Source organism: Protomyctophum bolini (assembly GCF_963924005.1).
Source record: "Protomyctophum bolini genome assembly, chromosome: 15".
NCBI lineage: Eukaryota > Metazoa > Chordata > Actinopteri > Myctophiformes > Myctophidae > Protomyctophum > Protomyctophum bolini.
In genome coordinates, this window is record NC_137876.1 from 23,790,924 (window position 1) to 23,935,102 (window position 144,179).

At 42.8% G+C, this 144,179-nt stretch overlaps 3 protein-coding genes across 3 annotated transcripts; all 3 read left to right on the forward strand.

Annotated features, from left to right (window-relative positions):
• Nucleotides 1-3,256: 3,256 nt before the first annotated feature.
• On the forward strand, nucleotides 3,257-113,438 carry kif6 (kinesin family member 6; the record flags this gene model as incomplete). Its single annotated transcript, XM_080784283.1, has 22 exons — nucleotides 3,257-3,322; nucleotides 6,892-7,001; nucleotides 14,390-14,537; nucleotides 15,536-15,645; nucleotides 20,434-20,563; nucleotides 26,411-26,617; nucleotides 27,430-27,573; nucleotides 28,630-28,716; nucleotides 35,435-35,538; nucleotides 37,940-38,045; nucleotides 41,591-41,714; nucleotides 55,006-55,200; nucleotides 69,112-69,214; nucleotides 70,422-70,477; nucleotides 99,068-99,118; nucleotides 101,598-101,685; nucleotides 102,963-103,101; nucleotides 106,521-106,612; nucleotides 107,900-107,950; nucleotides 108,316-108,423; nucleotides 110,820-110,935; nucleotides 113,339-113,438. 22 exons carry the CDS (start codon nucleotides 3,257-3,259, stop codon nucleotides 113,362-113,364), a joined length of 2,361 nt encoding a protein of 786 aa, XP_080640409.1. The 3' UTR covers nucleotides 113,365-113,438.
• Nucleotides 113,439-119,152: 5,714 nt separating this feature from the next.
• On the forward strand, nucleotides 119,153-123,301 carry LOC308329786 (potassium channel, subfamily K, member 16-like; the record flags this gene model as incomplete). The annotated part of the gene is made up of 5 exons (XM_080784284.1): nucleotides 119,153-119,365; nucleotides 120,100-120,214; nucleotides 121,904-122,070; nucleotides 122,243-122,411; nucleotides 123,048-123,301. The coding sequence occupies 5 exons, from the start codon at nucleotides 119,153-119,155 to the stop codon at nucleotides 123,299-123,301; spliced, it is 918 nt and encodes a 305-aa protein (XP_080640410.1).
• Nucleotides 123,302-126,133: 2,832 nt separating this feature from the next.
• On the forward strand, nucleotides 126,134-131,468 carry LOC308329787 (potassium channel subfamily K member 17-like; the record flags this gene model as incomplete). Its single annotated transcript, XM_080784285.1, has 5 exons — nucleotides 126,134-126,354; nucleotides 129,219-129,333; nucleotides 129,729-129,895; nucleotides 130,440-130,612; nucleotides 131,204-131,468. The coding sequence occupies exons 1-5, from the start codon at nucleotides 126,142-126,144 to the stop codon at nucleotides 131,466-131,468; spliced, it is 933 nt and encodes a 310-aa protein (XP_080640411.1). The 5' UTR covers nucleotides 126,134-126,141.
• Nucleotides 131,469-144,179: the final 12,711 nt, after the last annotated feature.

The window sequence follows — 144,179 nt, forward strand, 5'->3', positions numbered from 1 at the left end:
ATACATATCAATGTGGGGGTCTTTTTGACATGAAATAGTTTGAGAAGCACTGCCCCCACTAGAGCAGGGACAGCAGTGACCTCCTGATGTCACAAGGACCTGCTCAGCCAAGAAGGTCTACTCATGTCTCTGTATAGAGTTTAGGTATAATTTATAAGGCTGGCCACAACAACAACAACAAATTCTAGTGTATTTTACTTTTTTTTAAATAAATATTGAGAACCAATGACAAGTACTAAGAGCTTGTGACTAAATAACTTTACTGGATCTGAAACCAATGGAACAATCGTACAAGGATTCCACTCAGCCGACAGCAACGATATACGTACAGTCGCACACTGAGCAATTGTTACGGTATATATATATTTTTTTCCCTAGCTTCCGACAGCAAACAACAGTGGAACAGGCTACATACCATGACTGATGTCACATCGTGACACACTTCCTGGTAAGAGGATGTCAAGCAGGAGGAGGGGGAAGGCCTCCTGGCACTGCCGCTCTATTTTTGGGAAGCAGCTCTGGGGTTCAGGTAACATACCGGAAACAGCATGTCGCACACGCGCGGTCGCGCACGCACACACAAGATATTATGACTAAAATAGATGATTCATCAGGTACTTGACAGTACATATACGGGTTCCACTAGGGATGCTGACCGTGCTGGGAGCTGAACAAAAAAAAATTGCAAATCTTTGAATATATATTTTTGAATTTTTAACTCAAATCTTTGCTACTGGAGGTCCCTGGTACAATTTTTTGTTTTTAACATGGGGTGGTCCGACCTCAGCCAAATACATTATAGGGGATCTTTGACGTGAAAAGGTTTGAGAACCAGTGCTCGCCCTATAAGGAACTGGGGTGAACAACAGTACAGTGAAGCCACTGTAAGTTGTTTGTAAGGGGGTCAGAGGGTAGAGGGTCTAGCTGGCAGGTGACCTTACAAGCCCTTGTTGCATTCCACATGGTATAGATATTTGTGCAGACATCCTAGTACTCTTTCCTTAACGCACAGTTCACAAGTAAACATAACAAAACAGACTGTAAAATCCTGGGTGTTCATTTAACTCTGAGAGGTGTGCACATGTAACCAAATGAAGGCGTCAATTTGGTTTAACTGCCCACACTCACAGTTACAAATCGCCGTTTGGGAATCACTGATCTATAGAAGCGATAATTAAAGTTGATTAACGGAGTTGTTTGACGGAGATTAAAAAGCTTTATATTTAAAGTCAACAGGGAAGTCAGTTTTTTGTGTTTATCAATCTGTAACCGTCAAACATGGCAATAGTGGGCCGCACCCATTTGCTTTTAAGCGTTATATTGACCTAGCGTGTGTTGGCAGTGCCTACACAGTGAAAATCCTACGTAGGCCTATTCATTTATCAATTTGCAATGCTCACAATGCTCAACTCTTATCTTGTGATATTTTCACTGTATTTGAAATAGTGGTAAATTCATCATATATTTTTGTACCTTTTCCTAGAAATGTAGCGGAGTCAAAAGTACAATATTTCACTCAGGATGTTACTGTGGTTACAGTGGTGGAAAGTAACTAAGTACTTTTACTTAAGTACGTATGAAGTGTACTGTACGTAAGTATTTCCAGTTTCCAGTACTTTTACTTCTACTACACTAGATCTCAGAACCGGAATTTGTACTTTTACTCCACTACAATTATTTTAAAACTTTAGTTGCTAGTTACTTTGGTGATTTAAATTTTGATTAGAAAACATACATTAACCACTTCAACCCTATACACTTCGACCATTTGAAAATAGCCGATCTACAAGCTCTCAATGCGTCGCGTTGCATTGAGAGCTTGTAGATTGGTAATTTTCAATAGATTTTCTACACATTTTGAACTTGTGAAATGGGACATTCTACTTTTAGTACTTTAAGTACATTTTCAATTCCGTATTTTTACTTGTAACGTAGTTCTAAATTGCAGTATTGATACTTTTACTTTAGTAAAACAATTGAGTACTTTTTCCACCACTGGTACTGTGAATATGCACATGGAATGAGTGACTGAACCCAGGGCGACCTTTTGGCCCGAGTATCGAAACACTCAGCGCAGTTATTTAGATAGATAGTTGTATAGATACAGCAGCAACATAGTGAAACTAGAATAGTTAGGAGTTTCTCGCTCCGTGTGTGTTATCTATCTAAGAGCAAATAAACACAGACGTATTCACAGACACATGCACACAAATCCAGAAAAACCAATCTTACTGAAATGACTCACACTCCCCTAGGGTGGTTGCTGTAAGCAAACATACTATTGTTCCTCGTCACACCATCATATTATTATTCCTGCTTTCTCTTAATCCTAGTGCACAGTAAAATCCTCAGTGTCCATTTATCCATTTGTAACTCAGAGAGTGTATAAATGGAACCAAATGGACCCGTTCCATTTGTTCACTGTCGATTTGTTCATTTGTTCACTGTGGCTGCAGGTGGATCATGTGTATCTAAAATGTGCAAATGAGGAAGAGATTCCCAAACAGAATGCAAAACATTTAACATTAAAGGTGTGTCATATCGAATAATCAAATGTCAACACACACCAATGGAGAGGGAGGTGAGTCTGGAACAAGAAAAACAGCACAGCAATAATGTGAATTATTATTATTATTATTATGCACGGTTCCTGTCTCTGATTGGCTACAACAGCTTTTGAATAATGTAGCTTGCTGTACTAGCTAGGTGATAGAACTTTATTTGATATTGAACATTCTTGGGTGGTGTGGTTACCAAGAGGGAATGGTGGTGTCACTGTCAATGCTGTATCCCACTCAAGAGAAACATTCTCAAGTAGGCCTATAAAAAGAGATGTTGGACACATGTCACATACAGCACAGACTTACACTTGAAGGCTGTGACTGTGAGTTGTCACAAGAAGTTGACTATAGTAGCCTACAGTAAAGGACAATACATTAAATGTGGTGTGTTTTGTATATTAGCCTATTCGGCAGAACATTTTTTATTTTATATGCCACAATAAACCTACTCTTTCTTGACAGGTTTAATTCTCAGTTATGCCAAAAGCATTTGAATAAAATAAGTTGACTTCGATCGTTTACCTTGTGGAGCGTTCTGGACCACGTGACTCTGTCCTCAGTCCTCACCATAGCAACAGGGGTGCAACAAATCCGACAGGAGAGAGAGAGAGAGAGAGAGAGAGAGAGAGAGAGAGGGAGCACCACGTTTCTATCGATGCTAATGTTAGCAGCAGGCAAGCCAACAAGTCTAGAACATGGTGAAACAAAAGATTCGAATATACGCTCGCGTGAAACCCAATGGAAGAGCTGACATCACGTCGGTAAGTTGACATGCAGGTGCACGTGCTGCCTGCTGCTCCATATGGGCCATGGCTGCTACGCTATAAGTTGGCAGCTTGGCACTGCTGCTGCTGTTTACATGGCGTTGGCGGTCTGTAGGCTATGTTGCAAGTTCTAAAACGTCAAGTGTTCTAGTTCAACTCTGTAAACAGTAAACACTTGTAAACAACAAACCAATGAGTAAAGTATGAGTAACGACGACGGACGACGGTGGACCTCATTACCATTAGTAAACTTTCCTTTCAATGGCAGCCTACAGTGACACCTGCTGCAGGAGTGCAGGTCATAATGTGTTGATTGTATTATTTGCAGAGAGGGCCTGACTGACTGTTATGCAAATATGCATAGACATTTCTTATATGGTGTAACGCCAGGGCTCCACTGGGCGCGTCTGCGTCGCGTCAGCGTCACCGTCACAGAATGTTCCCTTTTTATTCAATGAAGGGTGGCTCCACTGCCCGCGACGCCCCGCGTTGCGTCGCGTCTCCGTCACCATTAAAATTGAACCGGTTCGTTTTTTGACGCACGTGTCGGAGACGCAACGCGACGCAGACGCGCCCAGTGGAGCCCTGGCGTAACGCGGGAACAACTGCCATTCTATGCCCTGCTACAACATTGCCCACAGCCTATGATGTGTGTCTTTACTAGACGTTATCTAGCTGTTGCTATTGGCTCTCAGCCTCAGAGAGTTCTGGGTATTCTGTTCAGCCCGCCTGGTTCAAGTCAGTTATGTTCCGGTGTTCAATGAGTATGTAGACGTAGCCTACCGAGTGAATAATCCTCCGTCTCCGCCCGACCACGGACTGACTCACCCACCAAAGAGACAGTAGTGTGAGTTTACCTGTACTGCTACCGTATTATTGCCGACCTATGAAGTCCTGTTATAATTATTATTGTGCCAACCTGTTGGAAGCACACTGTATGTCTGCCGTTCTGCCAGTAAACAGCCTGCAGCCTGTTACCTGAAAAACATTCCTCGCCTCCAAACCACAGAAAGCTAGTCCACAACAATATATATATCTATGGTTATATATTAGCCCCATAGTGTATCCCTACGCTCATTCGGAGCTACAGAATGAGCGTATAGTGCTGAGGGAACATGTGGGGCTATGTGCTCTCTCTGCACTGCAGCAGTGTAGCACAGTAGCACTAATATTGTGATATTAATAAACAGACTCTAAAGACCCAGATGAAGAAATGAACGAAAATTCACATTTTATTTATTATGCATGTCCCATACATGTATTGCTAAATGTAGTTCTCTGGCTCCTTGGCATTGTACGACATTTTTTAAAGAATAGAAACAAAGTGGAGGGCTGGAGGCCATGCATGTTGTGGTGCCACATTCATTTCACCTGATGTGGCTTAGGATGTTGTCCTAAGCCTACAGTGAATCATGAACATTTAATTATATTTATATTATACTGTATCCTATCCTATATTTAATAAATACCCTTTCCCCCAAAATATATTTGGAATAAAACGTTTTATGGTTATGATTCACCAGGAGCCTGGATCATGGATGGCTTGGTTCCAGGCTTAAAATAATTTATATAAAATATTTTATGAAATCTCCATGTGATCGGTGGAACTGGAACCACAAAATGGCCTCCACTGCTATGCCCTAATACAGTACACCATAACACACTGTCTGTAGTGTAAGATGCATGTCCTAGCCTACTTATATATTATAATATAAAAAAGCAAAGGTTAATTGCATAAGGCGCAGGTCAATTATTTTATATACCGGTGGTTCTCACTGCCGGGTCCGTGAAAGTACCAATAAGGCACCAAGAATCTAGAACAGCACCAATTCTAGAACCAAAGTTCTTTTGGTGCAAAAGTGGCCTTGAGAGTGTACACATTGAACCAAATGGACCATTCCGGGTCTGTTTGGTTCTATTTGTACACTCTCAGAGTTATATTATATGGGGGATGGGTCCTTGAAATTAAAACGTTTTGAGAACTACTGATATAAATTAGAACATTGTGCCATTTCAAAGTATTGTTTCCTTTGCCCCTGTCCATGTATCACAGCACACCACCCCCCTGAATTGTAATGTAATTGATTCAGCTGCTGTAGGAAGACGGATAATTTGGTCTCACAATTCTAAAAGAACAAAGGGGCCCCTGCCAAACTGCTTTCTGTCCACGCTGTTGTGTGTGTGCGTGTGTGTGTACACAGCCCAATTTATTGTCCGAGCACAGCAGCTGATGGAGGCAATAATCAAATTAAACTGAGGGTTTCAGTGACACTTCAGCATGGGGATGATGTTGTCCAGCAAACTGGAAGGAGCACAGCTACCCCCTGGGGGCTCTTAGCGGTCCTGCATGTCTGTGTGTTTGTGTGTGCGTGTGTTTGTGTGTGTGTGTGTGTTTGTGTGTGTGTGTGTTTGTGTGTGGGTGTGTGTGTGTGTGTGTGTGGTTTAGACACACCAGACCGGTCAGACAAGCAATACCGCAGGCACAGTGTCGGTGAAAAACAGTCTAATCACACAGGCCTTATCTTTGATTCGGCGGGCCCCAGGGGGGCATGTGATTGCATCAGTGTCCATCGGAAACATATGCCAGGAACATATGTTGAAGCTCAATGGCAGCGGGTGGGAGTGTTCGAAATTACCCAGCCAGACATCACTTGAAATGTCCTCTAGCTGCTAGAGCTGAAAGTATATTATGTGTGCTACAGTTTGTCTTTGTACCCCCTGAAGCATGCCTTTTTGGCTTTTTTAGGAATTTTACTGTACCGTTATGATTACCCTGATTGTAATGTGTAAGCTTAGACTTGCTAAATATCATCGCCGTTGGGCAGAAATCATATTTTAGCTTTTTGTGTTTACGTCTCCATACTACAGCATCACACCGCCGCCTTTCGAGCTTGTAGATAGATCTGCTATTTTTTCTACTTTTGAATTTTCGAATCCTTCGAATCCTGAAAAGTAACAAGTTTTGGACATAATGAGCTTTCCACCTGACAGACGATATGGGCTTTTTCAGAAATAGGCTACCATGTTTTTGTATGTTGGTGCATGCTTATATTAGACAAGCCACAAGAAGCCAAAATTGCTCTTCAGGCGTAGGATGATGTATTACACCGACCGCACAAATTTAGCTGGGGCTCGTATACGAGGTACCACATAACAACATAGGCATGACTGGACATATACAGTGAGTACAGTGTACATTACATGCGGTCAAACACTCAAACTATTATGTAGCTAGTCTCGCATGCTCTGCTGAGGGTCCAACTTTGGCCACTCAGCATGGCAGGCCAACTCTTAACAGCTGAATTATAGGTGGTTGTGCAACGACGTGTATACCGCACCAGAAATAGTCTATCTACAATACAAGCCCAGTGTTGCAGTGCGAGTGTTGTGGGCTTGTATGTCTGCTATATTCAGTTTGAGACACATTTATGCAACTAAGCATAAATCTGGCCTTTACTGTGACTTTTGCCCTCTATGATGTTGGACCCTCGCAAATAGCCCTCATAGGATTGGCTTGGTTGGTTGATTTGTTAAGCTGGCTTTGCTGTTGTCTTTGCCGCTGACAGGTGTACTCTGTAGACAACGAAGAGCAGACGGGTGCCTCGCTGGAGTTTGTGGTGCCCAAGGATCTGTCCGATGGCTTCGTTAACAACAAGAGGGAGAACTACAAGTTCAGGTGAAATGCTATAAAGGTCACCACTCTCCATTCAGTCAGCTTGTACAGAAACTGAAGCTAATTAAAATGGTGCAAATGACGCAACGCCACAGCTCGTAATAGGAAATGTGGTGTTGCATCATTAGCACATTTAATTAGGTTCACTTTCTCTGCTGCTGGCTGAATGGAGAGTGGTGAACTTCACATTCAAATGTGGAACTGTAAAAAGCTATGTTGGTTGTGATTGTGATGAATGCGTCCAACAAAAAAGTCGACAACATAACTGTAAACAGGGTTGTGCAGAGGAAACCTAAATTTAAGTGTTCAAGGTTGCATAAGAACTTTGAAATCTGTCACTGGAGAGCTGGAACATCTGTTTAAGGCTGGTGGTGAAAGCTGCAGTCTTTTATACCCATTGGGCAGGGCACATGCCACGCTTCCAAGAGCTAAATTCACAGTTTGGGAGTTAGGCAGCAGTGGACACCGAAACCCACAGGCCTCTTAGAATAGCCTGCAGAGGTTCCCTCATGCCCTTATAGAAATACAATTTCCCCATTTAGCGATCCTCATGGGCCAGATTCCTCTCACATCTCTCTCATCTTTCTCTGGGATAAAACATGGATGGGTGGGGCAGCCTTTGAAGATGTGACTAAACTCCCCCAGAGTGTCCACTTGGTGGAAAAAAAGATAAAATGAAGCACTATGTTGTGTCCTTATTCAGCACTGCTGTGGTTAATTGTGTTCAGCCTGGGATGTTTGAGATGAACCAGAAACCCTTTGGTTTTGTTTTAGGCTATGCTACTGTAGTTGTAGACTAAATAAAGAGACAGGACTAAGGTATGTCATCTCTTCTGCTTTGAAACCCTCACGAACATATATTTATCTCTGTGTGGTTTGTTCTTTAACTTGTTTTTCTAATGCCTTGGTTTTTAATTCTGCACCTCCACATCTGTTTTTAACCCTGACTACGTCATAGTCGAATTATGTTTTGTCAGGCAGGTTGAAAATGCCAAAGGTAGATAAAATCTTCTTTATATCTAGGTTCCAAAAGGTGTTTGACCAGAATGTGAAACAAGAGGAGATTTTTGAGACCATCGCCAGACCAGTTGTAGACAGGTAAAATTCTTCTATCTCTCAGTGAACGTCCGTGCTGATTTTATCGTGTAGAATTACAGTTTTTATATTACAATGACAACCGCATACAATGAAACAATTCAATACACATCGGACAAGAGGTTAAGTAGAAAACGGGCGTGACGTCCAAAATAATCTCTGATCGGTGCAGGAATTGCAGAAAGGTTTTGTGTAAACGTAAACGGTGAAGTGAAAAGCATATCCATCCAGTGCTAGTCTGTCAGTGTTGTGGTCAGGCCAGGCCACACACCCTGCGGCAGCCACTGTTGATGGGAAGACAGTAAAGCTGAACTTACCCCTAAGACGGAAACGGAGGGAGTCTGTGATTTTTGGCCCTGCTCACGACACATAAACCACTAAGTGCACTGAGCTGGCGTACGGGATGGCACACACTGCCATCTCAAAGCGTGTGTGAAGATCTTCCAGCCACAACAGAGGACTATGCCATGGTTCCTCACTCATTCTGAACGGTTGTTTATTGTGTTAAGCGATAATTACCACATGCAGTAGACGAGCCTGGAGGCCAGTCTCATCTTCAGGCTCCATAGAGAGGGCTAATGGTTACTCCTCAACTCTTGTCTTTATGAGTGGAGAGGTGAAGGAGCCAGTACCACAGCTACCACTACCACCGTGTCCAAATTAAAAGAGGCATTTGAATCAAAGACAAAGCTAATTTAGAGCAGTGATTCTCAAACATTTTCATGTCAAGGACCCCCAAATTGAAATGTACTTGGCCGTGGATTTTGTGCCAGGGAGGAACAAGATTTGCGTAGTGTGCTTGTGGATGAGTTATTTTTTTAATTGCTGAAGTAATTACTTACTTTTGGCTCCAGCACCTCACCAAATTTATTGCTGGATGAGCTGTGTTTTTTTTCACTATTTTGTCTAAATTGCTGATACAATCGAGTTAAAGTGGTTAAATGTTTTTCATTATGAACCCCTTGGGGGGTTTTCTCATTGAGAACCACAGATTTATAGCACACTCATTCCATGCCATGTGAAATGCAGGTTAGGGACATTATGAAAATGAAACTGTAGGCGGCTTGGCCTAAAGCTTTATGCGGGAAGTTACTGGGAGAATAAAGTACATAGCCACTTTATATAGGATAGTTACATCAGATCCTGTGTGTTCTGCAACGTTGTGTCAGGCTAAAAAAAATGTATTCACTGCAATTTGGCTCTTTGCTCCCTCCCATCCCCCCCAATCAGTACGGTGATACGTCCATAATCTAATTCTGTTGCTTGCTTCTTTAACCTCCAAGCTACCCCTGCACCCAATTTTCACCCTATCCCAACAAAAGGAGCTGTTATGGTGTCTGAAGGAGCTTTAACCCTGCTCAGAGGTTAGTCTAAATTAGGGCTGACTCCCCAAAGGGAAAACAGCCAAGAGGATACTTGGAATTTCCTGTGATCAAATGTTGGTTATGTTGTTGTTATCTGAACTAGGTTCTTCCTCTCCTCCAGTCCTCCACCTCCCTCACATTCTGTCTTCCTGGCTCGGTTTAGCCCAGCCATCTCCTCAGCCCCCCTCTCCGGTCCTGATTCCACTTCTCTTAATCATAATGGGGGTCTATTTGTGGAATCCCACAAGTACTTTGTATTATCGTTGCCATTATGAGACACAGTAAACAAGATGGTGAGCCATCTAGAGTTGGCCTACTAAGACTTGGATGACTTTAACTTGACTCAGAGAGGCTCAGTGGTCTTGGGTATTGGGTTCTTGCCCTTCCTGGCTGACCTTTTAATACTTAAGTCCCCTGTTGTTGTGCTAGATGGCTGACATCAGGTTGAAGACTTGCAGTCATCTGTGAGGTATGTGTCATAGCGTATCAGTTTGAGCCTGGCGTCCATCAAGCTTTGATATGACTATGTCAGACACAGCCTGCAGGGCACTATAGTCATCACATCTGTTCGCGAGTAGTATCTGTCCCCAGACTCTCCGTGGTCCCAACATTTCTTCAGTTTGTAGTCTGTTGCCAGTACCTCGCACCCCCTGCAGAATGCTCATTTACATAGTGTTGATGGAATGTTATAAATTCCACAGGTCTTAAACTTTTAAATCCAGTCTCACCACAATGGCTAGAGCACAGGGGTGAGTAAGTCTGATGGCTCTAGCTCCCATTTCCTAGTGGAATACATGCTCCCTTCTGAGACAATGAAAGGAGAGATCCATGCCACAATGGGTATTGTGAAAGACATTTCAGTTTAGAATGACTTACTAATTAGAGACACAGTGAATGAGCCGTTGGTTTCTTGATGCCATTTCTCTTTTGTTGATATTGAAATTGTCCCACGTACAGTAGCATGCGTGGCCAGAGCAATCAAAAAGTGAAATCAAAACCGAACTGACGGACAATAGTTTACTTTATGCCCTGTTGTCAGGAAGCATTTGTGTTCAGGTCTAGTCAGGATTCACTTTGAATAACGGTATTTTCCCTGTCAGACCAACTGCACCCACAACTCAAGGCAAAGCAGGCGCTTATCTTCTCAACTGGCAAATAACTGTCAGGTTGTTATTTTTATTGGTACTCAGTCATACTGGCAGTCATATCACACCTCTGAAGTTCAGCCCAAAGTTCCGAACTTGTTCATTTGGTCACGATCTTCCCGTCTCCGCTGTGGTGTAACCAAAACTAGGAACGTGAGCCGCAACACAGTAGTCTAAAAACAAACCAACAGTAATGGTTCTAATGGAGAAAGAGCCGACATAATGATGCTGGCCTGGCAAGCCAACTCCTCTTGTTTGCATTGTAACCCCAGTTCGCAACGCTGCATTTGGACCAACACAGTGTTGCTTTCTTTTGAAACCTGTATGCTCATCACAATTTTGGAACCTATTTTTCACCCGGTGCCAATTGCCTAAGCTGTAATCCTGGGCACTACTCTCCCTCTGCTAACCTGGGAGGAGCCCCGAACTGAGCTCATGCTTCCTTCAATGCCTGTGGAGTGAGCTGGCCGCTTCTTATCACCTGACAGGAAGACGTACTGTAGCGCGTGGAAGGAACACGTTATTCCAACCAGTTCCTTTCCCCTCCATCAGGCTGACCAGGGGGAGGCAGAATAGAGACCAGGAGTACTGCATGTTTTTTGTGAGGGTACCTACCTACAGTACCCTAGGGCAGCGATTCCCAAACTTTTTCATGTCAAGGACCCCCAAATTGACACTGATGAGCCCGCGGACCCCCATTTGAAAAATATACATGCCAGGGACCCCCATAAGAGAAGATTTTGATGGCTCTAGCAGTGATTTTCAACCTGTTTGATTTCAAGGACCCCCAGTTTGACATGCATTAGTCTACAGACCCCCATTTAATGTAATTTCTATCCCTGGGACCCCCAATTTATATTGTAAAACCACTGTTAATTTAACGCTGAGAGTGTACAAATGGAACCAAATGGACCCATTTGGTTCCTATCTCTAATTGAGTTAGGTACCCCCTGGAACTCCCTCAAAGTGGGGTCCCCATGCCCTAGGGGACACGGGGAGAACATGCGAACTCCACTCAGAAGGACGCTTTCGCCAACCCTACCTAGGGTATGGCCGCTAATGACGCGGAGGAGAGAACACGCCCACAGCATCCCTGACAGTGAAAACAGGACTATGGGTCTAAAAGACTCACTAGCCACCCATCGAGGTCATGCTGCTCCTTGCACCTTACATTTTAGAAAATGTTGATACATTTTGGCCTGAGGTTGGTGCTAGAAAAAAGGCCATAGGGTCTCTCAAATGGTTGGGGTTCATTCACTGGGGAGCGCCGTGAATGCACTCAGCAGTTTTATGGTCACAGCGGCCAGTTCGATTTTGACATATCTTGTTTGTAAAAACAAAATGGCCTAAAGATGGTGCTATAGGAAAGGACATGGGTTCACCTAGCCTGGAAACCAGCCAGATCTGCCATTGCAAAACGCAGTGATATTAGTCTGGCCATGACAGTCTAGGGTTCACATAAATCAGTGCACTCAGCGAGTTTCATGCCCCAGACGCAATTCTCCTTTAAAGATGGTGGCACCATAAAGAGGGAAATAGAAAAGAACAGCAAAGTCACTGAACAAGAAGGGAGATAAATCAAAGTAACAGTACAGTGGTTAAGACCTCTTTTAACCAGACCATACCACCGGTGGCCACTGGCCTGGCACAAACTTCTCCCACAGTATTCCCTCATGTTCATCCCTTACTCATATGGTCCATACCATCTCAACAAAGGCCCAAAATATTCAAATTGCCCTTTTCCCTTTAAAAAAAGAACCGTGAGAACAGAGGAGTCCAGTGTCCTGGCTTAAGGACTGTTGGTCTCCAGGAAGGCTGAGGTGTAAACAGGAACAAGCATTGGGAAACGCCCCGGCCTCGGTGGCACAGCGCTCGGGCCGCACATCATTAGCGCTGACATTAACCTAAAAACACTGAGCCCGTGTCCTACCCACTCCTTCACCGCCATGACTCACGCAGGATCAAGTGGCCGCCCACTGCCCCAGTCGCCGTCCAAGTCAGAATATATACCAAACCGCCGTTCTGTGAGTCGACGTAATTCTTTATGCCGACTGACACGGAGTTCTATCGTTTACCCCGTCCTGTGCAGGGTGTGGAATGGCACAACTCTTGACGAAAGGGAAAAGCGCCACACCGCTCAGATTCAGGCACGTCCGTTCCATTAGAAATAGCCAGAGGCGAGCCATTCTTTTCTTTTCGAGTTCTTTTAGAAATTCCCTAAAGTATCGTCGAAAAGGTTTCTTTTGAATTTGGCGACTGGGAGAGGAGGGACAGAGCCTACGGTGGTATAACATCACCTTTTGATCCAGGCTCTGGTGTCGGGGACTAGCCTGTCATTTTGTCATTTCTCCCTGGTTTGGCTCCAAGCCTGCATAACAGGATACGTATCCCTCACCTTCTCCCTCATAATGTTCAGCACCATAATTTTAGATGTTCATTTCACTCAAATAGAGGTTTGGTCCCATTAGAGAGAAAAAAAAGGGTTTCCATGGCCCTCTGCACGCGTGGTGTCCAGTTCAGTGCCAAACCAAAATTCACCAAGCCCCTGCCTGCCTAGTTTGACTGGGTTTGGGTCCTTTCCTTCAATCAAGCTATGAGACATTCCTCCTCCGTCACTGGCAGATGTCTGTCGCCGTTTGCCGCCGCCCTCCACTGGCTGCAGTCTTTCCCTGTGGATTTACAGTGTCAGGTTCGATTCACTCAGACATTTGGTGTCTGGTTTAGGATATTGTTGGCAGCTTCACCACCACACTCCACTGCAAATTAAGATGGTGAAGTCAGACCGAGGCACATGATGCATATTAACAGTCTGACATGGCTATACGTTGAGGCTCTAACCGTACTAGAGGTTTTCAAAGTGAGGGCCGTGGTCCAGAGTTAAAAAAGAAAAAAAGTTAAATATTTCTCCTTTTCCATTATTCAGTTATTAGTGTAGATTTCCGTCTTACACAAACATTACATTTCCCAATACAATAAATCAACTGTAGATTTAGTCGACTAAAACTAGACTAACACTAAAACATTCCAGGTGACTAAAATACGACTACAACTAAATGAAGTTTCATTCCAAAGACTATGACTAAACTAAAATAGAAATTTGCTGACAAAAACAACACTGCTGTGCTGTGTATGAGCTCATGTTCACAGCGCTTCTCTCAGGGTGGGGTTGTTGATGGTGCAGCTTATATAAACGGTGCAGTGTTTAATCCCTGTTGATTACCAAATCAAACAAACTTCAGTGGTCAGTGTCACAGATTGTAAAGGCTCCTATATAATGCCATTAAATATGTATACTGTGTGCTGCTGTGATGCTGTTGCGGCAGGTTAATGCCATTAACAGAGATTGGATTTGGAGCTTTAGCAGAGGATGCAACGTCCGTGCAGACAGCAGCAGCAGTTTGCAGCGTGTGTGCATGGACTCAAGTTCTCAGTCGTCACGACTGATTTCAGTCCTATGGATTCCAGTCAGCATGTCTTCTATGAAAGCAGTCGCACGCTGAAAATATCAGATCTACAAGCACAATACACCATATATTCTACCATAGATTAGTTATATTGAGATGAAAGAGTGTTAGAAGTGGTCAAAATGGCAGTAGAATACAGGTTCAGAAGCCTCTTCCATGAAACCAATCTTCTTTATTCAAATAGTGTTGAATGATACATACTGTAAATATTGACATCTTACAAACTGTTTTTTTAAGAAACAAGCCACGGCACTAGCCGCAAATTACAGATTGGAACAAAGATCATTAGGTGTGTGTGTGTGTGTGTGTGTGTGTGTGGTCAGTGTGTTGGGAGGGTACAATGGTACCATCTTCGCCTATGGCCAGACGGGCAGCGGGAAGACCTTCACCATCACAGGCGGGGCGGAGCGCTACACGGACCGCGGCATCATCCCTCGCACCCTCGCCTACATGTACCAGCGCTTCAGCCAGGTCTAGCATGTTGTTGCACTCTCAAACGTTTTCGTGCCAAGGACACCCAAAATGACACTATTTGGCCATCTGAAAATGTTTTGTGCCAGGGACAAGAATATATATATTAAAAAAAAAATGTAAACACTTAAACACTCAAGACTTTGAATTATATATATATTTTGCACAGCACAAAGTGACGCGATGTGCGCTTGTAGATCTGCTATTTTTGAGAACCACAGTTGTAAACCACAGTTTCAAGTGGTAAACCAACGTTTCAAGCTTGCGGATCTGCTACTTTTGATGCTTTTGTGAAACGCTGTGGTATGATCAAGTAGTAGGGTGTTGATTTACGAAAAAAACACACAATGTTCGAATATGGAGATACCGTATAATAGGAGGTTTTTGCCCGATACTTAGCGACGATTTATTGATTGATTTGAATATATTTATTTAATTAACAAGTTTGAAAACTTTTACTCAATTTATCATAGAGACAATACATTACAGCCACAACACTAAAAGAAATAATAGATATAGACAAAAGTGGGATGGGGGCAGGGGACAGAGGATGTCACACAGGGCACCCTTCGACCCGTGGAGCTTGCTGTGGGAGTGCGTCGATTGACTGGGGGCAACCTACTACTATTATAATAATAATGAATTGCATTTTTATAGCGCTTTTCCAAGCGCTTTACAATGGTTCATTCATTCATACATTGGGAGGTGAAGTGGCGAACAGTCGACGCCAGCGTCCTCACTTCCCACATTCACACACCAATGGTGGCGAGCTCACACCGACCGACTCATTGGAGGCTAGGGTTCAATATAAGGAGACCTCCTGTGGACAGGAGGAGCCGGGATTCGAAGTCTTCCCTCAATGGGATACTGTAGCATGACATTATATTTATGTAGATTCAAAAATATCTGTGCACATTCTACTGAAGTCGGTGAAAGGCTGCCATCAAACCACAAAGGCTCGGTTCTAATGAGGTGTTCATTGTTTCTTTTGTCCACAGGACAACAGTATGGTGTACACCACCCACGTTTCCTACCTGGAGATCTACAACGAGCAGGGCTTCGACCTGCTGGACCCCAAACAGGAAGCCTCTCGCCTGGAAGACCTGCCGTGAGTATTCATTTTGGGCACACTCATGTAGATCACTGGCCGTGTATGTTTGGCCGTGGACCCCATTTAAAAATGTTTATCTAATGTAATCCTGGGTTCTACACTCCCTCTGCCAACCTGGGGAGAGCAACAGACTGACCTCATGCTTCCTTCAATGCATGAGGAGTCCAAGCCGCTTCTTTTCACCTGATAGGGGGGAGATTCCTCGGTTGGACGTAGCGTGTGTAGGAAACACGTTTTTCCAACCAGTTCCTTTCCCTTTACATCTGCTGAAAGATGCAACGAAATGAAAATAAGAGCATTTACAGTGTCTCCATTGAATTTCCATTGTTCATCATCAATATGTATTAAGAATGTGATATACCGATTGATTTAATTTAGACAGATTGTAAATTCAGCCCTAGATAATGGTACTTTGCAGCCTCCCACTGGCCAAAGACCAGTGACTCCAGTGTTCTCCCAAAGTCTCCTGCGCTTATAGTTTAGCCGTAGTCCCCAAAAGCTATTTGTCAAGCTGGCCTAGACGCACTGTGTGGTGAAACATTGAGACTCCACTCCCAGTATTTACCGGGCCACTACACATCTGCCAATTGACATAATGAGCCTATGAGAGAGAGAGGACTCAACCTGATGGCAGACTAAACCACTAGAGTGGAGAGCTGGGTAGTCATGTGGAAAAGTAGTTTTTCATAGTTGGTCACATTGTTTTCTCATATCTGTCTGCGTCTACCACTGTTGTTTTGTTTTTTCTTCTTGACTCCGTTTGTCTCCCTCCCTCCCTCCCTCCCTCCCTGTCTGTCTGTCTGTCTGTCTGTCAGTCAGTCAGTCAGTCATCCTTCTTTTTCAGCTCAGGATTTATTCTACGTTCACTTTGCTATAGGCCTATGTAAAATACACCACTTTGCATATCCAGTCACAAAACACGATCCATCATTTTTGACCCGCACAATTTGGTCCTATTTTCTTCCCGCATGAGTCCTATTTAACTTACTTTTCTTTTTCTGGTGTTTTTCTTCTTTTTCTAATGTCACTTCTCTCCTTTCACAGGAGATTCAGCTCAAGGTTTAAGTGCCCACAAATCACAGTCTTCTGTAAATAGACGGTACCCGCTGTTGACCATGCTGTGGTCACACTTGCTGATTCCAGGAGATGTGGCACTGAAAACCTCTTTCTCTATCTGTCGTGGCTTCTGCCCCCTCCCTCTCTCTTTCTCGCACACTTGTCTATTCTCATGTTTTTCACTCTTTTCTTCTCTCGCCGTTTTCGCCCATAGGTCACCATACTAACTTACGGAAATGACTTCAAAACCACTTTCACCCTGGCATCCATATTTTGGGCATGTCATTATAGAATAGATTATAATATATCATGTCATACAATGTCATTATTTAGCACATTTTCAAAAATAGAGAAAGTAGCAGACCTACAGTACAAGCTCAAAATGGGTCACTTTGCGACACGTTTCAAGCTTGTGGATCTGCCACTTTCTAGCACCTCACTCACTAGTATGATCAAGTAGGGCGTTAATTTATGAAAAAACACAAAAGTTCAAACGTGGAGATAAGAGGTTTCTGCCCGACAACGACGATATATATATACATGTACACAATACACAACTTTTGTTTTAGTGTCGTTCCATTTCCGTTTGCATGTTTTCCCCGTTGATAAATGTTGTCCTCTAATTTGTGTTCAGTGGATGTTGTTGAAGTTGTTTCCCATCCCGTCCCTGCCCCGTCAACATTGCGTGTTTATGCACAGTTTAAGTTGGGAGGTCTTACTTAATGTATTGCTGCATCAAGCCGCATAATATGCCATTCTGCTGCTTGTAACTGGCAATTTGTTTTTCGTGCCGCCTCACAAGTTTCCTTTGGCTACCGTCTGTGTGAAGGATTTTCCATATCATCGGTTAAGATAAGATCTTTAAATGAGCGAAAGTCACGTTAACTTTACATATATTTTACATACTTTACAAACAAAAATCACGTAATGCGGTGAGGAATTAGGCTGTGGGGGAACACGACCCTACTATATAACCATGAAACGGGCCATAATAGTATACTGTATGTCGACAACCTTAAATCACGTTGCTTTGTGCCGTGCTTCGAGCTTTTGGATCTGCTACTTTTGATGCTTCTGTGTGACTTCTGTGTATGATCAAGTAGTAGAGGCCGGGTATTCATTTTCAAAAAGTCAAATTGATTCAAATCGGTGTGTAAGAAAACAAAGCAAATAATCTACTTCCTTCGCCGTCTTAAGATCCTTCGGTGCTAGTAGACGGATTCTTCTTTTGTTCTTCACTTCTGTGTTCTTCAACTACTGTAGTACCACCTGCTATGGATGTTTGTCTGCAGCCCTAAAGTCACAACTGAACATTTGTTCAAAAGATTGTTGGACAACCACTTGAGAAACGTTATACAGTACATCCACATACCGTATGATAACAACGTCCTAAGGTTAGCAAGGAATATCTACCAACCCGGCGGTCCCTTCATCCATCTCTACTTAACATTGTTAGTAACTTTTGTTTTGTTTTATTTTCAGAAGCAAGCCCCGTCTATTATCACATTATGATCCCCCAGGGAGATAAAAAAAAGTGTCAAGTCCATGTCCCCGCCCTCCCCCTGGCTCCCCCTTGGTTGTTTGGATTTTAAAAAACGGAAGTGATCCTGGACAGTCGTTGCAACAGACTAGTCACTCCACTACCGTACATCCAGAATGCTGCGAGCACACCTCCCTTGTGTCTCTGTTTTGATGGGCTCACTCCACTGGCTCCTGCATGGTTGCCGCTCGCATCCAATTTAAAAAGGTCTCCTTGTACAGTAGGTCATCTGTATAGACGGGGCTTGTACTGTAGGTCACCTGTGTAGTGTATGATGCAGCCTCATGCTGAGTTCACACGGGCAGATGCAAAGACACAGTTTACCATTCATTTTCAATGGAAGCCAGCGACATGCAGATGCAAAGATGCATCCGACGTTTGTAGCTGCTGCAAAAAGCTACAAAGCTACAAATTGAAGCTGATTTCAACTTCCAGATGCAAAGATACATCTGTAGCTGCAATGACACACGTCACTACGGACTCACACTTGATGACGTGATTGACATCACGACCGTGTGAGCAAGTAAAAGATTTTACGAAACTACAATGCAACAAATTATGCTGTGATCTTTGCATCTTTGCAGCTTCTGCATCTGCCCATTAACACAGCATTACAGCCCTTGCCACACACTTTGGTCAGCAATCACAGTGACGTCTACGTCTGTCCCTATCACCGTGACGTCTACATCTGTCCCTACCATGACACCCTGGCCAGCATTCCAAATTGACCTCCTCTTGGCTCCCAAGCTGTGGGATGACCTCGCCACTCAGTCAGGAATGCAGACTCCGCACTCCTCCTGTATGCCGCAGTCTGAAAACTCATCTCTTCAAACTCTGTACCTCACCATCTGGCACTTCTTAATTATTGTCTCCACTGGGGGAGAGAGGATGTTTGCAGCACCCTGTCCGAGTGTCCGTCCATGTGTCTGTCTGTCCGTCTGTGTGTCCGCCCGTCCGTCTACAGCTAATCTCTGGCACCGTTGGCCTGGTCGATGCCAAACTGTGCACACTGCACGCACACTCCCTGGATGCCAATTCGGAAGCTCTGCCCCACATTTTCCAGAACGGCCTGTTATAGCATAGCACCACCATGAGGCCGATTTTGGAAAAACATATTAGTCCTTCAGATTGTATCCAAATATCACGCAAATCAGTACACATAATCTTTATAGTCATGTGATCAAGACGGATCTGTGATTTAAAAAAATATATATATTCTATCGTGGTTGGCTATGATTGACATCAATTGTTTCCAGGTGTGGCCCGTTTTTTAACAAAATGCCTCAAATCATGAACGCAGCGTTCAATGGCTGTGAAACGCACATTTCACAGGAACAATTAATGCCACCCTTTTAACATTGCCATACTATAGTGCCATCAGGAGGCACATTTTTGCAAAAATAAATCCTGAACGTTCCTGACCTGGTGGAGACCTGTGCTCGGAGGAGCACTTCTTCTAGTTTGCATCTGTTCTTGTTGCCTTATGCTAGTCAGATGTAAGTTTTCACATGCTACGTATGTTATTTATAGATACAGTACAGTACAGTAAGCGCAGTTTGCTTGCCCACACAGATCATACCATGTGTGTTGTTTACACAGACACTTTGATGTCTAACTGAAATCCTAGTTATTATCCTATCCTCCTAATCTCTCAAGATGAATTCAGAGCTTTGCTCAAAGGATTTATTTTTTTATCCCAGATTGCTATCCTCCTAGCACTTGATTTACTTGACCGTGTACCTTGTGTTTGGTTGACTAGTCTTCATGCTACTTACTCTAATCTTACACTTTATAAGTCGCTCTGGATCTGAATTGTAAATATAGTAATGGCCATGTATGGCCTGATGATGCCAGAATGCGTGTCTAGGAAATATACTGTATGCTGTGTGCATTTCTTTAATATTTCTTTAAGTCAAGGCTTTGTCCAGATATGTAATAGGCCTATTCATACTCAAGTTAAGGTGACCACCTAAAACTACAACATGACGTCACGCCGCGGTGATAAGCGACCACTCACCCGAACACATCTCTCTGTTCTTGTGGTCACCTAAAACTGGAGTATGAATAGGCTTCATTGTGTATGATTTAAATTAACTCAATGTTACTGTACTGTGTGTTTTAAATCCTGACATACTAACTACATTATTTTAATCTACACGTTTTCTTCCACTATGATGTCTCTTTTCCAGCAAGGTGACAATCATGGAGGATTCAGACCAGAATATCCACCTCAAGAATCTGTCCCTCCAGCAGTCGGCCAATGAGGAGGAGGCTCTCAACCTACTCTTCCTGGGCGACACCAATCGGATGATTGCAGAAGTAAGGCCCCTCCGTGCTTTTCCAGCAGTCGAACATTGAGGTTTACTTTAAAGAGTTGAGTCCCATACCAATCTAGTTTTGGGGGCTCTTCTTGCTACAGTATGTACAGTATATAGCAGCATAACATTTTTGACCTACGTTTTCAGAATACCTAGGTCAGCATTTAGAAGGCGTTTTTAGAATCAGCCTCATAGTCCTAAATGGGTTTTAATTGAACTCTGAGAGAGGGTATACATGGAACCAAATGGGATACGGACCCATTCGGTTCCATGTCTACACTCTCAGAGGATCTTACTACGTAGAGACGTTAGGTACTAATATGCACTGGCATGTTGAATATGTATGACCATCTCTAAAAGTAGCTACAAAGTAACATACTTGTAAGGGTTTTCTTTGTACCCTACAGTAGAAATCCAACATGCACTCCAAAGGCTACCTTATGACATTTCTGTAATATTATTTTGGTGCCCCTGTGGTCTTTTTTTTTTCTCTCCTCCTCACCACACATTTTCCTCTGTAAAACGCAGCATTCCGTCTGTAATTTCTGTTTATGTTGTGGTGGCTCTTTTCTATGCTCAGACACCCAGACTCCCCAACCTGATGAGACGGCTGCGGTGGGTCAGTCCAGTGCACTCGGTGCAACCTGAGGTTTTGGCACAAAGCGCTGACCTCACCTTGTTTACTTTTTGTTGATAGTCGGTTTTTATTTGTAAGTAAATAACACACGGCAAAAAAGTGAATCGAGTCATCGGGTTTGAATCTAGTGGCGGGGGCCCTTTTCATTTCAGATTTCGTCTTTTTGATGTGGACAAGTTGATCCCGCACGCAAATAAAGCTGAAATAGATATGGTGTCCCAGTTGGGTTCTTTTTTTTTTACCACTTTTAAGAGATGAAGGATTTCTGTGCGGTACTGTTTTGTCTAACAAGCAACTAATCTAATAATCGACCCTCTGCTTAACTCCTTTGTTTAAAACAATGTTATTTTGTCTTTCCAATTTACAGTACACACACACACGCACGCACACGCACACACACACACACACACACACACACACACACACACACACACACACACACTCTGTCTCCCAGTGTTCAATGCTTAATAGCCTGGGGGAATATTTAACTGGAAAACACATTGCTTGCTTGTTCTAGTTGACCGTTGATCAAAACGGTCAGAGGGTCCTGTCCTGCAGGGAGCCGATCAGCGACCCAGGTTTTTGTCCTTAACAGTCCACCCACACAGAGACTGTTGTTGGCGTCCTCCTTGGGACTCACTCCTTCATACAAGCGTCTCCCTTGAGCTTTGAGCAAACAAAGAACCCATCAACATCAGTCATTTATCAACGCCAGAATATTCCCCCCAGAACACTTGTGCTCTGCAAAGAACTCGCCATGAGGTTCACAGAATCAGTTTCTTTCTTCTCTTCGCTCACCATGAGGTTCACAGAATCAGTTTCTTTCTTCTCTTCGCTCTGCAAAGAACTCACCATGAGGTTCACAGAATCAGTTTCTTTCTTCTCTTCGCCATGAGGTTCACAGAATCAGTTTCTTTCTTCTCTTCGCTCTGCAAAGAACTCACCATGAGGTTCACAGAATCAGTTTCTTTCTTCTCTTCGCCATGAGGTTCACAGAATCAGTTTCTTTCTTCTCTTCGCCATGAGGTTCACAGAATCAGTTTCTTTCTTCTCTTCGCCATGAGGTTCACAGAATCAGTTTCTTTCTTCTCTTCGCCATGAGGTTCACAGAATCAGTTTCTTTCTTCTCTTCGCCATGAGGTTCACAGAATCAGTTTCTTTCTTCTCTTCGCCATGAGGTTCACAGAATCAGTTTCTTTCTTCTCTTCGCTCGCAGCCGCATGTGGACAAAAGATGACACGTACTATATGTTCACGCCACACTCCAAAACCATGAGCTCATCATCACACGTCTGTCGGGGAGACTTTTAGTGGCTTCCCTTGTGTCGTTTCTTATGGGACAGGAGATAAAATACACTTTCTGAAACCTTCTCAACCTTCCCTCAACTTTTCAGCAGCAGGACACATTTCCTCTCATCTGGATTTCTTTTTCTGTCTTCTTCCCATCCATCTCCCGCCTCTGCTCAGCCCACACGTATTAAAGCCTAGTTTATGCTCTTATCTGTGCTACAGTCAGTGTTTTTTTTCTTCTTTTTGGTTCTCTATGTCAGTGGTTCTCAAAGGGGTCCCTGAGGGGGTTCAGGGGGTCCCTAGCAAAATGTGTACTGTTAACACAGCATCACAACAGTTTTGAACCTTTTATGCGTTGGCTATTCAAAAAGAGCAGATATACTGCTATTTTTGAGCATTTTTGAAAAATATTGAAAGCGTTTGAAAAACGGAATCGGTTTTTAATTACTTAAGGAGGGAGGTGGAGCAGTACAGTATGTGCCTTTTGTGTCTAGGACCCCCAAATTGATATAGACTCCTATATTTGGCCGCGGACCCCCATCTGAAATTGTTTTGTGCCGCAGGGAACCCTAAGAGACAAGACTTGTGATCACTCGACTATATTAGAGAACGTCAGTCCAGTGCAGGTTTTGGCACAAAGCCGCTGACCTCACCTTGTTTACTTTAGTTGATAGTCGGTTTTATTTCTAAGTAAATAACACACGGCAAAAAGTGAACCGAGTCATCGGGTTTGAATCTAGTGGCGGTGCACAGCACAGCAGGTGGTCCGAATGCACCCCCCCCCCCCCCCCTCCCGTAGCTCCCACAGACTTGAATCAACGATCTTAGTCTCCGGGTTATGGGGGTTTGTAGCCCATTCAGACCCCTCTGTCAGGACCTCGCTCGCTGACTCACTGCGGTCAGTCACTGTGTGTGGTCAGTGCACGGCCGCTGTGGGGTCAGCATGTGTTCCACAGGAGGTCAGGAAGCAGCTCCGGTGAGGTCATGTTTTTGTTTTTTTTGGGGTGGGGGGGAGGGATCGTAAACCGAGAGAAGAGACGATGATAGGTCAGTGGTTCTCAAAGTGGGGTCCGGGGGACCCCTAGCTACTGTACGGCCCGGTCCTTTTAGGGGGCAGTGGTTCTCAACCTTTTCTGGATCAGGGCCCACTTGGAAGTTTAAAAATAGTCCACAGCTCACCCATCTGGCCACGTGCATCGTCGGAGCATGTTCTTTTTTTCTATAATTTTTATCCCACAATTTTTGTAACACTTTGCCAGTGTCACGGAGGAGAGAACACGCCCCCAGCACCCACAGCGTCCCCAGTGGGAATCGAACCCAGGACCTTCTAGCTGTGAGGCCACATCGATACCGATTGACCGATTGGCGCCGGGATTTCTTTCATATTTTGTTTCATATTCTCGTTCAAAATGTCATATTTTGAACGAGAGGCATGTTGAAGTCAGAAATGAAGAGCTTAGTATATCCATCTGGTCAAAACCACGGAGAGCTCCCTAGATTAGGAGATACGAGGCATTCTTTCCGAGCCGTAAACCCTAACGGGGAAGTGAATGGCAACACGCATGCGCGAACAGCAAGTAATAAATCAGAATATTTTTCTCTCGTTTGATATCAATGATAATGTGCTAGGGCGTGTGTACAGTAGGCCTACACGTCCTCGCAATCCATCGGTTGGATTAGCTGTGACGTTTCCACACGGTCTAAATGGGTTAATCATCAATCAATCGATTGTGCTTTGTCTCGGATCAATGGAACAAACGTATTACAGGCCTACTTTGACGTTCCTATTTCACACAGTTTTTCAAGTTTTAAAGTTCAATTATGTTAAAAACATAACATACAATGCTTCCTTTTCTTTTTTTTTATAGCTTAGCTGATAACACGTCTCGGTCACAACCGACCACGCATGCGATCTGATCCTAAATCAACCACTAGTATACCGTTCTATAACTGATCCTTCCAGAGGCCTCCTAAGGCATCTAAAGGCGCCATCGCTGTGCTTTAAGGGATACCCCGGGGAGCAGCGGAGGTCAGGTGAAGAGTGAATGGAATTCGGAGTGTAGAAAGACATGACACGGGCCGGTTGAGATTTAGCGAAGGCTCTGCCGCGAGTTGGCGGTAACCTTGACAAACAAGTGTTGGCATCTTTACAGTGACAAGTCGGGGTCAGAGCACCTTTTGAAAAGCCATGAGATGGAATGTGTGTGTGTGATCTTCAAATCGTGACAGCGGGACCCGGTGTGAGTCATGTCTATATCTCAAATCAGTGGTGGTCATAGACCTTTTCTACCAGTGAGGTGGGGAAAGAAATGCCTCGAAAGCTAATTAAAGGCAAGGTCTAGTCTATTATCAAGGGAAGGCCCAACATTTCTGTACTAATTAAAAGCCATGAGCATTTATACTCCCAACGTCTTCAACCCAAGTGCATACAGCTGCAGTGCTGACGAAAACAAAATTGAGAGATAAACAACGTGCCTCTGACTGTCCATGTCCTGTATGTCTATTGTCGGGTGGAAACTGTTACTTTTCAAAAGTAGTAGATCTACAAGCTCAAACGCACCGCATTTCGATCCGCGTTTCAAGCTTGCAGATCTTCTCCTTTTTGTGGATTTTGTGAGACTCGAGTCGTATGATCAGGTTGGCCGCTAATTTACGAAAAAACACAAAAGAAAAGTTAGAATGCGGAGATGGGTTTCTGCCCGACAGAGACAATAATTATCTGGGCATCTGCTGTGCTCTCACATACTCACACGGTGACCCATCTTCTGGCAGTTATCAAAACCCTTTCTGTCTGAGTGAGGATGAGTCAAATTCTATTTCTGTCTCCTGCTCGTCTCGTCTCTCCCTGGCTTCTGTTCTGCTGTGTCTGTGAGCGTCTTGAACATCAACCTCAGCTATTGTCAGGCGGCCACCATGTGTGTACAACACATGCCTTTGATCTCCGTACCCAGTCAGAATAAAATTATACAAATTAAACAAAGATTTTTGTTGTCAGGATATGGAAAGTCCCTGAAGGATAAGAGAAAATAAATTTACTTTTGGCCGTCCACCACACACTAAACCTTAGGGTTAATTTAACTCCAGAGTGTACAAAATAGTCAAAATAGTCCATTTGGTTACATTTGCACACTCATCTTAGGTTAAATGAACTGTGCACGCGTACAGTTACAGTATCATTTCCAGGCTGACGATATAAATGAAAGTCAAACTGAATGGACCACAATGGAAACAAGACCCTGGGGAGTTTTGTGTTATGCTTTTTAGCATAACCTTTGACTCTACTACCTGTACTGTTATTAATAGTGTTAATACAGTCTTCAAGCAATCAATCAGAAAACAGAAGTTCTGTTCATTATGTTGATTTGTATGACAAATGATGGGTTGCACTCAGTGGGATAAGGGTGAGTTGGTTTCTTTTTATCCTCCCTTACAAGAAAGGAAAACTGACAGAAAAAGACTACACACAAACCTTTAAGGAAGACTCCTTAGACAGTGACTAATAAAATAGTTTTTATTTTATTTGAACATGCTATAGTGAAAGGTGCTGTATTACAAGAAAGGACAAACGTTTCTTGTCGCACAGAAATAAAATAAGCAAACTCACTCTTGTCACTCTCGAGTGTGACCCATTGTTTGTTTAAATGCCATTGCTCCTCTCTCCTCAACCGCTCTATACACATATTATTTATATTATTGTTAAGAAAACTCTAAAAATATGGATCCAATTTAGACGCCATTTCGGATTGCACTCACTCTCTATCAATGCCCCAATAGCAGCTAACCAATATTATTTGTCATCCCTCTTTGATAGAAGGTGCCTTTTCAACCTGGAAAAGTCTTGGTATTCATACTTTTAAGGACTTATATAATGGAGAAGATCTAGATTTGTGATGCCCGTTTGTTTGACACGTCTCCTCCTCAGACCCCCATGAACCAGGCGTCCACACGCTCCCACTGCATCTTCACCCTGCACCTCTGCGCCCGCGAGCCGGGCTCTGCCACCGTGCGCCGCTCCAAGCTCCACCTGGTGGACCTGGCCGGCTCGGAGAGGGTGGGCAAGACTGGCGTGGGCGGGCACCAGTTCACCGAGGGGAAGTACATCAACCTCTCTCTGCATTTCCTGGAACAGGTTAGACACCACTGGTTGGTTCCACAAGCCTTTTATATATAGCTCCAGACCCACGAGAGAAATATCATGTCTCTTCACAACGGTGAGCTTGTAGATCTGATATTTTCATTATTGTTTGTTTATTTATTTATTTATTTATTTATTTATTTATTTATTTATTTATTTATTTATTTATTTATTTATTTATTTATTTATTTATTTATTTATTTATTTATTTATTTATTTATTTATTTATTTATTATTTATTATTTATTTATTTATGTCCTTTGAAAAAGTGTGTAGGCAATTATTAGGAAACTATTTTTAAGTAGCCCAGGTATAGGGCTGTAGTGGTTAATGCATGTTTTGTTATAATAATCAAAATCTACAAAGTAACTTGTAACTAAAGTTGTCAAATAATTGTAGTGGAGTAAAACGTACAACATTTGCCTCTGAGATGCAGTGGAGTACTTTAAAGTATTGACATTTGGAACTACTAATTTAGTGAAGTAAAAACATACCTCAAAATTGCACTTATAGGTACAGTACTTGAGTAAATGTTACTTTCCACCACTTCATGCCACCGACGTCTCTTTGGTGTGTTTCATTTTCACACGCCTTATCACTCTCCATGTTCTTGTCAAGTTGAACATATCTTATATCTGGTCCATTCTCTCCATGTGCTTGTCAAGGTGAACATATCTTATATGTGGTCCATTCTCCCCATGTGCTTGTCAAGGTGAACATATCTTATATCTGGTCCATTCTCCCCATGTTCTTGTCAAGGTGAACATATCTTATATCTGGTCCATTCTCCCCATGTTCTTGTCAAGGTGATCATATCCTTGTCGGAGAGGAACCGCTCCCACATCCCCTACAGGAACTCCATGATGACCTCTGTGCTGCGGGACAGCCTGGGGGGGAACTGCATGACCACCATGGTTGCGACCGTCTCCGCAGACAAGAGGAACCTCGATGTGAGGACGGGGGGGGGGTTGGGGGGGGTTATGACCATCAAGAACCCAAAAACAAACACTCCCAAAAGCAAGACTACCCCAAGCACAGTAAACCACTTAAAGTCTTAGTTCAAGGAGCCCCAGGGGGCCGTTGGAATTACTACAGGGGAACGCCAAATCTTTGGTTTTTTCTTTCTCTTTTTTACCCACGTGAACCCTATCATCCCTACTCTGTGGGGGACATTAGCCGAAAATTGCAGATCGACAATCTCACTGAGCTTGTAGATCGGCTATTTTCTGCAAAGATGTTGGGTGTAGGGGCACAAAAAGCAATGTTTTCCAAGTATTGAGGGTTTAAGACAAGTGGTTAACTGTCTGAAAATACACATGAGTCCAACACAACGCTACACATTGCAGGTTGCTGTCAAGTGTCAAACATTATTAAATCTATGAAAAGGTTTAATCTGCAACACACTTTTATACAATAGTTGGGAGGGGTCCCTGCTTCATCGCTCACGGAAAACGCTGAAGACCTTTGGCTTAATTGTACAGTACGACTAATAGTGAAAATAGATCTTCTATTTGAGAAATAAATTGATTCCAAAATGAATTTGCCGGCCCAAAATAGGGATGGCAGGGTTGGCGTGAGTAAAGAAATGTAGCTCTGTTTTTTTACCATTAGCCGATACAGTTCTATAGGCACCCATGACCACCCCCCCCCCCCCCCCCACCCCCCTCTGTATAATTGATTCTCTGCATTATTCTATTTTTGTTTTTGCATCATTATGCACTTACAGATGCAGAAACGAGGCACATTGAAAGGGCTGCAAACCACGCTCTGAACCTCAGAATATAAAGCTCCACTAACGAATGAATTAACATAAAGTTAAATGGGGAAATACTGTGACTTTTTTTCCATAGAGCAACCAATGCTTGCATGAATAATCAACACGTTAATACACTGTGTGTATATATATATATATATATATATAAAACATATATTATGAATGTGAAAGTGAGCGTTAAAGGTCCATTCAGTTTCACCCTAATGATGATGCTGTACTGTCCTACCCTCAGGAATCCATCTCTACGTGTCGTTTTGCCCAGAGAGTGGCTCTCATCAAGAATGAGGCATTACTGAATGAGGAGCTGGATCCTGCTCTGGTGAGACACACACACACACACACACACACACACACGGACACACACACGCACGGACACACACACGCGCACACACACACACACACACACACACACAGAGAGAGCACTACCAGTGCCATAGCTTGAACCACACCGTCACACCGCAAAGGCATGACTTAATGGGGCCGACGTGCTATGGCCAGACCCCATCCACGGAGCTTCCAAACCATAGAATTGATCAGTGAATCATTTGCCGGGAGGATCCATCTGCTAACCGCAGCCATACTGTACGTGCAATCCACCGTGTCCTTGAGCGTCCTCACTGGACTTCTAGGACCAAAATCACTTTTTCCAGCATCAGACAATCCTTTGGGGGAAGGAAGACGGTGTCTTTATTTTTCCACCTCCTGCACGTGGATGGCGGTCTGTCTGTTCGCTTGGTATTTAGATAGCTCGATGGGCCTGTTTGCATTCTCTCTCTCCTCTTGTTTACATATACCCCTGCCTCTCTTATGGCATATTTTACCTCAGTGCTCGTGTGTGTGTGTGTGTGTGTGTGTGTGTGTGTGTGTGTGTGTGTGTGTGTGTGTGTGTGTGTGTGTGTGTGTGTGTGTGTGGTATGTATTGACATGCATACACGTAAGCTACACGGATAGATGCACACCGCTTTTATTAAAACTCACACCAACGCGGTGACATGAGGACACAAAGCACCTCTTCAATTTACATTTTGCTCTCTCTCTCTCTCTCTCTCTCTCTCTATCTCTATCTCTCTCTTTCTGTCTCGTCACTGTCATCTTTTTATTTGGTATTTTTTGTTATTTTTAGATCACTATTCAGTGGACCGGGAAAGCCAGGAAAAGATAAGGGGACGAAAAAAATGACGCGCAACAAAAGTTGTGAGTCAGACACAAAGCGACCGTATTTTGACTGTAGCGGTCGCGGGCCCATTATCTCTCTTTGACTCTAATTTACTTCCCCTGGGAAAGTATGCTGGGAAACGGAGTCCTGGCGGTTGGTGTTTGGGTCCCCTCTATCCCCTGGGAGAGAGAATACAGTTCTAGTAGTACGTCTGGGAGATAATACAGTAGTAGTTGTAGTAGTAAAAGTAAGTCATCAACCTTCCACCCCTTCCTTCCCCCTCCTGCTAGGTTTCTGCCTGGGGATCAGCTGTTATACTGTATTACTGCACAGGGGTTTGGCTGGCCACTTGCAAACCCTGCAGAGGTATTTTTAAGAGAGTCTGCGGCCGGCCCAGTAATTGTGCCGGTGTCTGGCTGCTCCCAATTGGGTCCGGCCCGGTTACAGCTTCGGGCAAACCCGGCTCCATGGGCAAGCTCCTTGACTCAGTTTATGGCTTCTCGGTAGTGTTTCATATATATTTTCTCTCTCTCTCTCTCTCTCTCTCTCTCTCTCTCTCTTCTTGCAAAAAATTAAAAGAACAGAATGAATGCAGCAGTGGAGTTTGCAGAATCAGATGAGATCATTCATCATGGTCTGGGGGGGTGACACTCAAACTCTCGTTTTGGCCATTTTGTGTAAGAACTGCAGGCTCTGCTGGGATTGACCTGTACTTCACCGGAATGAGGAGAGTTCCTTTTTTGGTACCAAAACTGTAGACCGCTGGTTCTCAAAGTCCAGGCTTCCAAAATGGACTCTTAATGTCTTTTAAGCATTCAGTTGAAAACAGGGGAAGAATAAGGTTTGCGTAAGATAGCCGAGATTCCTTGCAAGAAGTCAGTGACGGATCACCAAACCATATTAGGTCGGTTACCTTCCTCCAACAGAAGTGAGGCCAATGTTAATCCTTCACAGAGACTAATGGACTAATCCTGGTTCCCAGGTCATGGGAGGAGAGCGAGAGAGAGAGAGAGAGAGAGAGAGAGTCAGCGCTTGTCTCGTCTGCCAGTGGCCACTTCCACCATCACCTCCTCGCCATGATGTTTGTATCTGCCCCTTTGTGCGCCTTTTGCGAAGCAGGATTAGGTGGAAATGTGCGTAGACTGCGTTGTGCCAGGGACGCTTCAGGGTTGTTCGAGTTGAGCCGAGGTGCCCCTTCAAAACTCATTTCCGTAATACCACCACCACCACCACAGGGGTTCATGATAGTTGATCTTATGGTGTTGTTGTTGGTGTTGTTGTGTGCGCTCACTTCAGCAGACGGGAACAGCGGGCTGTGTGACCCTGTTCGACCTGTACACCCCCCCCCCCCCCCCCCCAACACACACACACACACACACACACACACACACACACACACACACACACACACACACACACACACACACACACACACACACACACAGACAGACGGTGTCCTGTCTAAAAGGAGACAGGCCTGATTAGTGCATACCTGTGAGTCAAACAGAAGTTTTCTAGCCAGCCAGAGAGACGTGTTTGGGAAGTGGGTGTGAAGATTCCTGCGGTCGGTCGCACTCCATACGTCCCTGGCCTCACTCCCTCCCTCCCTGACTTCCCTATGTCTCGTCAAGTCACTCCATACGTCCCTGGCCTCACTCCCTCCCTCCATGTCTCGTCAAAGCCGTTCGCTGTGGAGTGGGGCTGAGACTGCGAGGGGACTGTAGCGGTGGGTAGGTCCAGTTACTCACCAGAGCGCAAGTCATTGCCCTCGGCTGTCCACAAAATGAATGCCGTGCACAGAACTAGTATAGCTATAGCTACAGTAGCCCATGTGTTCCTGTTTTGTTGTGGGGGTGAGAAAAAGTTTTTTGGTGCTGCAGCAGAAAAAAAACGTCTCCTTCATAAAACAAGGGGCCCCGTAATAGCACCTTGTTTGTGAGTGGTCTGCAATATAATACAGGTATTTGAAGTTTCACATGCGGAGTCTGCAGATTACTGTACAGTAGTTTGCTGTGTGTGTGTGTGTGTGTGTGTGTGTGTGTGTGTGTGTGTGTTTGTGTGCTGTATTGTATGTGTGTGGACAATTTCTGCACCGGGAGGTTATCTGCTAAAAAAATGATAATAAAGTAACAAACAAACATATCAAAAGCAGCAGATCTACAAGCTCAAAGCGAGTCGCTTTGAGTCTCTTCGTGCCACGTTTCAAGCTTGTGAATCTGCTACTTTTCTGCTACAGGTTTCTGCCTGACGATATAGTAGTAGTACATGCCTTTTTTCAGATTCACAGAGCCCTTTAGTGCACAGAGTTGTGCTCTGAAGTCTTGTTATGTTGTCAGCCACAACCGAGTGAGAGACTTACAGAGTAAACGAAAGGCAGCGTGAAAGTGAGTTTGCATCAAGTGTCTTTGCTTGGTCTTTAAGCTGGCATTATTATACTTTTTGATCTGCTATAGAAGAGGCCACCGTAGCAAATAAACAAACAATTCGCCCCCCCCCTCCAACCTGTCATTCCAGAAAATCTGCTGACATCATCTGTCACATATGTCCTGGGTCAGGTTTTATTCGCAGTGTTCCGTAGCCAGCTGTGGTGCTGTGGTACCAGCGTGGGCTCAAGCACGCCGAAATAGACTGCGACCGAGTCCGCCGACCAGTCACTGGCGGTCAGCCCTTTGAGGACACAGCTGGATGTATTACATCAGGCCATGGGTGTGTTGGTGGGTTCCAAAAAACGAGATACAGGGAGCGGCCACGGTGCACGGGATGGTCAAATAGGATATTCGGTGTCATAAAATATGATACAGGGTGGATTAGCTTCAGAAATGTGGCTTCTGCCCCAAAACCCACACGGCCACGGCTGTTTCTCCTCAAAAACCTACTCGGTTTATGATGTCTGACTTACTGGTGTTTGGCAGAAGTGTCGCAGCATTGCTGAGTTGGTTCCCCTGGTCTGACCTTTGACCCGGGGTCAAACTTCAGTAACCTTCGCCTCCCTAGCAACTTTGTGTCAGTGACTCTGTCACTTAGTTGTCATGTTCTGTTGTTGGTTTAATGTCTACTGCTGCCACCGAGACTGTTCCACTCTCACAGTCTGCCTTGGGATTGTTTGGGTTCACTTGGGTCTTGTAGAGATGGATAACAGGATATTCTGTCCAAGAGGAAAGTGTCGCATGAGAGAAAAATAATATACCGTATGTCATTGTCTGTTCGGCCATATACAGTACATTAACTTAACAGACCGTTCCCACACTATACATTTTTAGACTTCATGTTTGTTTACTTTTGTCCAAAGTTATTAAAATGTTGCCAGACTTACCTGACTAATTGGGTCAGTGTTGGCCAAACATAACTGCACCATTAATAACTCGCAGACATTTGAACATGTGAATTTTGTTCACAAGGCTATCTATTTTTGAGACTTTTCAATCAGCTTTTAATGCATTAAAAAAGACAAAATTTGACAAAATCTAACCACACAATGAGGTTCACTGTAGCCATCTCATGCATGTTGCAACTCTCTGGGAGTTGATTTTAATTAATTTGCTTAGACGTTGCACAAATTAATGGAATACAATGGCTTCCTCGAAAGTGTACCTTATATTGTGAGTGATTGTAAACCTTCTTTAACCATGGACACTAATGTCACTATTCAACAAATGGCGAATAAACTGTGATATGAATCATATGACTACTGATATCTTTAGACTGGTTGTTGAGTAGGCTATTTTGCTGGTGATGGTATAATATGATGAACGATGGCATCATCATATTATCTTACTTACAGTATACAGTAATTGTATCCACTGTTCTGAGAACCTCTCCCATTTAGTCATTTTAGGCGTCCAATTCTTTTTCGAATGCCGTGAATGTCTGCACTGTGTCAGGCATATTACTGTATTTTATTCTTATTATATAGACTACCAATTTGGTTGGTATGCGACCTCTGTCAGTGCTGCGCTAATACAATTTCACATTGACAAAAAATATATACAAATAGCATAATTGTGTCTGGCCATGACCGTTCACTTCACAGGCCCTCGCTAAGACTGAAGTCTGAGCTGGTGGGATTTATTCTGACCCCTCCGCGAAAAGGCCTACAGTATCTGTCCTGACCCCATATCCATAATTTATACATTATGGATATTTATACATTATGTATAATTACAGACTTAGATAGAGATGGTTCTGCTCATTTCATTGGTCCGTGTCCCAACTAGGCCAAACACTGCCGGCTACAGCTAACGGCTACTCAGTGGTGGAAGGTAACTAACACGTACTGTAGTCAAGTACTGTAACATTTTGAGTGATTTTTACTTTACTGGAGTAGTTTTCAATACTTTTACTTCTACTCCAGTCTATCTCACGGGCAACTGGTTGTACTTTTTACTCCATAGCAATTATTTGAAAAATAGCCAATCTACAAGTTCCCAATGCGTCACGACGACGCATTGTGAGCTTGTAGATCGGCTATTTTCAAAATATTTTTAATACATTTTAGACATTTGAAAACTTGAGAAATGGGACATTCTTCTGCATACTTTTGGTCCTTTTATGTATATTACAGTACATTTTGAATACCGGACTTTCACTTGTACATTCACTCCACTAAAAAAAGAATTGTGCTTTTTTTAAAGTTTTTTCCACCATTGGTTATAGCTACTATTACATACCATAACTTCAGCCTTGACCTAGACTCACTAATCTCGCATGCGCCTGGGCAGCTTAGACGCTCCCCTCCTATGCTGCCACGGAGCCGTTTAGGCCTTGACCCCTGGATGAAGAAAGAGGGAGCACCACACGCTTATCTCTTAAAAGGTCAAAAAAGGTCACATCCTAAGAGACTGGGGGGAGTGGACAGCTCTGGACATGCACACTTAATGTTTGGTCGACTCTCCTTTCATGCCTCACATATATACGACGTATACCGCGATAACGTCCACCACATAACATAAAGCTGCCAGGGTTCCTAGACATTCCATTCCACAATCTGTTTAATCAAAAAATTAAATGGCCATCTTGAAGCTACCACCGCTCTCAGCAGGTATGGGGAATGCGGTATCCGGGGTAGACGGCCCTCTGTCTGCCCCCCAAGAAAGGGGGAATTGCATTTCAGTCCGTTTGTAAAAAAAAACAAAGGCAAACTCTTTTTATGAACTGGAGGTCATATCGCTTCTCTGCGGATCTTGACTCTGACATTAATGTGCATTCTTTCTATTATTACAGTTTCTATGCGAAGATGGCTATCTAAGTAAGTACTCTCCTAAAGACTGCTTTAAGAGGCTGTGTCTGGGATGGGCGAAATATTCCTCATTTTTTTAAAATTCATATATATATATATATATATATATATATATATATATACAGTAACTGGACCCGTCCAGTGGTTAACAACGGCAACCGGCCCGTTGGCCGGGACTTGCAAGCCTTGACGAAACACGTGCGGACAGACAGACAGCGAGCGGAGCGGCAGGAGGTTTCATGTGTTGCTATTTGCCACCGTATAGCTGGCGGACAGCCGGGCGCTATTCTGTGTGTCTGTGCGGTATCGATGGCTTCCTGGGCCGTCTTGTGCGGAGCATCCAGTTGTCTGGAACAGCTTAGGTTTGTCCTCAGAATGCATCGCGAAGATAAGCCGCAAGATACTTTCTTGGGAGGATTCTGTCATCGGTTTGCAGTGGGCTGAGACTGTGCGTGTGTGTGTGTGTGTGTGTGTGTGTGTGTGTGTGTGTGTGTGTGTGTGTGTGTGCGCGTGTGCACGTGCGTGCGATTCATGACTTGCACTGCAGGGTGCAGTATATATTTAATATACGCTAGTCTCATTTGAAAATGTTTATTTCTCTAACTGTGTGTGTGCATGCGCTGTCCATCAAATGTGCATTTTCAGCTGATGGTGCGTATGAAGAGGGAGATCCAGTCTCTGAAAGAAGAACTGTCCATGGTCACGGGCGAGCAGAGAGAGGAGCAGCTGACTCCTGAGGAGATCCACAAGTACGTTCATCTTCCCCCCCCTGTGTGTGTGTGTGTGTGTGTGTGTGTGTGTGTGTGTACAGTAGCCGTCAACGAGCCAGTCATCTCAGGACAGTGAGGACGAGAATAGGGCCTGCGCTGGTCCCTGTCAGCCCTCCCAAATGTTTACAGCATAGACTCAAAGAGGAGAGGAGGTCCTCCTCTTTTTAGGACACTAATTAGTATTTGTCATGCTTTAAGGCTCGGAGACTCCACCGGGTATAAATATGTATTCCTGATTTATTGCTATGTTCGAGGGGTTTGGGGTTTGTCGAAAGCGCCCACATGGCTACGCGTCGTTGCTGAGTTGAAGGCTCGGCTCACTGATGCAGAACCGTATGTAATGGCGTCGTCTCCCCCCCCCCCCACCACCACCCCCCTGAGGCTGTAGCTCAGCCAGGACGGATATTTTACTGTTGGTGCACTAAAAAAAAAAAAAAAGGGAAAAAAACGGTACAGAAAGGAGCCCAGTCAGTGAAGGGCCAGAGATCAAGCCAGAGGTTCCATTAAGAACTTGGCACACGCTGCCTCCAGTGCTGATGTCTTTACCGCTCCCTCGTCCTCGCTCAGGCCCTTTTATTTATTTATTATTATTTCCCCTTCACCCCAGTCGACTACTCGTGGTGCCCCCTCCCCAGTTTGTGGTGGTTAGCCCACGCAGGGGGGGGGGTGTTTAATGATGTCTGTCGTGACCACAGTCACTGACATGCCGACGTTCTATTTAACGACCTCCTCCTCCTTCTCTCCTGGATCGTGCTTTGACATTGTCCCGAGTGGCAAATCGGCGGTGCAACGCCGACGTTTTCCTGCGTTGCTGCCGCGTTTGTTGTCGCATTTCCAGAGCTAACATAACATTATCAGCGGCCATAGTGCAACGGTTGACTTCACGGCCGTGTTCTCCATTAAGGCGGTCATCCGTGCCGTTTGCCGCAGCTCGAGTATTGGTGTCGGTTCATTGATACGCAATACGGAACCATTTAGGATTTTAACCATTCCGGTTCATTAACGGTTCCCTTTAACGATCCCTATAGGGGGTTCCAAATAGACCCTACAGGACTGTAACTCTGAGAGAGTACAAATGGAACCAAATGGACCCATTTGGTTCCATTTGCACACTCTCAGAGTGAAATGAAAACGTTTGAGAACCACTGGTATAGTAATTGTATAGCAGACGTCAAGTTCACAATATACAGCTCTGACAGTGTGATTAAAAAACGGTTCTGGGAACGGTTCCAAATACGATGGGACCGATTCCGGTTCTTCAATCTCGGAAACCGCGTCTGAAAAAGAACCGGTTCCGGGTCCCAGCCCTATGCGCAATAAAAATCATCAACGTTAGTGTATCCATTTGTAACCCTGAGTTTAAATGAACCCTGTGGATTCTGCTGTGTATACACAGAATGGCCTTCCAGTCGGCCCAGAGATAAACAGGAGGTTTTCTTTTCTTATCTAAACATTATATCCAGTCATTTGCTAATCCTCACATCATCTCACACTTAAGCAAAGCAAAGTCATTGCTATTGGAAACGGTCAAATTGTGGCTTTTTGAAGCACGAGGGCTTTTTTCTTTTTTTTCTCCTCAAATATTGCACATGGCATTAGTAGCACATTCCCCAGCCCGGGCGGCTTCGCATCCAGAAGCCCCTGATGACTCGCAGGGCCTTGAAATAAGAGCGCCGCGTTTGTTTTAAGTCCTACCCCGTCGGTGTAAACGTTGCGTGTCTCTCAATCCCTGGGCGATGTTCTGGTGGAAAAGTGAAGACCGCACGCTGTTCCGTGCCTACATCGGATCCCGTCTGGACCGTTGCCCTCTCTACTTGGTCTTTTCCAGATCCTGGAAGAACCAATGTTTGGACTATCATCTAGTGATAGTTTATCAACAGGGCCAGTGGCGGTGAAGCTGCAGCACATGTTTAAGTAAATAGTTTTCTTTGACTGGGACCAAATTTTAAACATCAGAGGTTTCAGCTTCAAATATAGATCTTAACTGTTGGAGTGCCTGAGCACTCCGTGGTGATGGCTGATGACGTGAGGGCGACCACAGAACTGACATGTTGCCCTGACATCGACGCCCTACCTACACCATCATAGCGTCACACAAAGGCTTCAAAAGAAACCAAAAGACGTTTTGAGCTTGTAGATATGCTACTTTTGCGGTTTTTGAAACCGACAGAGACTGTCTATCCAGTTTGCGGATTTTGAAGCAATTTCAATTCTTCAATATACTTGAGTTTTGTGTGTGTGCGTGTGTGTGTGTGTGTGTGTGTGTGTGTGTGTGTGTGTGTGTGTGTGTGTGTGTGTGTGTGTGTGTGTGTGTGTGTGTGTGTGTGTGTGTGTGTGTGTGCGTGTGTGCGTGTGTGCGTGCGTGCGTGTGTTTTCTCAGGTTGGAGGAGGTGGTGAAGGTGTATCTGGATGACCCAGACCCAGAGGTGACTGTGGCTCTGGGCGCGGACATGAGGAAAATCCATCACTGCTTCTATTTACTCAAGGTACTGTATCCTCCTCCTTCAACAAAAACACGTTATTTTATATTATATTGAACTTATTATTAAGACCTGAGGCCCATTCTACAAATTCCTTCTAAATCATCAATTTGTTTTTCTAACTTCTTTGTGCCAAAGATAAAGATTTATTTCTGAAAATGTTTTGTGCCAGGGACACCCCCACTCCTCAGAAGAGAACTTTTATGTGAAAAATACTACTATATATATAATATTATAATATACTGTACAACATTTTCAAGTTTTATTTTTAAATGTTCAAATATAGCAGATGTACAAGCTCACAGTGTGTCACTTTGTGCTGCGCTGCGAGCTTGTACATCTGCTATTTTTTGAACAGCCAACTCTAAAATCCAAAAAGTCACGGATGCTTTCTTGGTTTTAAATGGGTTAATTAATGAATGAATGAATTCATTAATTGTATTGGTAGTAAACCCACTTATATAAAGATGGCACAAACACCCTTCTGTGTCTCTGTACCATTGTGGAGATACAGTGACACACCTGTGACCATTATCACACAAGCATGAATGAAGCTTTGTGGCCAATTGACCACTCCACTTCTTTTAAATGGCGCCCCCTTCTGACCTGTTTGTTGAGGTGCTGTCTACCACAGCAGTATGCTAGATTCTACTCACTGTATGATGTCAGGTTATACAGCACTTTCTGGTCACTGAAACGCTCCATAAACTTTACCAAAAAGTGAAATATAAACAATGTAACTGTTAAGCTTGTATGCCCTATTTTATGCCTTCCAAAATATTAACATTGTTTCTTTTTTATGTTTGAAAATGTTTGCCTATGACATACCAAAAAATAAGGATGGTTAAGAAAAATACGTGTTTGATCCGTAAACTGTAACCGTAACCTTTAACTTAGCCTTGCCTTTGGACAGTTATTTTTCCACGTTCTTTTTCAAAGACCTCAATTTCTTCGTGCAAATGTTCTGACTCTGCGGCGGCCTGGCCAGGAAGTAATAACTCCATGCCTTTGGGCCAGAAAGTGACAAGCTGTTGATTTTCCCATGGCCCGGCTGGACGTCTAGACCGTATAGTGTTTGCCCATTTTCTTTTTTGTCAGCTAATTAGACGCAAGGTGTCAAATGTTGACGCGTTCTCTCTGAGGGTCTCTGAAGTACGTGTGTGTGTATCATGTGGACCCGACCCGCTGGACGCACTTCTCCAGAACCTGAAGTCTCGCCACTGCTAAGAAACTAAGCCACCTAAACTAAGCCTGGTGACCCCTCACCAGCATGTCCGTGCACGGACAAATGTGTCCGTGGCAAGTTTTTAGATTTTCTGTTTTACACACCATTATAATGTTCTTATTTTGATCATAACACCCACTTACTGAATGTCAAGTCTCCAGGTTTTTTGCCAGAATAATTTATGTATGGCAATTCTTTATTATGACACTCTGGCACATTAGGAGTCCACTATAGTACTAGTGTTTCTCAAATGTTTTATTTGCAAGGACCCCTGTGACTCTTAGAGTGTTCACATCAGTTCAGTTTCAGATTATTTTATAGTAGAAAATCACCCCAGGGGGTCTCTGTGCACTTTACAGCAGCAATACATCAAAAACATATCAAAGACACAAAACATAGCAATAAGGAAACGTAGTAAAACATAGCATATAGCATAGCTATAGATCATCAAAAATAAAACTAGGCGGAACCGTAGTGCATAGAGAAACAGGGGGCCCTTGAAATGAAAATGGCTGAGATTCAAGTGTTTCCTTACTTAACTTAACTAAGTTACTTAACTTAACTTACTTAAAATGCGATGCTTTGTATGATGCTGTTAATTAATATTAACCTTGCAGCAATATTTAAAAAAAGAGATGCATCATTAGACATTAGTCCTCATGAGAGGATTGTTTAGGCTAGGCAATTTTCAATCTGATGATACAATTTTGTCTTGTACACAAGACAAAATTATTATTTTGTTTTTGATAAAAAAATATACTACTACTAATATTTACAACTACAAGTGAATATAGAGTGCTATGTCTACATACAATGCTATTCAAGTTAGATAAGTTGAGCCTTTGCATACGCCGGTAAGGTCGTTGGGGCTAGGGCAAGTGCTACGGTCTAAGATGGAGTCTGAAGAGGTTGGGTTTTCAATATAGTCAGACGGGAGTGACATCACATCGTATGTAATGTAAATGGCAAGACAGAATATAAAGACTGAATACATTTCCAAGCGGAAATTCCTCGCTACTTGCCTCAGTGCAACCACACTTGCAATTTCCCAGAATTTCTCCTTTCAAGTGTGGATATCGTCGATGTCAACGACAAGCTTGCGTAGCGTTTCAAGCTTGCAGATCTGCTACTTTTGATACTTCATTGTTGTGACGATGTTATACAGTATGATCGAGTATGGCGTCAATTTACAAAAAGTGTTTTAAGAGTTTTCCGCCAGGCAGCGACGACATACCGTACATTTCTTGGTTTGTTTTTTAGCATTCATTCTCATACAGTTGGTCAGCATATTTCACTAGTCTCTTGACTCTCTTTCATGGTGTCAGCATGATGATGGTACTAGAAAACTCGTATTACGATTCTGTTTGGGATTATAGCTTCACGTTCACGGCATAATTATTTGTATAAGAAAAGACTATTCAGCAGTTTCTGTCATTGTTGGCGACGGGCCGGCTCACCACCGCTTAACCACTTGATCCCCCAGCATCCTTACAAGCTCACACAACATGTCGCAGCGTGACGGGTTGTGAGCTTGTCGATCTGCTATTGCCTGCGAAAGCCTTCCCCACAATAACAGGAAAAAGAAACCCACTAGCATAGAGCCCTGAGGGACTCCGGTCAGCCACATGGGGTTTTAAGTGGTTAATGCATTGAGGTTGGAACAGCGTGGCGTTGTTGAGAGGAGCCGTGCGTGGCGGGCTCTCCTCTGGTTGGAGTCGGAGCGGACCACCAGAAGCCCTTCCAGATCCCACTCCAGTGTCTGTTTATCTCTGCTCCAGTTTGTTATGACCCCCCCCCCCCCCCCCTTCCATCTCCTTTTCAGTTTACATTCCACCCTGCATCACCCCAGTCATACTTCGCTGACTCTCGGTTCTGGCTTAAATTTCTCTTTTGCATTTCTTTGTTCTTTGGTTCTCATCTCTAGCTGGCTCCTCTTGTTCGTATACCGATCTGTCCATCTGGCTGGCTGTTTGTGTCTGTGTTTAACCGTCTATCTATCATTGTGCACGTTGACATGTACGCACATGCTGAGTTGATGGGGAGCAATTTGGACCTCATTATCTGCCTGCATGGTCCTGGCACCTTCATCCTTAGGATGACATTTAGTCCCGGAAAGTGTTTTTTTTACTTGTCACCCAATGAGACAAATCTTATTTTCTGTGCTGCCAAATACATATCATTTTGGGGGTCCTCCTTGGCATGAAAAAGTTTGAAAACCACCGATGTAGAAGGCATTTGTATAATCGGCCTCAGGTCTCAATGGGTTAAACAATGGAAAAGGCTGCGTTGTTTGTATCATTCCACTAATGTCTCTCACTGTGTGCAGGTGATAATCCGGGAGAAGCTATCCGATGGGGATGAGCGACATGATGGCCAAGTCAGGGAATCGGAAAGCCACGACAGCCCGGAGCCAGCGCATCTCACCAGGCTGAAGGAGATGCTGACACAACGTGATAACGAGATCAGTATCCTCTGGCGGCTAAAGGTTAAAGTTCCTACCATTTGTCACATACATTGCTGTTTGTGAGACTTGTTCTCCGCATTTAACCCATCTCTTGGAGCGGTGAGCCGCAGCCGTGCCGTGCTTGGGAACCATTTGTAGTTGACCATTTGTAGTAGATCTTGATGCTGAGTGCCAAGCAGGGATACATTGAGTCCCATTTTTACAGTCTTTGGTATGTCCCGGATCGAACCCTGACCTCCCAGTCCCAGGGCCAACACTCTTAACCACAAGGCCACTGAGGTGGCCAATTGAGAGGACAGTGCTGTTCAGTTGAACTTACATTATCTTTTTATCTGCAGTATACCCACTTTTAATATTACTTGTCGATCTGCTACTTTTGCTTTTTGTTTTGAGCGGTGCAACCACTCCAAGGAACAGCAATGTCCATGAAGTCTAATATGATATACAGCAGGCTTGTGACGACAGTGTATTTTAGAATGGAGCCTACATTTAAATTGTATAGTTTTTATTTAATTTTTTATGGTCTAGCCAAACTATTTACGGTAATCACACTTACTGTTCTGAAGGCACAGGAACAGTTTAACTTCATTAGCAGAGAGATATTTAATCTGAACTAGGCCTACAGCGGCTGCTGGTGGAATTACACGCTTGGAGTGCGGCACTTTTCTCATGAATTATAGAATTTCAGCAAGGCTGAAGCCCTCACTAGCCCACCCCCCCTCCCCCAAAAAAGGAAATCCACACGGAATGGTTTTGGAATAATGTAGCTTCAAATACATCTTCCACCATTAATGGCAGCAATTACCGCTATTAATCATAATTGTTCTTGTCTAAAAGATGATATTTCCAATGGTTTTCAGAGATGATCCCCCCCCCCTCTCGCCCACCCCACCCCCCCTCACCGCGGCCTCTCATTAGCTCACGGCACATTAGTCGGAAAATGTCCACTTGATTGTTTAGCCGCAAAAAAAACACAAAAAAACCCTCCTCTCTCCAAGACAAATATAGGATATTACGGTGGAGATATTTCACCGTGGTGTGTCTTGGAGCTAGGCACGTGTAACGCAAAAGTCCTTCAAAATGTGACATACAATTTGCTACACTCTTCCCCAACAGTGGCGCTCTAATGCAGACATCTTGACGAAATTGCTCGCTGCTGTATGGGACAGATTATCTTTGATGCATTAAGTACACCCACTGTATTTTTGGAATGTATGTACGTACTGTAGGTAATGCCTGTTATACGCTCACACACACTGCCGTACGTATTTATCTCTCCATCATAGTTACCATTGTATTTGTTTTCACGTTGAAACGTCTTGCAGATGTAAACTAGACCGTTCCTTGCAGTGAGTAAGGGGGTGGTCTGGCGTGGTAGGATGATATGTGCAATCATCATCCCCCCCCCCCCCCCCCCCCGCGCGTCAGCTCGGCTGGCGTGATGATGACGACATCACCTCCAGCGTCTATCCCCTAATAGCCACCTAGACCTAGAGCAAGGTTGAACAACTTGAAGCTCGCATCCGTTTGCTAATCACCATGCTTCCCATGGAGTGCACTGCCCCACCACCACCCGCCCATGAGACACTGGGCTGCTGGGAGGCATTAGATTAGTTCCTGTCCGTCCCACACATCTCCAGCGATGCCAGACTGATGCTGTGTCTCCACAGGCTTCATTATGTGAGAGGTTCCCCTTGTGGAACAAAGCCACAAGTGGAGTCTTGGGCATGGTTGCCATGTCTGCTTATTATCAGCGGCTTTGGATTTCTTTTTTTGCTCTTACCGTAGGCTGATACAGACAATAAGCCTCTCCGACCTACTTACTTACCTACTCTATTTGCCAGGAGAACGCTCATCTGAAAATATTTCGTGCCACCCCCCAGATAAGATTTGTGTTTCAAAATTCAAATATAGTCCAAACTGTCCAAAATTACTTTTTTTACCCCCTCAAGATCATTGACAACCATCGTTTTTAAATAGCAGATCTACAAGATGTGACGCGTAGCCTAGTAGTCCGCTTCTTTTGGTGATTGTTCTTTTCATAGACCTGGTTGCTTATTTCTCTCGCAAACTCCGGCAACACTGGCCTTTGGTGTACCCTCTCCACCAGCCCTTGTACACAGACTCCAGTGGGCACATGGTAATGCTTAGCTAAGCCCTACTGCAGAGATGACACACACACATCCACCGCAAACATTGGAACACGATGGCAGAGCAACAGGGCTGACTAACAAACAATGGGTGGACGCTCAGTAGAACATGATGTGGCGCACGGTGGCTCTCAAAACATCTACAGCATTTTCCAGAGAGACTCCACGAGAATCCACGGCGAAGCAAATGCAAATGAGTGAATGATCGAATGAATGGATCATAAATGCCTGATTCGATGTAGAGTTAAAGCTGAAATACGTAAGTTTTTGTCCTATATGGGGGCGGCAGTGGCTCAGGGGTAAAGTGGCTGGTAGAGACGCCAGAATCCGGATCCGTGAGGTTTCCAGTTCGATCGCGGGCTCCCCTTGTCCGATCGCGGGCTCCCCATGTCCACATTTCTTTGTTGCATGGATGCACCTGGGACGTATCCTCAGTGATGTATCCCAAGGTCATCAGGTTTCGGTTCTCGTCTTCTCGCAACATCATACCCCTCACTCAGGTGACCCAGCCGGCGTGATCAAGTCCCGTCCCAGTATAGCTACCCTCGATCAGTCCCATTATAGGGAAAGACCAGGGCCACACAATCTGTTGCTCCGGAACTACTCTGCTCAATCTGGTGCGTGGAAGGACTAGGCTCTGTGGGTTGACTCCTGTCCGGGCCCCTCCTACGTCTCACCAGGTCCAGGACCTGTGCGTTGCGAAGACACTTGGGCAAGACACTAAACCCCAGTGACACTGGCGTTGACTGTTCGCCACTTCACCTCCCAATGTATGAATGAATGTCCAGTGTAGCCCCTATACCACAGAGCCAGCCGCCCTCACAGGCCAGTGGTTTCCCAAACTTCGCAGATGATTAGCTTTAATGTGCAACATTGTTTCTCACTCAACAGTAAACAAACCAATATACGGTACGTGTATACACAGGGTATCTGCACAATTGAATGACTTGAGAACTTTTTAATACGAAATTGTCATCTTACGTAAGATAAACAACATTATGAAAATAGCCTCGCACTGCGAGGCGTTGTGAGCTTGTAGATCGGCAATTTTTCGCAATATTTATCTGTGGTACCGTGTCAAACTAAATGTATTGTGTGTGTATATATATATATATATATATATATATATATTAAAAAAGAATTACCATCTTCCTACGGCCCCCCAGTAACACAGGGCTTGTGCTGCTGCATGTTTGGGCGACTTATCATAAACTTGCTTGACAATAGTAAGCCACTTGCTTATTTCCTCTCGTAACTGCGTAGTGGAACTGAGGTGTAATTAATGGGAGAAGTTGGAAGACACTAGTGATCCAAGAATAATATATCCAAGAAAGCAACTTGTAACCGATCTCAGGTGTAACGATGAATCGGCAGTAATAGCAACCAGCAGGTTGTCCTCTTTTATTTTCTCTTGGCTCACGTGAACTGTTGATTGTGTCCAAGAATGAGAGTTGGCTTCTCTATTGAATCATATTTGCAGGTTTGATGTGGCGTGCAAGTAATTTGCAACGCCATGTTTATGTTATTGGCAGCGGTCGCCCAGATTCCTCTCAGCAGCTCTGGCGATTGTTCGATACGCACTCTCACATCGAGACATTTATATTACTCCCCTCTAAATAATGTTCTGAAATGTATTACTACGGCTTAAACAGGCCCTACTGTGTTCTCTTCCTGTACTCACAATATCCCCCCCTAGGTTAACAGTCAGTCGTTGGTGGATATTGTTGCTGTCGGGCAGAAACCTCTTATCTCCATGTTATAACTTTGTGGTTTTTCGTGAATTCATGCCATACTTTGTCATACTGCAGCGTCTCACGAAAGCATCAAATCTAGCAGATCCACAAGCCGAGACGTGGCACGAAGCGACGTGTTATGGTCTTGTAGATCTGCTACTTTTGAACGTGAATCCTGAAAAGCAACAGTTTTGGACATACGAGGTTTCCACCCGACAGAGAAGATGTTCTCTATTGTAGTGGAGATATTTATTCATCTAGTGCTTCATTTTTTTCCCTTCCCGGCTTTGTGGCTGTTTCTCAGGCTTTGTTTTATTGGATAGGTGAAAGTGGAAATGAGGGGGGAGGGGAAATTAATTAATTGCATGCAAGCAATCAGCCGAGCTCAACAGAAAAGGCGTTCATTGAAACCTAGCCTATTGCATCCCACATTATGCGGCAGCCTCATTTTTTCTTTTGTATGTTTTTCTTGTAAGCCGACTCTTTGGTGTGAATCCAATTCAAATTAATTGATTTAGTTGCAAACGTTGGAAGGACGGCATCTTGGTTATTCTAACGCCACAAAGTAAAGTTCTCAGTGTTCATTTGTCCGTTTGTACACTCTCAGAGACGAATTACCACTGATGATTTTACTGTGCGAGGTATGGGTATGAAGTAATGTACACTGGACTTTCATTATGTGAAATGTGTACATCATCATCACCTTTTGTGTAATCACAACATCTATTTGAAAAACGTTTGTTAGTATTATCTATTCATTAAGTATATATAATATTTTTTTAATCTTTTAAGTGAACATATTTAACTTAAATCCTTGCCTCTGTGGGTCCCTGGAACAAAATATTTTGTGAGATGGTGGTCCACAGCCAAATATATATAGTTTTGGGAGTCCTTGCTATGAAAAAGTTTGAGAACCACTGATATAGCAACATACGTTTTTCATAAAACTGACATTTGTCAGGTTCAAATAATTGTTTTGGAATGCAAAGTTAGTGATTTAGGAGAGGCACAGACACCCGTGTGAAAAGGCTACAGTCGCTACACGCCTGATTCATCTTCAGAAAATATATTTTGCTTTGAAGTGCGTCAACTCCTTGGCTGTAATTAACCTCTCAGTATGAATATTGGAGTGCATAAAATCGTCTGCAAACACACACTCACTCACTCACTCACTCTCACACACACACACACACACACACACACACACACACACGATCACACATTTATTTAATCTACAGAAGCATTCTGCAACAATACTCCTCCAGTGTCATGTTGTTCCCACGCCTTGACCTATTTCAAACCCCCCACTCCTCTGTCAGGTGGAAAACTGACTTTTTAGGATTCAAAGCTCAAAACGTGCAGCTTTGTGCCTCGTTTTGAGGCTACTTTTGATTCTTTTGTGAGACGTAGTATGATCAAGTAGGCCTATGGCATTAATTTACGAAGAAATACAAAAATGTTAATGTTAAAATATGCAGATGAGAGATTTCTTCATTTGTTATCCTGCCCAACTTATCTGGTTTGTAATAAAACCTCACGTGCTATTATTACTAGCACTTTAGTGGTTATACTTTACAGTATGATAACCACTTAACTGTACATCCAGTGTACAGTACAATACATTGTTGTCCAGTCCCCCATGCGTTAAGGTTGGCGACCGGATTAAGTTCGGCGAACATGCAGACTATGTACAGTGTGGGTAAAAGGCGATTTTATAGATCATATTATTGATGCATGCATTTTGTGATGTAATCAGTCTGGGGCTCGGGGAGGGAGTTGGGATGGCACAAAATTGATATTATTATTAGGCAGGTGGTTCGCGGACCCCCAAGTGTTCCACGAAGCATTCCCTGGGGGGGTCTGTGTATTCCTCGGACTCACAGACGTCTCTCGCTTACACACACACACACACACACACACACACAGTGCTCCATTCCTGACATTGCCATACAGTTATTATTTTGTCACGGCCGGCAGGTGCTTGCGGACGCCACACACCCGTGTCCTTCTCCATTGTTGTAAATAACATGCTGCTAGTGCTTGGCTAACGTTGACCTAATAGTTGTCTGGGACGCAGCTCTCCGTGTTACAGGAGCTGTGTGAACTGGTGCGATTCTGTGACCTGTCATGGAGGCGACGGGAGGTAACTGAATTGGAGCTGGAGTATCGGCGTGTCCATGGGTCGTTGTGGTGTAGGTAGGACATGATGTAGCGCGAAAGTCAACAAATAGGAAGGTAATGGTGGTACATCATACATGTACCCCAACCTTACAGCCGGAAGTCCACAGAATTCGATAGGAACAGAAGGCAACACAATTCGATATTTGAAACTGATACTGGTGTAACGCGACACAACGGGCATTTGACGCTAATAAACAGCGTACAGTTTGATAAAGTGAGAAAGGGCCTCCATAAGACTGGTCATAATGTAATGGTCAGTGCCTGTCTGCCTGTGTTGAAATTCAGAGCCATTGGTGCAGACACTGAGGATCAGCGACATTGTTTCATGCAGACATCATACAGACAGACAGACATTCCCCTTTTAGATGCCCATAATCATAATTCACAATGTCCCACCACAGTGTAGAAGTCAAAGTCAAAGGGGGCACCGTGGCACATTCTGTAGTGCTGTCGCCTCACAGCTAGAAGGTCCTGTGTTCGATTCCCGCTGTGGGCGCTGGTGTGCGTGTTCTCTCCTCCGCGTCATCAGTGCCCATACCCGAGGCGGGGTTGGCGAAAGGGCCTTTCTGTGTGGAGTTTGCATGTTCTCCCCGTGCCACCGGTGGTGCTGGGCTGGTGGTGGGAGCAAACAGGAACCAGGAACCACATGCAGAAGGAAGGCAGGAAGAATGCAGTCTTAGATGAGCTCAAATACCCCTCCCAATTGGTCAGCCTCATCAGCGTATGTGGGTCTTGCAAACACTGTATACACCCACATAGTAATGCATCGTATTAACCCCTTGAGTATATGTATGTGCCCTTGAGCATAGCATGGAGCCGCTCGAGTATATCTGGCTTAACTAACTCCGCAAGCTACGTATCATTTCTGGGACTTCCTTTGTGCGAGAGACACACAATGTGCCCAATATTGTGAGAACGCCACCATCTATTCTAAAGAGCCTCCCACTCGTAGGGCACAGAGTCTGCCAAGCAGCCTGAACTTGTTTAGCGTCTGCTATTATGAAAATGATTACTGATTGAGTCAGATTGCTGTTACGGTGTTCCCTTATCTGTTTAGAGTGCACTTGTCTGTTCTTATAAAATCTGTGAATTGTACTGTACGTACAGTAGTTGAACATGGCTGCAGTCAATTAGTTAATTGTGACTATATGCAAGACCACCTTTATCTGGTCAGATTGTACGTGTATGTGCAAATTGTGCATGTGTGTAGGTGTATATATCGTCCAAAACTGTTACTTTTCACGGTTGAAATTGTAAAAGTTGCAAAAGTAGCAGATCTACCAACTCAAAACGCGCCACTTTGCGACACGTTTCTAGCTTGTGGATACTGCTACTTTTGATGCTTTTGCACTGCACAAAAAACTGATGCTGCAGTATGATCAAGTAGGGCCCCTACTTTATTTATCATAAAAACACCAAAAGTTAGAATATGGGGATAAGAGGTGAACTGCCCGACAGCAACAATAAGAAAAATAGGACAGGGTTAACCACTTCTTATATATCGACTTAATTGACTGGGGTTCCCTTGGGGTCTTTAGCCTACTTTTTTCCAATTCCACAAATATCTTTCGCCAAATGTTTGTCTATTATGACATGCCCAGAATAGGGACACTAGGGTTCATGTCGTTAAAACAACGATTTCAAATATTGTGAATTACAGTTTACTACTGAGACTCTCTGATAAGCTACGTCGGGACAAGCATTACGCGGGAGTGCCAGGAATGGCTGATACTGCACAGTTTGTCTTTCTTGGATAAGACATTTCTGGCGTGCTGGCTGCTCAATAGGAATGTTTTTATAAATGCAACAATGCCACAGTTTGACTGATGAACTTGAGGTGCGCTAAATCTCAGCCAGCTGTGGTAAAAATGCTTATTCCTTCACGTGAAACATGATGGATTAATGATGATACAAATTTGCAAGCATTTTGGAAAACCTTTTTCAGCCTAAGAGACTGCTTATTTGTCATCTCCATCTTCTATTCATTGGCATTGCTAAAGCACTTCTGTCATCTACAGTGTTTCAGTGACATAGATGAGTGGTTTTCAAACTCGGGCACACCAGTGGGCAAGTCAAAATGTCAAGGCATAGGCCTACACATGCAAGTCCGCAGCGAAGGTGACACTTTTCATACAGGCTTTTGGCATACTGTACATATGTAGTTTGTTGTTTTTTGGTCCTAAATCAATTCAAGTTATTATTAATAGTATTCATAGCAACCTAATAATAAAAGAAAAACATTTACATTAAATTTGTCACCTATAATGTCAGAATTAGAATAAATAAATAATATTTTTAGGGTGTAGAAAGTAGTAATTGCGACTATACTGTAGGTCGCATATTACTATGAAAACCTGCCAAACCTGTCAGTGACTGTCAGTATTTTCTTCCTGGAAATATAAAATGTCTGGGTTTCCGAGGCTACTCAGTCAGTGACTCCGTCACGCCACTATATATAGCCGTCAGTCCGTCACGGTACCATATGGTCGTCAGTCTGTCACGCCTCGTGACACGCTCCATATATGGCAGTCTCCATATATGAAGATCACGACATGACCTCATCAAGCCCTGGATAGCCATACATGGAGAAGATTGGATAATCTGCATATATGGAACCGGCCAACAACTCTACATCTGACCTCAAACTCCATATATGGAGCCGACCTGTTCTGACATTCCATATGTTCCCGCTTCCTCTTCGATGTCTCCCTTTTGACTGATACCTGTCCATTCAAACTCTAGACGGGCCTTTTGACTGATACCTGTCCATTCAAACTCTAGACGGGCCTTTTGACTGATACCTGTCCATTCAAACTCTAGACGGGCCTTTTGACTGATACCTGTCCATTCAAACTCTAGACGGGCCTTTTGACTGATACCTGTCCATTTAAACTCTAGACGGGCCTTTTGACTGATACCTGTCCATTCAAACTCTAGACGGGCCTTTTGACTGATACCTGTCCATTCAAACTCTAGACGGGCCTTTTGACTGATACCTGTCCATTCAAACTCTAGACGGGCCTTTTGACTGATACCTGTCCATTCAAACTCTAGACGGGCCTTTTGACTGATACCTGTCCATTCAAACTCTAGACGGGCCTTTTGACTGATACCTGTCCATTCAAACTCTAGACGGGCCTTTTGACTGATACCTGTCCATTCAAACTCTAGACGGGCCTTTTGACTGATACCTGTCCATTCAAACTCTAGACGGGCCTTTTGACTGATACCTGTCCATTCAAACTCTAGACGGGCCTTTTGACTGATACCTGTCCATTCAAACCCAGGCGGGCTCGCCCCAAAGTTATTAGTGCAGCCGTGCCCGGCAGCCGGCGAAAACTAGAGTTCTCAACAGGCCCCGAAAAGGAAGGCCGGCCCTACCTGGACCCTCATCAAACCCTGTACACTCAACACACTGCCCCCATTGCCACCCTTAGATCTCCATATATGGAGCTGACCTGTTCTGACATTCCATATGTTGATCTGACCTCATCAAACCCTGTACACTCAAGACAGGCTCCATATACAGTATGACCAGTACAGAATTAATTCCATATCTTGATCTGACCCCCCATGTCAAAGCGCCAGCGCTCGCCCAGCAGTCTGCCGTCACCCAGGCGGATGCGTGCACGCGACAAGGTCGCTTCTCACCCTCTGGTCGTCTTACTGGTGTAATCACTAAAAAAACCAATAGCGTTTTGTATAGCGTCTCTTATCGGGTGGAAACATCATAATTATGTCCCAAACTGTTACTACAAGATCAAAACACGTTACGTTGTGCCGCATTTCGAGCTTGTACAGCTACTTTTGATGCTTTTGTGTGAAATATGATGAAAAAATAAGTATATGGCGATAGGTTTCTGCCCGACAGCAACGATATATTGCAATAATGTGTGGTTGTAACAAAATCGTCACAAACCATAATGCCCAAATGTGCTGACCTCATCACATTAGTGGTGGCGGCTATGGCCGTTTTTAGCCCAAGGATTTTTTTTTGTGCATCATGCATCATGAAAACCCCCTAGTTTGACACATCACATGCTACTAGCATGATGACATTTTGCATTTTTCCCCCTATACAATGGGTTGTTAATGCCAATTATGAAAAAACATGTGCAAGTTAGCATCCGGCAGTTTGCCGGGGACCCATACTCCTATTCTGGCAAGTGGACTACTTGGTGGTTGTAGGCCCACAAGGTGCTTAATCCGGCATGTCCATCAACTGTCCTGTCTGTTTGCCGACAGGAAAAGACTGATTATGACACAACACGTTGATGATGTTACAATGGAGAATTGGAGATAACTTTGAGTTATTTTTACAGTTTTTGAATGTTGTTTTTGTAGTAAGGATAAAGAATTAGACTTTTGTTTAAGCTCATTGGACTGTCTGCCTTGTTGGCTCAGCAGCATAATGGAGGGTGACAAGAAAGATGAAAAGGAGAGACTCGCCAGACGTCATGCGCTGAGCGTGGAGACCACAGCATTCTGAGCACATGGCATGTCGCCGCAGCCACAACAGCCCGGCATACCTCCTCCAGAGAAATATCACAACACACTAGAAGCCACTGGTAGTGTTTAATCAGTACAAAGTGGAAAATGTTATTAAAATTAACCCTGCTGAACAACAGCCTACGAACCAATATCATTGGACCCAGCAGGAAAACGGCGACCGTCTTTACCTGGCTTTCAGCCTTGGCAAGGCACACAAAGGTCATTAACTGTGACGGTTGTAAGGTTATTGTCATATTTTGCAAAGACTGTAATGGTTTGGTTTTCCTTGGAAACCGTAACTGGAGAATGTTATTGCGTTTTTGTGTTATTGGTGACACTGTCGTGCGCTTCCAATCCACTGAGAGAAACATGAATTAGATTCCCTGGCTTCACTCAGGAAATTGTCTCCGACTCTGTCGTGTCCAAAACTGTTACAGGCCTACAGGATTCAAATTCAAACGAAGCAGATGGACAAGCTCAAAACACGATGCTTTGTATTTCAATACTTTTGTGTGTAAGTATGATGAAGTAAGGCATTCATTTATATATAAAAAAAAACGACACGCAAAAGGTTGTAGGAGGTTTCTGCCCCGACAACAACGTTTATGCAAACAAAGGGTCTATATGTCTATAAATTCCCTTCCCGCCTTCACAACAGGACGGAACTGTGTGTTCCTGCCTGCCATGTCCCCCCCCCCGTAAGAGTTTCCGACGACAACCAGAGCTGTCTTGAAATGGACCGATTAACTCATTCATCGGTTTTAAGAAGTGCCAAAAAGTCCCTAAGCGCCAGTCTCTATACATTTTTTTATTTAATTTAAATTTTCATTTTTTTGTTTAAAAAAAAAAAAAAAAAAAAGATTTTTTTTTTTTTTTTTTTTTGGTCCAATGTTATACCCGTCTGAAAGAGACGACAAAGACGTCGTTGGCGCTGTGGGAGTTGCTAAAAAAGAGGTCAATTAGGTCGTTGGCAGACATTGAGTTGATCAGGGCACAGTCACATCAAATCTGTGTTAATATATCCATTCACACACTCCTAGTAAAGTAAAATTAACTGAGGATTTTTACTGTGTACTAAATAATCACTGAGAAAGTGGTTGATTGAAGCCAGACTAGCAGTTTGGAAGTGCAGAGAAGGAAACCATTATAGGCCCATTGTCCTTTAACCCATTCTGACCTGAGATCAGATTCATACGAGGTTTTCCACTGGACACACTCTGGTCTGATCAACCCATTCTGACCTGAGATCAGATTCTAAAAATGTCAGTCGTTCTTCGAATTTTTCAAAAATAGCAGACCTACAAGCTCGTATCGCGCCACTCGGTGGCGCGATATGAGCTTGTAGATCTGCTATTTTTCAATAGGTAAAGCATAACATGATGCTAACACCAAAATGGGTGCCCGGTCAGAATGGGTTATAGGCCCATTGTCCTATAATGCACAGGGACGAGGTGTGTGGAGCAGTGAAATGTGTCATGGCATTGGTGTGAACTGTGAATGAGCACCTATAGAGGTCTCCTCCTGCAGTGTGAGCCATCCAGTAAACTAGACTATATAGAGCAATGGTTCCCCACCTTTTCGTACCTACAGTCTCTCAAGTGCGCAGATCTCCGTCCAGGTCAGGAGGGCCTACCCACTGTACCCAGGGCTGTGTCAGTCCTGGATTGCGAGATTTGGGAGATTTGAGGTTGAACGACCGTATTCCGATCTGTATACGCTACAGTAGGTGTTAGAAAAACACTGAGGATTTTACGCGCTCTCTCTCACACACACACACACACAAGCTCATGAGCAGGAGAAGATTGTGTGGAATCTTGGCAGGCTGTCTGCAGCCTCTCGGGCTCTGCTGATTCATCCCAGACCATGACATCTCCCTGGGCCTGTAAGGTCACATACCTACACTGTCGCACATGGCGGTTAACCGAAAACAAAATGTTACGTATGTATGTATGTATATATATATATATATATATATATATATATATATATATTAGTTACAGTATATACACATATAGCACAGGTGCCTTCTGCCTTCATCAGACCTAGAAAATGCATGTGGATGATAAACTTCTTATGGCGAGGCTAGCCGTGTGTGTGTGTGTGTGTGTGTGTGTGTGTAAAAATAGCCGAACTACAAGCTCACAACACGTTGTGAGCGCCACAGTGGGCGGCGGGCACCCCGTCCTCACATACAGCTTTTGATCCCACATGTCTCAATATTTGCCATTGACAATAAAAGAAGAAAATTTGGTCAAAATTTCCGCCAAATCTTGTCCCCACACGTCTCAATATTTGCCATTGACAATGGAAGGAGAAATTAGGTCAAATGTCCGCCAAATATGATGTAAATTTTAATTTGCAGGCATTCTGATTGGCCAGTATGAGATGATGCATGATGATGCGCGATGATAAGAGCGCCCCTCAATTCATACGGGCGTGATTTATTGGTTTTTGAGGGGCACTAGCCCCTCCTCTATGCCCAGCTTTGTCTGTTTGTGTGAACACAAACACGATGATTTCATTGGCTGATAAAACCATATAGCGATGATTTGATTGGCAGGGCAAAGTACATATTTAAGGATAAATGTGAGGGCAGAAAAGTGATGGGCCGGAATGACATTTTGTGATGATTCGTATGATTGGCTGAGCATGCATGAGGCCCTGCACTTCACACTGGAAGGCCATAGAAACAGCTGTTTGTCCTTAAGCTAACGTCTTGCAGGTATCCTAGTTGGCATGCTGAAGAGGGAGAAGAAGAGAGGCCAGGACGCCGCTGCTCACCTAGAGAACATGGCCAACAACGGCCACAGTGTGCCCTCTGCCTCGGCACTGTCTGTAGTCTCACTGCCTGAGGCTGGAAGCACCGGCAGCCCCTCTACTGGCCATGGGAGGCCGGCTACACTGTACAGGAGAAGAGGTATGTACAGTAGGCTGGCTCTTATCTCCATATTTTTGTTTTCTTGTAAATGAACGCTACAGCGTGTGCAAGTGTAGAGCTGCTACTATTGAATTTGAATCCTGAAAAGTTAGCAGTTTTGCCCATACGAGGTTTCCAACCGGCAGAGACGCTGTGTAATTTGATTTAATTGCCTCTCAGGAGGAGACTTTGGTATCCATTTTAAGAGACAAGCAAATATTGTTTCAGAGTTCCCAAATACAACCTCGGGCCTTATAGTTTGAGGGCGGTAAACTGTCTCACTGCCAATAACTATCCTTCGGCAATAGCTCCACACAGGCACTAACGGAATCTCCTGTCATCACCGATATGCGCAACTATCCATTGTGAGCTTAAACTGTTGCTGTGGATGTGGCGATCCCGATGTGGCTGTGTGTGTGTGTGTGTGTGTGGGAATTATTCCGCTGACAAAGTGCAAGTTTGATTCATCACAGCCATATCTACTGTAACCGTCAAACAAATATTACGTACCCCCTTCCCCATTTATTTTGAGAACCCCACACACTGTAGACTCGCTGGAGAGTGTGCATAGACTGATAATAACATGGCAAAATAGAATGCAGTAAAAGGTCTCGGGGAGGGTTGACCCTTTTCAGACCCTTAGCGCCAGCTGTGCTGCTGTGTGTCAAACTTTTGACACAAAAGTCGGGTTAGGTGAGACATGGCCTTTGACACGTCTAAATGTCTCAATAGAAGAGCAGAAGAGAAGAAAATACTACCACCCCAATTGTATACACAGATAGGACAAAATTACATATCCATACCTGTAAGAAAAAAGCAATCTCCACAAGCTCACAACTGTTCTTGTTTTGCGAGAGCTTGTAGATTAACTATTTTTGGTGAGCGACACCGCCGTACAGCAGAGTGTAAATCAGGCATTAGACTGGGATTAGATTGCCACTCGTTGCATACTGGTGCTCCTTTAGACCTTTCCAGAGTGGCCGTGGCGTTCAGTTTACACTTGTAAAAAACCGGGCCTCCATGCAGGATCAAAACAAACTATTAACGCAGATGACATTTTCACTGTTTCACGGAACGTGAACTCCATTCTCTGAGAGGTGGGAGAGGAAATGAATAGGAAATACATTTGGGGGCTATAGGACGGGCGCGCAGCAGAGGAGGGGGGGGGGGATGGGTGATCTCTCTCCTTTGGAATGTCGGCCGCGCTTTGCTTGTGGTCATGCCTATTTTGGACGTGCCTGTTGAGGTTGTCTTTGGAGACATTTTTAAATGCATTACAAATCCCTGACTTGGGGATTTTGCTGCATAGCGAGGACCTCGGCATGCCAGCTAGAGGCTCCACAATTTCTTTTGCCAGGGCTGACCTATTTCTAACAGATGTCATCAGTGGGCTCGTATCCATTCAGGAGTATCCTTTTTTTAGAGGTCACTGAAGTGGCTTCATATACTCGCGTCAGCACAGCAACACCAGGCAGTATATTAAACCTGTAATTTGTTGCTGATTAGCAGCTGAGGAGTTCAAAGCCCATAATAGTTAGTGGAACATGAGCTAAAGGCCAAGGGCCAAGACTATTGCAATGCAAACTTTAGAGTCACTTTCTCAGATGTGCTTTGGGACCCAAGACATCTGAGAAAAGTTGCTATAGCAGCATACGTATGGTCTGTCCCTCCGTCCGTCCGTCCGTTCGTCCGCCCACAACTTTGATCCCCAACAAGTTATCTTGAAGATTACTCACTGGATTGCTTGGGAAGGCTTGAAGAAGTGACTTTGACATTCCTTCTGAGAACGGGAAGCACTACGGCCTGTTACTGCCGAGCATTCCCTCCGGGAACGTTACAATTGATCATTACACAATACCCCCCATTTCTCTGTATTGTTGTTGACAACTGTGTTGGAAGGCGAGTCATAATGTCATCCCTGTGATACATACGTACTGTAGTACATCTTATATCTATATATGCACCACGTCTGTGTGTACGTCTGTAATCCACGTAACTCAAGAACCGTTCGCCCCACCGACTTCGAATTTGACACACATTTTACACACACGTTCAACACCCTCGCAGGGAGTGCAGTGCCTGGCCTTGAGTCAGTGGGATACACCGTTGTCCAAAAACCAGCTACAAAAGCCTCTGCCCAGGCTCTGGACAGGGCCCAAATTCGCCCAATTGATCACACCTGATCACCCTATAGATCTCCATAATGGAGCTGGCCTGTTCTGACATCGCAATGGTCTTCCGACATCGGCATAGACTCCATATTTGGGCATGCCTGGCAAATAACTCCATATATGGGCATAAAAGGGACACAGTGACGGACATAATAACTGCATGGGGCGTCCATTTCCATCCATTTTCCATACAAAGCACACAGCCGTGTATGGCTGAAAGAAATCGATAATTTGACATAGGATATTTTGATTAATTTAAGAAAGCACTGTTTCTGCTGTTTCTGGCTATTACATTCTACATCTGCCAACCCGCCAATGGTGTTGCTAATGAGCTGTTTTTTTGTGAACAGTCTGTTATTCAATAGCAGCGGTCTGCTATTGAGAAATAAGAGGCCGCAGAATGCTGTGATTGACCAGAATGTGTGTCACAATGAGATACGTTTTGAGCTTTTAGATTGGCTATTTTCAGCGAAGATAGGTAGATTGTGCAGTCCGGGTATAGGGAATGAGGCATTACGGCAGGCGAAGGAGTTTAAGTATCTCGGGGTCTTGTCGTTCACGAGTGAGGGGAGGACGGAGAAGGAGATCAGCCGGCGAGTCGGAGCGGCGGGGTCGGTATTGCAGTCGCTGTACCGCACCGTTGTGACGAAAAGAGACGGATATTTAATGTATAGCGAAAACCGAAAAGATACTATAGCATAGACTTCAGCCCTCAGGATCTCCCTGTCAACCAAGTGTACAGGCTTTAAAGGCCAAAAGGATGCAGACGCAGAGAATTAGAAGTGGATGAAAAGTCAAGTCCATCATGAGTCTCTTGGAGTCAGACATCCTCCCTGGCCGGAGGCAAAGCATTTCTTTGGCTTCCTCCTGTGTTTTTTGGTTAAGTGGAGACTTAAGTGCGATGATAAACCTGAGTCCCCGTAATGAGCGCGATCATAGCCGTCGGGTAAGAAGGGGCATGAGCCAGCGACTCATCAAAACCCAAGCTCGCGCTCCTGTCTTCAGTAAAACCACAACTCCCTCATCCTCTCGTCGACATTTTTTGGCTAATGATGCCCGGTGCGGTGAAAAAGGCCACGCACGGGGGTAATTGCAAACAGGGTTCTCTGAAAGAAGAGCCTATTAAAAAACAAACACATGCTTGGACTTAGACCAGACCAAATTAGGGATGGAATCTATCACTCGCAACGGGGACAGTGAGCGGTGCCGTGATGGATGGTGTGTGAAGCAACGGTTTATAGAATAAACATTGATAAATGACACGTCTTCCACATCAGTCCTCTCGGAATGGCATGTGATCTAATGTGGAACAAGTTTCGAGAGAGAGAGATCGCTGCTTGCCTTTCCCCGCGCGCCCCTCGTTCATTACTTCTCTCTCTGTTCGTTTGACATGACGACCCCTTCGGAATCCATCTCCATCTGGTTGACCTTTTTTTTTTCTTTCTGCATCCCCTGCACTGCAAGCGCACACGCCACAGCATCCAGAGAACTACATTGTTCCTCAGGTTGAGTTCAACGGAACGCCAGATGGATGGGGAGGATTGAGGACTATTTGATACAGTTGGCTCGTTGCATGTATACACAGATGCCTTCTTGGCAGGTAAAGGCTCATTTAGGAGTTTTCCCCCAAAAAAGGGATTTAGCATGAAAAAAAAGGCAATGGGTTTTAAATTATGAATGCTATATACTGTAGTGTTGTAGCCAAAACTTTGGCAATGCTTACATCCTCACTGGGTTTATGTCAGGACTGCAATATACGATCTTTAAAAGCTAGTTCCTCTGTGTGTTCTATGGTTACCGCATGTTTACAGTAGGCAGCCATGAGCAACTGGACTTGCCCCATCATCATCAAAACATATAAAGCCTGTATGAAAATGACCATAAACTAAACAAGCTGGTCTGCAGACGAGCGCAATCTTTCACTTGAAATTCATGCGCCGCGTAGCTTTCTTGGACCCTGTAATGTACAAAAATTGAAAACCTTATGATAATACTCCAAATGGTTTGTAATCAAAGGAGGGGACGCATATATCAATGCTGTCCAACACATTAAAATGAGTCATTGTAACCACTGCAGCCTCTTCCTGGCTTCAGTGTAACTCGCTGCTTGAGTGTTTTTTGAGAAACCAAAACAATAAAGCAGCACAAGGTTGCCTTTGGCCAGGACGCACATAAGGCAACAACTCCCCCTTCAAATGACATTTTCAGACCTGCTCCCTTGCACGTTGAGTGATACAGTAGATTGATATGTACGCGTTGTGGCCTACTGTTTGTGAATGGAAAACTGTTTACCTGGATTATGGGAATAAAAGGCCCTGACCTTGAATGTGATATTGGTGGTAACATGGTGTGGACTGCCAATCATGTTTGTATAGGTTTCATAGGCATTAATTACGAAATAACACAAAAAGTGTCAAGAGTTAAGAGGTTTCTACCTAACGGCAACGATATTCTTCTACAGGCCAATCCACTTTGTTCTTGGTAGATCATATGACGATGTTGGATTTATTCCAAATGTATGGTCAGCTATGTGTATTGCTGTATGGGTAGCATATGTATTTCCATGTGGGCCTTTTTTGGCCACAGCATGTCTAATGGGTTGATTGATTGCACTCTGTGTCTTCAATCAGCCTCATTTTGTCATTTCCATTGGCTACCACTAATGGTGGCTAGTTGCCTATTAAAGTCAACATGGAAACATGGAAATAGTGCTGTGCCAAAATATCTTTTTGGCTCACGTTGTCACGGTGACACAAATTTCTCACTACGTAAATAAATGCCTTTAATAAAGGCCTTTTCTGCTACGCTGGCTTCTCGCACCTGGTCCACTGGTTGCTTTGAGTCAAGACTGCAAACGTTTTCATATTTCTGGACTAGTTTGAGCAGATATACTCACCAGTTACTGGGAGGGGGAAAGTACATTATGAATTTACCACTTTAGCCATATTTAAAATAAAATAAAATGAAAATAGCAGATCTACAAGCTCTTCAACATAATCAATCATATTTACTTTGGAGCTTTGGTTTATTAGCACGCTAAACAACGAATGGGGCTTCCTCGAGGAGTTTCATCCAATTTCAGGAATACGTTTTATGACTGGAACGTCTTAGTCAATCATTACATTTTCAATAGACCCCACACACTGCATATTAAGTGATATAAGTGATGTGTAACCTGCCAGCTTGTTCAGGCAGACACTCGAGAGGTTTACACGCATGCGCAGCACCAGGGCTGGACTGGCCACAGGTCATACCGGGCATATTCCCGGTGGGCCGCGACCGTAGGGGGCCGCCATGATTATTTTATTATTATTATTTTTGGACAGGCAGGCAGGCAGGCCAATAGGCGGCAGGCCACCAGGGCCGGTCTGGGCCAAATTCACGCGAAAATGACCGGGCTGAATGTCCCAGTCCAGCCCTGCGCAGCACTATGTGGACGTATGTGACGTGTCAAGCAGCTGAACAATTGGCGGTCTATTTTACAGTAGCTCACCTATTGTTATAGATTGTTATATATCTCCTTGCTCGTACAGTCAATGGTTGTCTGCTAGCAGGGAGTAATGTGTAGCAGAACCTGAATGTCTAGATCAAATAAAATATTCACACTTTTGATTTTATAAATAACATGTTTTCAAGACAAAATGGGTTCAGATCTAAGTCTCCTGGGGTGGCGCGTCTGAAGCCTGTCCTGGACAGGACTCTCTCAGGACGTAAAAAAACAAACACACACTTTTCTCTAAATATGTCTGTGAGTTATCTGACTGAAATATACCTAACAGCTGATTGTTGAAAACATGATGGCACAGCTAAACAGTGACTTTTAACATAAGGCTACAGTACAGTACACTTCACACATACAATGCTGGTTCATTAGTCAACATAATTTCTGCAGGGGGAGAGAAAATGCTTTGTGTGAGTTTAGCCCGTTTTATGAACTCCCAAAGTCACTTGCTGCTGGTTACACGTCCTCTCTGGAATGTTCATCCACCTTTCTCACACTCCACGAGACGTCTCACTCCCTTTGTGCTCTGCGTTACAACAAGCAAAGCTGTGAGTGAAACACACTTCCAAGAGCATCCGTTAACTCAGGGAGAAAATACAGGAGACAATAGTTTTTTCACCGTCTGGTTCAGGAACCACCAGTCCAAATGGACCCTTAACCGATCTAACTCTGAGCGTTTGGTAACTCTCAGAGCTACAACTAGAAAAGGTGCCCCTCGGGGCACAGGTCTCCGCCAGGATAGGATCATTTTTGGAAAAATGTCAAGTGACATTTCTTCCTCAGCCTAGTGGGAATAAATGCATGCACAGTTTCACCGCAATCGGACACTGTGTTTATGATTTGCGTCATTTTGTACTAAACGGGCCACTCCTGAAAGGAGTAATATCCAAAAATGGGTTTAAGTCGGCCTCCTGGTGGCGCTATAAAGAGCAGATGTGAAAAATGCAGGTCAAAGGTTTTTCCTTGGCCTCTAGGGAGTGTGCATACAGAGTCTTACACAGATCAGTGTAGTAAAGAGTCAGACACAAATGGGCCAGTTATAGCGCCGTCATGACGCTGATGTGAAAATGTTCAAGTGGCATTTCTACTTCGACATACAGTGGGAATGTGCATGCAAAACTTCCTTCAAATTGCATTAGGGTCTAAGGCTTATCAAAGTGGGGGACCTTAATTGAAATTAACTTGAGAGTCAGTGCAGTAGATGTCAGTAATGTGAAAAGAAAGTTACCCGCTGCACTTCAAAATAGAGTACACAAATAAGAAAATAAACCCCTGTTTAATTGACTGATCAAAACTTCGGACACCTCTTGGAAACAGATTAAAAGACAAAGATGCAGAGACCCAGTTGAGTGCTCCAGTAATTAATTTGGTTAGTCTATTTTGAAGTACACAGGCAACTTTATTTTCATACTGTCCCACCGCTGAGCAATGAGCCCTTGGCTTCTACTAGTCACAACTTCGCTGAAGTGCGTTGGACTTCTGGTTTTATTGACATGAATGTGTCTGTAAGCTAACTGAATTAAATGACAAAATATCAATATTTAAAAGAATTATCCATAAACCCTCTGCGCGTTGGCGACCAACGTACGGGGACATGCAGTCATTGTTCTGAACTGGGCCCTAATTGAAAGCAAATGTATACGTACTAGTATTCTGTCCCTGTGCCTAGTGGGTCGCTGGATGTTTAGGTTTTAATTCACATTTTAATCGGAGTACTCTGGTCTACTGGCCAACAGGCTCCCCATGATTACAGCGAGGATAATTGCTGCTCTTAACTATAAATGTAACGACGGTGACCTTTCCATGGAAACCATTCGAGCTGAACCTGTGTTCCAGTTAAAAAAAAAAAAAAAAAAAAGAACGGTACTATAGTGGACGTTATTCTTTCCACCATACATTCTATACAGACTTCTTTTGGTTGGCCACTGCAGAACAGATGCAGGAAGTTAAGCTTGATAAGTCTTTCTGTGTATATCTAATGACCGCGGTGCATGCTGGAGCAATGTTCTGCTGCGTTCTGCTGTGGGAAGACTTTGATTTCCTCGCGGAATTGCAGTGCCGTGCTCTGAAAATCACAGACCTAGGAGCCCTCAAACCTGCTCCAAGTTGACATGCAGTGGCTCCGTTGTGCTCCACTCCCCCCCCCCCCCCCCCCCCTCAGTTTAATTTATTGTACGGTAAGACTGTATCTTCTTCCTGCAGGGCCCCAGTGGTTTACAATGCACGGAGATGACTGATGGACAAGGCATGATGTGCCTGCCGTATTTTGAGCTCCTAGTCAATCTAGTGAATAGTGGTCTCTCCGCTGTCGGAAGATTTGAGAATGAACATAATAGAGCGTCGGATCCTTACGTTAAATCCTGCTCATTATGTAATGGAAGGATGATGATTCCAGCAGGCCCGGCCGAGGCACTGCTGGGTTCTGTGATCCAACTGAAACCCAAGTTCATATTAGTTACCTCTGGGGTGAGAGGAGGCTGGCAACAGATTAGATTGTCGGCGCTTTGGGGACAGAACTTTTGGTATGATCAGGCGTCCTCGCCTGTGCTGTTTAGACCCATTTGGACCTGAGGCCAATTCTACAAAATGATGCCATCTAAATCAGTAGTTCTCAAAAAGGCTCGTACCAAGGTTACCTAAATGTATTTGGCCACAAACCCCCAATCTGAAAATATTTTGTACCAGGGACCCCCGCCAGAAGAGAAGGTTTGAGATGATTTGTCATGATAAAAAAATAGACATTGTCCTGTATCAGATTATATGTCCCTATCCAAATCAGGTTCTCCAATAGCCTCTTCTGTCTTTGTTTTTTTTCAACAGCTGGGTTCTGTGATCCAACTGAAACCCAAGTTCATAGCAGCTTGCAGCACGGCACGGATTAATTACATACTTGGCCTGAGAAATAGTATTATCTTTTAGTTACTGTGCACAAACAGGACTTTTTGAGGTGTCTTGTGATCAAGAGGTTTGTGCTGTGTGTTACTATGGTGTCTTATCCAGTCAGGCAGTCACAGATCATATTTGTTCATGGGCCAAAAAGCGGCAGAAGATGTTGACTTGCCTGTTGTGTCAGAATGAAATGAATCAGAACATGTTTATGTTCCGTTCATATGCAAATACTTGTTATAATAAATAGGTTTAACACTATAATCATACTTTACTTCAGCCCTATGGTATTGCATGACTAGAAAATGTGTCGAAACAGCAACAATAGTCACAACACATTCCATTTCTGTAAATGTTCAGTGGTTTGTCAGCACTTGAAGCACGGAAAAGAAGAATTAGGAAAGTTGGACAAAGCCATATGTGATCTCATTACCCCACAAACTTTGTTGGGGCAACATAGTATGATGTCATATCTCTTTTAGGCAGATATTCATGGAATGTTTCTTTTTACGAGAGGCAAATGGACTGCATTTCCCCTCAAGTAGCCCTCAGACAGATTTGTTGAGGTTGGCTGTTGCATGATCTGTCTGTGGGATGCCTCCTGGTTCCAATCAGAGCTTTCCAAAAATAAAGACAACTAAATTCCTGAATGTCCTACAATTAATCTCTCACATGAATACTCCTCTCGCATATTTCTAAATTTATGCATGGGTTCATGAATCTTTGCGAGTTCTCAACAAGTCACTGAGAATCAAACTTTCCAGAGGATGTCATTCAGAGTGCACGTTGCTGTTGAGTCGCATTATATTTAAATTAATGTATTTAATTTGACTTTTAATTTTTCACTTTTTTTGTTGCTGTACTAATTCCCAATTCTAGTCCCTTGTCACTGACTGTTCCTAGAGAAGGCACAGACAATCGCGTCTCTTCCGCTACATGTGACACCAAGCGTTGCGTCAGAAGCGTTGCAGGTAATGCATGCAGATGCGTCACTTAAGCAATATTACACGAGAGGGTGTGGTTTAACGTCATTATTGCCACGACAGTGATGCGGTCAGGAACGAGACGAAGTCGAGTTCCGCAAGCATCACCGAAGCATCAGATTGCTTCCTCGAAACGACCTGTTGTATAATTTGCCATGTTGTCCAGCGAGGTTGTTGTTGGTAGTGCTGCTTGGCTGGCAAGTCATCCACGGCACTTCTTTCCTATTGTTTGATGACACATTGGAAGCGTCGCCACAAAACGCTGCAAGCAGACGCTCCACCCCCACGCTCCCATATACAGTAGAATGGAAGTGACAAACATGTGTCAACACTGAGGCCTTTTCTATTGAGTATGTTTTGAATGGAGCGCCGCCTTGGCGTTTTCAGTTGGGAAATGTCCGATCCGGAGACCACCATGGGTCCACAATTGTGTGACCATTAAGCATCTGTTACATCGAGACGATAGAAATGGAACCATTTTATTTTTTTATATCTCAAAGGAAAATCTCCCAGTGTTAATTTAACTCTGAGAGTATACAGATGGAACCAAAAGGGCCCGTAACTTCCGTAAGTGTCCATTTGTACACACTCAGAGTTAAATGCTGAGAACCAGGGCATTAGAATGCTGATTCGAATGTGGAAATGACCGGACATAAGACCCAATAGTTTGTTTTCCTCTCTGTTACATTAGAATTCTACTACCTCCTTTAGTTTTTCGTATTTTCTTTTAACAAGCGTTGATTAGATCAGCAGATGCATTTGTGGTATACCTGTTTTTAAATGCAAGGACATGATAAAATGCACAAGCGAACATTGCACGCATCAGTGCAAAGTGCAAACCCCACAAAACCATTTCATGTGCAATTTGAGGTGACATACTTTTTCTTTTTTTTACTGAACTAGATTGATGAGCGAGAGAGAACCTGGTAACTTGACAACATCGATTATTTCTCAGAAACTTCTACGTCTTTGCTACATTTGAAGAATTGCCTGTCAACGCGATTCCAAAGTCCTAGGTATAATTTTGGTTTCCCTTTTTTGGAAATAAATACTTGGACTGCCATTATTCAGAGCGAACGCATCAGATTTTTAAGTGCTCTCGGGCAGCAGGGAATGTCCTTGTCCGTTGTGTATGTCACTGTCCCTCAGCGTACTGTGCAGTGTGGACTTGAAAAATAGCAGACCTACAAGCTCGTAGCGCGCCACTCAGTGGCACGCTATGAGCTTGTAGATCTGCTATTTATCAAGTGGGGCATTGACCTCACGACAGGGCCGTCATTTTGGGGTTCCGATTATCTGTATTTAACCCATTCTGACCTGAGATCAGATTCTAACGCACAGAAGAATGGTGGTTCTTTAACACATTTTGACCTGAGATCAGATTCTATAAAAATGTCTTAAATCCTGACAGTTTAAAAAAAATAGCAGACCTACAAGCTCGTAGCGCGCCACTCGGTAGCACGCTATGAGCTTGTAGATCTGCTTTTTTTCAATAGCTAAAGCATAACATAATGCTAACGCCCAAAATGGGTTAAAGTGTGTGTAGCATGATCAATGAATGTGTGAAAGACACACAGCAGTGAATACAGACAGTATTTTTGTCTGCAAAGACGTGGTTATAAGCAGGAACAATATGTCAAATTTAAAGCATTAGTCTTCATTTCATTTCATTAGTGTTACGTTCTGACAATTGTACAGTACAGCTTGTGCTACATTTCAGCAATGTGAAAGCAGTGATATGCTTGTGTCAAAAAATTATAATAATGTTTTCACTAAACTCAAAATAATCCTTATAATCATTTTGGCCATAATCCTGCAGCCCTAGTCACGTTTTTGCCATCTTGGCTTCTAGTTTATTTTTATGAAATGACGCATCTGTCCCACTGATGTGCTTTCTATCTAGAAAGGCACAAGCGTACCTGTAACAAACCTGTAACAGAATCTGACAGTCTGGTATCTCAGCTGCTATACCAAGGTTTCTCTCTTCAGGGCTTGTGTCGAAACCATGTCACTGTCAGGCAGAAACCTCCTGTCTCCATATTTGAACTTTTTGATCGTAAATGAATGCCCTACTTGATCATACTATACAGCTTCACACACACACAAGAAGCCGATCCACAGCGACGCGCTTTGAGCTTGTAGATCTGCCATTTCTGCTATGGTTTTACATTGAATACTGACGAGTAACAGTTGGGACGCTAGTCAGTGTTTCGCCTTCCAGTTTCCGTCCCCTTACCCCTCTACTCGTACTACTAGTAAGAAGTATTAGGCGCCCGCGGGGCGCAGCATTCTCACGCTTCCAGTACAGCCTCCGAAACAATTCAGCCAACCAACTGGCAACTTGCTAGCGTAATGGTCTAATCATTAGACTACGGATCCTGCTGCCCAGGTTCGCTTCCTGCTGCCGCAACTATTTTCCCCAACAACCGTGGACTATTATAGTATAGTTTTAGACCACGACAGAGGGTGCGCCGTCTCTACCGAACTTGAGCCATGAGAGAGTCCACCGAGCACGCTAAAGCGCACGAGTTGCCATGTCGAAAGTTGCGAAGTTCGGTAGAGCCGACTCTGTTCGAGTTGCGACCCAATATGGACAGAATAGTAAATGATTACCTATCTACGGCAATGCCCACACCGAGCAGTGTCACCAGACTATCCACCGCGCTCGGAGGTGGGTGCGGGGGGGCCAGAAGAACGGGGAGGCGGGCACAGGGAGTGCACAGGAACTGCCACGAGAATAACTGCAGTCACGTTTGGGACAGAGGCGATACGGTGCCGACTGCTGAGACACGGACTGTGAAGAAGGAGCTAGACGGCCGTCTGGCACATACACAAGGCTCCTTATGTGTGATAAACAAGGCTCCTTATGTGTGTTAATAATAACCTCTCAACCAGAGGAAACAGGCCAAACGTTCCAACGTCTGATAGGAGAAGCAATGGCCAACAAGACCCATGGGGGGGGGGGGGAGTGACATTTACAGTAAAGATGTAGTAGATGTCATCATTCAATCAAATGACGATGATTCTCCTCTCTTTTGGCAACAACGAGAAAGATCATTTCCAAATGCCATCAAATGCATTTCCAAATTCCTGATGTAGCATCAACATAAAATGTGCATGTGAGCCAATTTTCTTTTTTGATTTTACTATTTGGAGTGCTGCTATTTCCACCTCATTTTGTGGTTTTTATATTTAGTATTTCCAAACGCATCAGAGCTTCACAGACAACGAACCCCAGCCACTTTGTGCTGACTTACTTAGCCACAGCAGTGGTGCATATCATTTCATTAGAGGACTGAAGAGTCTGAAGAAAATGCATCTAGCTGTAATAAAAAACAAAAAAAACCTCCGTAAACCGTAAACAACTGAACCACCAACGAGTTGCTTGCGTTTGAAGACACACGTCACACACCTGTAGCATCCAGTTCGCTTACACTAGTGGGAAGTTGCCAGCTTTGTAATGCTGACCTGTTCAAAAGAGGTTGTTTATGATTTCTGTTTATGTCCTCTCTAAACTGTGAACGACTGGGTAATGGTCCTTAAGTTGTGTAATTAGTGATAGGTGGGAGGTCAACTGTATCTTTGGGCCTCTTTTAGCGCGCATCTGGCTGCCAGATTGGAGGTTAGCGCCTGGGTTGTGGGAAAATGCCACAGTTCTCAGAGCAACGCCGTACTGTACAAAGTCTGCAAAGTAAGACCTGGCACAACATTGCGCCTGATTTACAGATTAGTTGCGTGCAAGTGCAGCTCTGCAAAGCTTGCAGCGTGCTGCAGTGTGACGCGTTGTGAGCTTGCAGATCTGCCATTTTAGGTGCACGACAGACACCAGCATGGAACTACAGTACAAATCGGGCTTTGTTGTTCCCACGATGAGAACATCATCAAAAGCCAATACAATGTTTTGTATCAGCATTGCGAGCATGTAATCTTGGCTATAGTAGTTAGTGGGTTATAACTGAGTTGTGACCTCGGCTATAACGCTGAGGATTCCGTGGGATGATCACTGTTATTTTCCAGTGTTGTAAAGTAACTACAGTAAGTGCATTTACTCAAGTACTGTACTCAAGTAGTAGAGTGGAGTTGTAGATTTTGATGAATACACTTCGGTATATATTTCGGCCATTTGAAAATAGCTGATCCACTGTAGTGTGAACAGCTATTGTCACTGCTTGTAGATCTGCTATTTTCAAAATATTTTTTTGTATACATTTGAAAACTTGAAATATGAGACATTCTGCATAATGAGTACTTTTGCTTTTGGTACATTTTATTACCAACACTATTGTACTTTTACTCGGGCAAACTTTGAATTCTGGACTTTTACTATTGCGGTATTGATCACTTGTACTTACTCTTGTCTTCCTGTCAGCTCCAGAGCTGTCCATGGGCAAGCAGGAGGCCTTCCACGTCTTCAGACGGGACCACGAGGACAGTCTGACCATAGAGGACAACAAAGCCGTGCTCAAACAAAGGTCAGAGGTCATTCATTGGGCACTTCCGTTAGCTACCCGTGTTCGCCATACACCAAATGTCTTCGTCGAAAACTACAAGCTCGCGCCGTGGGCCTTTTAGATCGGATATTTTCGCCAAATGTTGGACGCTACGAGAGGGAGAAAGAGAAAGAGCGCTCCCTAAAACACTTCTTAAAACAAGAAAACTCTTGCTGACGTTACATTTTCTTTTAAATATATTTTCTCATGGTTTCTTTTTATGGACAGGGATCAATGGGATTCTTGCCATCGTTGCACCTGTTAAAACAGTTTATCGGTCAGGAACTGCATTTTTATTGCAGGTTCCTTACCATTGAAATTAAAAAATATATACAGTAGTCATGAAATGAGAAGGTGAAATAACATGATTTGATTTGCCAGTCCTTCACAGAGGCGCTACTTGGGTGGGAATTGTCGGTGTGAAGTCGTTGCAGCCAAGCCACCCAGATGTTTATTTTAACATTTTCAGTAGCCACTGTACGACAAATAGTCTAAATCGATAAGCTGACATTTGAGCTATTTCTGAAATGTGGTGAAGATGTTTGAAAGGCAGACGTCAGATTGAAAGTGGTTAAAGAACTCATGTGAGAGTTGCATTTAGGTTCCATGAAGACAGATAGAGCCGTCTGAATCTGAAAACCGATTTTCGAGGAAACATGCAAGCATACTTTCCAAATGAAATTGATCGAGCTCTGATTCAATTCAGTAATAGCCTATGTGGGAAAACAAGAACGCGTGAAAATATGTTTTCATGTGGAGTCAGCTTTTTCCAAGAGCTTGATCTGTCAATGAATTTTCTTTATTTTTTTTTCTTCCTTTTTTTTTGGTGAAGGAAAGTAACTAGTATAATTTTGAGGAATTTGTACTTTACTGGAGTGTGTCCTATTTCCACTACAATTACCTGAAGTACTGGTTATTTTGTAGATTTGGATTATTATTACAAAACACACTAACCACTTCAGTACTATAAACATTTATACTATATACATCGGCTAATTTCAAAACATGCTTTATACATTTTTAACTTGTGAAATAGGACATTCTGCGCAATGAGTACTTTTACTTTAAGTATATTTTGATGCCGATACACACTTTTGTACTGTACTTACTCGAGTACATTTTGAAGTCCGGACTTGTGTGACTACTTTTTCCGATCAATGTTCATTGGCTGATTGTTCATTGCTTTCAGGTTTGCTGAGGCCAAGGTGCTGGGGGAGCACGTGAATGAAGCCAGAGCCAGAGTCAGTAAGTCACCTAGCTTTCCCGTCCAACACACAGCACCACAAATCTGAGCTTCGCTTTCATTGCTCTACGCCTAGCGTGAGCCACAGCATATGGACTCAATGTAGGAGCATTCTTATTGCATTTCCTTAATTCCCTCTGGGAGCACTGCCGTTGTTGCATGCAACCTGCAATAATGGCCGTGTTTAAAAATATATATTATTCCCAATTGTGTCCTTATAGTTTCTCGCACGTGAACATTAAAACCGGGAAAGCAGCTGTGTAATTTTATATTATTTATAACCACTTTATTTTATACTTTGGCTATTCAAAAATGGGAGATCTACAAGCTCATAGCGTGGCACAAAGTGACGCGCCATGAGCTTGTAGATCTGCTATTTTTTGTTTTTAATCTGGGATTTATTTTATTTGACTATATAAAAATGTAAATATATATACTGTGTGTGTGTGTATATATATATTTAGTAGTTTGCGGCCAAATATCATTTTAGGGGTCCTTGACATGAAAAAGTTTGAGAACCACTGACATAGAAACATCAGAAAACTGTCTGGCATCGGGTCTTAATGGGTTAAACGGAAAACACGGCGCATAATCTGGTGTCCACTCGCTGTGAGTCGTTGTGAGAGACGGTAAACCATGTCTGCGAGCAAGAGCGTGTGAACTATGTACGTGCAACACGTGTCCAGGAGGTTGATGGTCCACAGTGCGTGGTGTAAACTGCATTCCGGAAATCGCTCCACACACACTTTGGGAAACTGTGCGGGACATAAAAACTTGACTATTCATGATTTGTCATCATTACCGCCGGCATCATTATGCTTAACAGCAAATAACATTCTCTCGGTGCTAGTCTTTTTAGGAATGCTGTTTTTATTTATCCTTCTATTAACCCATTCTGGTGTTTTCTGGTGTTAGCATTATGTCATGCTTTAGCTATTGAAAAATAGTAGATGTACAAGCGGTGGCGCGCTACGAGCTTGTAGGTCTGCTATTTTTGAAAAATCGAAGGACGACTGACATAGAAACACAGCTTTTTTTTAGAAAACTGTCAGGATGTAGAAGACAATTTTTTAATCTGATTTCAGGTCCGAATGGGTTAACACGCAGGCTCTCCGATAATAGTCTCTCCAGAGATCACCGGGGTCTACTACTATGGTATACCTGCCTGGGAAACCTTAGCGAATAGATCACCTTGGTCTACTACTATGGTATACCTGCCTGGGAAACCTTAGCGAATAGATCACCGGTGGGGTCCCGTTTCCCTCAGAGTGCACAGAAAGTGTCGTTCAGCACATTCCGCAGCTTTTCCAGGACAGAGAGGGATTCTGATTTCCTCCCACCCCACTCTTCCGATCCAGGTTTTACAGGCCCTGGCTTTTGGCTTTGGCTTTGTCTTTTTTTCTCCTTTTTTTTTTTTGTCTTTACGAGCGCTCCGTAAGAACGCCACCCCTGCCTGTGTTCTTCTGGCTTATGTCCCTGACAGGTATGGGCCCGGTCTGCCAGATTGAGGGGCCTGGCATCCCCCCCCCCCCCCACATGCAGCCTGCCTCACTCGCTCACTCACTCACTGCCGAGCCATTCCAAAGGCTCCGCTCCAGAAAAGGAATCCACACCCCCAGCGCTTTGGAACGCGCGAGGTCCTCTCTGGTGTGTCTGCACTACTGTGTGTCAACGCGTCGACACCGCCAGCCGCTACACAGTCAGTGCGTCGGCCTGTTCAGTGTTGCGTCGATTGTTCTGTCAGCGAGTTGTGCGAGGATCACCCCCGTATATACGCATTGGTGTTGACCCATTCTGACCTGAGATCAGATTCTAAAAAATGTCTCCTACATCCTGACCGTTTTCTGAAAAAGCTGTTTCTATGTCAGTCGTTCTTCGATTTTTCAAAAATAGCAGACCTACAAGCTCGCAGCGCGCCACTCGGTGGCGCGCTATGAGCTTGTAGATCTGCTATTTTTCAATAGCTAAAGCATAACGTAATGCTAACCCCAAAAGGGGTTCTCGCACAAAATGGGTTAATGACTCCATATCTAGACCTATGCCCACCACTACACCAGTATGCCTGAAGTCCTCGCTGTTTAAAAAGCTGCTGTCCAGAAGTTGTTTTTAATGTTTTAATGTTTTTTTTTCTAAAGTCAAAATAGTGTGGTAGTTTTAGTTACTAAACTATACCCCAAATCTACACTGTGAATTCTGTGTTTATAGTTTTTAACTCTGAGAGACTGTAGAAATGGATCCTTAATGGCTCCATTTGGTTCCTTTCGTACAACTCTCAAGAGCTACAGAACCTCGGTGGGGCTCTGGACCAGACGTTGAGGGTAATGCGATGGAATAGATCACATTACTGATTGGGAGGGAATTGTCCTGTCTCGCTATGGCGCACGTAGGCTAGTGTTTTAATTGTGTTTTAATCGGATAGATCCAGAGATCATGTGTACCGTTTGTTTTGTGAGATTTGCACAAAAGCTGTAGGTGGAAGAGCAAAAAGTGTGTTTTGAAGAAAAGTCAAAATGGCGGAAAATCTATCCTGACGCGAATGGGCGTGGCCCACACATTGAGTGAATTATAGCATGATGTTATAGCCTACATACATATTGGTGACTGAATAATTATGAACTAGCACAGCTTCAGTTGTTGGAGGAGGCGGCCTTCCATAGGGAAATTAAGACCCTGGTCTCTGGGAGGACACAATGTATGTTGACTAAGTAGTACTGCCTAAAGCTCATGAGCCCAATTTATCTCCCTTGACTCCGCCATGTTTGACCTCACCGCGCGGGAGAGCCACGTTGGAATCGTGGTAGGCTGACACGGAAGTTACAGATCACAAGTTACAGATTAAAAATGGACCTACAACAAGGGTCCATTTGGTTTCATTTCTTACACTTTCAGACTTTCAAATGGATAAATGAACAGTGAACACAGGATTTTGTTCTCACTGTGTATAAAGTACAGAGTCAGAGAAGCCTTCATGCGTCTCAGGTTCAGTTTGCTCAACGATCCGTCTTAATCACCGTCACGTTCCTTTCAGTGGACTGTTGAGAAACAAGGCCCTTCCTCCACCAGACTAGCAATAACAAATCATATCTCATAAATGATTTCAGCGCGTATATAACGGGGAGAATTTTCCAGCGTGTCATCACAATTCAAAATATGAGCGTGGTATTATTAGGGTTTGATCTGGTTTGCATCTACTATTGCAAGCTTAACTTTTCTTTTATATATAACTTTTTTTTTTTCTTTTTTTTTTCAGTTATACTTTGCAATGTGTGTTTGCGGTTCATGTCAGATGCCAGTGAAATGGATAAGTTCGCCGCTCACCAGTGCTTTGGCGTCATTACTGCCTCGTGTCACGCACAGCGGTTGAGTAGCGTTCGGCTGTCACCCGCTCACAGATGCCAGCGTACTTTTAAATTAGCACTGCTGGAATCCTGGAGCGTCAGCCTCGGACTGTGGCGACTGTGAGGGTGCTGACTACAGACATACATCAGTAGGTGGTGTCTTATCAAACATAAAAAAAAAAAATCTATGACCAACATTGGCTTTTTTGTTTTTAATAACATTAACGCTGCAATAGCCAGTCTAAATGTGCCACTCTATGTGCAGTGGTTGGAGGACAGACCCCATGGTGTTGGGAAGGTTTTTGATTGATGCATTACTTTATCAACACGGTTATTAACGGTACATAGCACAGTCAAATGTAATACTAAAAGGATAAAACAAAAAGCCAGATGTGGTCCATTGTATTCAATTCATCAGTAATCGGTGGTGCTGTCGCTTCACAGCTAGAACTTAGGTCCCGGGATGCTATGGGCACTTTTTCACACGGGCATTGTTTCAGGTTAGTCATTGGATTAGGTTTTAGTTTGGGTAGGGAGTCGAGAATCTTTATGTCCTTCGGGAGGTCATTCCACATTTTGGTGGCAGCATTTTTGTACCCATGTTCATGGGAACGGGGTGGAATGATCTCCTTCTGGTGTTATGCCCATGGGCATCACATATAGGCCCATGGGCATCACGTATAGGCCCATGGGCATCACGTATAGGCCCATGGGCATCACGTATAGGCCCATGGGCATCACGTATAGGCCCATGGGCATCACGTATAGGCCCATGGGCATCACGTATAGGCCCATGGGCATCACGTATAGGCCCCCCCGTGTCCACCAAGATGTTTTTTGAGCTGGGCACCATGTGCTCGCAGGTGCAGCGCCGTGGCGTGCACGCAAGGTGCTTTTCCCTGGCTAAAATACTTTGGACTCGGGCGCCTGGAAGTGCTTTAAGCCCAGTAGACACGGCGCCTTCAGTCTAGTGTTTTTAAAAACCAGACCCATATTGAGAGATGTTGCACTCTGTGTTCTCCCTCGAGCCAAGTAGTACTGCCTAAAAATCATAGGTAAAGCACAATATCTTCACTGGCCAAGCGGGGATTCGGTCTTGTAAGCAGTTTGTTCGGGTCTCGGTGAGGACGTCAAACTTATATTAATACAATAACACGAGTACATCAGCAGTGGTTACAGGTGGTCTCCCTACTTTTCCATTGACATGTAGCCCCACCTGAAGCTCATACCGTAAGTCCATAATCTCCCCTGGCCAAGGGGCCTTCTGTGGGCGGGTAGATGTTTGGCTTCAGATTCGAATCCCAGATATACCCATTGCAATTAGCTCCCTCCGTCAGGAGAGGACAAACTACTTGCGCATTGCAGCTTTAACTTTTCAAAACCTAGGCTTTGGACATACAGTGTATTTTGTGAATTAATGAGAGAAGACACTTAGACTTGCTGCAGCCCAAGCTATGCTGTGGTAGACGGTTTTGTGGGCAAAGATAGACATTTTGGTATATGAATTATTCAATGAGCCAGCGGGGAAAACGGACTAGAGCAGAAACATTTGTGATGCTGTCACATGTTATTACAATGTTAACGGCATGGGAGCCGCATTTTTCCTAGATGAGAGGCAGTGTTTATAGTGGAAGGTAGTTGCCTTCTCCTGGCTGGAAAAGTCGTGCCATAATATATTTAGCTCAGTGTGTTTCCTTCGCGCGCCGTTTTTTTTCTGGAAGACCCGCTCGGAAATTTTGCACTACCTATGGCCTCATGGTTAATGTAGAACATGGAAAGACTTAGCATAATATAGGCAAAGGCTTTGTGTTGCTCCGTCTGATGGATGTGCCCAGCGTGAGGGGTCAGTGGCAGAGGAGAGGCTGGGAGGAGAGTGAGGCGGTATACCCTGTGGAGACCGGCGGTGCCTAAACAGTTCCCTCGTTACCAGTATTGTTCTTGGCCGCGGCGTGCAGCATGGCTTCGGAATCCGGTCCCACCGGAGCGGCGTAGTATATGTTCCAGAACCCTAAGGTCTCCGCGTCAGAAAGCTCTCATCTCCGTACTCCGTAACGTTTTGTGTTTTTGTCATAAATTAAGTGCCCTGCATCACAAGTAGAAGATCGGCAAGCTTGTAGATCTGCTACTTTTTTGCTATTTTTGAATTTGAATCCTGAAAAGGTTTTGGGACATACAAGGTTTCCACCCGACAGAGGGATGTGTGTTTATTCAGATGGGAATCTGTGACGTACAGCACATCTTCTGTATAGGCCTATACACAGTACAATCCTCAGTGTTCATTTTGTCCTCGGAGTTCAAGCCGTGATTTCACCTTCCCGCAAGACACTCTGGATTGTACAGTTTTAGCGGATAAGAAGCATACAGTACACTGTAGGCCAGTGGAGGGTGCAGGCGACTGGGGTCCCTTGATGTCTTACCCAGATGTGCGTGGGGATTTATGCTGCGCTGTCCTATTCGCAGCGTCTGCTAACCTCTTTGCTGTCCCACCTTCATGCTCTTCCGCCGCCACGGCTGACCTGAGCTTATTTATTAAATGACGACTTCACCACTCTTCAACCTATCTTCATACAGTATAATTGGTCCTCACTGGTCCTCACTTCATGGTAAAATAGCTGTGATGTGTCTCATAGGAGGGCTGTGGCCACCGTCTTCCGTGGCATCATCGTTAGGCAGATTTTTTTTCTAAACAAGATTTAAAAAAATATATATATCGTATTTAAATTTGCATTATCGCCTAAACGATGGCTTCCATTATAGAACTTTTTCAGGAATAGAAAGCCTGCCGTTTGTATTAACATGGATTCCCCATTGATGACGTCACTGGAAGACAGTGTTTCTTAACTCATAATATTTGATACAGTCTGTTTCTGCCGAGAAATGTAATTAATTTGGCGCGCTGGCGGCCGTAACATTAGCGATTTCTCACCGTCGGTTTGTGCTTCATACCCATTTGAGTCAAACCGCTCAACCTCAAAATAAAAATGAGTATAGTTTAACTCCTTGAACTCCTCGCCCCCAGCCCTCCTTTCTCTGTAAATATACCTGTTGATGCTACTGAGTACATTTGACCACAATGGAACCTCTTAACTCCATTGGACCCTCAAACTGTCTGCTAAAGCAGCTAACTCCACCACCTCTCCCCCTCTCATGCAAGAATATATGAAGTCACAATACCAACTTTGATGTGGCAGTATTGTTTTAAAGTATAAAATATTGTTTTATTTACATGAAAAATGAAAATGTTGGAGTTACAGTAGAGTTACAGTAGGAGGTTTCTGGAAACCTTTTATCTCCTTACTCTAACTTTTTGTATTTTATCGTAAATTAACGTCATACTTGATCATACTACAGCGTAACACAAAAGCATCAAAAGTAGCAATAGATCTGCTACTTTTAATACCTTTGAATTTGAATCCTGAAAACAGTTTTGGACATAAGAGGTTTCCCCCCCGACAGAGACGATAATATGGCATCACTCCAGCTTTGTACGGGTGAGCTATAAACACCTCGGTAAGTTGAAATGTCCCAAGGATTTCTCCCTTGCCTGCAGTCGTTATGGGCATAGTAAAGTGAGCAGACACCAAAGGCCTGGGTGAATATTCAAAACCACTCCGGGCCATACCGTACGATGTGATTGTGTCTGTAATTTATTTGCACGGCTAATGTTGTCAGCTGCTCGTAAGAATGGTTTATGCAGCGTGCTTACCTTGACATGTGGTCCCAGACAATGCTCTCCTCGCTCAGAGCAAGAGCCAGCTCCATGAGAACACGATGTAGACAGCAGAACCATTCTGTCCGTGTATAGCCTTATCCTCATGCTATGTTTAATCAAGTGTCCCATCTTAGGTGCTAAAGAATGTCTTATAACATTGGGAACCGACTTGGGTTCTGCGCCATGTGGCCAATTGGGGCAGGAGCCTATCTCCTGTTTCTGTAGCGTGAGGTTACTTGACATTCAAGTCGCATAGTGTACATGATGTACGGAATGCCTAACCCTGACCCTAACCTCACAAACACAATGCCTTTCTAACCTTTACCCTAACCCTAACCTCACAAACACAATGCCTTACCTAACCTTTACCCTGACCCTAACCTCACAAACACAATGCCTTACCTAACCTTTACCCTGACCCTAACCTCACAAACACAATGCCTTACCTAACCTTTACCCTGACCCTAACTTCACAAACACAATGCCTAACCTAACACTATACGCCTAACCTTAACCGTAACATTTCCATTCCATTTCCAATGGACGGCGACGATATACTTTGCCCCTCTTATAGACTCGTGATATAATGAGGACCAAAAGGCCTATACAAGTAGTATAATAGGGTGGGTGTTCACTACACTTTTTGGCCACTACCACTGGTGGCGCTAGTGAGCAATTAATGCATAATTTACATAATTAATTATGCAAATTAGTAATTAAAATAGATAGATATAAATAGATATAATTAGCATAATCATAAATAATAAAATATAAATATCCATAAATATCCATAAATATAATTAGCATATAATAGTTTATAATTAAATAATAATAAAAACTAATAATAGGTTATTTATAAATGCATGATGTGTGTGTGATTAGCTGATCTCATCTCTCTCTCTCCCTCCATGTGCCATGCCTCCCCAAAAGCCAGCAGAGATGCTGACTCGAAGGTGTGAAAAACAAACAAATGTAAATTTGTTTGTTTGTCACTGGGGCTGAGGTGGGGGGATGGGCTCCCAGTCTTTGTGGATTGCCATGGGCCAGACATGCAAATTAGATAAACAAGGGGGGATGGGTTCTAACCAGGTGCCAGACATGCAAATAAGATAAACAAGGGGGGGGATGGGCTCTAATCAGGTGCCAGGTGCGACATGCAAATTAAATGAAGAGCGGGGGTGGGTTGGGGGGATGGGCTCCCCCCTTTGTGGAATGCCAGGTGCCAGACATGCAAATTAGATAAACACAGAGGTGGGGGCTCCACTCTTTGAAGTGAATTGTATGCATAAATTAATCAAGTTAGGATTTAAATTCCATGGATTCCTTAAATTCCTTACATACATTGACAGTGGGTGTGTGATTCCACCTAGTGGTCAATATCTATATAAATATTTACACTGCAATACCATTTATGCCCTGATGTGATCTCAGTCATCTAGGGAAATGTTTTTCAATCATTGGTCTGGGGACCACCAGTGGTCCTTGAATGTAATTATTGTGTAAGTCAAGGATATCCCCCTAGTGGTCAATTTCTATATATATATATATATATATAATTACCCTGCAGTACCTGCTATGCCCTGATTTCAGTCACCTAGGGAAATGTTTTCAAGCAATGGTCTGGGGGGCTACCGATGGTCTTTGAGAGGGTTCAGGTGACCCTCCCCAGCTAAATCATGGATAGTTGGTAACCAAATAGTCTCCTTATAGATCTTTAACTCTATACTTTTCAAAATGTTGGGTCTTTGAATTTTGTATGTTTCATGGTGTCCTAAGGTGTATGGTTTATTGTCTGTCTTGTATTATTTTTTGGTGTTTTGTGTTGTGTCTTTGAATATTGTATGCTTCATGTGGTACTAGGTGTTTGGGTTATTGTCTGTCTTGTATTATTTTTGGTGTTTTGTGTTGGGATCTTTGAATTTTTTATGTTTCATGTTGTCCAAATGGGGTTGGGTATTGTAAATCTTGTATTATTTTTTGTGTTTTGTGTTGTGTCTTTGAATTTTGCATGCTTCATGTGGTACTAGGTGTTTGGGTTATTGTCTGTCTTGTATTATGTTTGGTGTTTTGTGGTGGGATCTTTGAATTTTTTTATGTTTCATGTTGTCCAAATGGGGTTGGGTATTGTAAATCTTGTATTATTTTTTGTGTTTTGTGTTGTGTCTTTTGAATTTTGCATGCTTCATGTGGTACTAGGTGTTTTGGGTTATTGTCTGTCTTGTATTATTTTTGGTGTTTTTGTGTTGGGATCTTTGAATTTTTTATGTTTCATGTTGTCCAAATGGGTTGGGTATTGTAAATCTTGTATTATTTTTTGTGTTTTGTGTTGCGTCTTTGAATTTTGCATGCTTCATGTGGTACTAGGTGTTTGGGTTATTGTCTGTCTTGTATTATTTTTGGTGTTTTGTGTTGGGATCTTTGAATTTTTTATGTTTCATGTTGTCCAAATGGGGTTGGGTATTGTAAATCTTGTATTATTTTTTGTGTTTTGTGTTGTGTCTTTGAATTTTGCATGCTTCATGTGGTACTAGGTGTTTGGGTTATTGTCTGTCTTGTATTATTTTTGGTGTTTTGTGTTGGGATCTTTGAATTTTTTATGTTTCATGTTGTCCAAATGGGGTTGGGTATTGTAAATCTTGTATTATTTTTGGTGTTTTGGGTTGTGTCTTTGAATTTTGCATGCTTCATGTGGTACTAGGTGTTTGGGTTATTGTCTGTCTTGTATTATTTTTGGTGTTTTGTGTTGGGATCTTTGAATTTTTTATGTTTCATGTTGTCCAAATGGGGTTGGGTATTGTAAATCTTGTATTATTTTTTGTGTTTTGTGTTGTGTCTTTGAATTTTGCATGCTTCATGTGGTACTAGGTGTTTGGGTTATTGTCTGTCTTGTATTATTTTTGGTGTTTTGTGTTGGGATCTTTGAATTTTTTATGTTTCATGTTGTCCAAATGGGGTGGGGTATTGTAAATCTTGTATTATTTTTTGTGTTTTGTGTTGTGTCTTTGAATTTTGCATGCTTCATGTGGTACTAGGTGTTTGGGTTATTGTCTGTCTTGTATTATTTTTGGTGTTTTATGTTGGGATCTTTGAATTTTTTATGTTTCATGTTGTCCAAATGGGTTGGGTATTGTAAATCTTGTATTATTTTTTTTGTGTTTTGTGTTGTGTCTTTGAATTTTGCATGCTTCATGTGGTACTAGGTGTTTGGGTTATTGTCTGTCTTGTATTATTTTTGGTGTTTTGTGTTGGGATCTTTGAATTTTTTATGTTTCATGTTGTCCAAATGGGGTTGGGTATTGTAAATCTTGTATTATTTTTTTGTGTTTTGTGTTGTGTCTTTGAATTTTGCATGCTTCATGTGGTACTAGGTGTTTGGGTTATTGTCTGTCTTGTATTATTTTTGGTGTTTTGTGTGGGGATCTTTGAATTTTTTATGTTTCATGTTGTCCAAATGGGGTTGGGTATTGTAAATCTTGTATTATTTTTGGTGTTTTGGGTTGTGTCTTTGAATTTTGCATGCTTCATGTGGTACTAGGTGTTTGGGTTATTGTCTGTCTTGTATTATTTTTGGTGTTTTGTGTTGGGATCTTTGCATTTTTTATGTTTCATGTTGTCCAAATGGGGTTGGGTATTGTAAATCTTGTATTATTTTTTGTGTTTTGTGTTGTGTCTTTGAATTTTGCATGCTTCATGTGGTACTAGGTGTTTGGGTTATTGTCTGTCTTGTATTATTTTTGGTGTTTTGTGTTGGGGATCTTTGAATTTTTTATGTTTCATGTTGTCCAAATGGGTTGGGTATTGTAAATCTTGTATTATTTTTTGTGTTTTGGGTTGTGTCTTTGAATTTTGCATGCTTCATGTGGTACTAGGTGTTTGGGTTATTGTCTGTCTTGTATTATTTTTGGTGTTTTGTGTTGGGATCTTTGAATTTTTTATGTTTCATGTTGTCCAAATGGGGTTGGGTATTGTAAATCTTGTATTATTTTTTGTGTTTTGTGTTGTGTCTTTGAATTTGCATGCTTCATGTGGTACTAGGTGTTTGGGTTATTGTCTGTCTTGTATTATTTTTGGTGTTTTGTGTTGGGATCTTTGAATTTTTTATGTTTCATGTTGTCCAAATGGGTTGGGTATTGTAAATCTTGTATTATTTTTTGTGTTTTGTGTTGGGTCTTTGAATTTTGCATGCTTCATATGGTACTAGGTGTTTGGGTTATTGTCCGTCTTGTATTATTTTTGGTGTTTTGTGTTGGGATCTTTGAATTTTTTATGTTTCATGTTGTCCAAATGGGGTTGGGTATTGTAAATCTTGTATTATTTTTTGTGTTTTGTGTTGTGTCTTTGAATTTTGCATGCTTCATGTGGTACTAGGTGTTTGGGTTATTGTCTGTCTTGTATTATTTTTGGTGTTTTGTGTTGGGATCTTTGAATTTTTTATGTTTCATGTTGTCCAAATGGGTTGGGTATTGTAAATCTTGTATTATTTTTTGTGTTTTGTGTTGGGTCTTTGAATTTTGCATGCTTCATATGGTACTAGGTGTTTGGGTTATTGTCTGTCTTGTATTATTTTTGGTGTTTTATGTTGGGATCTTTGAATTTTTTATGTTTCATGTTGTCCAAATGGGTTGGGTATTGTAAATCTTGTATTATTTTTTGTGTTTTGTGTTGTGTCTTTGAATTTTGCATGCTTCATGTGGTATTAGGTGTTTGGGTTATTGTCTGTCTTGTATTATTTTTGGTGTTTTGTGTTGGGATCTTTGAATTTTTTATGTTTCATGTTGTCCAAATGGGGTTGGGGATTGTAAATCTTGTATTATTTATTGTGTTTTGTGTTGGGTCTTTGAATTTTGCATGCTTCATGTGGTACTAGGTGTTTGGGTTATTGTCTGTCTTGTATTATTTTTGGTGTTTTGTGTGGGGATCTTTGAATTTTTTATGTTTCATGTTGTCCAAATGGGGTTGGGTATTGTAAATCTTGTATTATTTTTGGTGTTTTGGGTTGTGTCTTTGAATTTTGCATGCTTCATGTGGTACTAGGTGTTTGGGTTATTGTCTGTCTTGTATTATTTTTGGTGTTTTGTGTTGGGATCTTTGAATTTTTATGTTTCATGTTGTCCAAATGGGTTGGGTATTGTAAATCTTGTATTATTTTTTGTGTTTTGTGTTGTGTCTTTGAATTTTGCATGCTTCATGTGGTACTAGGTGTTTGGGTTATTGTCTGGCTTGTATTATTTTTGGTGTTTTGTGTTGGGATCTTTGAATTTTTTATGTTTCATGTTGTCCAAATGGGGTTGGGTATTGTAAATCTTGTATTATTTTTTGTGTTTTGTGTTGGGTCTTTGAATTTTGCATGCTTCATGTGGTACTAGGTGTTTGGGTTATTGTCTGTCTTGTATTATTTTTGGTGTTTTGTGTGGGGATCTTTGAATTTTTTATGTTTCATGTTGTCCAAATGGGGTTGGGTATTGTAAATCTTGTATTATTTTTGGTGTTTTGGGTTGTGTCTTTGAATTTTGCATGCTTCATGTGGTACTAGGTGTTTGGGTTATTGTCTGTCTTGTATTATTTTTGGTGTTTTGTGTTGGGATCTTTGAATTTTTTATGTTTCATGTTGTCCAAATGGGTTGGGTATTGTAAATCTTGTATTATTTTTTGTGTTTTGTGTTGTGTCTTTGAATTTTGCATGCTTCATGTGGTACTAGGTGTTTGGGTTATTGTCTGGCTTGTATTATTTTTGGTGTTTTGTGTTGGGATCTTTGAATTTTTTATGTTTCATGTTGTCCAAATGGGGTTGGGTATTGTAAATCTTGTATTATTTTTTGTGTTTTGTGTTGGGTCTTTGAATTTTGCATGCTTCATGTGGTACTAGGTGTTTGGGTTATTGTCTGTCTTGTATTATTTTTGGTGTTTTGTGTGGGGATCTTTGAATTTTTTATGTTTCATGTTGTCCAAATGGGGTTGGGTATTGTAAATCTTGTATTATTTTTGGTGTTTTGGGTTGTGTCTTTGAATTTTGCATGCTTCATGTGGTACTAGGTGTTTGGGTTATTGTCTGTCTTGTATTATTTTTGGTGTTTTGTGTTGGGATCTTTGAATTTTTTATGTTTCATGTTGTCCAAATGGGTTGGGTATTGTAAATCTTGTATTATTTTTTTGTGTTTTGTGTTGTGTCTTTGATTTTTGCATGCTTCATGTGGTACTAGGGGTTTGGGTTATTGTCTGTCTTGTATTATTTTTGGTGTTTTGTGTTGGGATCTTTGAATTTTTTATGTTTCATGTTGTCCTAATGGGGTTGGGTATTTCATATCTTGTATTATTTTTTTGTGTTTTGTGTTGTGTCTTTGAATTTTTTATGCTTCATGTGGTACTAATGTGTTTGGGTTATTGTCTGTCTTGTATTATTTTTGGTGTTTTGTGTTGTGTCTTTGAATTTTGCATGCTTCATGTGGTACTAATGTGTTGGGGTTACTGTCTGTCTTGTATTATTTTTGGTGTTTTGTGTTGTGTCTTTGAACTTTTTATGTTTCATGGTGTCCTAATGGGGTTGGGTATTGTATGTCTTGTATTATTTTCTGTGTTTTGTGCTGTGTCTTTGAATTTTGCATGCTTCATGTGGTACTAAGGTGTTTGGGTTATTGTCTGTCTTGTATTATTTTTGGTGTTTTGTGTTGTGTCTTTGACTTTTTTATGTTTCATGTTGTCCTAATGGAGTTGGGTATTGTATATCTTGTATTATTTTTGGTGTTTTGTGTTGGGTCTTTGAATTTTGCATGCTTCATGTGGTACTAATGTGTTTGGGTTACTGTCTGTCTTGTATTATTTTTGGTGTTTTGTGTTGTGTCTTTGAATTTTTGATGTTTCATGTTGTCCAAATGGGGTTGGGTATTGTATATCTTGTATTATTTTTGGTGTTTTGTGTTGGGATCTTTGAATTTTGTATGTTTCATGTGGTACTTCAAAATATTATTAATACAAACAGGCGGCCTGTTGTATTAATATAATATTTTGAAGTACCACATGAAACATACAAAATTCAAAGATCCCAACACAAAACACCAAAAATAATACAAGATATACAATACCCAACCCCATTTGGACAACATGAAACATCAAAAATTCAAAGACACAACACAAAACACCAAAAATAATACAAGACAGACAGTAACCCAAACACATTAGTACCACATGAAGCATGCAAAATTCAAAGACCCAACACAAAACACCAAAAATAATACAAGATATACAATACCCAACTCCATTAGGACAACATGAAACATAAAAAAGTCAAAGACACAACACAAAACACCAAAAATAATACAAGACAGACAATAACCCAAACACCTTAGTACCACATGAAGCATGCAAAATTCAAAGACACAGCACAAAACACAGAAAATAATACAAGACATACAATACCCAACCCCATTAGGACACCATGAAACATAAAAAGTTCAAAGACACAACACAAAACACCAAAAATAATACAAGACAGACAGTAACCCCAACACATTAGTACCACATGAAGCATGCAAAATTCAAAGACACAACACAAAACACCAAAAATAATACAAGACAGACAATAACCCAAACACATTAGTACCACATGAAGCATAAAAAATTCAAAGACACAACACAAAACACAAAAAAATAATACAAGATATGAAATACCCAACCCCATTAGGACAACATGAAACATAAAAAATTCAAAGATCCCAACACAAAACACCAAAAATAATACAAGACAGACAATAACCCAAACCCCTAGTACCACATGAAGCATGCAAAAATCAAAGACACAACACAAAACACAAAAAAATAATACAAGATTTACAATACCCAACCCATTTGGACAACATGAAACATAAAAAATTCAAAGATCCCAACACAAAACACCAAAAATAATACAAGACAGACAATAACCCAAACACCTAGTACCACATGAAGCATGCAAAATTCAAAGACACAACCCAAAACACCAAAAATAATACAAGATTTACAATACCCAACCCCATTTGGACAACATGAAACATAAAAAATTCAAAGATCCCCACACAAAACACCAAAAATAATACAAGACAGACAATAACCCAAACACCTAGTACCACATGAAGCATGCAAAATTCAAAGACCCAACACAAAACACAAAAAATAATACAAGATTTACAATACCCAACCCCATTTGGACAACATGAAACATAAAAAATTCAAAGATCCCAACACAAAACACCAAAAATAATACAAGCCAGACAATAACCCAAACACCTAGTACCACATGAAGCATGCAAAATTCAAAGACACAACACAAAACACAAAAAATAATACAAGATTTACAATACCCAACCCATTTGGACAACATGAAACATAAAAAATTCAAAGATCCCAACACAAAACACCAAAAATAATACAAGACAGACAATAACCCAAACACCTAGTACCACATGAAGCATGCAAAATTCAAAGACACAACACAAAACACAAAAAATAATACAAGATTTACAATACCCAACCCATTTGGACAACATGAAACATAAAAAATTCAAAGATCCCAACATAAAACACCAAAAATAATACAAGACAGACAATAACCCAAACACCTAGTACCATATGAAGCATGCAAAATTCAAAGACCCAACACAAAACACAAAAAATAATACAAGATTTACAATACCCAACCCATTTGGACAACATGAAACATAAAAAATTCAAAGATCCCAACACAAAACACCAAAAATAATACAAGACAGACAATAACCCAAACACCTAGTACCACATGAAGCATGCAAAATTCAAAGACACAACCCAAAACACAAAAAATAATACAAGATTTACAATACCCAACCCCATTTGGACAACATGAAACATAAAAAATTCAAAGATCCCAACACAAAACACCAAAAATAATACAAGACGGACAATAACCCAAACACCTAGTACCATATGAAGCATGCAAAATTCAAAGACCCAACACAAAACACAAAAAATAATACAAGATTTACAATACCCAACCCATTTGGACAACATGAAACATAAAAAATTCAAAGATCCCAACACAAAACACCAAAAATAATACAAGACAGACAATAACCCAAACACCTAGTACCACATGAAGCATGCAAATTCAAAGACACAACACAAAACACAAAAAATAATACAAGATTTACAATACCCAACCCCATTTGGACAACATGAAACATAAAAAATTCAAAGATCCCAACACAAAACACCAAAAATAATACAAGACAGACAATAACCCAAACACCTAGTACCACATGAAGCATGCAAAATTCAAAGACACAACCCAAAACACAAAAAATAATACAAGATTTACAATACCCAACCCATTTGGACAACATGAAACATAAAAAATTCAAAGATCCCCAACACAAAACACCAAAAATAATACAAGACAGACAATAACCCAAACACCTAGTACCACATGAAGCATGCAAAATTCAAAGACACAACACAAAACACAAAAAATAATACAAGATTTACAATACCCAACCCCATTTGGACAACATGAAACATAAAAAATGCAAAGATCCCAACACAAAACACCAAAAATAATACAAGACAGACAATAACCCAAACACCTAGTACCACATGAAGCATGCAAAATTCAAAGACACAACCCAAAACACCAAAAATAATACAAGATTTACAATACCCAACCCCATTTGGACAACATGAAACATAAAAAATTCAAAGATCCCCACACAAAACACCAAAAATAATACAAGACAGACAATAACCCAAACACCTAGTACCACATGAAGCATGCAAAATTCAAAGACACAACACAAAACACAAAAAAATAATACAAGATTTACAATACCCAACCCCATTTGGACAACATGAAACATAAAAAATTCAAAGATCCCAACACAAAACACCAAAAATAATACAAGACAGACAATAACCCAAACACCTAGTACCACATGAAGCATGCAAAATTCAAAGACACAACACAAAACACAAAAAAAATAATACAAGATTTACAATACCCAACCCATTTGGACAACATGAAACATAAAAAATTCAAAGATCCCAACATAAAACACCAAAAATAATACAAGACAGACAATAACCCAAACACCTAGTACCACATGAAGCATGCAAAATTCAAAGACACAACACAAAACACAAAAAATAATACAAGATTTACAATACCCCACCCCATTTGGACAACATGAAACATAAAAAATTCAAAGATCCCAACACAAAACACCAAAAATAATACAAGACAGACAATAACCCAAACACCTAGTACCACATGAAGCATGCAAAATTCAAAGACACAACACAAAACACAAAAAATAATACAAGATTTACAATACCCAACCCCATTTGGACAACATGAAACATAAAAAATTCAAAGATCCCAACACAAAACACCAAAAATAATACAAGACAGACAATAACCCAAACACCTAGTACCACATGAAGCATGCAAAATTCAAAGACACAACCCAAAACACCAAAAATAATACAAGATTTACAATACCCAACCCCATTTGGACAACATGAAACATAAAAAATTCAAAGATCCCAACACAAAACACCAAAAATAATACAAGACAGACAATAACCCAAACACCTAGTACCACATGAAGCATGCAAAATTCAAAGACACAACACAAAACACAAAAAATAATACAAGATTTACAATACCCAACCCCATTTGGACAACATGAAACATAAAAAATTCAAAGATCCCAACACAAAACACCAAAAATAATACAAGACAGACAATAACCCAAACACCTAGTACCACATGAAGCATGCAAAATTCAAAGACGCAACACAAAACACAAAAAATAATACAAGATTTACAATACCCAACCCATTTGGACAACATGAAACATAAAAAATTCAAAGATCCCAACACAAAAACACCAAAAATAATACAAGACAGACAATAACCCAAAACACCTAGTACCACATGAAGCATGCAAAATTCAAAAGACACAACACAAAACACAAAAAATAATACAAGATTTACAATACCCAACCCCATTTGGACAACATGAAACATAAAAAAATTCAAAGATCCCACCACAAAACACCAAACATAATACAAGACAGACAATAACCCAAACACCTAGTACCACATGAAGCATGCAAAATTCAAAGACACAACACAAAACACAAAAAATAATACAAGATTTACAATACCCAACCCCATTTGGACAACATGAAACATAAAAAATTCAAAGATCCCAACACAAAACACCAAAAATAATACAAGACAGACAATAACCCAAACACCTAGTACCACATGAAGCATACAATATTCAAAGACACAACACAAAACACCAAAAAATAATACAAGACAGACAATAAACCATACACCTTAGGACACCATGAAACATACAAAATTCAAAGACCCAACATTTTGAAAAGTATAGAGTTAAAGATCTATAAGGAGACTATTTGGTTACCAACTATCCATGATTTAGCTGGGGAGGGTCACCTGAACCCTCTCAAAGACCATCGGTAGCCCCCCAGACCATTGCTTGAAAACATTTCCCTAGGTGACTGAAATCAGGGCATAGCAGGTACTGCAGGGTAATTATATATATATATATATATATAGAAATTGACCACTAGGGGGATATCCTTGACTTACACAATAATTACATTCAAGGACCACTGGTGGTCCCCAGACCAATGATTGAAAAACATTTCCCTAGATGACTGAGATCACATCAGGGCATAAATGGTATTGCAGTGTAAATATTTATATAGATATTGACCACTAGGTGGAATCACACACCCACTGTCAATGTATGTAAGGAATTTAAGGAATCCATGGAATTTAAATCCTAACTTGATTAATTTATGCATACAATTCACTTCAAAGAGTGGAGCCCCCACCTCTGTGTTTATCTAATTTGCATGTCTGGCACCTGGCATTCCACAAAGGGGGGAGCCCATCCCCCCAACCCACCCCCGCTCTTCATTTAATTTGCATGTCGCACCTGGCACCTGATTAGAGCCCATCCCCCCCCTTGTTTATCTTATTTGCATGTCTGGCACCTGGTTAGAACCCATCCCCCCTTGTTTATCTAATTTGCATGTCTGGCCCATGGCAATCCACAAAGACTGGGAGCCCATCCCCCCACCTCAGCCCCAGTGACAAACAAACAAATTTACATTTGTTTGTTTTTCACACCTTCGAGTCAGCATCTCTGCTGGCTTTTGGGGAGGCATGGCACATGGAGGGAGAGAGAGAGATGAGATCAGCTAATCACACACACATCATGCATTTATAAATAACCTATTATTAGTTTTTATTATTATTTAATTATAAACTATTATATGCTAATTATATTTATGGATATTTATGGATATTTATATTTTATTATTTATGATTATGCTAATTATATCTATTTATATCTATCTATTTTAATTACTAATTTGCATAATTAATTATGTAAATTATGCATTAATTGCTCACTAGCGCCACCAGTGGTAGTGGCCAAAAAGTGTAGTGAACACCCACCCTATTATACTACTTATACATAGTAGTATGGATGGTCTTTGGATGTCTCTGTGGTCATCGGTGCGGCATATCGCGCTTAACCTCCGGGGCCGCAGGAATTGGCAAATATTTGTCGAGGCTTATAGCATGAAACCGGCCTCCCTTACGACCACGGCATGTCTCCTGACGGTTGTGGGGGGAAACCCTTGCGTGGTTTGGAAGACGTTGCGGCGTTTTTCTTGTATTATTTCTTCGTCCGCAGCCCCGCTCTGGAAGGGCGACCGACCGGAGGGGCTGAAAGCAAAGATTGCAGGGAGCGCACCGCACGCCGCCTACCAGACGACACGTGCGCAAATCGATCACTCTTTCACAGGAATGTCTCTCATGCCTGTCAAGATCGGATCGGCTTGTGAGGTTTGAGAGTTGTTTTACTTTGAGGTAATGACAATTTAACCATTTAAAACAAACTATATAGTTTGTTGTACATCAAATGGCGAGCATATAGTCGATCTACAAGCTTGTAGATTGGCTTTTCTTTTTAACCGGGCGATTTTGTGCGAATACGCACACACGCTTTTAGGTCCAGTCCTATTTTAATGTGTGTAGTACGCGGGGCTCGCGTGTGCGCGTAAACGTGCGCAAAAAGCCTGTTGTAGCTCAGCCGTGATTTGCTGAAAGCTTTGACTTCAATCAGTGAGATATCCTCGTGTTGTTTTGAGCGGCAGCCAGCAGATATTCAACACAGAGAGCTTATTGTCTCCACCAGGCCGAAGGCCTGGGGAGAGAGTATGTTTTGCACTCCGTCCGTGTGTGTGTGTGTGTCCGTCCGTCCGTCCATTACCAGCTAATCTCCGGCACTGTTGGCCCGATCCATGCCAAACTGCACACACACTCCCTGGATGCCAATGACGAACCTCTGCCCCAACGGCAACCTGAACCTCTATTCCTCAACGGCCTGTTATAGCGCCACCATGAGGCCGATTTAGGCAAAACACATTTCTGCAGATTACTCGTACACATTTTATCCATACATCACACAATTCGGTATACACTATCTCCATAGTCAGGTGATCAACACGGATCTGCACCATTTCCCATCTTTCCAATCTCTAAGATTGGCTTCCAAAGCTCACATGATTGGTCCGTTTCGAACAAAATGCCACATCACAAATACAGTGTTCAATTTCCGTGAAGTTATACACGAAACATTTCCACTAGGCCGAGGACGACATTAAATTTTTTTCCTTCCAAATGAGCCTCATGGTGGCGCTATAACAGGGCAATTCCTGTTTTACCTATAACTGCATCGATCTTATATGCACACTCCCTAGAGGCCATGGAAAAACATTTTCCCTGCATCACTCCACATCTGCCAGTTATAGCGCCACCATGAGGCTGATTTCTGCAAAACACATTGTTTGTTAGTCGCACAGATTTCATCCAAATCTCATGCAAATCGGTCCACATGATCTCTGTAGTCATGTGATCAAGACGAGTCTGTTGGATTTCTCAGATTCTACACTGATTGGCTAAGATTGCCTTCCAGGAGTGGCCCGTTTTGTACAAAATGCTGCTCATCCAGAATTATATCTGGCTCTGCATGCATTTCCTCAACAAAATGAAGAACATTGTTGCAAAAAACAAACAAACAAAAAAAGACATATATATTATATTACTCCTAAACATTTTGCCAAACATCACACACACTCCTATGCTCCTGGTGGAGACCTGTGCCCAGAAGGGCACTTTTTCTAGTTGTTTCTGATATTATTGGAATGGAATAGATAATAGAAGAGCGTGCAGGGTTGTTCAGCCGGACCATCAATCACATGACGTTCCACTTGGCGGCAGGACCTGATAAATGGTGTGCGCGCAAAACACTTGAGCTTCTGTAAAGTTCAAATTGAAGTGGCTGCAGCAGTGGTTCTTCCCCACGGTTTAGGTATTATGCCACATGGCCTCCATAACTCCAGAGTATACAAAATGTAAGAGCTACAGATTTGTAAGTTGCCATTTTGTTCCCAACTATCAATCATTTCGGTCGGAGGCGTCCCCGGGGCCCACTATATGAGAACCTTTCTTGTTTGTTTGCAACGCTATACGTGACACGCTGGGCCAATGCATTTCACCATCCGTGTGTGCATCTCAAACGTGTGTGTGATGTTCATCACCAGATTGTGTTGACGACCATGTTTATCTATGGAGGATAGACACGCTGACGACATGTACAAGTTGGACACCGGCAAATGGTCTGGTCTTTAATTATCACCGGAGGAACTCCCCCACCTGGTTCATCATGTCACTCTCTCACCATCATCGGGACAAAGATGTTTGTATTTGGGGGGGATCAGTACTACAACACCATCAGAGTGTTTGACACAGAGGCCGACCACTGGCAACACATCTTCAACACATCTTCTGCACAGATTCTTCCAGAAAGATGCTACTTTCATTCAGCATTTACCTACAAGGGAGAGCTGTATACATATTCGGTGGCTGCAACGATAAACAGACCTTCAATGACGTGTGTAAATTCAGTCCAGAGACCTTCTACTGGAAGGAGGTTGAGCCCAAGGGGAGAGAGGCCCGTCTAAGATGTTTGCTACATATGTGCTGCTGCATGCTGGGAGATTGTGCCAACAGACCAGGTGACCTGTATCTCTTAGACTTGAGTCCTAGTCTTAAAGGGTAAGACCACTTTTTTAGAGGTTTGGGTTGTTTTCTTACCTCATGGGCAAACTGTAGTCCATTCCTTGAATTATTTACTGTACAAAACGAAGAAAATTTGCTGTGTTCTGCTTGATTGTGAAAGGAGTAGAGGCGAAGAAGAGTAAGAAATGAGAGAGACAGACGTCCCGTCCCCCACCCTCCCCCACCCCCCAATAGCAGAGAACTATGGTTGGTGGTAGTTGGAAGGCCTTTCTGCGCACCCTAAATAATGGCTCTGTACCCATGGCAGCTGTAAGCCACACCGGTAGTCTTTTTGGCCCCTGTGTGTTTTTCTTGCTGGCTGTAGCTTCGCTCCCTGCACTTTCTCACTCTGTCAGCGTCGCCAGGTCAGCGTGGGTTCAGACCACTCAGTGGTGCCGCTAAGTGTTTCTTAATCCTGTTATTTTATTAGGAGAGGAAGAGGCCGTACATCAGTCGAGGGGTCGCGGCATCGGATAGGATCGGAGAGCGTTGTTTCTGCCCTCTCGGGTGCACTTCGGAAAACCGTCTCCGTCGGGTGGAAACCTCATTATGTCCAAAATGTCCCGTTACATTATGTCCTGTTACTTTCCACGATTCCAATCCAAAAGAATGGCAAAAGCAGCAGATCTGCAAGCGCGAAATGCGGCGCGAAGCGACGCGTTTCGAGCTTGCAGATCCGCTACTTTTTGTGTGACGCTGTCGTGTAGACCGAGTAGGCCGTTAATTTACCTAAAAACACCAACTACGGACATAAGTGGTTTCTGCCCGACGGCCTGTTGAAGACCCTGGCGTCTGTTGGAGACGACTGGGTCAGACCACCTGACCACACCGTCAAGCCACAGGGAGCCTCGGCTCAAAACGAGCTACCCTATCTCCATTCTCCTCACGCCGTCTCCGGCAGAAAGCAAGACTTTATGCGAAGGGCGTGTCTCGTCTCGATGCTCCTATACTGGCAAAACGCTTACGCTTACGTCGGTGTCGTTTGCGAGGTTTCGCGCCGTTAATCCTTGTCAGCGCCGTCTACAATAACCTTCAATTGTGGCCGAGCCCTGCGTTTTGATTCACAGACCTTGTGAAGAGTAATGAAAGATACAGATTACCATGTGGTGTCGAGCACAGCGACCAGCGGCTCTATGGCTGGTCGGTTGGTTGATGGTCGGTCAGACGGACGGACGGTCCACAAACTGTTCACATGTACGTCAAGTGTTTGTATATAGTACGGTACCTTTATTGGAATGATAAAAAAGGTGCATCATCTCATTTTAGAGGGTGCGTGTGTGTCTGTCTGTGTGTGTGTGTGTGTGTGTGTGTGTGTGTGTGTGTGTGTGTGTGTTATGGCTGTCCCCGAACATTCAGGGTTCGAACCTTCGCTTGTTAGGGTTGGCACTCGAATCTTAATTAATGGGCTTGAACCATTCAGGGTTTTTTGGGGGTTTTTTGTAACTCGAAAATATTTCTCAGCGAGAATGCGATATGCATAATAAGAGTACTATGTTCATGTTGTGTTTAGATGTTATTAATAATCAGGGGGGCACACAACCGATGCGCCAGTGCACATAGTTTGCTCTTATTTTGAAGAGGAAGTTATGCACAGGAAGTCCGTTTCAGTTGTAAACAAGCTACTATATGACACTTTCCCAAAGTTATGTGTCTGGGGACCCCCCAAAATAATCTGGGGCCCCCCCAAAATAATTTGGCGACCCCTAAGAGTAGTCTCGACCCCCAGGTCCAGAACCCCTAGAATACAGCAGTTACAGTATTGTAAATTCACTCTTTTAACCCATTCAATCCAAGAAAGCATATCTGTCATTTTAGATTTTCCAGATGTACAACCTCTCAGCGCGTTACAACTTCATGCCATGCTGCAAGCTTGTACATCTGCTATTTTTGAACATTTGTGACTCTCTTTGAGACCGTCACGGCGGCAAGACTAACTGTTCAGGAGATGAGAAAAACAGTTTCATTTTCATTTTTTTTCATTTTTGTATCCAAAATGAGTTGATAGCACAGGCAGACTCTACACTACATACAGCATGTCTGTAGTGAACATTTCAAGCCTTTCTCAACTTGCTGTTTTCTGCAAGACATTACTCTATAAGCCATATCTCCAAGAACTGGTGGGTCAAACTGAACAACCAATATGTCAATTTGAAGCCCTGCTTTCATATGACATGAAAAAATTATTCAATGACTTTAGCCTCGGTCAGAAACAGTCACATTTTTGAAGTATGAGAACTACTGATTTAGTAGCCATTTGTAGAAACGGCCTAAAAAAGAAAAGGTCCCCGTTCAATTTTAAACGACTAAAGTCAGTCTAATGCGTTGCTTCCACCGTTTTCTTTGGTGTGTTATTGTTCCGTCTGGATGTCTCATCATGAGACATCTTGGACATGGTGGTTTTGATTGGCAGCAGGACCGTTATTACAGAAACAACTGTACAGTACAGTGAGTTCTACAACTGTCAGACACCTAAGGGACCGCAGAGACATCTCACCCCCCAAAATCTACTCTGCAGCAGTGGCTCTCAAACTTTTTCAAGGCAAGGACTCCCCAAAATGACATGCATTTGGCCACGGCCCCTCATCTGAAAATGTTTTGTGCCAGGGACCCCCAAAAGAGAAGATTTTTTTTAACCCATTCTGACCTGAGATCAGATTAAAAAAATGTTTTCTACATCCTGACAGTTTTCTGAAAAAGCCATGTTTCTAATTTCTATGTCAGTCGTTCTTTGATTTTTCAAAAATAGCAGACCTAAATAGCAAATCCAAAAGCTCATAGCGCGCCACCAAGTGGCGCGCTATGAGCTTTTGGATTTGCTATTTTTCAATAGCTAAAGCATAACATAGTGCTACACCAAACACCAAAAGGGGTTCCCGCCCAAAATACGTTAAAAGAAATTATTCAAAATGTTCGTGACACGCTGTAAGCTTGTACATCTGCTGCTTTTGAATAGCCAACATAAGGATATAGTGGTTACAATGATCCCGCGGTGTTGATACCATTGATTGAGCTAATAGAGCCTGCCTGCTTTCTCAGGGGATACATTTAATCTTGACCATCAGGTCAAGATTCGTGTCAGATCCTGTGTCTAGGTGAGACAATTTAGGCATTTAGCAGACGCTCTTGATCCAGAGCGACTTACATTAAGCAAAAACAAAAGCATGGCATACATCACATATATAAAAAGTAGTTATCATGAATCATATATAAACTAAGAACGTAACAGTGGAGTATCTATGTCAACTATACATACTACGTACTCTCTGTACACATTCAAATACACAGTGTTAATGTAAATGTTAATGTATCTATTTATAACTCTGAGAATTTAAGCTGTACTAGTGACTATAATATTGTGTGGCTAATCTGTATGTTAATACAATGCTGTATCATCTATTGAGAGTGAGACGTCCTTTTTTTTCGACACAACCGCGTGGCAAGCGGTACCATTATCGATCATCTGAAGGTCAACGTTCTATTTCTTCCATCAGCTCAGTGGTTAAAACTTCGGCACTTTGCACAGGAGGAGACCACGCAGCACGGGTTCAAATGTGGGATACAGAAAAAGGAAGGAAGGTTCCAGAGGGTAGCTTTGAATCAGCGCTGCGGGATCATCGCGCTGCTGCAGATGACTTGTCCATGTGTCGTCCCGGTATATTTCTGCCACATGAGAGGCAACGGGTCCGTCCTCGCGTGGAGCCAAGGCGCCGCCCCCGTGTTCCTTCCTGAAGCATCACGGAGAAGAGAAGGCTGTCAGAGTGGTTAATTCTGCAGCACAATGTTGCTGCTGCTGCCGCCTCCGGCCAACACACACACACACACACACACACACACGCACACGCACACGCACACATACACACACACACACACACACACACACACACACACACAAACACTCTCTCGGGCAGAAACCTCTTCTCTCCATACAGTATTTTAGCTTTTTATCGTTATATTGTTGTTATTTGCGCCCTACTTGTTCATACTACAGTGTGTCATACACAAGTAGCAGATCCTTAACTTAAGCCCAAACCACACCAAAGTGTCCCCATGCAACTACTTGCAACCAAATGGTTGCAAGGAGTTGCATGGTGACCCATTGGTGTTGATTTATTGATTGATTACTTCTTTGAAAAATACATTTCAAAAGGATAGTCACAAGAAAGCCGTCAGGCTTGTTTCCGTTGTGGTCCTCTTGGGGAAAGGGGAAGGGGAGCAACGGTACAATACAGACAAAAACAAAAATATCTTTGTATTTTGGCAGGAGACAAAAAAAACGGACCAATAAAATTGGATTTCTTTTCCTTTTTTTTCCTTTTGTTGACCCTAAAGCTGAACTTAGCTGATGTGCACGTGTATAAACCATGGGCATAACTCTAAACCTAACCTCTAAATGCTTCGTCCTAATTCTACTATAATACCAAATAGACATTTGGCCCTCACAAGTATCTATATATATAATGGAGACGGCTTTGTCCACAGTTCGGTTGGCCAAGTCATAGACCGTGATGTATCCAGAGTATGCGGACGTGCTGTTTACACCTGTGCTTTGTTTTGTGGCCGTGATGCGTCACTGACATTATCTCTGCCTGTTTGACCGTGCACAAAGCTTTATGCACAGTTCCATCGGTTGGCCAAGTCATAGACTGTGATCAGAGCCATAGAGTAAGACATAGAGGGGGGGGGGCAGAAAACAGCCCCGGTCACGTAGGTTCATGTAACTCGTTTGTCACTGTAAAGCCCATAGACTCCAATGCATTCCGTCAACTTCCGGGTTCAGGGCACTATTCGCCAATAGAAGTCTGTGTAGAAGAGCCGCCATTGGACTGGCACATGAAGTGAACTGAAGTTGTCGTGACTCTGTCTTACTCTTACTTGATGTATTCAGATTTTTTTAGGAAGTACTGTTTACACCTGTGCTTTGTGGCCGTGATACATCATTGACTTCACCTCTGCGTTATTTCAACTCAGCTTTTGCAGTTCCAGTACGGAAAAAAACACGGTCCGTGGCCAAAGACATGTATCTGTCTGCTGTCGTTGTATACACAATATTCACAGAGAAACAACACGGACGCGTGGCGTTAGACATGAGCGCTTCTAGTAATAAAAGCATGCACACGCACGCGCACACACACACACACACACACACACACACACACACACACACACACACACACACACACACACACACACGCACGCACGCGCACCATGACCCCAATCACAGGTTCAAAGCTCTGCTGTGTCTTCCATGAATTCCTCCCTCTCAGCAGTGTGTTTGTGTAGAGACACAGTGGGCGTAATAGATGTGTGTTGGCTGACAGGACTTGTTGTTGGCTGCATCGTATTGACTGGCTGTATTAGAGCCGAGGTCACGCTGCAGAGCGCTGGACCACTTGGACCCCGTGACGTTCAGCGGTGCATGGAGTGGATCTGGACACAGATGGCCTTTTTTAAAGCTGCAATCCACAACTTATTATATATATTTTTTTTGTCATTATGTGTTTGTGTATTATATGCAAACATGTGCATATATTTCTTTTACCAATCTGTGTGGTACCCCCACTTTGGTTTTTCAAAGTGGGGGGTCCGGGTACCCACAGGGGTCTTAGAAGGCGTTCAAAGGTGTCCCCAGCAATTTAATAGTTACAATTCAATTTAGCATCACAAGCAGTTTAACCACCAACCTATTTTATGTTTCAGATGTTCAATAATGGCTTATCTACAATCTTTTATTAAGACTTAGAAACATCGTTAGAAATGTCAACGTAACAGACTTTTCTTTTTAGGACGTAGCGTGTTGAAATTGCCCCTGCTGACCAGGGGGAGGCAGTATAGAGAGTAGACCAGGATTAGTGCATGTTTTTTGGGAGGGTAGCTATGTCTTTGGGGCCTAGGAGACATGGGCAGAACACGCAAACACAGAAAAGCCCTTTCGCCAACCCCACCTAGCTAGGGTATGGGCGCTGATGACGCGGAGGAGAGAACACGCCCCCTGGCCAAACTAATGGCGGATTCCCTCTTGGTGGTGGTGGTAAATGTTTGGTTTACCACACGGGCGAGACCCAACGTACGAAGTTCTTCGAACTATACCTCTTTCCGGCTGGAGAGGACATAAAACGTACAGACTGTAGCTTTTCAAATCCGACGTATTCAAATCGTTTATCATTTATCATAAATATGAGTTGACCTGAAGAGGTTAATGCTCCACATGAACTCATCTGTGATGTATATGAATGTCATCTGTAGGGAAAATATGAAAAGAGCCAACGTGTGACAATGATTGCAATAAATGTGATCACAGTTAAACGTTTATCTAAATGTCCGTCTCTATTTTACTCCCATTCATTTCCTCTTTGTTTGTTCCCCCTCTCAGATGAGTTGAAGAAACAGTTGGAGGTGCGTAGGATGCAGAGAGCTGCCTGTGGTAAGTTCACCTTGTGGGTGGATTTCTGTGCAGCGAAAACGTTGCCAGACATCTGACATAACAGCATGGCCACAGTTGGACACTTTGGGGAAATTAACCTCTTATACCCGACCTATATCGTTGTTTTTATCCTGTCTTTTTGAAAATAGCTGATTTACAAGGTCACAATGCTTCGCATAAAGAATTTTATATTTGAATATTTGAAGACTTTCTACTTTTGGTACTTTAAGTACATTGTGATAACAATACTTTTTTTCCTGTCTTTTTCATAAATTAATGTCCTACTTGATCATCCTACACCTACAGTGTCACAAAAATAATCAAAAGTAGCATATCCACAAACTCCAAACGCGGCGTGTAGATCTGCTACTTTTGCTATATTTTAATTGGAATCCTGAAAAGTAACCGCTTTGGACATAATGAGGTTTCCAACCGACAGAATGCTGTACATCGTTGTACGGCAAATAGCAACAAAATAAATCACACTCGTGTGAAGTGAGGGGCGCCCACTGTATTTATATCGGCCACATGACGTCTCACGTCGTCAATGTTTGTTTAACCGCTGCCCTCTATTTTTTTTTCTTAAGAGCTCTAAACAAACATTTAAAAGGCCATAGACTTGGCTGCCATATGACATAATCTTCAAAAGCCATGCATTGGAGGATCTACAAGACTCACTAACGTACGACCGATTGACTAAATAGGGAGTTACTGGGGTCCCTGACCCTGATGTCGTCAGAAACTGCTATGGGCATACACCAATGGAGTTCTACTAGTTTGCACACAACCACTCGCTGTAAATTGGCCAAAGCTTAGCCAATCAAGGAAGCTGGTGCCCACATTCCCAAACACACAACACAGAAATTCATTCACTGCATCCTTCACAGACCCCGTTCTGTAATTTGTAGATAGATACTTAGATGTTTCTATTCTATTCTCTTTCTCTTGCACCCCAGGGGGGAAGGGGGGCTAGCCCCTCCTATATCCAGCTTTTGGTGTCTGTCCACAAACTTTGTCCTACACAAACATTAAATTCCCGTTGACAATGAATGGAGAATTTTACGTCATAGTAGTGTCTGAGCAAATAGACATACTGTAGTGTCTATTTTACGTCATGATGTTAAGAGCGCCCTTCACTTCGCACAGGTGTGATTTTTTTTTCTTCTCTTTTTAAATAATGGAGCAGCTTCTTTTCTTTTCTCATCTGTTCAAACTCAAAATTCAGAACGCTGCTCGCTGCGCCCATTCATTCATGAGTCACTGAAGCAGTCACAGTCGGCCTGCCGGCCACAATTGAGAAGAGCCCTTCATTCACCGCCGACTGTGTACGCCACCGAGCGCAATTGAAAGTTGTAGAAAACGTTGTGCACAACAGAGGCTTTGCTGTGTGCTCAGTAGCAGCCACTTGAAAGCGGCTGCAGTCGAGCCCTCGGTGTGTGGAACAACGGAGAGTGACCAAAGTCTGGGTGGCAACGACGTCTCTGTTACTCCTTGATCTGTTATGGTCCGGTGACGTCAGCGCTTTGACAGTACAGGGGAATCTGGTTCAGGGTTTACAAACATATCTCTCCTGTTCTGACGCCAAGAAGCCTGTCTTAGTTGTTATTTGGATGCCCGCATCAGAGAACACTTCGCAACAGCCTGGTTTCCATTATCCTGGTTATTAAAATAGCCCTCTTTAGAGGGAAATGCATAGACATGCACACACAACATGAATGTGCGTACAACACCAGATACTCCCCGGAGTCTTTTTTTCTTTCTATTTGGAGCATTTTTCGCAGTGAGTGAGTGTAGGTATATATGCCTGATTGTTTGCCATGTGCTGTTTGAGAAATTCACATGTCCTGCGCCATTGGCAATTCAGCAGATTGTCAGTGCATTGTCAGAAACAGAACTCTGTCAGTGAGAAAGGGGGGCATTTGCCAAGGTGCTATATGTTAATTCTATTCAGATTCCCTGAATAGATATAGAGTTCCTCTGCTGGACACTTCTTTTAAGTAGCAAAGCAGTAGAATTGCTAATTATACTGCTAATTCTAGAAAACCTGCAGGGAAAAACATGCATTTTCAGTCAGAAAACCCTCAGGAAAAGACCAGGAAAGCGTTAAGACTTGGAATGGCACATCTGTACATCCCTTCCCCTCAGACTGTAAAATAAATAACGTGGTTTCTGCATTGTATGTTGCGTTGTCAATGTTTGTTTAACTGCTGCCCTAAACAAACTGCCATTCGATTTTTTTTTTCTTAAGAGCTCTAAACAAACATTTAAAAGGACATAGACTTGATATGACATAATCTTCAAAAGCCATGCATTGGAGGGGCCCCTCAAAAAAAATCTACAAGACCCACTAACGTACAGTACGACCGAGAACGAAAAACATGCATTTACAGTCAGAAAACCTTCAGTGTACATCTGTACATCCCTTCCCCTCAGACTGTAAAAGAAATAACGTGGTTTCTGCATTGTATGTTATTGTTAGGCGTATCAGAGGGCCGTACACAAGCGAAGGAGGAGGAGGACCCTGTAGAAGAAAGCCTGCGCAAAGAAATTGAGCGGGAGAAAAAGACGTGAGTACAGGACGGATGGTGGCAAGCACTTGTAGTGTACTTTTTACTCAAGTACTGTACTTTTTTAGGTACTTTTACGTTGGAGTATTTCCAATTTCAGTACATTTACTTCTACTCCACTAGCCTCAGAGGCAAATATTGCACTTTTACTTCACTACAATTATTTGAAAGCTTTAGTTACTACAGTAGTTGGTTATTTTATAGAGTTTGATTATTATTACAAAACATTGCATTAACCACTTCTGCCTTAACCCTCTAGCACCCAGGGTTGCTTTTTAGCAACAAATTTATTTTAATTAATTACTATTTTTTCTGTTCTTTTTTCACCTGAATGTCATTAGTGATGTTCATTGCAATGCCAATTCAATGCCATTAGTCATGATATTTGCATATGAATACCCCCCACAGAGGCTGAAATTCACACAAATAAAAAATGTTTGGACTCTGTGCAATTTTGAACATTTTTTAACCTAAAACTTTTGACCTTTACCCTAATAAAAGTAGGTAAAATAATTGTAACATGTTTTTTTGTGATCATTAGAATGTCTAGAACATGTTTTATTCATTATTGTGAAAGATATCCCCCAAATGTAAATTATTAATTTATTATATTATTATATAATTATTATATAATTATTATAAATTTTTCATCAAACTTTATTTTTTTATTTTTTTTAACATCTTTTTTAGTGTCAGTGCTAGTAGTACAAAGTAGTAGTAAGGTTGAAATCTATTTTTTGCAAGTAGAAATTAATGCGGGTGTTAGAGGGTTAATATTAATTTCGGCTATTTGAAAATAGCCGATTTACAAGGTCACAATGCTTCGCATGAAGATTTTTATATTTTAATATTTGAAGACTTTCTACTTTTGGTACTTAAACCCATTTTGGGCGGGAACCCCTTTTGGTGTTTCAAACATTATGTTATAATTTAGCTATTGAAAAATAGCAGATCTACAAGCTCATAGCGAACTTGTAGGTCTGCTATTTTTGAAAAATCGTAAAAATGTGGCGCAATCTTTCAAAGTGAATGTTTTTAACTCGGGTCTAAATGAGTTAAGTACATTGTGATAACATTACAATACTTTTGTACTTTTACTCAAGTAAAGTGTAATTCCAGACTTTTACTTATAACGGAGAACTTTTACTCACCACTGATGGCAAGCAGTCCATTACACACCTTGACAACCTCCTCGGTGTGACTGAACGCAGCCGATGCGGGTAAAGAAAATGACGAATTTGACGTTTCTGCCGTCCTGTCTTCGTGTCTCCCGTCAGTTACAAGAGCGCCTTTGGCCGCCTGAAGGCCATGAAGACGGAGATCGAGCACCTGCAGCTGCTGCTGGAGAGGGCAAAGGTCAAGCTGCAGAAGGACTTCCAGGAGTGGTGGAGTCAGGAGGAGGCGTCCAACGCGCAGGTGACCGACCCTCGCGTGAAGCTAGTGCGGACGCGGGGGAGACATTGTAGATGTCGGGGGCTAGAGACCTTGCATGTCCAAGAGCGTTACTTCCCTGAAATATGAAAAACCAGCTGATTCAATGTAGTTATTATTTGGTCACAAGCTATTCTTGATAATACTTTTCATGTCACTTCCCACTTTTTTCAAAAATAGCTCACGTGGGCCTGGGCCGTGGCTCAGCGGTCCAGGCACCTTGGCCAGTAGCCCAAGTCTGGCAGTGTGCCGCGGGTTCGACTCCCGATCCCGACAGCCTTTACTGCATGTCACTCCCCCAGCTCTCTCTCCCCCATTTCCTGTCAGCCTACCCGTCTGTCCCTCTATAAAACATATAAAATAAAGGCGAAAGCCGCAAAAAAAAAAAACATATAAAAAAAATATATATATAGCTCACGTGTTGTGGGGGGCAAGTACTAGCAAGAACCTCAATCCACTTTCACCCCTGCCTACTACTGGGAATGCGAGTTTGTCTGCTTTCAGCTTTTAGCTCGTTATCTGTCACTCAAGAGTGTACGGATGCCCTGAATGGCAAAAAAAAGAGAAAAGGAATATAGTACAGATTGTGGCCTAAAGGTTTTCCTGGTTCTTACGTACTTTGCAACCGCATGTACAAGTGAATGCAGGTGCATACCTGTACAACAGTCAAAAGGACAGCGTATTTCCGGTGTGTGGTCCACTGGAAATAAGTTGTGGCTGTTCCCAAGTTGTTCCCCATAACAGAAAGTGTATCTTCTTTTCATGGTGTTGCATCTCATTCCTACCACTTCGAAACTTTATTTGTATCTTATAGTAACCGCAACGTACTGTACAGTAGTACACATGAAATTAACTTTTGGGCAGACATTGACCATCCGTAGCAATTGCTACATTGTTCAGAATATTTATGCCATTGGTTCTGGGGACCGCGGGGACCCCCAGGGGTCCTTGACGGCGGTTCCAGGTGGTCCTCCGCAAAGCGTGTTAATTCAACATGACAAACACTTTACGGTATCCATTTATATGTTGGCTATTAAAAATTGTAATCTTCTCTTCTGACGGTCCCTGGCACAAAATAGTTTCAGATGGGGGTCGGTGGCCAAATTCATATACATTTCCTTGGCACGATGTTTGAAACGCCATGGCTCATAACGGGTGAGCTGTCTGGAAGAGTGTCCGTGGGTCCGTCCGTCTATCTAACCCGTCCTGCCAGTCCTTAACCATCTGGGGCCATAGCGGAAGGGGTAGAGAGGATGCCTGGGAGACAAAAGGAGGCTGACACATTTCACAGAGCCAGACAGAAGCCCGAGTCTGCAGACCAGATCATAGCACTGAGACAGCAGCACCATCAGCATTCAGCGCGTAGTTTTAGCCGTCAAGGCCTTTAACACAGACGGCATGTTCATCTGGGGCAGGCATTCTTCTCAAACCTTTTCCTTTCAAGGACCCTCCCTCCCCCCAGTTTGATCTTCATTAGGCCACACACACCACCATTTGATAAGATTTACATTTCTGAGACTGGGACACTGAAAAATCCCAACTCAGAGAGTGTACAAAATGGAACCAAAAGGGTCCATTTTGTTCCATTTGTATACTCCCAGAGCAGTATAAGGGTCCATTTGGTTCCTAATTATCAATCATTTTAGCTGGAGACTCCCTGGAACCCACTGAAGGACCCTACTTTGAGAACCACTAATGCCAGGAACTTCTTCACCCAGCGATGTTACAGTAGTGTGGAGTGGAAAAGACAGGAGCCAGCATATTGTTTCCATCCTGAATGGCATTTTTGTAGCATTAAATTGTACAGTGTGTAATATACCGTATGTTCACAGGAACAATATATGTTCACAGGAACAACTTCACAAGAACGGTGCTATTATGGACAAAAGCCACATTGTCTGGGACGTGTTTTCCAAAGAAATATTACGAGCACGTCTCAAACTTCCAAGTGCGTGAGCTTTGTACAGTAAATCTGACTGGGGGAATCCCTGATTTACAGGAACGTGTAAACCTGCAAACACATGCACGCACACAGACAACACACGCACACGCATACACACATACTGTACGCACAACGGCTACACGTTTGTCTTCTCTCTTGCACACGGTAAAATCCCATGTGTTTGTTGTAACTCTGAGAGTATCCAAATGGAATCGAATGGACCCGTTCTGATCCATTTGGTTGTATATCTATACTCCCAGCGTTAAATTCAGTTTTTCACACACGCAAGCACTCACACACACACACACACACACACACACGTGCACGTCGTTATCGTCCTTGATCAGCTGGGGTGCACGTTTCACAGTCGAGCCCTCAGAGAAGAGCAGACATGAAACGGAGACACATCTGACCAGCAGACTCCTCTCTGGGCCTGTCCTACATGTTGGGTTTGTGTTTTTGATCTCACGAAAAGAGGAAATCTTATCCCTCTCTTATCCAAAAGCAGAGGTTCAGGGATTTATTTCTGAATCACAAATGGGGGGGAAAGAAATCACGGAAGTCTGACAGACAGACAGACCTTGTGTGTGCAGATTCCGTTCTTTTCCCTTTTTACAAGCAGGAAGCCTGGGCCTGTTTCTTGCCAGTGTCCGTTGAGTTCCAGCACTGATGGAAGAAGTACTCACATACTGTATTTGACTTAAGTAAAAGTATCAATACTGCAATGTATAAATACTCTGATACAAGTATTTACTAACAATTTACGGTACTAAAAGTACAAAAGTATTAAAACATGTATGAAATGTACTTAAAGTACCACAAGTAGAAAGTACTCATTACTATATGTACAATGTCCCATTCACAAGTTCTTAAATGTATACAATGTGTAAAATCGTTAGAAAATATTTCATTTAGCCAAAGTACAAAGGGCTTAAGTGGTTATGTTTAACAAGTAACCAGTAACTAAAGTTTTCAAATAATTGTAGTGGAGTAAAAAGTACAATATTTGCCTCTGAAATGAGTCGAAGTGTATTCCAAATTGGAAGTACAAAGTAAAACAAATACTTCATAATTGTACTCCAGTACGATACTTGAGTACATGTACTGTACTTACCCAGTTACTTATTTGCACCACTGCTTGCCAGTGTCCGATGAGTTCCAGTGGACATGTCCAAACGATCGCTGCCCCGGTCGATGGGAAAACAGCCCCACGTGTAATGGATTAAACATGAGTAAGACGATTGATGGCATTCTACGTTTTAAGATGTTATGGAACTGTAAATAGACCACAGGAATACCCCAGGGGCCCTTGGGAAAGACAGAAACCATGAGTTTATGCGCTGCGGTATTTCTGTCGTTTAAAAATGACCATTGGTGACCAATGAGGGCCTGCCCCTCAGTTGTACTCCGAGCTTAAATAAAGGTTATGATGATGATGATGATGATGATGACTCCTCGGCAGGTATCTGAGTCAGGAGCCACGGCCAAATGTGAACGATCTGGACAGTCTGGTCGGGACCTACAGCCGTCTTCACACGCAGCACCAGTGTTTAGGTAAAGATCCATTTCACTCACTCATCCTCTGTGTGTGTGTGTCTGTGTCTGTGTGTGTCTGTCTGTGCGTGCGCATGCGTGCGTGAGACTTCCCAGCCATCCATGAGTCTTCCCAGCCATACTTTGAAACCAAGTGCATGCTGTTATCTGGAATAGTAGTGTCACCAGACAGCCATTGTTTCATTGTAAGTCATGCTAGTGAGCACTTCAGTCCGACTCTAAACCCCAGCCAAGGTGTGAGTCATTAGCTTATTGCCAATTAACCAATGCCAACGTATTGATTAATAATGTCTTCACCAGCCATACACAAATATCATCCTCACAAACGAAATATCCCTTGATCTACGACAGTGTCTGCTTCTCAGACTTTCTTTTTTCTTCTTTTTTGTACAGCTGAACAAAAACACTGTTGAAAGTTAATGGGCTTTTCTCAACTCCCTTGAACATTTATTGTTTAATGATCATTTTACCCAACTATTTGGAGGAATAACTTCCTGTGCTGATAAGCCGGGCCTCAAAGCCTTGTGGAAGTCTTAATACAATGTGTACTTTACTGCTCTGGGGACCTCATGCATAGTGTGATTTGTCATTTGATCGTGATAATGGTGGCACTGGTCCTCCCTGGTGTGCCCATTGTGTAAACATAAAGTGACAGCCATTTTGTATATTTATGGCATTAACTAAAGCCAGAATGACATACTTAGTTAATGGTTGTCACGGAACAAGGATCTGAACATTTCTCCCTGTCAGACCAAGATGTATGCAGGCTGAGTGAGTGAGGGGGAAGGAAATAAACATTGGCGGCAATGCATGCTACTCAGTGTTGTGGCGCCCTCCTGTGGCGTGAAGCAGCTGCAGTGGAAAACGCTGAGACCTTGGGTCTTAATTCCTCACTTTGATGAATCCTGTTGATGCGAAACAAACCTGTGCATGGAAATCAAACTAAAAGCATTCCAGGACTTCAATGTTTTTCAGGCCATGGACCCCCACACTGAGAGAGATGAAGCAGGGACACCCACTACATTTTGTATGAAACTAGATTCCAGATAGTTTTGAACGCATGATCATCAGTGTATTTTGGACTCACGATAATGTGTATTCTTCAGACATTTAACCACTTAAACCATCAGTACTACATAGTAAACCTGACCTCTCACTCTGTACTTAAGCTGCTCTTTGTTCCCTCTACACCAGGGGTTCTCAATGTTTTTGGCTGGGGACCCCCGCAAATGTTTTGCGATGTATCAGTTGTTGTTTGACACGACCATGTCCCAAATGTTTTTGCAGCACCGCGAGGGGCCTCCCGGACAGCACCGCTCCCTCTGCAGCAGATCTCAGGTCAGTTGGACTACACCAGCCATTCTCAAACATCTTCATGTCAAGGACCCCCAAATTGATATGTATCTGAAAAGGTCCATACGTTAAACCAAGGCCTTTTGGACTACTACTGTCAAATCGATTACTCAAATGCTTTAATGTTGGCAGCAGTAGCATCTTTAACTACTGGCCATTCACGTACAAAACAGTCTTTTGTATTATTGTTACAAAATGTGTGTTGATTGTAATGATTACAATCAACACCATGAATAATACAAAAGACTTACAAAACGCTGTTACAAGCTTAAAAAAAAAGGATCTAAAGTTAGTCAGAGTTCAAGCAGTCTTTGATGGTTGAAAATGTGCTGATACTCTATATATTTTAGGAACTTTATCCCCAAGACCTCGTCCACCATGATGACGGCTGTACCGCCCTGGGGAGGCAGACCGCAGGAAGGAAGAGATACCGCATTCACACCTTCATCAGAGCTGAGGTACTCTGTGTGTGTGTGTGTGTGTGTGTGTGTGTGTGTGTGTGTGTGCACTCATGCACTTTCAACCTGGTGTTCCTATTTTATAGCATCCTTATAGTCAAAGATTTGAAAGTTGAATTGAATGCAAAGTTTAGCAAATTGTTCACAGGTGTGCCTAGATATTATTAACTTGACCACTGCCCTATTAGGCCTAGTAGTGTACTGTGTATGTATGTGTATTTGTGTGTCCACAGTCCATACCAGTATACTGTACGTCCATTATGTGAGCGTGCCGTGCACACACCCCACACACGCACGCGCGTGCGCAACCATTTGGCACTGGCCCTCAATCTAACTTACCGGGTCATCAAATTACAGTAGCACACATTGTTGACCGCATCCCAATGGATCTACACATTCAGCCCCGGTGCTAGAGCTTCTATAGGTTTCAGTGTAGTGCTTGTGTGCAGCCTATGAACACGGCCGTACATTTTTTTTACGTCTTCGTGAAGTAATGTCTAGAAACTATATTAACAAATCAAAGTCGGTCGTGCTTTAACCCTTTTAGACTTGAGAGGCCGATTCTGTAATTGCCTTCTAAATCCTAACAAAACTAGCTTTTATTTTATTCAAATATAGATTTTGCACACATTTTCACTATTAAAAAAAATAAATAGCGGATCTACAAGCTCATAGTGTGGCGCGCCACGAAGTGATCTGCTATTTCCGGATAGCCAAAAGCTTGAAATGTGGCTAATATTTTAAACGACACGGATGCTTTCCCGGTTTAAATGGGCTAACACCAACGCTGAAACGACCTTTTTTATGGGCACGCTAAAGCACTCAATGCATAACGTGTGTCTACTGTATGTGTGTCGTTGTTCCTCTCATGCAGTCACTTACAGCTACAGAGGTGGCATTGTTTCCATACATACCTCCATCTATACACGTTTGTTGAAGTGAAGCTGGTACATTGCGGTTCCCAGCCAAGCCGCCTCTGTCTGCACTGGCCAATAAACCACTTACCTTTCAAACCTCCTAACTCCAAATGTAGCAGACCCACAAGCTTGCGTATATGCTACGTGATCGAGTAGGGCGTTCATTTACAGATAAACAAAAGGTTAGACTATGGAGATAAGAGGTTTCTGTGCGACAGGGACAATATTTGGACAATCTGATTGGATAAATCTTTTTCAATCAGGTGTGTATACTGCGTACTAAGCCAAATAAAATGCCAAGAAGACAAAAGGAATGTCCACAGAGGTTGTTTTTTAATAATAAAACAAACCTCTATTTATAAGTCGCTTCATTATGTTGCGATACAGATATTTGTGATTTTTCGGTTCTCTGAAACCATCTGTTCGTCCGAATTTGTCCGACATTCGGCCCTGCATACCTCATATCAGGGTTGTTTGAGACACACACGGCAAGTTTGAAACCAAACGGTCAAACACTGTCCTGGACACTGTATATACAGTAGATACCTGTATGCAACAAAAATGTGAAAAAAAGGAATAATCAACAAAGAGAACGGTTTGACCATCATTGCATATAAGGTGCTTGAATTTCCTAGATTATAAACATCTATTAGAAACGTGTGTGGATGTAAAAGCTGTAAAGTGACCATGGCGTTGTTCACACATTATTCTGGCTTATAGGGTCTCTTTTTTTTAGGACAATTACACTTGAGCATGTTTCAAAGTGCTGGACTGAGGGGCTCTCAAATGTAATGTACGTACTGTACTTACCCGGCAACAGTTAGTCTTTTCTTTTATTCTTTGATTTCTGACCTTTCCTGAGAAACACTGCAGACCTATATCAAGAAGCCGGCAGGATTTAATATAAACCAGTGTGGTTTTGGAATATATGACATCATTTCCCTCCACCGCCATATGCACAATCGCAGCACTGCTGTAAATTACTGCCGTATAAAGTCCTTATTCAACTTTCAAAGGAAGTAGCCCGTGGACCAGCAGGGGCTTTAATCACCCTAACCCTGTGTACTCAAATAGCTGATCTACAAAGAATTATTATAACGACAAATCCCTGGCACTAAATATTAATGAATTGAAATGGGCCAAATACATATTACATTTATAATGAATTGCATTTTTATAGTGCTTTTCGAAGTACTCAAAGAGCATTACAATGGTTCATTCGTCCACACATTGGGAGGTGAAGCGGCGAACAGTACACGCACCTGACCGACTCAATTGAGGCAACATGGGGTTCAGTGTCTCGCCCAGGGACACTTCAACATGTGGACAGGAGGAGCCGGCATTCCAACTGGCCCGACCCACGGATCATTGGACGACCTGCTCTACCTCCTGAGCCACAGCCGCCCCACATATCTCAGAAGCACTGATGTGGTGTAGTGTTGGCTCCGGGGCTCACTGTGGCCACACTGTACGTTTCAGGGCCCTCTCCACTACTGATCTGTCGTCATCGTCTTTCCCACTGACTGGAGACCAGCAGACGGATAGCGACATCCTGGCCTTCATCAAAGCCAGACAGAACCTACTCAACAGGACAGGTAACTCTACTCTAGCCTGTTTGTTTTTTTGTTTTTTTTAATGTTTTTTTTATCCCAGCCAGGGGGAGGCAGTTTAGAGACCAGGATTACTGCATGTTTTTGTGAGGGTACCTACCCTAGGGGACACGGGGAGAACATGCAAACTCCACACAGAAAGGCCCCTTCGCCAACCGCGCCTTCGGGTATGGGCACTGATGACACTACTCTAGCCTGGTTAATAAACCAGACCGAATCAGCCATCGTGATGTTGTGCGATATTAGTCTGGTTTGTTAACCAGGCTAACTCTACTCCTCTCTGGCCCCCTTTTCCGAACCTGGATTCAACCTCGAGAGAAACTGGAATCGGTTCCATCACATTTTGGAAGCGTTTCCAGAACCGGTCTCATCTCGCTGTCAGAGCTGGTATGTTGCGGACTTCACGACGTCTGCTGTACAATCACAATAACGATGGTTCTCAAACGTTACGTTAACATTTCAAGGATGTAACTCCACCCGTAAGAGTCCATTTGGTTCCATTAGCTTTCATTTTGTACACTGTCAGAGTTACAAACTGTACAGGTCCATTTGGAACCCCCTATAGGAATTGTTAAAGGGAACCGTTAAGGAACCGGAATTGTCAAAATCCTAAAGCATCCCAATCCTTCTCTCTCTCTCTCTCTCTCTCTCTCTCTCTCTCTCTCTCACACACACACACACAGACACGCACGCACGTGCACGTGCACTCACGGACGCGCGAGCACACACACCCACACGGACGGCGAGCACACACACACACACACACACAGACACACACACACACACACACCCCAACCTTTCACACTGTTTACATTCCTCATTCCACACTGCCTTCTAGTGGTGGTGTGATGTATTGCAAAACAATAGATAAAGTCCAGAATTCAAACTTTACTTGAGTAAAAGTACTATTGGTATTGGTATCACTATCAAAATGTACTTAAAGTACCAAAAGTAGAAAGTACAGAATGTCCCATTTCACAGGTTTTCACACATAGGCTACCTCTGGTCCATAGCTCTAATGCTGTTGCAACAGCATTAGAGCTATATGGAGCAGAGCTACACAACATAGGCTATAAAATGTATAAAGAGCTTTTGAAAATAGCATCTCTACAATAGCAGATCTACAAGCTCAGTTACGTTACTGTTGACAATCGGAGAGTGCAGTTTAGTTTTATAGAGACAGTTTGATGATGGATGTAACAACAGGTGAGTAACAGACTACAGCTGCAGGGCTGCTGGTGGTGAGGGAATGGTGGTGTGGCTGAGTGAAGCTTGTGAGCTTGTAGATCTGCTATGCTGTAGTACATTTGAGAACTTGTGAAACAGGACATTCTGCATATTGAGTACTTTCTTACTTTTGAAGTACATTTCAATACCAATACTGTTTACTAAAGTACATTTTGAATTCCACAGGTATTTCTACATTGCCGTATTGATACTTTTACTTAAAATAAAATGCGAGTGCTTTTTCCACAACTGCCGTGAACTTCACGCCCACACATTTAGATCATAGCCCCAACTCAGCCGAAGATAGAATACATGCAAATGTACAGCTTTGAACGGGAAAGAATCAAACACTTTTGCTTAATAATACCTACAGCAAATTGTAATTGTGTTGTGTAATTGTTTCTCTCTTGCTCTCTCCTTTCACCCATGCTGACTTTGGCACACAGTGGAGTGGAATTGGCTGTCTTTAGCTGCTGCTGCTACTGTATATGCTGTGGTTTGCCACTACACAGTAAAGATATCCAGACATACTGAGGTCTGGTGACCAAACAGACAAGCAGGCAGGCTTTTGATTGATTGAATACTTTTTTTAGTCAGAAATGTTGACAGTCAGACATTAAGGCTAAAAGGATAACACAAAATGGGGCGCCCGCTGGCCATGTGGTCCAGGCGCATGCCACAATATAGGCTTAACTGGCCTGACAGCGCGTCGCGTGTTCGAGTCCCGTTCATGACGACCTTTGCTGCATGCCTCTTCCCTTCTCTCTGCCCCCTTCCTGTCTATCTTCACTTGATACTATCAATGAAGGCAGAAAAGCCACAAAAAGAAAATCTTTAAAAGGATAACACAAAAAGGTCCTGCATATGGGGACTTGTTTCCATTGTGGTCCTATGTATTCAATTCATCAACATAGTATAAAAGATGAACACAATAATACATGTCATCATCAAATGTGTCTCTAAATCATCTCATCATCTGCCTGCATAGACTAGATTATGATTCAATATGGTACAGAGAAACAGCGAGTAAAATGGAAGAGATGAACATTTTTACTTTCACATTAAATGTAACAATTACATAATGTTATTCTGCTATTCTTCTCTGATCCCGTTTTGTTGTATTTAACGTTTAATTCAAACGGAACATGTTTTGTGTTTCAGGTCCGGCTCATGGCGATGCAAGTTGATATCCTCCTAGCACACCGTCAAATTGTCGGTGTACATTTATCTACTTACGTAACTCCGAGAGATGTACGAATGGTCCATTCGGTTACATTTGTACCTTTTTACTCTGAGTGAGATGAACACTGGCGTCTTTACTGCTCATGTGTCAAGTCCTCGAATCTTCGTCCGCTTCCTGGGTCGGCAGGCCCCGTCCTCAGTCCCACGAGGACAGTGTGGTGCCAAACAAAGGATATTGTCTCTCTCACATACTAATTCATTATAATTAAGGTCGCAGTTTACTATGAAAACCTGCATTTCCCGTCAGTCCACTCATGACACTGACCTCATATCAAACCCTGGCTAGCCCTACCTGGAGAGACCTGGTATATCTATGGAGCCGGCCAGCAACTCTACATCTGATCTGACCTCACGGACACCAACTTAGTAGTTTAACTCCTGCTTCTTAACTGTGCCATATTAAGACGCTCTGTTGTTTCAGCGCGCCCTCGCCCTCAGGGCGTCAATCCGACCAGACGGAATGGAATATGAATGAATATGAAAAGAATATGACTGATCACATGACTACATAGATAATGTGTAGTTGTGTACTGTACCGATTTGTGTGAGTTTTGGACAAAATGTGTATAGTAGGCAGCAAAAAGTGTTTTGAAGAAAACACTAAATAATAATAAAGTCATGCTAAAATAAATGGTAAATGGTGCATTCATATAGTAAGATTGTCCAGTAAGATTATGCATTACATTCACCCATTCACACACACATTCACACACCGATGCCGGAGGAAACCATGCAAGGCACCAACCTGCACATCGGGAGCAATTAGGGGTTCAGAGTCTTGCTCAAGGACACTTCAACACTAACTCTGGGGGAGCCCGGGTTGGAACTGCGGTCCCTCTACCCCTGAGCCACTGCCGCCCAAATGGGCCGAAATATAATATAATATAGCCCGAAATGGGCTAAATGAGATGTGTAATGAACCAAGGACTCCAGAGACAAAACGTTTTGATTGCATTGAGTTATGTGATGCAGCCTCTTATAGCACCACCATGAGGCCAATTTCTTCCTTGGGATTTCCCTCAGTGTTTGTTCCTTATATTACAATTAAAATCACACCCGTGTGAAGTGAGGGGCGCTATATAATCAATTATTGACCTTATACCAACCTTTAAACATACCTTAGTTACGTCACCAAGAATGGTGGTCCCTTATTGGCCAAGGGTTTCCACCGACATACCGACAGCCGATTTGCTCAGACACATACATATGACGTAAATTCTCCATTCATTGTCAATGGCATTTAATGTTTGCGTTAAGACAGAATCGACACTGTTTATAGGAGGGGCTAGCTCCCCTCAAAAAATAATAGTAATCCCTATGGGCTGAGCCCTTTTGATCTGAAAACCCATGTAGAATTCAGTCCAACAGACTCTTGGAGAAGTGTGACTAACGTTTTTTGATGCTGCTTGTATTACCTTATTAAGATCCTTCCTGTCATCAGCTAAGCAGTTTCCATACCAGACTGAGAGAGATTTGGAGAACATGATCACTGCTCTGTACAAGTAAGTAAGTCACACACCTTTTGACACCTTAAACTTCTTGAAATGCTACAAAAAGATGAATGCGTGGGCTTTCTGCACAATATGGCTTACTGTACTGACGTTTTAAGAAAGGGTGAGCCCCTGTAACTTGGCGTGTGACCATGCACGGTGTGACGTAACGGTCGGTCAGCAGCATAAATCACAGACACAACCGGCCGTTTGATCTGAGCAAATGTTGTCTCAGGAGATTCACCACCAAACGACCTCCAACCGGAATTACTTTTTAAGTGTTCTTTCCACATCACAATTCACAACACATGGCACATTTATTACAAATAATATAAGACAATACATTTCTTCCCGCTATGGAAGAAATGTAAGTTATTGTGTAGGAAAATGATGTTCATTATTGTGACAAACGCACACATTGTTTAGCAGTGTATTGGGAAAGAGATTTAAATAGGCTAATTTAATATTAAGTTTGTGTGTACATTTTCTATACAGTGCCCTGGTTTACAGTATTATAGTAATGTCTCTGTTTGGCAGAAACCTTGTATCTCCAAAACGGTTACTTTTCAGGAAAAAGAAAAAAAAAGAATGTACAGTAGTTCAGTCATAATGTTAATACTTTTCGTTGATTCAATATTGTTTTAAACCCACAGACACACTTAACCATTTTCACTTTACAGAAGTAGCCTAATCTACAGCATTCATTCACAAAAACTAATATCAGTACAAAGCAAACATGGATATCCTCTCTCATACAGTAGCCTATCGGCATGTCCAAAACTCTTACTTCGCACACCTGAGATCAGATTCTAAAAATGTCTTCTACAATCCTGACAGTTTTCTGAACAAGCTATGTTTCTATGTCAGTCGTTCTTCGATTTAAAAAAAATAGCAGACCTACGAGCTTGTAGCTTTTCCACCGGACAGAGACTATGATAAAGAACAAATAGAATGAGGTCAGCGAGTACCATGTATCAATCCACGTTTAGTTTAGTTTAGTTTAGTTTAGTTTAGTTTATTTGATCATCCTTCAGTTTCAAATACAATATTTAAAGACAATGATTGAAAGCTGTTACAAAAACAAAACATGAAGATGATCAAAAGGAATAGGCCTATCACATTGTGACATACTGTACCAAGCATGTATCAATGTCCTATCACATTGTGACATACTGTACCAAGCATGTATCAATGTCCTATCACATTGTGACATACTGTACCAAGCATGTATCAATGTCCTATCACATTGTGACATACCGCACACTATATAGTAAATAGTTGCTGTCGGGAGGAAACCTCTTATCTCCATGTTTTAACTTTTAGTATTTTCTCGTAAATGAGTGCCCTATACAGTACTACAGCGTCACACAGAAGCATCAAAAGCAGCAGATCCACAAGCTCAAAATGTGCTTTGATCTGGTAGATCTGGTGCTATTTTCGAAGTTGAATCCTGAAATGTAACGTAAAGTTTTGGACATACTGTATGAGGCTTTTCCACCAGACAGAGACGTATACAGTTGATTGGTGAACGCTGTCCATGCAGTACAGGGTGTGTTTGTCTCATCTGTGATATAAGGACCAATAATGACTTGCACCAGCAATAAAATCCCATACGTGACCTGTCGGCCAGCAGTCTTGCCAAGTCCACTCATTATAAGCGAATTGTGTATTTCAAATGGTTCACATTTTTAACGAGATAAACTAATAGTAGATCTACAAGCCCACAATGCGTCGCAAAGTGATTCTACTTTCAAACGGCCCATGTACATTGGTTGAAAGTGCTCATGTGGCCTAGTCGCTTCTTACTTGTTTTCATGGGTTGCTCATTTATCTCGCAAAATCTGGCAACATTGCCCAGCTAGTACACTTCACAGTGTAATAACAACATTTGACTGTGGGACAATGTTTTTTTGTATGTGTCTGTCTATGGAGTTAACGTTACTCTAGGTGTGGTTAGAATATTGAAAGATGTCTTCCCTGTGTATTTTTGGTTTCTCAAAAGGCCCAATCAAAATGACGGTGAAATAGTGGCATCATAATTTCATCCTCTCCCCGCAGCCGCACCCACAGCTGTGGGTGCGGCTTCAGTTCAGGTGGATCACCACCCATCACCGCCCACCAGGCAAACCAGGCATACTTACCAGGCAACTGGTGGGTGTGGCCACATAAAAACATAATTTTAACACTTTCTGTACACTGTTTTGACAAAATCTTTGTCCTAGTATAATCATAATACCTGATGATCATGTTTTAGCACATACTATAGGCTAAATGTATGCAAGCAAAGTTGATTCTAACAATGTATAACATTACAAAACCTGGTTTGGTTCATAAATAAATCAACGTCCTGTTTTTTGACCTGAAATTATCTAAAATGCCGTATCCAATATTGCAGGGCCTGAACTTAAAAATGTGTTTTGCTTAATATGAATTGTTTCACTCTAGCAAATGAGCATGTTTCACTAAATGCATATTACATAATGTAGTTTTAAAATCAGATGGGAGTGTCCTGCCATTAGCCGTGGCGCCATCCACATGCACATGCAGGTGTAAAGAAAGGAGCTTTGCATGTCTCTGTGTGGATTTGTTTGACGGATGAAGGATTGGAGAGATTTGCATCCAAGCTTAAGGTCGTCTTGGAGAAACAATGACTAGCCCAGATCAAAGCTTGTCGTTTCTTGTTGTCACACTTGCCGTCCGACGATTAGACTCTCATCCGCAGTGTTAATTTATCCATTTGTAACGAGAGAATGTACAAAATGTAACCAAATGGACCCTAGCAGGATCCATTTGGTTACATTTTGAAATGAACAGTATAGTCAATAATAAATGTCACTTTCTGGGCACTCACATTAGATCCTCTTCTTATACAGTACTACATAATGGCAAATTCACCAGATTAATTCAATGTGTGCCTCAATGTGTGCCTCCTCAAGGCAGAACAATATTAGTCAAGCAGTTGACTAGCAGGCATACTTAATTGAGTTGCTATCGTACAAATATATGGCAAGAATCATGCCTACAGTATTTTTGTCTGACATTCTGACAGAAAAGTCAATTCAAATGTCTCACTTACTTACTCCATAAGGTCAACTTCTTGACAGGGCCTGTCTACTGAAAGCACATGACAGATACAAGTACTAGAATATTGTCCTTTCAGCACTTAAGACCCAAGAGACATGTAATTGTTTCTTGAAAATGCAATCTGTAAGTTACCCACATGAGCACAGGAGGACAAAATCTATCGTTCAGTCAATCGGCAAAGCTATACTTGTCAACTGGCAGGTGTCCTACATGGTCTTGATTTCTCAATCAAAGATTAGGAAGACCACTTTCCAACACTGTATACAGTTATGTTTTATATGGACTAAAATAAGGATTGCAAGTTGAACCACAACAACATCACGTTTCATTATGCCAAAATGTTACCATGATAATCTCTCTAAAAGCGTATAGGATGTGGATTTCGTGAAAACTATATTTTGCTTTTCTGCTATTATTTGAATAGCTTGCTTATTAGTGAACAGGCCTCCCCCGAGAGCAGGTTCCATTCCAAAGGCATGCTTCAATGAACGCCTGCATGGCGTCAGGTGAAACATTAACTTTTGTTCTGCTGACAAGATGTTGCTTCCTTATTAGTGGACACGAGTGCATGGATAAATGGTGGAAATTGTGTGTTCGTGTGTGTATGTGTGTGACTGTTTGAATGCATATGTCCACTTAGGGGATGTCACCCTAATGGAAAGGAGGCGGGTGGTGGTGGTGGTGGTGGGGGAAGTTTGATCATTGCCATGGCAACCCATAAATCAAGGACCAACATCTGTGCTCCTCTTTCTGACCAATCAGAGGATGACGATTAAGCCACGGTTCTTTTACTCTGTCGGTCTCACCAACGTAACGTACCAATCCATCCAGAGACGACTTTCTGCCAAACGGCAGCGCCTTCTTCTCTGCATCGCTTTCATAAAGAAAAACAACAGAAAGCTTTACGTCAGCTGCTTCTGAATTCCCCTCAAATTTATTTGTCTCTCGTTGGCTTTGGCAACTTAGTGTATGTTCTGCTGTAGGAGGTCCAAAAACCAGCTGCAACGATGGAAGACAGCTTTGAGGAACTAGATGTCAGGTTCTGTTTCATTAGGTCTTTCTGAACTACATGACCAATTTCTGACGCGGAAGACCGACTGTTTTTGTTTGTTGCTTTTCATCCACCGAGTCTATACCCCCGGGGGTTTCTTGTTGGTTGATGGCGGGGTTGCAGGTGGCTCGGGTCAAAGTGAGCTGGACGGCCTTGCTGGTTCTGGCCCATTTCACCTACCTGCTGGTGGGGGCCACCATCTTCCAGATACTGGAGCGCGAGGCGGAGAGAAACAACCGCAACCACTTCCAGCTGGAGAAATTGAACTTCCTGGCTAACTACACCTGCCTGGACAAAGAGGCCCTGGAGAAGTTTGTTCAGGTCTCTCTCTCTCTCTCTCTCTCTCTCGTTCCTGTGTGTCTTTAGATGTTTCTGAGATGCATTTTGGAAACCTATGATGTTCAAAATCTGCTACATTTCAGGATTCAAATGCAAAAGTATAGCAGATCAACAAGCTCAAAACGTGTCACTTTGCATCGTGTTTCGGGCTTGTGGATCTGCTACTTTTTATGCTTTTGTGTGACGCTGTAGTACGATCAAGTAGGGCATTTGCCCGAAAGCCGCGATGTCTTGTTGCTCATTTTTGATATTTTTTCCGAGTGATTATACACTGAATGGTACATTGGTACATGGTACGTGACTAGTCACTGCATGTATTAATATCGGTTTTTATTATTGTCATAGATGGAAAGAGTTTAAATGTGAGGCCCTGACCCCATCTCTCACCCCTCGCGTTCCAACATGTCTGACCTGGCAACGTGCTGACGTAATGGATCCAACGTATCAACGATCGATTGTGCTTGTCCTTAATAAAGTTCTTTGAATTAGTACTGTATGACAAAATATGTGTCGGATCGATTTTATGAATAGGCCTACTGTGCACACATATAATAAAAGATGGCATCATAACCTGGCTTATTCAATCAATATTTATTTTGTATGTTTGCCAAAATAATTTCATGTATCGGCAAAGTGTGTGTGTGTGTGTGTGTGTGTGTGTGTGGTGTGACCTTGATGTTTTTAACTCGCATCTTATCTTTATTTTTATTGTGCAGGTGATTCTTGATGCCTGGGAGAAGGGAGTGAACCCGTCTGGCAACTCAACCAACCCCAGCAACTGGGACTTCAGCAGCTCATTTTTCTTTGCCGGCACAGTGGTTACAACTATAGGTGTGCATAGACTGTATGTGATAGAAAGAGGCAGTAATTACGCCTATAGTACGCACTCGTTCCATGCTAAAACTATTTAATGCTCACTATAAGTTTCAGTTCGACTTTGTAAGGTCAAACTTTTGACCTGCAAGTGGGCCAGTTGTTTGCTGATCCTAATAGACTTGCACCTACAGTATGTTATTTGCATAATAGTCACTCTGACTCTGCTTCACAAGTCAAGTCAACGAAAAAACATTCATTGAATTTGTTGAAACTCGGCGTGTTTCAGCGAGCAACACTGTCAAATGACAATGTATCAATTAGGCTTTTACTGTACCTTTAACTCTTATCTTTATGGTTTTGTTATTTATTCTTGTGGTTGGTTTGGTGAAAGTTTAGGATATTGTTTTATAGTGGGTGAGGGGGACCCCCACCACCGGGAGGACATTATTGTTTTATAGTGGGTGAGGGGGGACCCCCACCAGGAGGACATTATTGTTTTATAGTGGGTGAGGGGGGACCCCCCACCACCGGGAGGACATTATTGTTTTATAGTGGGTGAGGGGGGACCCCCCACCACCGGGAGGACATTATTGTTTTATAGTGGGTAAGGGGGACCCCCCACCAACGGGAGGACATTATTGTTTTATAGTGGGTGAGGGGGACCCCCCACCACCGGGAGGACATTATTGTTTTATAGTGGGTGAGGGGGGACCCCCACCAGGAGGACATTATTGTTTTATAGTGGGTGAGGGGGGACCCCCCACCACCGGGAGGACATTATTGTTTTATAGTGGGTGAGGGGGACCCCCCACCACCGGGAGGACATTATTGTTTTATAGTGGGTGAGGGGGACCCCCCACCACCGGGAGGACATTATTGTTTTATAGTGGGTGAGGGGGACCCCCCACCACCGGGAGGACATTATTGTTTTATAGTGGGTGAGGGGGGACCCCCCACCACCGGGAGGACATTATTGTTTTATAGTGGGTGAGGGGGACCCCCACCACCGGGAGGACATTATTGTTTTATAGTGGGTGAGGGGGAACCCCCACCACCGGGAGGACATTATTGTTTTATAGTGGGTGAGGGGGTCCCCCCACCACCGGGAGGACATTATTGTTTTATAGTGGGTGAGGGGGACCCCCCACCACCGGGAGGACATTATTGTTTTATAGTGGGTGAGGGGGACCCCCCACCACCGGGAGGACATTATTGTTTTATAGTGGGTGAGGGGGACCCCCACCGGGAGGACGTATAGAGCCTTCGTCCCTCCACCAAACACGGCCAATTAAGCAATATTACACGAGAGGGTGTGGTTTAACGTGATTATTGCCACGACAGGGATGCCGTCAGGAATGACATCACTGAAGTGGCAATAATCACGTTAAACCACACCCTCAAGTGTCAATTTTTTTGAATGACAGATGTAGTCACTACGACCACAAATGTCCCAAGCGCTCTGGGAGAACAGAGCAGCTGAATTCTTTTTTTTTTGATTAGGTGGTGAATGGTGCTGGTTTAACGCACGGCCAGAAGGCTGTTTCAACCAATCAGATTGCTCCCTCGAAACGACCTGTGGTATAATTGTGTTTGCATGCAGGATGCCCCGACAAAAGCCGGTTGCATGCACCACCGCCGCCACACTGTGCATTCGAACCCACAACCGATTATGTGTGTAAAATGTTTATTGTGTTTGGCGTGCAGGCTATGGCAACCTGTCGCCCAGCACGGTGTCTGGCCAGGTGTTCTGTGTGTTCTACGCGCTGTGTGGGATCCCGCTGAACCTGGCCTTCCTCAGCCAGCTGGGCAAGTGTCTCACCCTCCACCTGGGACGCCTGGAGAGGGGCATGGTCTCCTTCCTCCCACACCAGGTATGCCTGAATAGTGTGCATTCAATGACCAATTAATGACCAATGACCATTGCCCTTATATAGTTTTAGTCATCTTAGCTTAGGGTTTTTGGGGGGGGGGGGGTTTAGGTTTCGTCAGTGGAAAAAAAAGGTAGTTGACGAAATTAACACTGAATTCCTGTCCCACAAGCAGCAGTCTGTGGAAGTGGTGACCGTGAGCTTGTTCCTCATCACGGGCAGCCTGCTGTTCCTGGTTATCCCTCCGCTGGTGTTCAGTTATGTGGAAGACTGGTCCTATGGAGAGGGCTTCTATTACGCCTTCATCACCCTCAGCACCATCGGCTTCGGAGACTACGTTGTGGGTGAGCGTGGCTGATATAGTGATGTGGTGCAAAACTATGGCATTCACTTGTGTGACCGTGTGAGCGCTCACAGTTTGTCACACGCCACACGACATTAAATTAGCTTTTTAATCGGATGTGGTAATATTAGACATATTGTACTCTAATTGTTTTGTATGGTGTAAGTATGTATTAAAGGCAAGCAATCCGTAATTTATATTGTATCATCCATCGCTGTTGAAATCCAACATAAGCTAAGATATCAGATCAGATACGATCAGATTTGATAGGCTTTCTGCTGTTACAATAACGGAGACCTATACAGTAACAGGACGTTCTTTCATCTTCTGCTATTTTCAAAGGATATTTCTATTTTTACACATTTAATTATAGTACATTTGAAAACCTGTCAAATGAAAATAGACATTCCCATGTAATGAGTACATTAAACTTTTTGGTACTTTAAGTATTACGTAAAAAAAATTGTAATTAAAAAATGTAGGTCTGCTATTTTTTTTTAACCGTGAAAGTTCCAGAAAACTGGATGATTTAGAAGATTTCTTTTTTAGATTTTGAGGTCAGGCCTTGAGGTCAGTACACTAAAGAATGTGAGTCAAAGTAAACCTCTCCCCTCTCTGCCATGCTCCCCCCACACAGGGACGGACCCGGACAAGCAGTACATCTCGGTGTACCGCAGCCTGGCCGGGGTGTGGATCATCTTCGCGCTGGCGTGGCTGGCTCTGATCCTCAACATGGGCGCCAGGATCGTGGAGCACTGCGTGGGCCTGAGCCTGATGCACCCCGCCGGCTTCCGGAAGCAGCGCGAGGACGAGGACGCGTCGTCCAGCAAGCTGGAGGACGGGAGGTTGGGAGGAGGAGGAGGCAGCGGCACCGTGCAGTCCAAGATCTGACCACTGCATGCCGGGACGCGGCTGGGGAATTCTGCTGTGTACTGCAGAGTTATAGGTCATTGGTTTGGGGGTCCGGGGACCTCTGGGCGTGTGTGTGTGTGTGTGTGTGTTTGGGGGGGGGGTCCTTGAGGGGGTACCCAGCTAAATGTATTAATATACAGCATCACAATCGTTTTATCCCCATTATCCATATTTTCTACGTTTTTGTTTTTACCCTGGGTCCATTACAGTGGAAAATCGTGTATAATAGTAGTTAAAAGCGAGACTGTACAATATTTGCTATATTATGTACTGTAGATTGTATTGTACATATTGTGATATAAACTCTAATGGAACACTATGGACTATGTTACCAAAAATGTCCAGCAATGGCTGCTTTTCCTATAAGACAAGAACTGTACGAAACATCGAAGCAAAACGAAGCATCAAGACCAAGCGGTATAGGGGTTGACAGTGACACAGACTATAGCGTACACACGGGGAAAGGATGATAATAATAGTTTTAAAAACATTTAAGATGGTTGATTGATTGATTGAATGATTGATTGAAAACAAATAAGTTGTCATTTTGTACAATGTGTTTTGTTGGTATACTGTAATGTGCTGCTTCTAATTATATACTGTCCGTTGATCTCATCCTGGCCCTGAGCCCTCTGCTGTAGCTAAAGGACTGAAACCGATATTTATTCTTTGCTATTACACAATTTGCGTGCGTGCATGCGTGCATACGCGCGCGTGTGTGTGTGTGTGTGTGTGTGTGCGTGCGCGACGTTGCACTCGTGTCTGTGCACATCTGCGTTTTGTGTACTGACTCCAGTGAAGTGAGGGCTCATTGGCTATCTTAAACAAACACAATCAAGATGTGCGATGCCAGGCCAGGTCAGACATGTTGGAACCCGAGAGGCGAGAGCTGGCGTCATGCAGGGTGGGACCTTTGCTGGACAGGGAAGATGACCGTAGAGAAAGGAATATCTCGCACTCTCTTGAGTAGTTTCTTATGAACTTGTTTATTTTGAGCAAACGCATCAGCGGTCTACCTGGTGAAACGGACGCGTTTCAAGGCCGACGTGCCGAAACGTGGATATTCCCTTATTATGTATCCTCAAGAATCTGCACCCTATACTGAGACAACTCTTTTTTGGCTTTTCTGCTATTATTGATAGATATAGGGGAGAATGACAGGAAAGAGGGCGAGAGAGACGGGGAGAGACACGCAGCAATGGTCGACATGAACGGGACTCGAACACGCGATGTAATGTCAGGTCAGTGCCTATATGTGGCATGCGCCTGGACCACTAGGCCAGCGGGTGCCCCTGAGACTACTCCTTAACCCATTCTGGGCGGGAACCCCTTTTGGTGTTAGCATTATGTTATGCTTTAGCTATTGAAAAATAGATCTAATAGAAGAACGACTGACATAGAAACATAGCTTTTTCAGAAAACTGTCAGGATGTAGAAGACATTTTTAGAATCTGATCTCAGGTCAAAATGGGTTTTAAGACTCCCCCTGAGTAGAGTGTGCCTTCTCCTGATGCCCTCCCACCGATCTCCTTTGATCGGTGGGAGTGTTGCCCTCCGGAGGCCCTCAGGGCTCTGTTAGTGTATTTTGAGTTTTCTGTTATTTTGGAGAATTAAGCTTTCGCTGAAAATCGAGCTTGTCGATCTGCTATTTTCAGTGAAAGCTGAAAATAGAAGGACAACTTCACCATATCTCCAAGTAATTGGTCCTCACTAATGCTCATTATAACACATTTCTGTCTCAGAGGAAGGCTATGTACATTTCGGGACAGTTTAGAAACATGCCTACCAGTGACATCATCGTAGCGATGATGTCACTGCTATGGCAGGTTTCGTATCGATGGCAGTTTTCTAACTTTCCAGAAAGAGATGTAGATTATTTTAGCTTGGAATCCCAATCGATATGTCACTGGTAGGCGTATAAACTATGAACCATGTGTCCAAAGAGACGCTTTAATGCACCCTCAATCCCATTTGTTTGTATTCGGATTCATTCACCCAAACGTGTGTCCTGCTGCCCACCCAATCAAAAGTTACGGGGAATATATTTTTTAGCCAATATCAAAAATACCACAAAATATCTGTACCACGTATTCATTTCTGATTGGGTGGGCAGCATTTTTATAGAAATTTAGACCCACCTGAACACCATTTGCCATCAGTGCTATTAACCGACAGAGTGCTGATGGAAATTGCATTTAAATGCAATACTGTTCACTATTGTGTCTAAATTTGTGCATACGCATCAAAAGTGCTGGGACGGTGCATACGTGTTCCGGGGCAAAACTAGTACTTGCGCGCTCTGTTTGTGCTACTTATGACTGTCATATATGGTGCTTCCTGTGGTGATTGTCTGTCATCTATGGTTACCCAATTCTTACCCTACCTTTAATTCAGCATCGTGGTCACTGGTCAGTTTAACCAATTTAACTGTAGGCCTATATACAATAATACATCTACAGCTACAAGCTTGAGCTTGTAGACCTGGGTTCTTGAATTGAAAGTTTTACACACACTGCGAGTCCCTGGCATAACACCTTTTCGCGGCCAAATCCCTATATGAATTTGGGGGTCCTTGCCATGAAATGACTTGAGAGCCACTGAACTAGCCGGCCTCCTCTCTTGATCTCATTCAAGCCTCCACCAGATTTGCATGCCAGTCTATTTGGGAGAGTGACACAGGAGTGCGGGTTGGAGATTCATTTGCCTGCAATGCATGGAAAGCAGAGAAAAGCCCAGGCGAGGTCGAACCCTTCACACACGCGGTGCCAGAGGTTTTCAGCACCCCACACTCGAGCCCACCGCATCCCTCCCAGTGAGCCATGGGCGTCGTCGAGATGCTCCAGCGGTCGCGGGTTCCCTCCATCCTCATCCTGGGCCTGGTGTACGTGGCCTACGTGATGATCGGTGGGGCGGTCTTCTGGACGCTGGAAGGGGACCACCAGGAGGACATCGGTGGCGTACAGACTGCGAAAGCACAACTGCTGAGGACCTACACCTGTCTCGGGCAGGAGGGTCTGGAGGCAGTCGCAAAGGTCAGTCAACAGAACGTAAAGGCCAGAATATGTCTTTGGTGTATTTTGTGTTTTTTTTGTGGGAATGTTTTGGGTGTGGTTGAGTGTGTGGTATGCTTGAGTTGTATAGGATGTACAGTGCATGCAAATTATCCGTGCCACCGATGCACACTTGATACATCAAGGCCAGAGGCTTTTGTATCTTTTTTTTGGGGAGGGGGCTTTTTGCCTTTATTGATAGATTACAGTATAGTTTGAAAGGAAAAGGGGGAGAGAGATGGGGAATGCCACACGGCAAAGGCCGTTCGGCTGGCTTGGCAGCGGTCTGGGCCGTGTGTCAGCATTTCTAATAATTTTCTTTGTGATGCAAAAAATATATATATATAAACTGGAGAAATTCTTCTTTAACCCATTTAGGACGGGAACCCTTTTTGGGGTGTTGCTATGTAGCCTACAGTGTATATAGCAACATAATGTTGTTGTTTTTGTCTAAATTTGAATAAATATTGGAAGTTTTTCAGACAACTTAGTTCAGGATTTAGGAGGCATTTTTAGAATTGGGTTCAAATTAAACTAGTATTGATTGAGCTGTATTTAAAAAGTAAATCAGCTGTATCAAGGCAATGCAATTAAGTGGAAAAGATTCCATCAAAAAGTAAATTAGAGGCAACAGGTTTCAGAGTTTCTCCACAATAGCACTCCATTAACATCACCACGTAAACACTACACGAGTCCCCCAGAGCTCTACACTATTTTCCCTCGACACCAAAACTCTCACCAAATCTCTCACCAAAAATAGCCATAGATCGTCTATTTTCACAGAATGTTTCGCCCATCCATTCAATGCAAATGTCACCTTCCGTAGACGCGATGACACTAAACAAACTGTTTTGCCTACAGTAACTGCCTCGCACGATTTAACCTGCTGGATAGTTCAATCTTTTTGTTTTGTTTTTCTTCTTCTTCTTTGATCCCCTGCATACAGTTTAGAAGGCATGATTTTTCAACCCCAAAAAGGATCATGAAATAAGCTTCATGGAGAACGTAAAAATTACGAGTTTTCCCTTTTTAATCAATCAACTTGTGTTGATTGATTGTTTGGTTTTATGATAGGATTCAACAAACAGTATCTCATCATACCAACATGAGAAAAGAAGATCCAGAGGATAGCTATAACTCCTAAAACCCTTATTTCCAAAAGTGGTCTTGACTAATGACTACAAACAAATATACATACCGGTAACTAAAATAAACATAACAAAATAAAAACGTAATTAAATAGAACTAGCACTGCTTTAAAACAGTCTGCATGCTGCTCATGTTGCACTTGATGCATAAGCTTATAGTGGTGATAATCAGTGGAGTCATGTGACCAAGGCTCCTTAGATGTGCATGAATAGAGAACTTAATGTTAATCTTTATCTCTTTCATAAAGTGTCTGTCTCACAATTGCCAATCACAATTTGTGTCCTCACTTTTCCATTCTCGTCACTTTTGTCTTCAATGTTTGTGTTTACACGATAAGCTGGGCATAGGAGGGGCTAGCGCCCCTCAATAATCACACTTGTGTGAAGAGAGGGGCACTCTTATCATCATACATCATCACGTTCCGTGCTCAGCCAATCAAATCATCACATGCCATGCTACGGACACACAGACACACAAAGCTGTGCATGGGAGGGGCTGGCGCCTCCACAAAAATAAAAAGGGGGGGAAACACTTTAATTGTACAGTGTAGGTCAATAAGGTCATGAAGCTTGTGCTGAAACTACAAATATGTAAATGACTGATGTCAGTACTGAGGCCATAGCGCTGATGTCACAGTACAGACATCATAGGCTGGCCACATTCAAATAATACCATCATGTACATACAATTATACAAATAATACATCTACTACTTAAACTGACAGAAAGGCGCTTTTGGTATCAGGTATTTCAGCATTTAGCACCACTGGGATACAGAATTCAATTGGTGCTGTATGAGGGTAGTAAAGGTGCCAGCCTGTTCTGATGCTTAAGTGTCAGATTCAGGACGAGACCTCTGAGGTCTTTTATGTAACGCTCTGTGTCAACAGATCTGCACTGACACAGCACTGTTAAAGGGCTTCATCTCTAAATCATCTTGACAACTATATGGCCCATTGACCCAGAAGCCCAGAATGTGCCTATTAAATAACAATAATGTTGTATAATAATTCAGTGTGTCTTTGTGTTACATAAGTGCCTGGCCAGTTGCAGTGTGATTTCATGCTCTGGAAATAGGAGAACGTTGGTACATCATGTAGGCCTATACAGTATATATAGTTCATCGTGTTCATCAATGGTGAATACAAAATGATTAACATGCAGTGCATGGTGGAAAAAGTACTCACATTTTTACTTAAGTAGCCTAATAATATGAATAGGCCTACTGCAGTATAGAAATAATTTATTACAAGTAAAAGTCCGGAATTCAAAATGAGTAAAAGTGCAAAACTATTGGCATCAAAATGTACTTAAAGTAGGCTACTCATTGAAGTACTCATTGCGTGTGAAGAATGTCCCATTTAAACATTTCAAATGTATAACAATCTGATTGAAAATAGCAGATCTACAAGCTCAAAATGCGCTGCATCGTGACAATTGTGAGACAATTGTTTTCAAATGGCCAAATGTATATATACTGTAGGACTGAAGTGGTATGTTTTGTAATAATGATAAAAATCTACAAAGTAACTAGTAACTGTAGTGTAATGCAGTGGAGCAACATGTTGTTGTTAAAGGTGAAGTTGACTCTGTTTACTCTCATTCTGAACACACTCATTCAGAGCTTCATTGTTTCAGACAGAACAATATAACTTCATTCTGTAAGAATGAAATTCACTGTTGTAAAATTTTTTTTAGGTGATTCAAGATGCGTCTAAGGCTGGGACGAGTCTGAAAGGCAACCAAACCGCAGATGGCTTCTGGAAGTTCCACAGCTCTGCTGTGTTCGCTGCCACTGTGGTCACCACTATAGGTGGGAAGTAACCGCAAAGCAATAATCTGTATTTTCTATTTGTTGCTACTGTTTTGATGTGACATTAAATATGCAAGTTAATTGTTCCATTTTTATAACTGTCTGTCACTAATGGGCGTTTGGCTTCTTACTGTACAGCGTATACACCCCATATGGTTGAGCAGAGTCCCTCAGGGATCTATTGATGATTCAGATTCAGCAACGATTGATGTTGTAGTTGATTGGAACAGTGTAATGTGGTGACTGTGATGTGTTGTTCCATCCAGGCTATGGGAACATCAGCCCCAGCCTGGAACAGTGTAACGTGGTGTGTGATGTGATGTGTTGTTCCAGGCTATGGGAACATCAGCCCCAGCCTGGAACAGTGTAACGTGGTGTGTGATGTGTTGTTCCAGGCTATGGGAACATCAGCCCCAGTACCACGGCGGGGCAGATCTTCTGTGTGTTCTTCGCTCTGTTCGGCATCCCTCTCAACATGGTGGTGCTCAACAGGGTGGGCAAGTACATGTTGGCCATAGAGAATAACATCTGTGACTTCCTGCAGACCAAGACCAAACACAGGGTGAGGAGTTTTTTTGGGGCAGGGTCACAGTCCCATTTGTATGGGTTGTGAGTATATCCCCTTTTCTAATTAATAAATACAAAATCTGACATGAAAAATGTCTATACTATCTAATTGGTCCTCACTATTTCTCATGATATTATTATGGTGCAATTGTTTTCCTCTATACTTTCCTCTAAAATCTGATTCTTACAAATGCGACTTGAGTGTTTCGAATCTGATTCAAATCTGATTTCAGGAGACCTGTCTCAGTCTGAACACAGTACCCTGATCTAAATCGGATTCCATGTGACTTGTTTGCGTTTAGACCTTATTTATTTAACAAATCGGATTTCCAATCTGGATGTTGCACAGTTCTGATTCAGGATGGATTCAGGCTGCCAGTCTGAACACACAGATCTGTGACCGATCCGGTCTGGTCACAGATGCACAGTCAGTCATGCAGTCGGGCCAAAAGATCAGATTTCATAAATAAATCACATTTGAATCGGATGTGGCTGGATGTGGCTGGATGTGGCTGATAAGTGGGACCTTCTCTCTGCAGACGTGCGCCCGCTTCCTGGTCCACCTGGTGTCCTACCTGAGCGGCGTGGCGCTCTTCTTCGTGGTGCCCATGGAGGTGTTCAGGGAGCAGGAGAACTGGACCTACGCCCAGGCCATCTACTACTGCTTCATCACCCTGAGCACCATCGGCTTCGGAGACTACGTGGCAGGCAGGTATAGGGGTCTGGGGGCTGTGTTAGACTACGTGGCAGGCAGGTATAGGGGTCTGGGCGCTGTGTTAGACTACGTGGCAGGCAGGTATAGGGGTCTGGGTGCTGTATTAGAGACTACGTGGCAGGCAGGTATAGGGGTCTGGGCGCTGTGTTAGACTACGTGGCAGGCAGGTATAGGGGTCTGGGTGCTGTATTAGAGACTACGTGGCAGGCAGGTATAGGGGTCTGGGTGCTGTGTTAGGACATTGGTTCTCAACCAGTGGTCCAGTGGGGACCATTGAAGGGGGTTCCAGGTGGTCCCCAGCTATAATTAATGATGGAGAGTTGGTAACCAAATGGTAACCCTTTAACCCTCTCAAGAGTTAAATTATTGTTAAACATCTGCATTATTTAATTTACAAGAAGTCTACAGAATTGGAGTAGGTAGAAGAGTAGAAGAATTTCCTTGTGTTGTTTCTTTTTCTTTTTAACAGTCACAAACAAATTCACCTCCGTTGGCTCGTCGTTTATTAACGCATTTTGTAATCTATGTGATTGCCGTGTGTGTGTGTGTGTGTGTGTGTGTGTGTGTGTGTGTGTGTGTAACAGACAGTAACCCGGACAGGAGATACCCCGATTGGTACAGCTTCATCATGGCGTCCTGGATCTTCTTTGGCCTGGCGTGGTTGGCGCTGGTCATCAACCACTCCATGGACATACTGGAGCGGCTCAACGGCTACTTCAAAACAGGGTGTTCGTCGTCCAGTCCGCAGGGAGAGGCCAGTGATGGCCCCAAACCCCAGTCTGACAGCCCTAATACCCAGGTGGAGGAAGAGGAGGAGGAGGAGGAGGTCAAGGTGTCCCCTGGGACAGGGTGATTGGCTCTGTGCAGTTCCTGTCCCAGTTCATTTCCCCATAGCTAGGTTTGTTTGGCTCATCAGCACTCAGCAGCAGGTTTGAACTGCAAACGCACACCGTACTTGTCGGGCAGAAACCTCCCATCTCTATATTCTAAATAGACACGCTTTGAGCTTGTGGATCTGCTACATTTGTTGCTTTTGAATTTGAATCTTGAAAAGTGAGACAACATGACACCTTCACATGTGTTCATGAGTACAGTCAGTACCCCAAAATGACCTTTCTCTCCCACCAAGCCTTCAATTCATGGATTGATTGCTTGATTGAAATATTTATTAACAGTTTGCAGAATTACAGTACAATTCAAGCACAACTCAATGCAAATACTGTTAACTGTGAGTGGACGACCCAATAAAGCATTACACTTCAAGAGGGTCCACCTTGTTCAATTCATCAAAACATTTAGAGACGTACAAATATACACTTTTATAAAGCCAAAGAACAGAACAGGAATTCATCATAAAGGAGGTAAAAAGGGAAAAGAAACATATACAGTGAGGGGAAAAAGTGGTGGTTGGGGGGGGGGGGGGGATTCAGATTTTACGGAGGCCAGTTTCGAATTGCAGCCATCCGTAGGTGCCCTTTGAGAGCGGTTTTGAAGGAGTCAAGGGATTCGCTTGACTCCTTTGTTTTTATTTTTATTTTTAATTCTTTGCACCAAATAATTAATGAATGAACAGAAATCAAACAGAAATATGGGGATTCGCATGTCTTAATGACTGTTGGTAGGGCGTTCCACATTTTGGTGGCATAGGAGCGAAAAGAACACTTCTTTTCTGGTCACATTCCCAAATGAAGACTCCAGAAATGAATGGGAATATTATTATTTTTTTTAATAATTTTTATCCCACGATTTTGTAACCCATTTTTCACCCGTGTCAATTATCTAATGTGATCCTGGGCTCTACACACCCTCTGCCAACCTAGTCCCCATATATGGGGGACCTGGGGAGAGCAACGGACTTGAACTCATGCTTCCTTCATGCCTGAGTGTCCAAGTTGCTCCTTTACACCTGACACGGGGGAGTTTCCCTGGTTGGGAATATTTGATGAAATGAAGAAAATAGAGCTTAACAACAGCAAAGCTCTCCTTGAATTTGAGGCTTCGTGAGGTGATTAATTACAGCAGTGCTATGTAACTTTGAACCTGGTGTCCTGCAGCTGCGCAAGGGCTGACCTTTTTTTATACCATTGAGCTAATAGAGTCTGCCTGCTTGCTCAGGGGATACATTGAATCAAAATTCGTGTCAGATCCTGTGTCTAGGTGAGACATAACCTGGCTTTGACATTATCTAAACGTCTCAATAGAAGAGCAGGGAGACAAATCACAACCACCCCAATTATATAAGTTATGTTGTATTAACATACTCTTATAATAAAGTAGTGGGTCGGACATAATAGTGGCAAAGAGTGAGTTTTAACTCTTTTTTAATTTTCTACATAAAATGACAAACGTTTCGGCTATCCAGCCCTTCATCAGTGGCACAAACGGTTTAGTATTTACTGTTTAGTCTTTAAAACCATTCATGTTTTCAATTGGTGCAGTGAATAGTTGCCTATAGTGTACCAACTATATATACTTAAAGTACATTTATATTATTATTATTCAGGTTTTTTTATTGCCATGGGTATGATAACCATGGTAATAATAAAATTAATCGATTCTATACCGTGAATACCTTGAAGTTGTGACTTGATTTGTTGCTGTTTGATTTGTTCCACGCTTCAGTTGAATTAGCTGGTTTGATCCACCAGGGGGTGCTATTATGTCAAGTTAGTTCAAACTAGACCATTCAGATTCAGAGGCAAATGATCCAATCCAATCCACTTTATTTATAAAGCACATTTTACAACTCAGAGTTTACAAAGTGCTGTACAGAAGAATAAAACTAATTACACTGTAGCTAAACACAGAGAACAACAGCAAACATACGAAGAATACAAAACGGATACAAAACAAACACAAAACATGGACCATGGAAGCTCAACCTGGGTTAAAGGCCAAGGTGTAGAGGTGGGTCTTTAGGTGGGATTTAAAGGTCTCAATGGAGCGGGCCAGTTTGACATTGGGGGGGGGGAGCGCATTCCATAATTTGGGGGCTATGATGGAAAAGGCTCTATCCCCTCTGGTCTTTAAGCGGGTCTTCTTTTTTACCCTAAGAGGTTTAGCTGGCCTGCAGACCGCAGTGACCTTGGGGGATTGTACACCTCAATAAGGTCCACCAAATACTGAGGTGCCAATTAAAATTTAAAAAACTGGTAAAGTACCTCAAAATTGTACTGATTACAATACTTGAGCTGCAGCTGGGTCGTACGACAGTGGCGCACACAGGAAACTATTTTGGGCATGCATGCTGCGATAGCAGTGACAGATGGCCGGCATCAGGGAAATGAAGGTGTGGACATTGATGGCCGGCATCAGGGAAATGAAGGTGTGGACATTATGAGAATGGTGTAACAGTGTCGGTGTGTCTGTCTGTAGTGGGTGATGGAAGGTTCCCGGAGACAAGACAAGAATAGCAGAGGAGGAGATTACGGGAAATATTTAGGGAGAAATGTTCAAATGTTCAAAAGTATTATTTTGTATTGGTGTGGGGGCTTCTCCACTGTGTGTCGCGTGTAAATGTTGTGCAAATCAACGCCCCACTTGATCACACTACAGCATCAAAAGTAGCAGATTTGCAAGCTCAAAACACGGCGTCTAAGCAACACGTTTCGAGCTTGCAGATCTGCTACGTGCTTTTGATGCTTTTGAATTTGAATCCCGAAAAGCAACGGTTTTGGTGTCCACCCGTCGGAGAGGATATGAAATAATAGGGAGTCAGGGACATTTCCGTTTAATTTTGTCATGCGCGTATGGAGCGGAGGTGAAGAGGGGGAGCCGAGATGAGAGAGAGAGAGAGAGAGAGAGAGAGCAGAGTGACCATTGTGTAACATGAACAGGCACATACCCGTTTGGCTACGGTTCAATGAGGGTTCACTATGTGTGAGAAGAACACCTCTCTCTCACATGTTTCTTTTGTGTCTGGTCACTTGGGGTCCAGCCTGCACGTTCTCCGCGAGGGGGACACATGCCATTCGACCTGGGCTGCATGCGGCCTTTTACAAACCCCCGCGTTAAGGACCCCCAAATTGACATATAATAGTAATAAAGACACACCAGGGAAGAGAAGATTGTTTTTCACAGCTATAGCAGCGATTCTCAACCATTTTAATTTCAAGGATCCCCAATTTGATACCATTTTGATCCCTGCAGGAACCCAATCTGCACTGTACGATCTGTGTTAATTTAACTTTGAGAATGGACCATTTTGTGTCAGAGTTACTGACACATAAGGGTCCATTTGGCTATAGGGACCCGCTGGAACCCCCTCAAGGACCCGATAACAACCACTGGCCTATACTGTATAACCTGGGTGAATAACTCGACTAACTAACTAATTCGGTTACTTTTCTTGGATTTTCTTCTCATACTATTCCATGCAATTAACTGCAGACAGCACTCTTGAAAAGCATATGCAGGAGCCACATACTGTAACTAAAACCTAATGATTTTCGCCAAAGCTATCCTGTGACGTTTTTGGGGCTGAAAAGAGAGCATAACCCTTTTGATACATCTTTTGGTTGTGGTTTGCTGCATACGTGCATCAGCCAGCCGGGAATTAAGTAAAATAACTTATTTCAGACCATTGGAGAGAGCGAGAAAATACTCAAAGTGAACACTTGACGTCTTGACCCTGACCTCGTGACTTCTCAGCTGTTGGGACGGGAGGGAACCGCAGGAATCTAACACACCCAGCAGGGAGGTTAAGGGGAGTGCATAAGTTTACATGTGCAGAGAATGGGATTAGTCCCGACAGCAAACAACTCACAAAGTTGACACGTCACGAAGCATCTGCAAAGGGATCTTCAATACATTTTTCATTTGGGGATATAGGGCTCCATTTTCGTCACCGCTAAACCCCTTATCCCTAAACTAAACTAAAAACATTTTTGAATAGTTCAACTAGCCAATCTACATTGACACGTTGTGAGCTTGTAGACTGGCCATTTAAACTATTCAAAGATGTTTAGCAAAATAGGGGAAAAAAAGTCAAAGAAGTTTAGGCATAAGGGGTTTAGCGGTGACGAAAATGGAGCCCATAGTGTCCAACCTGAAGATTGGACAAATAAGTGGAATCTCTCAAGCACATTCAGAGTTATCCGTCCTGACAGCTACAATAGATACAGGCTCTCCTTTCAATCCCATACTGTAGCTTCATGTGTCAAGCTGTAATACTTGTGTACACAAAAGATATTGAAGCACAAATATGCATACAGGATTCATAATCCCAAACTCCCAAAGGTGCACCATCACACACCGACACCCCTGTTGACACAACAATGTGTGCTCGCTCATCCGTTCAAAAGCACACCAAGCGCAAATGTCCCCAGCTAAATGAGGAACACTTTAAACACTTTACTAATTTCGCTGGGGACACCGTGGAACTCCCTCGAGGACCCCTGGGGTCAGGGGGCACTGGCCCAAATAGTTTGAGAACCACTGAAGTAGGCCTATGTAGCCGAACGTACCTTTGACCTGTATACACACATGCTTACAGCTGTGCTTAATGCTTCAATGCATTAACCATGAAGTCCTATATTAGAAAGAATAGCTGAATTATCGATCTGCAAGCTCGTAATACAGCATTTTGACCTCATCTGCAAGTTATTTGCAATCTTTTTGAAATTGTAAACAACAGCAACAAATGTAGCCTACTTATAATGACATGCCCAAAAGGAGGCTAGGGTTAGGTTAATGTGTTTAAAAACATGTGTTGATGTTCTGTTGACATCTTCCACACTGCAGTCACTTGGTTGTTTCACCCATGTGACATCATCACACCACTATGTCATCATCACAACCGAACATCATCGTCATTTACAGTAGCAACCCTTGGACGACAAATCAAGCTGCTTATAGTGACTTCACCTGAACATTAGTCGTGAAGTGTGTCTGCTGTGGAGATTTCCAGAACCTTCCTGGACTGACGTTAATTGTGCCATATTGGGGAGATCAACAATCATCAGCTTCCTTGATTGGCCAACGCAACTCTTCATGCTTTGTGGACGGGTCAAACTTTACGTGATATTGTGCCGCACTGAACAAGGGTAGTGGTAGGCTGGTAGCGTTCTGTGAACCTTGAGTTGCCCGGGTGTTTAATTGGAAGGTGCTCTTTCATATTATTGACACCAGAATGCTGCGTGCAGCACTCAACATCAGTAAGAACACACGTGTTACCAACACAACTCTGTATGATGGAATGCCAAGGGTGAGCCAGAAAATAGCAGCCAGGGGAATGAGACTAGCAGGACACTATGCCAAAGACACCAAGAGCTGCCAACCAGCAAAGTAGTGCTGTGGGAACCAACACGTGGGCACCGGTCACGAGGACATCCGTCCCACACTGACATATGTGGATGTGCTCAAGAACGACGCAGGAGCGCAAAACACCAACGAGCTGGCCAGATGTATGGAGAACCGGGATGACTGGAAGCAACGATGGATGGCTCGTCTGAGGACGACCCAGAGAGATTGAGGGCCGCCTATATACAGCTCTTGTCCTATATACAGCTCTTGTCCTCACACGTCTCATATTTGCCATTGACAATGAAAGGATAAATAAGGTCATATGTCCCTCAAATATGACGTAAATTTGTGGCAACACAAACATTAAATGCCTTTGACAGTGAAGGGAAAATTTACGTCATATATGTATTGTAGACGAGCAAATCGGCTAACCAATCACATTAATTCAGTTGTTCATGGTTTGATGTATGATGCATGTATAATGATAAGAGCGCCCCTCACTTCACACGCGTGCGGTTTTCATAAATACAATTGCAATTGCAAAAACTAGTAACTAAAGTTTTCAAATAATTGTTGTAGTGGAGTAAAAGTACAATATTTGTCTCTGAGATGTAGTGGAGTAGAAGCTTTACTTACTTATAAGTAAAGTACAAATACCTCAATTAGTACTTAAGTACAGTACTTGAGTAAATGTATTTGGTTCCTTTCCACCACTGCCGACAGAGACGATAAACATGCTCTCTGTGACCCATATACTAATAGCCTTGTCAGGCCGTCAGCTGATTAGATAAACATGAACCAGCTTCCACCCCTCGCAGTTTCTTTTCATAACCCACAGTTATTAATCATTGACGAGATAAATATTCACCATGAAGATTAGCATATAGAGCTGAGCTGGGAAAAATAAAAATAGTTATATATATAGCCTATATTAGATAACTCTGTGATTTAAAAAAAGAATATTAATCTAATAACAGAGCGGTGCTGTGGTGAGTTATATGGATCAATAAAACAATTAGTTAAGCAGAATTATATGTATGGCTATGTAATCATCAGTAAACAATTACCCACCCTGATTACGCATCAAGGTCAAAACAGCACAAACCATCAATAATCACATACTTAATAGCCCAACAGTGATTGCTCCACTAACAAAGTCCACTGGGTGTGGCTTAAGTGACATTTTGTAAGCTTGTGGATGGGCTATATTTTGACGAGACACCGGCAGCAGGTAAGTATTAATCATTAGTTGGGCCTGTGCGTGCGGGTGCATGTGTTTGATTCACTATCAGTCCGACAGGCCTTAGTCTGACACCCTATACCCAAAACCCTAAACCTAACCTCACAGGAAGCCACTGGTTAGTTTTAACCTGCCATGGGTTAGTTTTAACCTGGCTGCCACGCACGTCGGGAGCCACAGGTGAGTTTTAACCGACCACGGGTCAGTTGTAACCGGCCGCGCATCTCGGTAGCGATGGTGTTGTGGGCCTATTGCCTGTCAGTCTATGTCATTGTCTGCACAGTATGCACCCCTGTGCGTGCTGGTCCCCATTCCTCTCTCTCACTCTCGGCCATGGGTTTAGTCAACTGATGTGCTTGGTATGTATTAATCATTAGTTGGGTCTATGTGCGGGTCCCCATTCCTCTCCTTCACTCTCGGCCCTGTACTGGGTTTAGTCAACTGATGTGTTTGCCTGATGCGTGTCCTTCTCCAACCCACTCATTGGACACGGGCAGCCTGTTCTGAGCCAATAGGACGACCAGAGATTCAGCATGCCTCTGAATACACCATGGCCATGTGCTTTACTCTCTTATTGGCCTCTCTCTCTCTCTCTCTCTCTCTCTATATATATATATATATCTCTATCGCTCGTCTCTCTCTTTCTCTCACACACACACGCACACGCACACACACACACACACACACACACACACACACACACACACACACACACACACACACACACAGCGTGTGTACCTCCCAGATGCATTAGCAGATGGATAGGTGGACAATACATAGGCTTTCAGTCATTGAAAAGCAAAGACAGAGGTTGAGACAGACAGACAGACAAGCAAGATAATAGCCAAACAAACATCAGTCAGTCTCACTCAGACTCACTGTCAGTCAACAATCCAACAAGCCAAATGATGTCATTTCTAGGACGTCTTCACCAGTTGAAATAATATAGCTTATTCTGGGCCAGATCTGTCTTGCCAGATCTGGCCAGGGATGTCCGTCTTAGTGGGCAGAATTTCTGTTTGGTTGAAATTAGTCTTGGTTTGACTTGATCTGGCTCCAATCAAGATGTCACTAATTCGTCCAGGTCCTGACCTTACTTGCTGGGAACATTCAAAAGTCACACGTGTCTGCGCGTGTGTGTCTGCAACATCAAATCTGTTATATGTGGACACACGTGTGTGTCTGTTTATGTGACAAATATTTTACATGTGGACATACGTGTGTCTGTGTGTCTCTGTGTGACAAATCCAGTGGCCATGCGTATGCAATGTGCAGTTTTTGTTTTTGCATTCGTTTGCAAGCACGTGCCCACAACCATCAGTCCAGCATACAGTGTGTGTGTGTGTGTGTGTGTGTGTGTGTGTGGGGGGGGGGGGGAAAATAAATATTTACCAGTATGACAACAAGCTGAGAGGAGGAACTGCTGAGGTCAAACGTATACTGTGTGGCTGGACAGCAGAGACACAGAGACACCTGTAGTGCAGCTACTGGTGCGTGCTGACTGGTGACCCGACTCAAACTTATAAATTACTTATTAACAACACAAACACACAAACACTCGCATCGAGCCAAAGTCAGACATAGGTGTGCAAGTACACACACACACACACACACACACACACTTGTTTTGCAAGTCTCTGCTGACTGGTACGATAATGGTCTGCCATTGGTTTGCCAATGGACCGCTCAGCTGGGTCAGTTGTGAGGTTCGGCGAGTTTCTTGAGAGCACAATAATGGACAGCAGTTTCAGAGAGAGAAGTGAGTTGTTCACTTCACTGGCTTTTCTGACCATCAAATCACTGACTGAAATGCATCATTACATTCATTAGTGACCCACAATTTCTCTCATCCTTTCAACAGTGACAAACTATTCTTAAAAACAGGAAAGGGAGTGCTCATCTGGCCTTCCTCAGAATATGTGCACATGCGCGCGCGCATGTGTGTTTCTATAGGCCTATGTGTCAATGGCAAAGATACTGTACTATAGGCTGTACATGTTGGCTATTTCCTAGTAGCTGCAACATGTTTAAGCATGAAAGAAAGAAAGAAAGAAAGAAAGAAAGAGAGTTTACGGCAAGAATTTGACATCTTCAAATCAAATCAGAAAGCAAGACATTTTGACACACCTTGTGTCTTGTGACCAGACATTCACTTCTCCTTGACCTCTTTCTTATAACAACCATAAATGCCAACATTTTGGATTTAATGAGTTGAAACAGTGGTTTGTTGACATACCTGTCGGCTGTCGATAAGACATATACTATCTCTCAGAGAGCACTACTGACCATGACGCATAGACGTTGTTTAATACCATTATACTATAAACACCTCTCACATCTAAAGACATGACTTAAGTTACATCTATACAACATCCCAATTGGGGTTACTTATCAACTGTCACACAACATTAACTGTCAGTCAACAACACCCAGAAGTCATTCGTGTCTGTGCGTGTGTCTTTGTGCAACGTCTAATCTCACATGTGGACATACAGTACGTGTGTCTGTGTGACAAATCATTCACAGGTGGACGCACGTGTGCTTGCAGCATCCTCAAGAACCGTTCATCCAATCGACTTCACACTCCAACTTTACGAAATAGATAATTCTACATGTTGTGGAGTGTCTCTATATGGACCCGCCCTGACCAGTATTGTGTTAGAGGTAAGAGTTGTGCTCTGGGGGCTGATCGGTTCAGCACTGCGGGGTCTATATGGGCTGGAACCAGGCTAGCACTCAAGACCATGTACTGTAGGCCCGTCCTAGGCAGAGTGATTGAGGGGCGATAACTATACCTACATTCCTCCTCAATCAGCTCGAAATGACGACTGCTGTGAGGACACCTGGGTTCTGATCAGCCTGGGCCATGAAACCGAGGCTCAGTAAGGCTGTCTTCCTCTTCTTGGGATGCTGTCGGTTTCAGGCAGTAAGCTATTATCTCTCTCCCCTGTTATTCAAGTTTGATCGTTGGCATCGATTTATTCTAATACAATGCTTTTCTAGGCAACCTATGATGAACAATACTAAATAATTCATGATGATATGCTGGACCCTATTAGGTAAGGAGTATTGATGAATTTATGTATTGATATTATATTATATATTGAATGATATATGATGTTTATTTATTTATTCCCCGCACCCCACCTTCATTTCCCAGAATAAACACTGTTCCTTAATTGTGAACCACAGCTCTCAAGCATCTTGGTGTTGGTCAGCTTCTACAATGTATAATCTCACAATCTATCTCCCTGGTTCTTTTCAAAACTTGTTTGACTAATCCAGCTAGCATGCATGGTGTTTTTCAACCAAAGATTACAGCAACAATTTTGCGTCATCCTACGTGTCATGTGTTCCACTCCCACGTCAAGACTCAGCCACACATTACAATAATCATTTCTACATTAGAGGCTTGAACTGAGTATCCCTTTCTTCTAATTTATGTCAACAGTGAGTTAACATGATCAAAGACACTGACACATTGTTGGCACATTGTGACAATGTTTCAGTATCCCTCTACTTATCTCTAAAGTTGACCAAAATTAAAGCGATTACCATCCCTTTTTAATGATGAATGCCTAACATGAAATGTTTGAAATAAAAAATAACTAGCGTCCTCTAGTTTGGCACATGCTTGGATCTGTCACTGTTGACAGTCAATACAATGGAGGCATCAGTCCCACTGCTTAACACTGGAGTGCAAACATGTTTTTATAGCTCTACCTGAGCTTTGGTCAGAGCCTTGATGCACAAACTGCCATGACTCAGCAATATCCTAGAAACTACAAAAGTCGCAATTAAAAAAATATGCAAAATGTGGTTGACATTTCCTTACATAGGCCCCTCCCCAATTTGAACATTTCTATAACGCTTGAATAGTTTGGTCTTCTGCCCCTGCAAGGGAATTTATGTCTAAAAAAAGACAGTTACTGAGATTAATCACTTAAACCCTATACAGTATATTTCATTGACACTATAAACTCACAACACGTTGCGTTGTGAGCTTGCAAAAACACTTTGCAAAAAATGCTGAATATATATTGTGTAGAAGCCATCCTCACTGTTTTGTATGTCTATTTATTATTATTATTATTATTATCACAATTGTTGTAGTTAGTATTATCATTATTTGGGCATTGGTTTAATGGGTTGTTAGTTACTTTAAATATTGTTTGGACACCATGAAGGGCACGCCTCCCCAGGCCTAATTGCTTGATAGAGAGCATAACTAGGCCTGGGTGATTGGGAGTGGCATGCACCTGGTGGATTTGTTACCAGACAGACAGAGACATGCCATAAGGAAGAGTTTGTATTGTATTTTATTTGTAATATATCACTGCACTTTAAGGAAAGTAAATGCAAATCAAAAATGACATTGAACTACTTTGTCTGCATACAGCCATATTCCATTTCCAGATGCGTCAGTGGGTTTTTTTGGCTAAGGTACAAATGTTTGGAACCAACAAAACGGCCACAACATATTGGCTAAAGGCTTTGGCATTCAAAAAGTGCACTCAAAAACCCAAAGTGAGTATAATCAAATCAGTTTTTTGTAAATGCCTTCTTCTTGTTCAGGCAAGGATTTATAATTCATAATTACAAATTACTTTGACCTGAACAAACCAAACCAAATCACCAAATTGCATGCACGTCACACGGTTGGGCATGTAGAATTCCAGACCAACAGTTTTCTTACCTTAACTTTATGTCAATTGTCACAAAAGAGAGTATTTTGGATTGAATAAAGAAAGGACCAACAAAACAACCAATGGTTAACTTTATCACTCACACGGTCGGTCAGTCAATCAAAGACATGTCCTTCTATTGGCTGGACACACTGGTCCAGCCAACATTGAGCCATATTGTCAACTTGTATAAAACATCACACACATCATACATGAAGCATGAAGCACATCATGTCCTCGTCCCACAAGCTATTTCTCTTAGACATATCAACTATTTCATAAGAGCTAGCTCCAAACAGTTCCACATATTATTTGATCAGTCTATGACTCGTAAAAAAAATAATCTAGAGGCTTATTATAGTAATTCCAACTGTAATTGAGTGTGTTAAACGATTACCCTCACATCCCTTATTATGATATAACTTTATATAACTAAAGTATTGTGGGGACTGAGAGAAGTATGTCAGAAGATGAGATGCCTGTATAGCCAGATAGAATCCGGTCAAATAATCAAAGATTAGACATAAATTAGATAGAGATAGCAAGTACGCTATTTCCTGTATGGATTGTGTGTGTGTGTGTGTGTGTGTGTGTGTGTGTGTGTGTGTGTGTGTGTGTGTGTGTGTGTGTGTGTGTGTGTGAATAGGTGAATTTAATGCACAATCTATGTAAAGCGCTTTGTATAAAAAAAAGCGCTATATAAATGCACCATTTACAATACATCATTAGAACATTAGCATTGAATGCAGGTGTGTGCATGTCCTTTTAGGAACATGGAGGCATCATAAATGATAGCATCAAAGATAGCATCAGGACTACCACTGTCACTGTAAGCTTTAAATACGAAACAATATGTATCATTGATATGCTATAGCTATAATAGGTCTATTGTGACAAAACTGTGTCTCTTGCATAACTGTTACAATGTTGTCAAAAGGACAAGACAAGTTCCCACATGGTAACATTTTAAAGAGATATAAGGAAACTATATGCACATCATAAATAGGGCTGAGTATAGGCCTATCTGACCTCTAGCTTGTAAGCTTGTGTCTGTTGTCTTATGAGACTGTAAAAAGTGGTCATTGGGTCCAAGGCTCATAATTGTTGCAGAGTATATCGTGACTCGTCGTTGCTGTCGGACAGAAACCTTTTATCTCCATATTTAAACCTTTTATGTTTCTTCCCTGTGACTTACTTTGTCATACTAATGTCTCACAAAAAGTATCAAAAATATCGGATCGCCTATTTTTGCTATTTTCCCTCACAGCTATAAGGTTCTGAGTTCGATTCCAGCTCGGGACGCTGTGGGCGCTGGCGGCATGTCCTCTCCTCCGTGTCATCAGTGTCCATACCGTACCCGAGGCGGAGTTGGCGAAAGGACCTTTCTGTGTGGAGT